The sequence below is a fragment of the Aulonocara stuartgranti genome, assembly GCF_965226115.1.
Source record: "Aulonocara stuartgranti genome assembly, chromosome: 12".
NCBI lineage: Eukaryota > Metazoa > Chordata > Actinopteri > Cichliformes > Cichlidae > Aulonocara > Aulonocara stuartgranti.
Window position 1 is genome coordinate 26,906,511 of NC_138948.1, and position 144,179 is coordinate 27,050,689.

Here is a 144,179-nt window from a genome sequence, read left to right on the forward strand (position 1 = left end):
CTGGAAAGTTAGAGATTGAGGGTAGATTGTAGTTATCAGCTGCATATGGTTGATGATACACACACCGTAGTGAGGATCACAAGGAGTTTTGCACAAGCTGCGCTGACGTCTTAAACCTCTGTCTAACTTCAAACTGACCTTTGCTGGGAAAACTAGAAAAAAATGAAATGCTATACCATTACTTACATATTCCTTTATAGTGCCTTCCTAATGGTGGTATTTAAGATGTGTGGGGGAGGGGGGATGATTGGTGATGTATATTTTTGTTTTTTGTTTTTTTCTTGCATGCATCTCTGCCTGAGAGCATAGTGAATGTGATGGTTTCAGATTTGATTAGGCAGCCCAGGGGCCTCAGCAGTCCAGCCCTGCAATGGGCCGGCAGGGGCCTAGTACAGGCGTCTCATTGCTCACCATGCCTCAGTGGTGATGTACACATCGAGTGTGACCGCCCGCTTGATTTAAACAGCAGTCCAGCCTCGATGTGGGAGTGCGCTCACTCAGTGCAATATTGTGGGCCATTCATCCAGTAACCACTGGACATTGCTCTCTGCCAAATACATCGAGCTTGCCACCACATTTGTGTTTGGAGTGAGTGAACTGATGCTGTATGAGTGCCATGAGACTTTGTGATTGTGTGCCATGTTTCCTTAACACTGCCCAGAACAAGGTTCTGCACAAATCTTGACAAGAACAGATTCTGCTCACTGCTGTCACAGTGTTAACTCTAATGAAGGAAACTTTATTTTAATATAAGCCTTCACTCTAACAGTATGCTGAATTGTCTAAAGTCTTTCTATCGGAACTATATAGCGCTAATAAAAAGCCCTGGTGTGTGACAAAGGAGTAACTCAATCTCTGTCTGTGTTACGAGTATAAAGTTAAAGTCATTAACAATGTAGCACTTTTACCTAAGTACCTGTCTTTTTCTGGCTATTTCTTTTTCTGACAGCTCAACAATATCAGTCCTTCTGCAACATATATCTAAATTGAGCTAAGGCCTCAGTCACAATGCCCTAGAGATTGCTCAGCAGCCCACTGGCAACTTCTGGTTGCCAGTGGGCTGCTGTGCATTCCTGCAGTGTTTGGAGTGTGGTCATTGGAGGTTGCTGTCTGTTGCTGACAATAAAATGAATGCAACAGCCAGGAGTTGCTGACTGGTCTTTAGAATCAGAATCAGAATCAGAATACTTTATTGATCCCTGGGGGAAATTATTTTTTGTTACAGTGCTCCATTTTAAACCATTTTAGACTTGTGTGATGGAGGCATTAGCTAGGTTTACATATATGTTGCAGAAGGACTGACATAATTGAGCTCTCAGGAAATCCTACTGAAATTGGTTTGGTCAGGAAAATATTCTGCCAAACTGGTCATTTCCAAACTGTTTTGTTATGTGTTAGTTTATAATGAATATTAGAAACATTAAGTACATAATGATTTACAAAATGAATGCACTGACCATTTAAACTAATAACTTTACGAAGTAATAGCTACTTGCCCGAGAATGTGTCGTCATTTCCCCTTTAGCTCTTCTAAAAGTGCAGTACTTTAGACGACAGAATGAGGGAAAAGCCAGTAGTAAAGTGTTTTGTTTGTCTCGTACCGGATGATGTAGACTATGAAACTTTCAGTTTCTAAAGATATGATTGATATCACCCATGTGGGGGTGATATCAATCATGCTTCCAGCACAGGTTCCAACACAGAAAATCTTTTACACATAACTCACGAGGAAATACACACTGAAGTTTTTTTTTACATTTGATTTCAAACTCTGTGCAATTCTACAGAACACAGTGGTTCCATTAGCAATTTAGGGGCCTTGTAAACTAGCCTATCATGCCATTTCTTTATGTTAAATCACAGCGGCTTATAAGCACTTAAATTATATTTAGAGATTAAATTCTTTACTCAGACCTTCAGCCTGCAGGCCTTCGCTTTGCACAATATGTGCAGCTATTTTCATTTCCTAATGGTCACCACAGCCAAGCAGTAATGAGCAGAGCTAAGGAGAATTGTTTTTTCTTAAGGAACAAATTACAAAAAAAGAAGGAAGAAAATTCCTGAGTAGCTCCATCATTACAAAAGGAAGCCTAGAGGAGAGTTTACAGTTCATTAGTCTACACGCTTGGTCCCTTTATTCCTACAGGGTGAGGGAATATAGGTGATAAATTGTGCATCCATTCACTTCCACGGTGCAAGTTGTCATTAAAGGCCCAACGTGGAATTGGAATATAGTGCCACCTTTGAGATCCACCTGCTGCTCTAGCTGTGTTTGTATTTATTTTGTAGGGCTAGAGACTTTTATAACTCCCAGAGAGAAAGACTGAGTTTCTGAAATAAAGACTACTGGGTATGTAATACCCTCTAAATGTATTTTGAAGCCAGACTGATTTAGCGTTATTAAGTTTTTAAACACAAGAACAAACTGACCTGGATTTTTGAGCAAAGCTGTTATTTATAGTAGGACCAGACAGACTCGTTCGCACATGGAGAAACGCCATGTTTTTATGTGCTGCAGAACATGTGGACCACGTGAATACACTATGCTGATGTTGATTCAGTGCATTATTACTCACTAAAACTGCGCACTAAGTGGAGCTAAAGCATCCAGGTACGTGATGTAGTTTTCACAGTTTTCGACTCTTCATTGTGCTGCTGTGATGAAGGTTGACATGTGAAGTATGACATCATGCCAATGGGCAGCTTTTTTTGAGCTCTGCACCAGTGAGGTCACTGGTCTCCTAATGACTTCCTCAGGGTTCATAGTCTGCCCCTTTCTCTGCAGCCCATAGAACCACCCCCACTCACAGACACAAACACACACACACACATTTACACACGCCCACCCCCTCCACCCAACACATGGCTCACCCAACATGGACAGCTCAACGCTTGGCTAGCCTCTCTCATTGTTCCTAATCAAGAAATGTGAGGCATAAAGATGCAGCAAGTCAGTTCATGCATGCCCAGTGGCGTCCTCTTTGTCAGACAGTCAGATGAAGCCGAGTGGAAAAAAGCGGTCTCTAATACTGTACGCACACACATTCATACGCAGAGAAATTCTGAAGGGAGCGGTGGCTACCTTTGGCTGGTTTGTGAGATATGAGATGATCACATATTCAGCTTCCATGAACATAAGCTCTTGGATGTGATCTAGCATTGGGCACAACTGTTGTACATTGTGACATTAACTGCACATCCTCAGATCATCAAAGCAATGCATTTTTAGCACACTATATATTTATTCTGCATGCAATTAATGGACCACAGGCCTAGAGTGATTTTTCTCACTACTTTTGCATCTAAAGGCAGGATGAGAGGCATGTAAATCAGACAGCCCATGTACTTCTTTAATATTTAACATAGGTTATTAGACAGGGCAAAGATTTGACCCCCGAGCGCTTCTGCACATCACATGAATAACTAATGTTGGCTGATTATGTTAATCAGTAGTACTAGGCAGTGATGACCAGGAACGCAGCACCACTGCTGCAGGAGAGAGAGCTATAATCTAAGATGCATCACAAAAACACAGCCCGAGCCCATCATTAGCTCTGAAACACAGCCACTGCACACTGTGTGCAGCACTGGGCAATTTACACTTCATATGCTCAGCTTGAATTTTCCTTTAATATGTATTCTGGAGATAAACATGCTGCATTTGCGAAGCTACTAGCTGTGATCTCCCTTAACAGATAATCAAATATTTGCATAATGATAAGAACACTGTGGCTACACCAGTCAGCGCTGCATGTTGGCAGCTTCAAATGGCAGCGAGGGAAACTGAAACAAACTTCAATAGCTAGAAATCATCCAGTGTTACTGCTTACATTACCCCCTACGCTTGATGCCAAATTATACTAAAGACACAACAAAAAAATTCAAGCTCTGTCATTTGTGGAAAAAAGTATATATTTCATTCAGTTGTGTATTTACAGGTTTCAGTTTACATTTGCCAGTTTATGTGGGCATATATGTGCATATAGCGGCACATATGTGCTATAATGTTCCCAGCAGTTTAATTGAGCCAATTCTTTGTTACATCCAGTCAGTGTTTATTTGTACTATTGATAGCTGTTTTTTTATGGAAAAGTTTGTGTGCTTTCAACAGTCGTGCCAGTTTTGACATTTTTATCATATGAGTGAGTGAACTTTAGGCACACTCAAAGAAGACGTCTTTTTTTTCCCCCAGAGTTGATAGCGCTGATTTTTAAAGCTTATTGCTGCATCATAAAGCAAGTGCCTGTCTTCTCTCCTGTTTGTTTTGAGCCAAAGATAAAAACATACTCTTGGAAAGCCATTTAGAAGTAGAAGCGGTTTGAGTGTGGCTATATTCCATCCCCATCACAGGAGTTCTTTGGCCTCCACCATAAAGAATTCCAACGAGACAATTTTGCGCAGTGTGGGGTGAGCTGACAGGGAGTGTTATTAAAGCGCAGGGTGCTGACCGCTCTCAAAGTTATTAAAGTGCTGTGAGATTGTGTCTGTGATAGCCCTGCCGGTCGGGATGTCCTTCACACACATACAGGTACATTACTGTGGGGATGCGGTCATTGCAGGGAGGGGGGTATGGCAGAGGTGTGTGTTTCAGGGATGGCAACTATAGATTGATCAGTGACTCCCTGTGAACTAACTAGCATCATAGATTGTAAAGATATGAAAATATTACCAAATCTAATTCTTGTGAGGAAAGAAATGAATGAAACCTGAAATATTTCCAAAGATATTTCTTTAGTTTGAGTTCTGGTTTGTTTTTTTCTGTGACCATTTCTTCAGTAGCCTACCTAGCATTGCTAGTAGTGCCGTTCAGCAGTCTTCATTGCATTATTGTAATTCGATTACTTTTTTGATTTTCAGTGATGGGAAGTGAAAACCGCTGCAGTTTTTGAAAACATGTGTGTTTCAGTTGCTGATTATAATTGCTGTGATCTGCGGGGTTACAGGAATACTTGCCCATTGTACTCAAGTCTCAAGCTAGAAGCTAGCTAGCTAATGGGATGCTAAGGCTAGAATTTTAGCTAATGTTAAACAAGATACAGCATCACAACCGTACACAAAAGCACAAAAATAGAATAACAGGCACGTACAGGATGACTTCAATGACTTCCACTTTGGCTAAACAACAGAAACTGAGTATCAGCAGAAAACACACCTTAGAGATGCTAAGTAGACAAAATGAGAGCAAGCCCATCACTGCCAGGTTAGATACACTTCAGTGTTTGTAGTTTGGCTGATTCTTGACTTTTCCTTATTGTTCCAGAAAATAGAATTAGTAGCTAGCTTAAGTAATCCTAAAGAAAGATAATGCAAAAGAAAAATAGAAAATAATGAATAACATATCTAATTTTGGCACAAGGTAATATAACCTTTGAGGGAGCTAAAAATGGGCCATTAAACTATGTTAGTAGAAATTCTGCAAATAATATTTTTTTCTCCTTTTTGATTTAAAAGCACAAAATAAATCTAACGATAGGCAGTGGATAACAGCTTTTCCTAATTGGACAGGTTGATCCACTGTCTGCTGTAGTCGAAGGCTGCTTGATAATACAGTACAACAGAAAATATATAAAAAAAGATTGTAAAATGCAATAAATAAAAAAATATACAAATGAAGAGTGATTTGTATTTCTTTGATTAAGTCCCTAGGTGAGTTTCACATTTAAATGTGGAGGTAGCTGCCTGTGTAAAATGATAGGCAAATGGGAGGAGGGCTAATGGGCTGATTCTGTGGATTTCAGAGGAGATGGAAGAAGCCTGGAACATCAATCTGCTGTCTGTTCCCTCTCAATCTGTTTCAGCTCCACTCTGACATGACAGCATGGGGGACTACAGCCCTCGATTCATCACCAGGTCTGGAAATAACAGGACACCTCCAGTTTGTCATACTAGATTAGTCTGTGGCCCGTAACCACTGTCCTTAATAGAGTCTCCAGCGTTTCATCTGAGGTGTCCACGAGACCACCACTGTAGACCTCAGGGGAAACACAGAGGGTGTGGAGACATCCCTGCTGACTTACATGTAGTATATTCCAGTTCTACTGTAAAACTGCAAAGAAGTCAAATGCAAATATAAATGCAAATTATATTATCGTGTCTAACATTTTTAACAAATGCTGTGGATTATCATGCAAAACCCACAAAGTAACTCTAGTGCTTCCTCTACAAGTCTCTACGGGCCATACATCTGATTTCTGCACATAAAACCAATTGAATGTAATCCATAATGTTTCTTATTTGGTGATTGGCAGAATCTTGGTGTATCACAGGTCCTGGCAGTAGAATTAGCCTCAGTCTTTAATAAGACAGCCAGGAAATGTAATGGACAGTGCAGGGTTAGGGCAGGACTCTGATAGCTCCTCTCTACTTCCCCTCCTGACCTTGACTGGCGGTATGGCTCTTTGAAAGTCTAAGTGCCCATCTTACCGTATGCCTGAAGCAATTTAGAAGTCCATACACATTCATATAAGTCCCACTTATTGATTCTTTTGCTGCTGTTCACACACAGTCTAGCAATGCAGAGTTTCAATCATCTCTATGTGACCTGCCATTGTCTGGGAAAAATGTGATCTATAGCCAAGGAACTTGTAAGTTTGCAGGAAAACATCTTCGATGGCATCCATATTTATGTAGAGATATTTTTGACCTCGCTGACATAATTTGAGGAAAAACGTGAAACTTCTATGAATACACATAAATAATGCCTAGGCTCCTTCGGAGTGTTAACCAAAGCAAAGCTACAAGTAAAAATAAACCTAAAACTGACAAAAGACCAATTCACAAATAAATGACAACATTGATTTTATTGACTACTGCCAGTTTTGTCTGTAAGCACATATAAGCAGCAGAGTCAGGGCTCCTGATGGAACTGCTGGGGTGGGGGCGGTTGCTTATTTAGTCTAGGATGATGTGCGCTGTCTCTGGCTCCAGAGGTTGCCCCTCTTCCTGTTTACCTGGGAGTCCTTTGGGGTGAGGTTGAGCTGAAAAGCCCAGTCCGAGCCAGTCAAAGGGAGTGTGGCACAGTCTTGACCCTGGCGCTCCACTCATTGTGTAGTGCAGCGGTGTAATGAGGCCCTGTGTGGATATTGATATGACAGAACAAAAGGCCAAGGTGCAGTAAGGACAGCAATCCACACGTTTCACACCATTTGTTTTTCACACCGTATCCATCACATTAATGGGTCACCTTTCTGTGACAGCTCATGATTACCTGCTTACCCATGGAGAGAAAAGGGGGTGAGAGAGAGAGAGAGAGAGAGAGAGAGAGAGAGAGAGAGAGAGAAAGCTAGGTAGACGCAGAGACAGCGAGATAGGCAGGAAGATAGGGAGCGAGGTTCTCCAGTAGTGAGGGTAAAGGGTGAGTTGGGGTTGGAAGGGGGCTCAGGGAGTGGGGGGAAGGGAACCTTGTGCCATTTTTTTATTCTTTCATGAAGATTGGCTCCGGCCCTGTCATCATCCCCACAGAGTGAATTTATGACAGGTCAGCTCTCCATGTAGTCACCTGATGGATGAAGAACATCCAAGTTTATTTGGGGCATAGTGGAAATGGCTGAACAATTCCCTAAAGCACTGATAGATTTTTTCCCCCCTTTTTTGTGTGTAATAATGGGGTGAATGTACCCCTTTATTGCAAAGGGGTACATTCGCCAGTAGTTACCATTAAAATTACTGTCGATTGAAAAAATAAACAGATTTTGTTTTCCACACGCCACCCCTTTTTCACTGATTTTACCTCCCTAAAGTACATTTTTAATTGTCTTGTTTATGAGGAATTCCAAAAGCATAATATATCTGTTACCCTCTGTAAGTGAATAATTATTGGCAATAAAAAAAAACAGCAGATGTTTTTTCTCCCACTGACCGCATATCTTGATATGAAGTTGTATATTTGCCATGTTCTTTCTCCATCTCTTTGTTGATTATTGCCCATGCATGGCTCATTTGCTGTAATGTCCAGCAATTTCAATTGCTGAAACTCTTGACCTGGATATATTTTACTGCTGCAGCAATGAGTCTGCTGCTGATACTTTGAAAAGATGAGTTACAGAGAACATTATTTTTTTTTCCTATGAAGGCTGTTCTGACATTCACACCGGCCTCACTTGGACCTTACAGATGAGTGCAGAGGTATACTTCTAAGTTTTATTTCCAGAAGTTCAAGCAGTTGGCTTGAGCAGCATTAACTTCTCACAAAACAGCTTTTGTTCTCAACCATGCACAGCATTTTAAATGTTGTTTTGCCTTGATCTGGCAAATATTTAACCTTCTGCTTAGCTCAACGGCTATTCATGCCCATTCCCTGAGCACTACTGCACGTGATATCATATGTGAAACCTTAAGTTAGTTCCCGTCATTGTAAGCTAATGACAAGATCCTATTCGAGGACAGAACCAGACAAAATCTTAGCTCAGCATATCGCGGGAGAGGCAAGGGAGGATGAAAGTGGAAAGAGACAGAGCTCGCCGTGTCCCAAATAAAGATCAGAGTGTCATCTTTCAGTCTAATTGCTTGGAGCCATTACTTGGTACTGCAAAAAATACTGTCTGCATATGCATTTATTTTGCAGTCTATTGATGTTCTTTACTCAGGGGACAGTCTACTGGGACCAAACGGCGGCAATGCAAACTCTTTTTGTGTGAATGGATGAAAGATTGCAGCCTGTATTACATACAGACAGTTTGCCATACAGTATGTCATAGCAGCCAGCACATATTAGGTGATGGTGTCAATATATCTTGCGTCTGCCCAGTGGAGGCTTACTCTGCATTACGCTAAAACATGAATTATATGAGTGGAACAATGCTGTGTTGGGCTGTGATGTAAATCAGAAGGGAGAGAAATTGCTGACAAGTTTTGCTATTAAAAGATAATTGTAATCAAGGTGCAAGACGAGCAATGAAGTGGCGATAGCAGATAGATAGACAGCTGCAAAAGATGGATTGTTTTAATTTGCACCAATTAAATTGAAGTTCACTGGATCATCTTCCTCAATCTTCATGAATACTTGATTTTCTGGCCGCTACAAAGCTATTAAAAAGAGTGATTGGACTGTAACACTTGGTATACCATATTTTAAACTTTCATTAACCCTTTACAATAATACTTAGTTTTAGAAGAGGAACTAAAATTCATAGTAAGCACAAGATTATTATGCACAGATTCTGTTTATTGTCTTTAAACGTGTCAACCCATGATAACAACTGATGCCTGATTGGTTGGAAAATGGTCACTGTTGGACCCTTGAGATGTTTTATATATACTTTTCTAAAAAATGCACATATATTCCCATCGTGTCTTTAAAGACGTTGTAAGAAGTTATCACCACGTGTCCATTATTATGGTGAGATTGCTCAGAATTGATCTTGCTGTCAAGAATTTTCTTAAATCAAGTTAAACCAACAGTGCATGAATACGTCTATCATGCATTACCCAGTTTGGAATACTCTAAAAAACCAGAATATGTACGACACACAATATAACTTTTATTTAAATTTTCATGACTGTTGCAGCTTGTAGGTAACATCACTCAGACAGGTTAACATGGCACATTTGGAACTATAGGGACTGTTTTTTTATTTGTTTTGGGGGGTTTTTATGCACATTTGACACTTTACTGACTTTGGTGACTCAGAGCACACTGCATTTCCCCAAGTGATGTATTGATTGATATTATTTTAACAACAAAATTATATGGCACATTGGAATAAAAAACAAGATAAGATGCTGTATTTAAATAGGATAATGTATAATTACCATTGGGCATTTTAGGTATTTAAGCAAATACGTGACAATTTTACAATTGTTGGAAACTGTATGTTGGTGAACTTACATGTTTACTTTTACTCTGGATGTTGGAAAATGTCTCCTTTTTGATAATATTTAAAGTTGTGCAAACACGTGCACGCCTATGACAAAAGTTTGAACGTATGTTTTTCAGTATAGTAATTTTCTTACTAATCAGCTACATTTTTATTAAACCATTCTAACAAACAGTAAGCTGGGTAAGGTGTTTTTTTTCCTTCACAAATGACAGTCCTCCTACTCTGGATGAGCACATTTCCAGGGATTTCATGGTCAATTTAAGAGGAGTCTAAACAAAGACACAGCTGTGTGCATATATCCCAATCTGAAATGTTTCTGTGTTAATTGGTGCTGATTCTCTCTTGATGGCAGCGTTGCGATTTCCAAAGGTCAGTGATCTTCATGTTTGTTTTAGTGTGATATATAAGCTTATAGTGTTCTGAATAACCTCAGAGGGCGAACACAAACCCTTTGAAGCACAAACTTTATGTATTTAAGTAAAAGTTACTTGGTATTGGCAGATGTAAATTGATGTTGTAAATCACAGTTTCATACATAGGAAAAGCAGGGAGTGTGGCTGTGAGTGTAGTGAGGCATTTCAGGGGGCTGGGAGCAATGTTCCACAGTGTTTGCTTCTGAGCCAGACTCGCTCCAAGGCAGGGTGATTAGTGCTTGTCGGTAATTTGGCAACCTTGACCATGTAACCTTGCTAAAGCTGGATTAACATTTTACCCTGGAAAAGCCAGAGATGCCTTAAAACATGTTCCATTTTTCTGTTGCTTATTATGAAACAACAGCCTGCAGAGGCTATTGAAATAAGTGCCCATGGTGTGCTGCATGAGCACTCAAGGAGAAACTCTTATTAGATTTAAGCATGCTAAGTGTCAAAGAAATGTTGACATATCCATCTGATTGCTCCTGAAAACATCCCATGTTGTGCAAAAGTATCGAGACACCTCTCATTTCTTTGTATTTAATTAGGAAAATGGGAGATAGTCACAGTGACTTATTGAAACATGTACAGCATATAAGGCAAAAACTGAAAAAGTCAATATTTGGTATGACCACATTTGTTCTTCAACACAGCCTGAACTCTCTTAGGCAAACTTTCTTAAATAGTCTTCAGGGAAGACCCATTTTTGGGTCTTCTTTGGATGTTGGCTGCCTTTTGTTTCATTCTCTGTCAACATGATGCCGCACTGTTTCAATAATGTTCAGGTCTGGGCTCTGGGGACCATGACTGAGTGTTTGGGGTCATTGTCATACTGAAAAATGAAGACACTGCCAGTCAGACACTGAATATAATATAATCTAATTGCTTTTATTGTAGTGCAAGGTTGATCAAAATCTGCAAAGTGTGTTCTTAAGGAATTTTAGGAAACTGGATAAGTAGAGGACAAAATAAAAAGCGGTGAGCCTAAAGAAAAAAACTATCTAGAGGATGTGAACCGTATCTGAAAGTCATGTCCCTGAGAAATGGGAAAATAAATCTAGCAAAGACCTGGCACAGGACCTAAAAGATGCATCTGGTCTTTCAGCTGAGCCATATACTGCTCATCAAAGCCTCATCAGAAATGGTCTCATTAGAAGTGTGGCTGTCAAAAAGCCATTCTTAAGGAAACGGCTCGGCTGCTTTTTCACTAATGTACCCAACCGTCATCAGAGGAAGTTTGTTTGTGTGTTATGCACTTATCAAACTTTCATTACTCATAGCATTTAAAGGTAGCTCAGTCAAGGGATGAGTCATTGTTGTGTCCGCACATAGCAGACAACTCAGCAAAGAACTAATTTTAAATTGAAATAATGTGTTCCCTTTAATCGAGTTAAATATACAAACAGAGCCAAAGATAACAGAGTTTGACAGACATGAAATAATATTTTTGCACCAACAAGCCAATTTGCCAAAAAACTTGACATATATATATTTGAAGCGTGTCAGTTCCCGAGGGTTAACAACCAGGGTTAATGCTCAGCTGTAATATTATTCAATAAATAGAGTTAATATTTTCTTTCATAAACTCGTACTGTAGACCTTTTCACTTTACCTTACCCCTTTTTTAATTTTGTTCTATAGGACCGCGCATGGTTTTATTTAGCTGTAATTTCTTCTTGTTTGCTGGATCTTCGAGGAGTAAACTAAAAGTTCCCACATTTAAATTATGATATGCTAATGATATGAAATGTTCTAACAAAACTATTCAAACAGTTCATCTTGTCAAACTGACATATTTTCCTTTGTTGACAAATGCCACTTTACATCGGCACTGCTAATTGTTAAGATGTAGGATGAAGTGAAGATGGATGCTGCTGGTTAGTGACAAATAATGCCTTCTCTGGATAACATTCACTCATTAACGAGCCTCTCCCTCTGCCCCAAAACGTAGCCTACCTTCCCTTAATAATTTTTATACAGTCCCCAAAGAGGCCAGTTTCACATTGGCCTTTAGTATTAATTGTTCTCTGTTTTGCTTAAAGCCCTCTTTTTCATTCGAATACAAGCTTGTTTGGTAATATTTAAGTGCAGCCCCCGTGTTTTTGTGAGATTGGTGCATCTGAGGTAGGTGGTACATTGCCCTCCCACAAAAAGCTCAGGCTTATTATTGAGCCTCTTTATCTTTACTGTAGCTAAGTTGTTAATTAGCTAGACCTTGAATTAGATTATTTGCATGTCTGAACAAGGGCTAAGGTATTAATGCTCCCTTAGGACAAACTGTAATAACCTCTTCGGTGGCTCCAAGATCCCTGTGGAGGGGGCTGCGTGGACGCTAGCCCCTGGAAGGAGGGAAAGAGCCAGCCATTTCATCCAATTAGCTGTGGATTATACTGCTCCTCTCCCTTTGAATCCTATTTGCTGTGATAAGGTGTTCTCCTACAGGGACAGAGCTGAGTTTTGCTATCAGGAAAAATGATTAATTCACAACCCAATATTAAAATGCAGTGCCTTCCATTTCACACTGTCTGACATAGGAGGAAGAAACAGCTCAGAAATCAATACAGGCACTAAACAACCACACAGGAGAAGGAGAGGTTGGCCAAGTAAGAAAATACCCCGAAGAATCTCAGAAGCAAGCTGCATTTCATTCTACACATCACACTTATACAGCTCTCCATGGTATGGTATGTCCTTGAATTATTCAGAAACTGTTAAACCGTGGGAATGGCTTTAAGACTAATGTGGCACAATATCATGGTCGCTATTGTTATTGCATTGTACTGTGGAATTTTCACAAATATTTATCTCTTTCTTCCTATCTTCCCAAGGGCATGTATTTTAATTTTACAATTCCATGGTCTTTGTACCTCTTTGAATAACCAGGGTAGTCACACGTACGACGGAGCCAAAGGAACATTCCTTACAGGTGTTCATGTCTTTCCTGGCCTGCGACTGGAATAGGCGTGGAGAATCCAGAGTCCAGATTTTTATTTTCCAAGCCCTCTGACGCTGCACAAATGATGTTTAAACACCCAGCACCTAGGGTTTAATTAAGTCCCTCTAATCGTGTTCCAATCAGAAGCTTGGACTGATGGGCTGGAATTCCTGATGTGCATTTCTGTCAGTCTTAATTGGATAATTGATTGCCAATTTGAACCTGGCCACACACTGCATACACAATAAAGCGCCTGGCCATGTTCCTTGAGGATTCATTTTCCATCCGAATAAAGATGCTGCTTCGATAGGCAGAACTCCAACTATTGGTCTTGCTGAAAAATAAGCCCTGGCTGCTGGTGTAGACTGAAAGTCCACTTATGAATGCCTTTTGAATTTTTAGTGCATGCAAACAGGCTTTGATGCATTTATATTGTCTTTTGCTCTCTGCAGGGCAAATGAATGCAGCATTTCCTTTTGTTTGCGAACAGTGAGTTTTGGATAAAACATTTTATTTGTTCATATGATTATTCTATAGCTATATCTAAAAATCAAACAACCCTCAAAATTAAAATTGTTAGCTTCCTGTGTTAAATTTCAATAGCAGCCAATGGAAAACAACAGTATAAATCAACAGAGCATGCACACACTCACACACACATATATTTCATGAAATAAAATTTTAAAGTTAAGGGAGTTAAGATCACTCTTGACCTGTGCTGACCTCAGAAGGCACAGGTGCACCACATCCTGTTGTTCAAAGGAAGAAGAGATGTTCTCAGAAACAGCCTTCATTGTAAAGTGTAGCCGGAGACTGCACAATAGACGTGGCTAGCAATTAAAATATTGAGAAATTCATTGCAGAACTAGTACATTGCATGGCGTTGCATCATACAGGTGTTTCTGATTTCCTGCTCGGTGCACTTTGTTAACGCAGCCATAGCTTGAAAACAATCAAAAGGTGATATGAGGAGGCTTAAAGGGGTATAAAAGACAAGTAGGATATAAATATTTATTAGATAAATTATTTGTGATGACAATGAGGTGGTTCAAATTCAAGGAGGCTATTCCTGAGGCTCTACTTGATCTAAATTTGCTTGGGTCTATTAAACTGGAGGATATCTATATTAAATCTGTCACATTCACATTCACCTTATTTATATAATGGCCAGTCATGATTATATGTTAAAAAAAAGATAAGCGTGAATATGACATATTATTGTTACTATTGTTATCTATGCTGTCTGCAGCAAATATTTGTCCCAGTAAAAGGCTGGAAAACCTGTTTTATATTTTCCAAATCCAAACATCTATATTGCACTGATAGTTGGGCTAAACATTTAGCACTGCAGACTTTCATTTTGGCAGAGACATAGATCTGTGAGGATAAACAATGTGAAATAACATATGAATAGCGTCAGAGGATGATAACCGGCTATGATAATGGTGAACAGATTTCTAAATATCTTCATGCAGTTATACAAATTTGCCTTGTCAGGCAAAATTCCTCTGGAGAATGTGAACCACAATGGTTTGATGGGAAACAGATTCGGAGAGTCAACACAGCGCCGACTGATCTCCTCTGATCTTACTCATCAGTGACCAGTTTGCTCTCTTCTGGGACAACTGTGCATTTGGTTCCATTTAACCTCCTCTGCCGAAATGAGGTCTGATGGTGTTCTTAGCTATCAAAATGTCACCAAGCTCACCCCAATGTGCTCATTTATAAGAATAACATTTTCTCAGCTTATTGCCAAGGAGGAAAATTACACAAGTTGAAGGTGTTTTTTTATGCTATGGCAAAAAAAAAAAAAAACCTGTAGATCATTGTGTAGACATCCATAACTGCTGTAAAGTCTGCACTAAATCCAACATCTTCTGCAGTTTTCTCACAAGAAGTTGCTTCTTCTTTTTTTACCCTCTAAATAAGAATTTTCTACTAGTGAAACGGTAAAGAGAGAATTCCCCTATTATAAATGGCCTTTCTCAGCACTGTAACCTCACTACAAGTTTTAGCTCTAAAGTGCAACCCTTGGTGGGATTAGATATTTTGGCCACCATTTGTACAGAGTGAAGTTTCTTTGGAGTCTCCTTGAGACAAGTGACCAGTGCAGGGCAAAGTGAAGGCCTTATCAGTCACCCCACAATGGTGCCACCCCATGAATTATATTAGGGACGGATGTGGCTCTCCAAGCCACTGCATTGTGGACCATCTGGGTGACAATAAACATGTCGCCACATGGTTTCTTCCATCATTCAAGTCTAGATAGCAGATCTGGACCTTAACTATAGCTCACTATCTCCTGGATCTCGGCGTGACCTGTTAGAGAGATGGAGGTGAGGCTCAAGGATATCTCTCAGAGAGTCTGCTCCAGCACCAGGAGGTTATTATAGCCATGCTGGGGGGAGGCAGTCAGTATATCTAGTGTGCTGCTCTCACCGTCTCTCTGTATGTGTCTCTGTGTTACACAGACAAGGAGGAGCGACTGAGAGAAAAATGTTCAAGTTAAGTAGACAAGGAACGTTTTTGATTAAATTCAAGGGTTTGCAGGGTCTTTGCTATGTTAGCCCTCTGTTAGATAAAATTTCATAAATATCAGTTATTAAATTGTTTCACACAATCAGATTTGGCACTATAACTAGGCATAACAACTAATTTTAAGGCGGGCATTAACATTTTTATTTGGTCAAAATATTATCACATAACTTCCAATATGGTGTGGTTAGCCCTTGGCTCCAGCAGCAATAGCATTAAATAGTGCCTGTGGCAATCAGGTGAATGTTAATGATGTCTTTGCTGTGATTTTGTCTTCTGCTTACTCAAAAGCAACATTTTAGCTGGAGAGGGTTTTTAAAATAGTTTTGCTGAAGCTGCTATAGGAAAAGTAGCATGCTATGAAAGACTATGAAAGAATAGTGCATATTAATGCACTGTTATTTATTAATTCAGCTGAATATTGTAAATACTGATGACTTTAAGGGTAAAAAAAAATGCCAGAAGCCTTCTGTACATTTGTACAATATAATATAGACTCGCAAGAATGGTTTCCAGTTTTTATTTAGCTAAGTTAATGTTTATTTAGTTTATTTAAGTTGTTAAAGCTTATCTAGAAATAGGCTATAATGACTACAATGTCCTGTAATGATCCTGGGTAGCTTTTTTTTCTAGCTGTTGAAATGCAGAATACAGGCGTATCACCCAGAGCTTATAGTTCATAGAGTACGGGAAATTTAAAGAAAGAAATGTTGTATCATGGTTTAAAAGAGACAAGAAATTGAATGAAGAGTTTGTGGTGAGGACCATAGACTGTATATGAAAGATGGACCTAGCTACAGTGGTGTTGCCCACTGGTTTTAAGATCTCTTGAGGCCTCAGTGTTAGCATTTTAACACCATGTTAGACCATATGTGGAAAAGCATGTTATCAGCCAAGGCTAGCAATCTTGGTTAGCAACATCTTTGAACTGTAGAGGTGCAAGTCACAAACACAGATACCACATGCCTGTAGTACGAAGCAAGATTTCATCATACCGCAAGGTTAACCCTGGGTTTTCTATACTGCAAAGTTGGTTCATGTCTTACCAGAGTTGACTGCCTTCGTAATTTATGGTGCAGCTAATCTGGTGCAGAGGAGGTTCTCTTGAAAATAGCATTACAATTCCTGTAAGATCCTGTGAACATTAGTGTGTTGATAGCAAGTATTTTTTTTTTTAAACCGTCTGATCTTAATGATGTATTTGCATTAACTGTTTGTCAACTCACACAGCTGGCATGTTTTCTTTGATTCCTGGCTTCAAATAGGCCAGGGGTAACAAGCATAAGGCCCAGGGGCCAAAATCGGCCTGACTAACAATACAATCCGGTCCTTTGGACAGCTTTGGAAAACAGTGAGGGCAGAAATCTTTAAAAGTTTCACAGCGCCTCCTGGTCATAAAGAGCCCCCCTACACAAACAGGAAAATTCTTGTTACTTTACATGCAGGAATTACTATTGAAATTTCAGTTACAATGTTACAATACAGTAAAAAACAATTGAAAAGAACTGTAAATTAACAGACATAAGAAATACTGTTGGAAAGACGTCTTTTTCTTATTTTATGACCTTTCGGTCAAACTTCTTCACACTGATGGGAAGGTGAGTTTCACAGGTTTGACCCACTCAGATTAAAGTGGGCTGTGTGTAACCCACCATGAAAATTTATTCGACTTCCCTGAAATAGCCTAACTTTATTAATATAGTAGCTATTTTCTGGTGTTACTGACCAAAAACTTTAACGCACACATATTCATATAGGCTTTTAACACTAAAGTGCTTTCCTCACACACACACACACACACACTGCTTTGTCTGCAGCAGCTGGGTTGCTTTCAGTCTGTATTGTGTTTAACCTCTTCATATTTTTCTCATAGTATAGTTTTACATTGCTTTGTAAAAATCGGCCACTCTGCTGCCAGTACACTCTATGTTTGTGATCGTCACTCACTTTGTAGTACAGTATATTTTGCCTATAGTACAAACACCTGATACTAACATACCATAAAACTGCACAATCCCATAGTTATTTTTTTTAAATACAGTAAGGAATTGTTGTAGACTACACTTAGTTACAGAAGATCGTTATTCCCTGTTGTTGTTACTGATAGAGAACCACACACACGGAAAACTACCCAAAGTCAAAAGGAAAACGATTCCATGGTTTAACAAAATGTGAGGTTCCACATATCTGACAAAAAAAGGTAATTTGACTTAGCATGCAACGCTTTAGTGATGAAACCTAAAGTGAGACTCAAATGAAGTGCGCTAAAGGCAGGCAACAAGAAAACAGAGGAAGACCAATGAGCAAGTGAAAAGTGAGGCATAAACAATGGCATTTAATACAATTTCATAAAACCACTTATACCACATGACAGGAGCTCACATGTAATCACTGTAAGTAGAGACGAGGATGGGGGCTGCAGTGTCGTCGCCTCGATGCCAGAACACTCCTCCATGACACATCCCCTGCTTCTTCTCATTAATCCCCTAAGCTACATTCATTAACGGTCACTCCCTCCATTCAGCAAGCCTGCACACCCGAGTGAAGTCACACTAGCCATCACAAAAATAACCTGCTGCTGAAATGCAATAAGATAATCTGTTATAGCTTTCCGGTCTTAATACTTGCAATGTTATTAATTATCGAACACGGCTATTTTATTCACCGTGTAAGATTTAAATGGAAAGGATATGTTGCATGGATCAGATTCAAGTCCAATCAGTAAAAAAAAAAAGTTTACGTTTAAAAGAGGCTGCCAAAGACAGCCGTGTTTCATCATCACGCAGTGAAATCCAGCTAATAGCAGACGCTGAAGGACAGTTGTGTAAGTATGGCAGTCAGCAATGAGAGGTACAAGAGGAGACGATAAATACGAGAGATTTACAGGTCCTGGTAGTGTCAGATGCACTGTGGAAATAGTGCTAGGTGTGCTGTTATCTAGATGGGCCAGTTAGTGGCTTTTGGAGGAACCCCTGTTCTGAATAGGGTTGTAGCTTCAGAGGGCAGCCTTTATGGCTCACCAGTGCACTGACCACAGCCCATTAACTCAAAGAGCCTCCACAGGAGCACTGGAGCAGGGAAAGGGGCCGTGACCTACCCACGACCATCTTATTACTTTAACACATTATGTCTCCCTCTGCGATCTTTTTATTTAAGTGACTTCAGCAGAACGCATCATCTCGGGCCAAGTCGGGGACAGACAGGGGTTTCTAGACAAGAGGCGAGAGGAGGGGTCCAATGATTTATTGGAAACGTCTGTGATCGGGTGTTACGGAAAGGGAGTACAAGGATGGACTTTGAGCAAAAGAGTCGGGGGGAAACAGTTAGTGATGAACCTCACTGCGACAGGAGCTGTTTATGATGTGGAGAGGCCGAGCTGACCCCAGAACAGCTCCTGGGAGGATTCTCAAGTTCTCACTGATGAGCTTTTGCTGCTCTCTGATGGCCACATGGCCCAGACAGTAAGGGAGGGGCGTAAGGAATAGCAGGGTCCGGGGGGCTGGGCGAATGATTTATTTTACTACTATGTCAGTCTTTATTGGCCACACTACGAGAGATGGCCTCAAATGTTACTGTCCTCAGGAGGAAGCTCAGCACACTTTGCCTAAGTGTTACAACAGCTTAAAGAGACTTATATGCCTTTTGCGCGCTTTCATGGCTTCTGTCTGCATGTTTACATTGGCCAGAGTCAAAGGTCAAACGTTACATTGCCACAGTGCATCTAAATCTATAGATCTTTAATTTTTGTCCTAATATTTATCCAAGATAAAATTTATTTAACCTGCATGTTTTCTACCTTGTCACTAAGCTCTAGTGGTCGTCTAATCTCCAGAACTAAAGCAGTTATGTGCTGCTTTATTTGTTTACTGTACGAGTGATCTCAATGTGGAAGCCAAAGCTCCCATTCTTCTCAAGAGATGATTTTGGTTGCAGTAACTATTAACTTTTCCTGACCACGTTTTGTAGTTGTTACCATAAGCTAAATCTGTAGACTCAATCCCCAGTACTTTGTCGTATATTTCAGTGACACAACTGGAAGTGCTGGCCATTGAAAACAAGGGTAACTATTGGAAATTACTGCCAAATAATATTCCAGGGATCAGCTAATTCACTAATCATCCAAGCTCTACCACACTATACAGATATAAACCCAAAATACATGCAGTACACAGCCCACAAGTGCAGGAAATATTTCCCTTTTCTTGTTCAGAATCTTACAAGGACCCTTTGCTTCATGGCATGGGTTATGGACATTCCAGGATGGCTGATTTATTTCAACCCATTAGGATTACAGAGACAAATCTGAAATCGTCCCCATTTTCCGAGGCCGTCCCCTCTTTTTCACCCAGCCACAGCTGACAACCCACACATCAAAACTATCATTACGTTCTTGTTAGTTCACACTGTCGATTAGAGAAGGGCAACATAGATTCATGCCAAGGGCTAAATGTGTTTGTACTAATTCCTCCCCCCTCTCTACTTTGTCAGAGACAGACATCCACAAACACAGAACATCTGAACGACTCCAGCAGCTCACATCAGAAGGACTCAATCCTTCAGGAAGTGGAAGTAACCGATTAGATTATGTCATTGCCACAATCTGTTACGAAAAATAAACACTGGGCCTTTTCATTAACCTAATGAAGACGAAGCACGCTGATGAGCTCTTAAGTCAATTAACGATATTTAAAAACAGGCGGTGCAGCCCCAAGGTAAATTAGCATGCAGAGAGTGAGGAGGACCCAGGTTCAAACAAATTGTGCGTGGAACCCTCTGGTTCAAGCCGCTTGACTCTCTCTCCCCTAATGTACACCCTCCTCTTCTGCTCAAACAAGCTTTCATTAGCCATAATTAACTGCATGCTTTCCGTCTTTGCAGTGCCAAGAGAGTTCAAGTTAAAGATGTGGCTGAGGATGTGGAGAAGAAATGTAAATATGTGCGCTTAGCTACTTTTATATTGACCTATTGAAGCCTTTAGCTTTTGTACGGTTTGATGCGAGGATGATGTAATTTATCCGATTACGAAGAGAGCACAATATGGCTGAAATAATGCACTCGGAGCATCTGGAAGTCTGCTTGGTTTGTTTTCACGGTGTTCTCCTCTCCCCTGTCTCGTTTTTCTGTGTCTGTAAACTTATTTGAAATCCTCCTGGGTTTTAAAGCTCTCTCTCTCTTTCTTTCTTGCTTTCTTCCTCGCACACTCACTTGGTCTCTTGGCTGCAACAAGGTCTGAAAAGATTGCAGTTCATTTCGACCCGCAGTGGATGGAGGCCTCATTTAGTGGCTGCTGGCAACTCAATCAGCCTGCCTCACACTGATGAGTGAGTGACTACTTTCAGAGCACCAGTCAATATGTGTCTGCTGTGATAGAAAGTCAGCACCCATGCCCTGTGTTCTCCTGACCCAATGTTATGGCTTTTTTATTTTGTCTAATCAATGATATATGAAACAACACAGACACATTTCAACAATAGATCTCTTTTTTTTTACCCCCCTCCACACATACCCCACAATGCTTGGTATGATCTCTGTTCATGCAGCTGCTGTGATGTTTAGGATTAAATAAGTAGGCGATTATTTATTTTTTTATTTTTTCCCCGGCTGTCTGGAAGCAGGGAGAATTCAATATAGATGGAAAACAAGCAATAAACAGTGTACCTGGAGTGATCCAAACACATGAAACCTTTCCCTACTTTCAGTGGACTTCCTTCAGGATTATTGGCTCTGAAACCAGTGCCTTCCCCTGCACGTTCTTAGCTAAGTTTGAAAAAATGAACACCGCAGTAATATAATGATAAGTATTTTCTCGATGCTTCAGTGTCAGTGCTGTGTTGTCAGTGTGTAGGTACCTTTTCCCCCTCGTGTTTGTTTATTCTGTTCCTTCTGCTGCGAGTAAAGAACAGCCTATATTTTGAAGCTGCTCAGATGAGCCGATCTCACTGTCCCTTGTGTCCTTTATTTCACACAGCCCACTGCACATGCTCTGCAGTCTGCCGACCTCTTGACCCGCCTGTCACTGTGATGGCCTCTGTTATCTGGAAGTAGTTATTTCATATAGATGGTCTCCTGCACTGCTGGTCTTTTATTGAAAATAATCATTAGAAAAATTACCTTAGAAGGAGTTGGAGCAATAAACCTCAGAGCAATATTTTACCCAAGACCTGGTGTTTTATATTTACCATGCACCCTTATTTTATAGTCTACGAAGCAGATTGAAATCCCTAACCATTGCCAATGACTCATTAAAAAATTAGCTTTTATTTGCGTATTTATACCAGACTGAGCACTTTCCAGCTATTTCAAATTCAACTAATGTAATGAGCTCATGTGCAAATTCGCTATAGAAGGTTCTTACTAACTTAGTGTGCAGGGTTTTTATATTACTAATACTAATACTTGAGATGTACCCTGTTTATTGACATGCATTTTTGCATCTACCAAAGTAATTAAAAAAGAACTTAAAATATTTGATTGTGCAACATTTTAGATTTCAGGCTTTTTGCCTGCCTCAATATCAGGATGCCAGTGCATTTGTTTAATCAAAGCTACTTTCAGCTACTCCCTTGCCAAAAGAGGTGCTCCAACAGGTTTGATATGGCAGAGGTTTATACTGAATGCCCTTCCTGGTGCAACTCCAAAGGGGATTTGTGTCTCTAGGGGCGGGGGCGGCTCATTTTGCCTTAAGAACCAACTTAATCCTTCACAGCAGGGATTCAACAAGTTGTTGGAAACATTTTGATCCATATTGACAAGACAGCCTCGCACAGTTGGTGCAGATTTATTGGCTGCACATCCATAATGCAAGTTTCACATTGGACTGAGATGCTCTGTTGGACTGAGATCTGGTGACTGTTTAAGTACAGCGAACTCATCTTGAAACTAAAATGTTTTAGAAACCAGTTTGACATGACTTCAGGTTTGTGACATTGTGTGTTGTGGCATGGTGCTGTCATAGTCTTAGTCAGAGGTCTTATGGTATGATCAGAGCCACAGCATCTTGTAATTGCACATCAAATCTTTTGTGAACTAAGATTTAAAGTTTGATTATCCTGTATAGCTTCAGTGTGGTGCAACATAAAATAGTCATAAAACCTGTATTGTAGTCATGTTTGCAACATTTTAGGAAATACAGACATTTCTTCTAGTCGTAGGTTTTAAATTGTAGCAAATATTACTGTGAAATGTAGTACAGACATGTAAGTTTACATTTAATCGTGGTTATCGCACATAAACTACCGCACATGTCACCATTTAATCGTCACCCTTCTTGGATTTTGATTTAATAGGTTATTAATATGAAGGTACATCGCAAACAGTAGTTTTGCATTTTGTAACCATATACTCACCCGACAGAATATTTATACTGTTACCTTCAAACAAAGACCAATGGTGTGTCCAGCATTATAATAAGGCAGAAGTTAATTATAATATGTTAAAACATCAACTAGCATTACTTTATTATTATGAGGTCACTACCATAAGTCAACGTATAGAAATTCAAATGCCCAGATGTTAGCATTTTTATTTTGGGGCGACCGTGGCTCAGGGGGTTGGGAAGCATATCTGTAACCGGAAGGTCGCCGGTTCAATCCCTGGGCTCTCTGTCCTGGTCGTTGTGTCCTTGGGCAAGACACTTTACCCTACCACCTACTGGTGTTGGCCAGAGGGGCCGATGGCGCGATATGGAAGCCTCGCTTCTGTCTGGCTACAACCGTGGCTTGCCTCCACCAGTGTGTGAATGAATAGTGGCATTGTAAAGCTCTTTGGGTGCCTTGAAAAGCGCTATATAAATCCAATCCATTATTATTGCTAGCATGTTATCACATTTTTACAAAAATATGACTTTGTTGGTACTAATGTGTTTTGGCTCATATTTCTGTTACTCACAATTTCTGACCCTTTACTACACAGTTACATAAACTCAAGTGTAGGGATGGGTACCGGTGTCCGGTGCCATGATGGCACCGGTTCTGACATAAACGGTAGTAACCAGACCGAAAAGCAGCGCACATTTCGGTGCTTTATTTCGGTGCTTTTTTTCCCTGAGCTGTGATACACTTCTAGCCAATCATTTTACGTTTCCGAGGATAGTAGGCGGGGCCAGGTACGTACGTTCTTTTAGAGCAGAGCTACAGATTAAAAATGTCCAAGGCAAAGCGGTCAAAAGCCTGGCTGTACTTCACAGCAAAATATGCAAACTCAGCAGCCTGCAACAAGTGCTTTAAGCTGATACTGTGATACTGTCAAAGGAGGTAACACCTCAAATCCGATGAAACACCTGGCGACGCATAGCGTTTGTTTTTTTTAAAGCCGAGAAATGCACGGTATTTGATAGCTTGCTGTGAGACCTCACACCCAGCGCATCTACTGCGGGTGGGTTGCCTGTTATCGGACCCGGAGTTAGCAACATCCCCCAAAAACACGAAGAGGAGAGTCCTGGCCCCTAGCCCTGCCAGTGTAGCAGAAATGATGACGGATGATGATGGCAGCAGCAGCCGTTCTTCTCTGCGTGAGTAGCTTAATGTTGTTCGTGTGTAATTTACGTTGAGTAGGCTAACCACGTTATTACATTAATGCATGTAATAGGTGAATGTAAGGTGAACTAGCAAACATCATCATAGCTACATGCGGCTGTCTTCTTGTTTGATGGCAGATACTCCCTTCACCCTGGCCAAAAAGGCTAAAATGACCAAAGAAAAAGTGGAAAACAGTTAAACATGAGAGGTTTTTGGACAAAGTTTATGTTTTTTTCCATTGTTTAAGCACTGCTTCCAGCCAAGAGTGATACCATATATGCCCCATAGCTGCAGAAAAGGCTAACATTGTTATCTTTTTACAAAAAACCAGCTGAACATGAGAGGTTTTTGGACAAAGTTTGTGTTCTCCATTCTTTAAGCACCGGTTTGAGCACCGGCACCGTTTCAAAAGTACCGATTTGGCACCGGTTTCGGATAAAACCTAAACGATACCCATCCCTACTCAAGTGTAATATTAGCTATAACAATGGGTGATGCAAAAATATTTGTTTGGATTTAACTTTGGTAATTAAGTGAAAATAACTTGGTATTGCCATGTTATTATCTTCTCTATGCTACAAGAAGACAAAATGTTTCAGGGAGCTCCTGGTATAGCTATATTTCATTTTTACTTAGTTGCAAAAGGCTGTCAGTCAAATTAGACAATTCATATATTATATTGCTATTGCCATTTTTATCAGTAAAAAATTGCTGTGATATTTTTTCCCCAGTTTTAATAATGTCAGAACAAATACACCAGTATAATACACATTTTCATGGTAGTGTGTATTTTTAATGTAAGCTTGTTTTTTATTTATTGGCCAGTGCACTTTGATATCTCAGCTGTTAACGAAATCCAGATTTTGCTGTGGGATACTGTGGCCACCTAAGGCTGGTTCCAAAAGTCAAACATAACTAAATGAAAATTAAATGAAAGGTTTGGTCTTTAGCTAATTTACCCCTTTTTAACAATCAACACATCTGCTAAATGCCAACTCATCTTTTGAAGCATTTTTAATGTGGTAATAAAATAACTCACAGCACGGGTACTTGTACTAAGTTTTGGTGAGTGAAATACTAATATTTTAGTACGTTTTCTTACCACAAATTAGTAGATATCTGTATTTGTTTTGTATGGTGGGCCTGACTGTGAAACTACTAATCAATATTTTCATCATCAAAAATATACCCATCCAACCATCCGTCCATTCATTTTCTTCCACTTAGAAAATTAGGCACAAATTAAACTGCTACAGTCCTAAAATGAGAAATAAAGGAAACATATTGAAATCCCCAGAGGATAAGGGAAAATCTGATCTCTGTCAAAATGATCAGGTTACGACTACATGCATGGAAAATGTACTGTTGATACTTGACGTCTTTCCCGAATTGAATTTTTACGTTACTGTAAAATGGTAAAATGTCATGTAAAGCAAATATACAGTAATTGTGTGCATGTGTGTTTGCATGCTGGTTATTAAAATCTTCTGTGGGGAGGGGCAGGGCGGGGTGGGGGCACTAATACTAAGTAAATCAATCAACTTCCAAAGTCTTCCAAGGCTTTTTAATGGCTGTCCCTCTTTGCCTGTCTCCTTCAGTGTGTCTATCGCAGATGCATTCAGCAGAGATTTTCAATTTATTTCTAATCAAGCTTTATCTAATATTCTCCCGACAGGCAATTAAAAATTCAAACTACCCTGAAAAGCCATTGCTCACTTTTCATTCTCTCCCTCTGTTCATTTAAGGATGTTATTTCATTAAAAGCTCTTGTTGATGAGTTTGAGGTAATTTGCAAGCACATTTGATTACCATGCTCTGCATTGCCATAGCCTTGTTCTATATGTAATGGTGATTTTTGTGTATGTCTGGACGTGCATGGATGTAAGAAAACGTTTTGTATCATCTTACTAAACACTTGCAGCACATAGGAGCTTAAATAATCTGTGCAGCACTTCGAAATATGTACAGTGTGAAAACATTAAAGACTTCCTACATAAGACCTTTTATTTGTCAGCAGTATTGCTCTGAGAAGGTATCACTACCCTGCCTTGTGCACTACCTGACTAGGTTTATGGCCAACCATGCAAAAACCGAATCCTCTTCCCACAAGATAGAGCTTTGAAATGGCAGCAAATAATTGCAAAGGGTGAATTTGTCATTACGAATCATAATGAAATTCTCCTGGTGAGAGGCTTTGTTTGGTCGGCTGAAAAGCCGCTCTGTTTTAAAGCCTCATAAACAAAATGCCACATTGTGCTTTTCTCCTCCTAAAGGATCAGCTGCACACTCTTTTATTCTATACATCATTCCCAGTTGTTTATTTAGAAAAATAATTGTGTCCTTGTTTAGTGTCTAAAATTATGTGACTGCAATTAAATTAGCAGTCATTCCGGTTTGGTTGGTTTGGATTTGTCTGAAGTAATAATTTGATGCTAGACTCAGTTAAACCTTAATCTCTGCTTTGTTTTGTTGTCCCTTGATTTAAGATAGATAGATAGATAGATAGATAGATAGATAGATAGATAGATAGATAGATAGATAGATAGATAGATATCGGTTTCAATACGACTGAGAATAACTGAGAGATGACTCTTGGCACAAGTAGTGTGATGTCTGTGATAAATTCTCCGTGGGTGACAGTGAGGGGAGGAGGACATTGAATATTTGGGTGATGTTCCCATCAATTCAGGGTGTATCAGTTCATATAAGAATAATGTATTAATATTTGTTTATAAAAGATAGATGACTTTGATTTTCATGCACTGCTCCATTCAGCTGTGATGTTGATGGGTACCAGGGACATGAAGTGCCTACAGCTAATGTGAGATAAATGCCTAGAAGGGCCTTGATCAGTATGTGCTGGAGGTGCTTGAAAGAAGAAGGGGGGGAAAAAAGAACACATGGAAAACAAACCACCCTTGAGTGTTGCACGCTCTTCGCCTATTTAGGGCAGCCATGTCCAGCAGTAGATTTGAATATGCATGACTATCCCAGCTACCCTTGCAGCACAAGTCCGTGTCTAGGCACCAGCCTCTTTTCAGAGACAGAATACGCATGCATCTCATTTAAATATGTTACAGGCCCTGTCATACACAATAAATACAATATTTATTGGGTAAACAATGGAGAAATAACCCAAAAGTACAACACATGACAAGATGCTACTCTAAGCACAGTTGAGGATGACTGCCATTAATAATAATTAGCTAAATAACGATTAAATAAGTACTCTGACATTTCAGTGGAAAGTTTATATGTAAGAATAATAGTGGTCTTATGTTGGAATAGTATTTATGAAGCTACAAAACTCAACAGGTTATCTCATGTGAAGCTATAGCTTGCCATTCTTTCAACATACAATAAAAAACATCACAATAACTTTAATATAAAATGACTTTGCTCAAATGTGTCATACCAATAAAGGTTTTGCCAGCCGTGCCAGTTTTGTGCTGCGATCATTTCTGGTTTATTAAGGTCATGCCTTGATGAGTATGTCAGCATAGCAATTGACCCAACTCCCACTTGAGCGCTAAGCGATGATGCCTCTGCATGCAAGCGATGAGCTGATTTGAACGAAGCCAAGCCTGCACCTCGGAGCTGCAGTGCTTCTGCAGAGAGTCTGACTCCATTCCAAGCAACAAGTACTCGTGTAATATACTTCTTGTAAGCTGGGGAGCAGGAGACCTCCAGTTTACATCTTGGAGACTTGGTGCCACCATAGTGGATGTGAAGCTATCTCGCTTGCTCCCTGTGCTAGACTGGCTAATTAAATACTAAGGAAGGAATAAAATCTTAATGAGAAACACAAGCTTGCTGTGGTGTTTGGCACTGACCAGCTCCCTCTTATTAGGTGTACTTGCCCATATGTGCTTGGGTGAAGTGCCCATTAGAGCCTTCCCTAATGGATCTTCATCCGTGGCACTGAGATGCTAGTGGAATGTACATTTCGGCAATTTCCAAACTTGGCATACGAGCAGGTCTCGTTATGAAATTTCTTAGCCACAATAAATATTTTATGCAAATTAAAATTAAATTCTTTGCTTAGTTTAGGCAATTTCTCTTGTAAGTAGTGTATCTGTGAAGGAGATTACAACATTTGCTGGTTTGTTTATAATTTAATTTTTTATGTTGTGGCTGGCGGTGGGGAAAGACAGAACACCTGTGAGTGTTTATAATGTCCCATCTCCCTCACAGCTGCTCCTTTTCAAAACACCTCACTGGTGCAATAATTTCATAAAATTTCATGATTTACCATCTGGTAGACTGAGCTATAAGCACATGCAATAAGCATTTGTATGGCGCCGGTCCCAGAAAGGTACAATAACTGTATATTTTAACTTAATGGCTTTTCGGGGCATGCAAATTTCCACGGAGCAGATTGCAGAGATGCTACAATGTAAGTCTGGTCCCGTCTGTCTGCTTCTGTCTCTCCCTCCCGCTCTCTTCCACAATCCCTCCTATACAGTAGGCTACACGATCCCCCTATCAAGTGCTATAAAACATCCACACGCAGCAGCCCTCTATTGCCTCTGCCTTTGACTGTGAAGCAGCCCATGTCAAAATCTAGATATCAAACTCGGGAGAATGAGAGACACAGTAGGAGGTACAAGCAGATTATTTTCCTTTTAGCATCTAATGTCTGTGCATTTGGGTAATTAAAATGATTACTACAACAATTACACCAAGTAATTAGAAACTAATTACACTGGCATTTTTTGTGATTACAGGAGCAGATGAAAATAGTGTTCAAAATTAAATTCATTGCATATTCATGGAAATGAAATTAAATAGTGTTGGGTGGATGAGATAATAGAAGCCCGGAGAATGGTTTTCTAAGGGCTTTGGAGAACTCTCTGTGCCTAATGCTCTGAACAGGCAGTTTAAATCAGTGATAATCTTTTAATGGCCTTAAAAGAAGTTCATATTTAGAGTACTGTCAAACGCACCGAGGGATGTGATGTTTTTACTTCTTTACTTTTTTCTCTCCCCTCTTCCTCTTTGGCTCTGGGAATGATTAAACCTTTCAGATGTACAGCACAATAGAAAACATTTAATCATGATCTTCTCAAATGAAGGAAGAAGCAAGACCCTTTATGGCTCCTTTATGTTGCTTCATGCACAATGATTAAATTAAATATCCACTCCTGAATTCATTTTTTCTCTCTCTTTGCACCATCTTCTTTCGCTGCGAGCCCTTCTTTTCTCTCTCTCTCACTCCCCCTCCTACCTCCCATCTATCGACAATAGTCAGGGCTTTAGCTGCTGCCATGATCATGTAATGAGATTCTTCAGATTAAATAGATTTCCTGTTAAACTTGGGGCTTGGTAGATAGGGTGTCAGGAATGAATGGTTATTAACATTTAAATATATCACAGAATAAGAGAGAGCAGGATAGGAGTGAGTGAGAGGAGGGTGGAGGGAGAGAAAGAGAGACAGAGAGGGATGTGGGGGGGATAAAAACAACAATATGAATTTTTCATTGTTATCGAGTATGGATTTTCCTCCGCACCAGATTTCTGTAGGACCTGATGAAACCAAAGTAATTAGAGAGACACAAGCAGGGCACCTAACAGCCATTACAGGAACGAGACCTCATTGTTTATGGAGTAAAGCCAATACAGCTTCACTGGTTAGAAAAGTGGAAAAAAAAGCCCATTCTTGTTTTTCCTGATCTCCTGTGTCAGTGCTGTAGAGTATTGCACAATATTACCAAGTGAAATGTCTCTGACTGGCCTTCCTGTGAAGGGACCTGTGATGAAATTGATGGTCTTGTGATTTATCTTGTCGTGCCACTTTTTTTTTTTGTTTCCTATTTCAATATTCCTCAAAGACGGGATGAACCTGTAAAAGTTAGCCATTGTGCTTGAGTTTCAAAGGGCGACAATGATGGACAATGACAGCATTTGTCTTTTTTAATACCTTAGCAGATCGCTAGTAGATGTTATTACAGCTATACGGAGCATGGGTAAAATTGAGCGGCGCCGCAGAGGTCGCAGGTCATTATGCGTTAATCACAAGTACTGTGGTGGCTGACTAAGTGAGAGAATGCTGAAGATTGAGTAGTGCTGGCAATATGTTTCTTGACAACAGTTAAAAAAAGGAAAAAAGAAAAGCATACTCCTTTATATTCACTTGACTTACCAAGAGATGAAAAATGATGAGAAGCGGATTGAGGATCAGAATGTATTTTTTTGTGTTTGGATGGTTGTTTATTATCCTTTTCCCAGTGTAGCTGTGTCTTTTTGATTAGTTGTAAGTATTTAGTGCTTAGATTAATTATCGCCACAGCGTTTTAAGACTCATGCCTCCCATTTCGGTGAAATTAAAGCACTTTTATTCAAAAATTAAATGGTAACACTTAATAGAAATCTTTAATTCTGCTCATTGATAAGGTTTAAAGGACCACACTGATGCTATCTACAGTGCTGTGTCTTTGTATTTTTGTTTTTCAAATGAAATATCGGCTTTAGCCCATTTCCCAATCTGTCATCTTCACACAGCCCCTTGTGAAATATTCTCACAGATGGTACAAAATGCTATGCTTATACAATATTTCTATCCTAAAGGACAGATTTTTCCATAAGCCGGGCACATCAACGACAGGACAGGTGTGCTATTTACATAACACTGTGACTTGTCACCAAGCAGCCTCTGTAAGTAAATGTCACATATCCACTTTCACTTGAAGTCGAGTCCCAACTGACATCCATCAAAATTTAGTTTGGTCCAGGGTGTGCCTGCTACCACTGACACTTCATGCTTAGTAATTAGCAGGTTCAGTCTTTGATCCAGGGTGGTCGAAATTAAATGTTTTCTCTCATCTGTCATCGCCTGGATCTCTTGAATCCATTTTAGCTATGCAGCGAGAGAGGGAGACAGAATACAGTGCAGAGCCAAAGCCCTGCTGAATGTGTGAAATTAACAATAACAGTTGGAAAATCAGGCCATTCGTCTGAACCAGTGTGTTGTAAAAATGCAGAACTGGTAACCCTTCCCTGGTAACATCCAGATAAGACAATACATAATTGTTCTTCCTAGCAAACAAAGACATATGGTGAGGCTTATATAAAATAAGAAATAGATATGTTATGTCAGTGACAGCATGTAAATATTACCTGCTTTGTTTTGGGACTTAACTTACTGGTAGGTGAATACTAACTGGGGATGTGTGAGTTTCATCAACATCATTTCTTTGTTGCAAAGCATATGTGACAGGTGAGACCTGGAGATTTGGGACCGCCCCTGGTGGGCGGAGCTGGTCTTCGCTCCTTTCATAAGCGCAGGTGTGGGCAATTGGGTATTCCTTTGCAAACCTGAAGCTGCGAGTGCTTGGTCCGAGTTGGGCAAGTTGGTGTTTCTTAACTATGAAAGTCTGATACGCGTCCTCCCCTAAACTTCTGTTAGAACGGTAGGTTACACAAAAATGTACCACTTGAGCTCTGGCTGTTGGCAGAGGTTTACAGTTATTTGCACCCTTGTAGGTGGGAAACATTGCTCCCGTGAGAACGGTATAGTGGACTTCATCGCCACTGACCCACATTTATTAGGGTGTGACACGAACTTGTGGACAGGTAACAAAACCAATTCAGTGGAGGAATATTCCTGTGTTTTATTGTCCAGCTAGTGATCTCCTGCCTTTTATTCACAGAGTACCGAGCTGCTGCTTTGCCAGGTGGATTTCTGGCTGCGGGCAAAGGACCCGACACATCCGTGTGTTTTAATTTGTTTTAAACTGGTGTAAGCCGACAGACTGACTGCTGCGGCTGTCGATGGTTTTTGGTTTTTTTGTTTTACTTTTTCTGTATCAGTAGGCACCACAGATATTGATTCGCAGGCGGTGAAGGCGCTGCAGGGAAAACAAATCCTTTTTTTGTCTCCCCGCTCTTGCATGCACAGCGGGGGGCCCGAGTGAAGACGGCACCGAAGATTTGCCTTTTTTTCTATAGTGTTTTACCCATTTGGGGTCATGTGTGAGTTGCCGTCCATTTTTAACCTGTGTGCTATGTTGATTTGTTTTTAAACTGTTCTCCGCAGCGCTTGTCCTGCCTCACGGGCAATCGTACAGTCTTATCGTTTTTTAATAAGGTAACGTTTTTAATTGTTTTTAGGTGCTGCTGTTACACTGTTTCTTTTATTTTGTATTAAAAATTAAACTCTTTTAAACTGACTGTGCGCCTACGGCTCTGTCCTATTTTAAATAGGTACCTACCACGGGTCACACATGGAAATCCTAGTTACAGTAGGATGTCTATTAAAGGTAATGCATTGTTTTCTGTAACAGATATTTGATTTTCTGGGTTGTATTTGCAGTTCCTGTGTATTTCCTCCTTTGTGTTCTTTAGTGTTAGGTTTTTGCCAGTGTCCACTTTGCTTCTTCACTGTTTCTCGATTGTTTTGCGTTTTATATCTGCGATTCCTCTTTTGGGTTACTTGCTGTTTTATTCTAAACTTACTAATCTTGTGTGTCTTTGTGTCCTCCCTTTTTGCTTGTCCCTCGCTGGTTTCCCACCAATGTCCTGTTTTCCAGCTAGTTTTCTGTGTATTTATAGTTTTGTCTCTCCTGCTTTAGTTATTAGTTTATCTTTGTTCCCAGCCTCTATTCACCCGACTGTAGTTTTTCCTCTTACCCTGCTTATCTCTTTTCATTTCTATGCAGTTCTCTAACTTTTGGTTATGCTCTTTTTTTTAAATTCACTTATTGTATTTTCCTTAATGGGATTATTTACTGGTGGGTTTCATTGAAACTCACTTTTACTTCTTACCAGCATGTGGGTTTAAATCTTTTAATAAATACACATAACAGAGATCACTTTAAAATTAATGTTTTGTTATTGTTATTATTATTTTTAGATATTTTTATAGTATAATATTGTTAATGGATGGAGGATTACTCCCCTTTGAAATATTTGTACTGAATCCTGAGGTAAAAAAATCTGATATTTAGACAAAACTAACATGAGCAATGGCACTAAATTTAAACTACATATTAATTATTTTGTAGGCATCAATATTTCTTGTTTAAGTTTTCTGATGGGAGTCATAACGACAAAGCTGCAGAATTAAGCCGTTTTTGCTGTTCTAAGCTATGGACTGTTGTCAGAAACTCTCGAATTATCAAACAAACAAGACAAGAGGGCTGGCTTGCTTTCCCTGGAGTTCACCGGACTACAAGTCATCCTTCATGCTGGACCAGCCTGACTCTGTGAATGTGGAAGCAGGTGTGGTGGCAGGACAGTGGAAATCCCCTCTCCGGCTTTGCCTTCACCGTTGCCCACTTGTTAATGACTGGGCTGTGGGAAGCTAGTCCTTTGTGTATGCTGTTATAAAGCACTCAAAGCCTCCAGGATGGCAGCAAGCTCACTCCTTGGCCCCGAGGCACTCTGTGGAGAATAAGACACACCTCATGCTTTGTTTTCCTGCTCAATGGGATCCCACACCAGAGGAAAGCCAGACTATAAAAGGAGCAGTGTCTCAGTTCCTTTCCACAAATGTGTACCTCTGTTTACATCTTAAAGGTAAAGAAACTTATTTCTCTATGCACTCACATGAAATAAATATAGGACAAAAAAGTTACTTAAAACTTTAAAATTAATTCTTTCTTCCTTCTTTCTGTATCTTTAGAATGGTCCTAACAAGAAACAATATTACAATAGATCTGCAGGTGTTAAGGTTTTTCACAGAAATCCAAGAAAGGCAGGGGCTATGGACTGCAGTCTCATCATGCACACAATATACATTTATTTTAAGATCTGTCCATCAATCTGTATATCTGTTTGTGCTGCTTATCCAGGTCCAGGTCACAGGCTATGCATACCAGACCTCCCTCTCCCAGCAACCTCCTAGCTATTCTGGTGCGACAGGCAGTCCCAACCAGCCAAAAATTATAATCTCTCCAGCGTATTCTGGGTCTCTCCCAGGGTCTCCACCCAGCAGCAGTAACCCAAAACATCTTACTTACAAATGCCACGATACCAACACGTTAACAGTCAGTATCAATACCAACAGGATTACATGATTCTGGATACCCAATTTGATACCAACTTGATAAGAAAAAAAAGATGAACCCATGTACTTTAAACATAAATTATTTATTAAATAAATTACTGTCTTGTGAACATTTATTTAAAAATATTAGCATTATATTCTGTTGACAGGATGTTAGAAGGTTGCTGATTATCTTACAGATTTACTATGAGGTATAACATTAGTTATAGCACATTAGCTTAAGCATTTATTTATTATTAGCCATTGCAAATATTTTAGCCTATGAAACATGCCAACAGCAATGCCAGCTAACGTGACGTGTTTCAGGATAGCAATCCAAAGTAATCTCTTACTGCCTTTTTGGAAGTAATAAAAAATAAAATTAAAAAATAAATACGTTTTCTGAATTTTGGTTTTAAAAAAACATCGTAAGTATTGGTTTGGTTGGAATTCATACCTACAGTAGAATCAGTGGGAGGCATTTTTAAGCTGGTGGAACTCCTCATCCTACTCCAAGGTAAGATTTTTTTTTCTAGCTAAATGGCGTCAAGTTGCTTATCCAGCATCATTTAACTCTACTGTTATTGGTACAGACTACTAAATTCCTGGTATGTTGAGATTCCCGCTCCTAGGTAAGATGGGTACTCTTGGCATCCGTACTTAGGAGAGGCGGAGGAGGCATCTTAAATGCTCAAGCCACCTCAACCATTGAACTCCCCACCCATATCTCAGGGAGAACCCAGACGGCCTCTGGAGAAAGCACATTTATGCTACTTGATGGCTCATGGCCATAGGATGACAGATCGATCACTAAATCAGCAGCTAAGTTCTATTTTTATCTTTGGGAAATATCTGCATCAAATAATGATGTAAAAACTTAATATGAAGCTACTACCACCAATCATCTATGCTAGCATAGCACAGAAACGAGAAACAGTTAGCTTGTCCCAAATCCAACTATCAGCACAGTTAAAGAAAATAAAGTTCTATTTTGTGCGATTACACACAAAAAAGTGGGCAAAACAATCTGTTTAAGGGGCACTATGCTGCTGTTTGCCTCTCTACATTAAACTGTAGTTTATACATTAAACTACATTATTGTAATTGTAGGTGACCACTGGACAGAAAGCAGATGCTGAAGACATAAAGCATCTTAGTTTTGCATACAAACTGAAAATAAGAAACGCCAGTTAAGTGTTACACTTTTTTCTGGTTTGTGCCTCATATACTCAAAAAGTTTTTGCCTGTCTAAAGGGAAGCTTATTACTTGCTTATTAGCACTGTTTGCTCACTGGGGGGGATGTGAGCAAGTTATTATATTTGGAAAACTTATCTTTAGATATCATCACTCGCCAATACAAAATAAGTCAAATTAGAGCTAGGCTTGGAACCCAATAACAAAAATGTACAATATAATGCTCACTGATGTTTACATTGTTTGGCACAGATTCATATAAAGTGTGATGTGATATAGGATTTTCAATCAGTGTGTCCCTTTCGAGCGTTCTCATTTTTTGCAGATCAATAGCAGCTTCTGTTCAACTTCAGCTCTGCCTTGCTTTGAAACCCTCCTGTTTTTCCATCATATGCAATCATTCCAGAGTTTATTCAATTTATATTTAGGTTCTCAGAATTACAGCCATACATTCATTTGACATTGTTATCAATATTTATCACATTTAGTGTGCAAACGTACAGGATTTCACTGGTCAGTTACAGAGACAATAAGACTGCAGACCTAGAACTCATAATATTTTGGTTCCAATTACTATTGATTTTACAATTGGTTTGCAGCAGGATGTTGTTTTATTACTAATATATTTAATGTGCAAATCAATATGAACACTTGCTCCGCTCATTCTTAGGAAGGATATACAATCAAAGATACGGACTTCAAACAGCTGCGGACACTTTCTGATCCTTCCAGTAAACGACTGCAGCAGACAGTTAGATGCTGTTGCATTGAGTAAAAATACAAGCGTTTAACCGTTGCCTTATATATTAAAGAAAAAAAAACACTTCAGCAAACCATTAACCTCACACTATACACAAAGAAGGTAAAAGGTCGGTAAGTTGTCACATTTTTAAAAGCATTGTGACTCTATTGGCTCGGAGCAGGGGCTAACAGAGAGCCAGCGGTGGGGTTTATCTCAACAAAAGACTGTCAAATGTAAGTGCAATTACTGCCAGAAGCAATAAAACAGGCTCTGCATTCCAGAACCACAGCGAGAGGGCACCTACGATCCTGAGAGCTCCCCCCAGCCTTCCCGTGTGGGCCTCAGATTGAGTGATGATAGCACAACATGATAGAGTAAGGCATAGAGAACCAGACCGTGTGGAGTACATTTATAATTTGTAATTGATAATGTAATAAAGGCTGCAAATAGGCTCAGAGTGTAGTTTCGCCGTTTGCAGCGACTGGCAACATGGGTTCATTCTGCCAAAATTACTAGCATTTCTCTCTCTATTTCACTGCTTTCTGTCAGTTCGCTCTTTATCACAGACCACGTCTACCTCTTTTTTCGCTCCGCGGACTGTGTGACATGGAATTGACATGTAGGTTCGCAGGCAACATGATGCTATTGAGCTGTGATGTAAAGGTAGCTACCAGGCTTCCTAAATACATCCATGCTAGAGTGGGCATGGAGCAGGGGGAGCAGGCAGGCAGGCCTCACCGCTGGGTTTAGCTCAGCTGTAGGCCTGTTAGATCAAATGAACCGCTCCATGCTTCTACACCAGCAAGGTCAGGCTGGGGATCTGTAGTGGATGAGGTCATGTGACCGTGTGGGATTTGAGGCTGCTGAGATGGAAGTCAACATTTATGAAAGCTGACAATGATTAACCACGTAGGGATGTTTTCACATAAAACTGAAAATATGGACTTTCAAAGGGTCCACGGGAGTGACACAACGCAGGGCGCTGTTATGTAATTGGAGGCGTTCGGATAAGATGCCTGGGACATATAAATGATCGTCAGAAAAAGAGCAGCTGGGTGAGTGAGTGGCATACATGCCTGTGGACTCTACAGAGGCTGCTTGCTACTTGACAGTGTGTCTCACTAAACTGTTGAGGGTGGGGGTGCTGTTTGCAGGGCTCTAAAGTGAGACGGAGGTGCACACTGGTCAAAATGAAGGTAAAGTGGTAGCTTTGGCTGCACTCCTTCCCTAATGCCCTACGGCACCTCCACCATTAGCATTCCCCTCTGCGACTTGAGTTCATAAGACTAATGGAGTTGCTACCTGGGGACATTAATTGTGCGTGACACCACTTGGGGGCTTTTGTGCACTCACACTAATATCACCGCGCCTGCCTGACAAAGCGCCCGAAAAGATTACAAACAAACCCCAAATAACTGCCAGTGTTTTGTTGCCGTTTGACAGGAGAGTATGTGTGATTTTGGTACGTGTGTGTACGTGCGGCGGGTCTGGGGGGTCGAGGAGGCTCGGGTTCACCTGCAGGATTGCCGTACGACCTGAAGAGTCAAGCGATACGTGTCTCACCCCGGTGTATGGATGACTTCATCACTGCAGGACGACTCCCAGCGACAGTGTTTCGCCTCACGTCAAATTTTTGACACATGCATGACATCATCCAATAAAAATGCAGTCCCGGTCCCCAAGAGTATCCTCAATCCACAGGGAACAACAGGCTGGGCTGTAATGGAGGAGATGTGAGAGGATGTACTTCTCTGCCTGTAAAAGTTAAAGCATATAAATGTACACTGAGCTATCACTTCATTAATGCGATCCATTATAGCAATGCTGTAATAAATCCTACTGCACCGCTCCAAAGCGACAAAGGTAAAGGTAATAGCCATGCTTAATTTTGGTTGACGCAGCATAAAGACATGTTTTGCTTTTGGCATTAGTTGGGTGTTTTTTCTGTAGTTTTAGACGGCATTGAAAGGTCACAACTTTGTCCATCTCTGTTTACACCGAGAACAAAGCATTTAAAAAACCCAGCTGCTGCAATGATCACATTAGATTACGGAGTTCTATTGTCATTGAGTGTCTACATGTAAAACTGAAATGTTGCAGATTTGCAGTATTCAGGACAGATTTTTTTTTATTTTCGTTAAAGCACAGGGCACAACAGGCTGTGTGTTAGCCCTGCGACAGACTGGAGACCTGTCCAGGGTGTACCTGGCCTCTTGCCCTAAGACAGCTGGGATCGGCTGCGTGACCCTGAAAAATGAGAGGGAGAGAATGGATGGATGGATGGCTTTAAAAACACTGGATATGAACAAGGTGTAAATTCTATATATGCAGAAAGACTGACAGGCATTGCAAACACTCAAATAGATAAAAGTTGGCTACATTAGCTCTTTTTCCTCCAAGAATGCAATTCTTTATTTAACATTGCAATTTATGTGTTTTTAACATCTAAAACTATTGAACTCTCAGTGTTGTATACAGTTGTTGAGTTTATGACACTTTGTCGTACTGTAAATCTAACTTCTGATAAACTCAAGTGTTGCCACGTCGCAGTTTTGTGTTTTTCTGTAGTTGGTTTGGGACTAAAAGGCAAACTAAAGGCAGCTGAAACTGAACAAACTCACGGCGCATAAAAACAGAGTAGCAGGATAATTCACAGTAGTATTTACATGTAAGGCATTATTGGAAATGACTGTAACGCTGTTTATTAATTCTTCTTTACATATAGAAAAGCGTGAATGCAGCTGTCTGTAATCATCTGTTATCAAAGCTAAAACATAGAAGAGTGAGTTTATTTTTTTATCTTTACCTGACTTACTTGCAGTTTTTTGAAACAAACATGAAGCAAGAGATCTGAAGACTCCAAGTTATTAAGATATTCTTTCTAAGAAGTGTGACACATTCGTCGAATTGATTGTGAAGAAAGGGGTAAAGGGTGGTGGCCTCTCTCCAGAGAGTCAAACCAATTTACACTTCTATAATTACATTTGTATTTACACTAAGACAGTGAAAGTTTGATTTGTCGTTTCAGATCTATTTTCCTTACTGTCCGTTGTCTTCATAGAAAGCTGGAAAATCATTATCCGCTTTTGTCATAGCATGTACTAGCCAGCTACGATAAAGGAAGAGTCGTGTAATGAATGTCAAAGCTATTTCCATCAGATATTGTGAAATATGGGTTCAGAAGAGCCATTCAAAGAGATAATATGATAATTTGATTTCTCAGATAGGCTGAACGGAAATGCCGTGTCTGGACATTTTGAAAAGCAGAATCCATTACTTGTTCTTAATTCACCCTGGCATAAATTAAAGGATTTCTGCAGGCCATTAACTCATCCATTAATACCCGGGGTCAAGATTATTGAAGCCCAGGTTAAGGCAATATGAAGGGCTATTTCTTGGAGATGTGTCACACAATGATTACAGTAGGGTTTTGAATTGTCTGCCATTAATTGTAAAATTATTCCCTCCTTTTGCTCCAGATAAACAGCAGGGAAAAAGATAATAGTCACACGGGTAGATAATCCTGTTGCAAAAAATTAATTTCCATTTCATTTGTTTTGTTATGTTTCAGGCAATTTCAGGGCAGCGGTTGATTGTTTCGGAGGATATGAAGTGTAAGAACAGGGGAAACTACTGAAAGGAGGTGTAAAATGAGGTTTGTGTCAGCACAAAATTGAAACCCGCTGAGCTATTTTTAATTTGGAGTGTTGGAGTGTATGATGAAGGTGGCCACAAACGCAGGGGAGTATGAACAGACAAAACCGGGGTGCGTGTGCGCAAATTGCCGTCCCGCATGTCACCACAGACATAATATATACCCGTCCTAATTTGTTTCACGTGTCCCTGCAGTGAAATGCAATAGTGACACAGTGTGCCTCTTACTCCAGTTTACCAAGAGTGTTTTTTTTTTCTTCTTCTGTTCATTCTAGTCCGTATAGCGAGCAGAGCTCTGTAGGAATAAGCTCTGTGCTCAGGTGTTCAGCAGCTCTCTACCAGTTTGGGACCTGTGTAAAAGAAGATGAAATTAAGGCAAATAAAAATCATATTAAAGAATATTACAGCCTAACAGCCATTAGTCTACAGCTTCCTGTCAGCTTTTGATGGATTCCTCACTTAGTTCAATGAGTGGTCTAATGACATTGATAAAATCACTTGCAAACAAAAAGAAAGCCAGAGCGTTCATCTAATGCACATATGACGCCGCAAACAAATTCACTAAGACGTTTGCAGTTGTTTATGCTTTTTGAGTTTTTTTAATGCATTATTTACATGTGGAGAGATTATATTGCAAACAACCCCCACAGAAGTAGAAATCTTGCGCATTAAAGCAGCTTATATTTCCCCACTAACTCCCAGGGTCCTGAGCCACACTCTGACATACTAAGGGGAATTAATTTTACAAGCAGGGAGTTCCTCCTTATTGCTTCCTGCTAGCGCTAAGGCGTCTGGCTTCAAAAGTGATCCTGACATACACATGCACAATAGATGAGCTGTACGGATGCTCACAGCCCAGGAATACAAAGGCGGACCGGCAGCCAGTAGAGTCGAGTGGACTGGAAATACTTCAGTATTCACTGACCTCTTTGCTATTTCATCCTCTCTAAACTATTTTTCTAGTTTGGGGAAAACACTTTCTATCACTGTCAGGTTGGGCGAGGATAAAAACTCTCTACTAGCGGATTAGCTGTCTGCTTGCTCTTGCCGCCGTACCGCAGCAATAAAACACAGGCTTGCACAGCTCCCTTACCTTTAGTTTGAAAGCTGAAATGGGAATTGGATTTATTTTGTTTCATAATTTTAGCAGACAGTGACTCCCACTGTGATAGAATATCAAATTGTGACCATATGGATTTACAGTGGTAGTTTAACAAAAAAATGATTGTCCAAAAGTAGGGAAAAGATCGTAACCTCGCCTCCCTTTTCCAGTAGACACATTCATGTGACGTGAACCTTGTTTGTCTTAAATAGTTGAAACGCGCAAACACGATGGCATATTTCACCGCACCCTGCACTGTGACAGTGTAAAAAGATATGAAACCATTCAATCTATTTAATTAAGACAGCTTAGTAGTGGCACCCAGTTGCAGGGTGTTTAAGCTAATTACAGTATTAATTACAACATTAATTAAATGACATAATTGCCTTTCAAAACAATGACTCCTGTATCCCCGGTAAGGTAAAGGGTTAATTTACTGTGGAAGCAGGCATGCATTATTTACATGCTTGGTTGAATAATACATTTAAGAAGTGGGCTTATAAATTTACTAGCACAAAGAAAAGCAAAGCTTAGCAGCTAAGCAAGGCTGATTTAAATATCTGTCTTAAATGAATATTTCTTTGAGTTATGGTCACACCACAGAGGGGTAAATCTCTTCAGCTGGTATCTGTGGAGACTCACGGGAATAAACTTCACTGTGTAAAGAAATCAAATGTGTAATTTCATTATTCGCAGCACTGTATGCAGATGTTGGATGATAAATTTAAATATTTGCAAATGTAAACACAGATATAACTTCTGTCAGTTTTCTCAGTGCATTCAGATCCATATCTGGATTCTCTGTCAAGAATTTCCACCCAGCAAATCGCAGCAATGGTGTTTAATAGACTTTAACATGAAAGCTATTTATGCATTTTATATTTGGGATTTTACGTATAATGGAGAGTGGGTGTTTTTTTTTTACATATATGTCATTGAAAAAAGAAAGCAGGAGCAAGCTTTACAAAGAAGAAATAAACACATAGACAAAAAAACAGACTAAGGAGTAAAAGGTAGAGCTGTGAAGGTACCATGCTGAGCCAGACATATGAAGAAAAAAAAATTACATCTCAGTCTGACGAGTGACTAATCAAGGCAAGCGAAATGGTGCTGCAATAAATTACTCCACTGTGAAATAAACCACACAAACAGACTGATGATAATAAATGTAAATTATTTCTGGGGAGAAATTTTCCTGGTACATGAGTAATATGAACCATCAGGAAGGAGTCTTCCTTAACATTAATTACAGAAAATGACAAGTGAGCTGACAAGTAGGAAGGCTCATTATCTGAAAACATATTCACAACTTCGCAATTTGCACAAGATGGACTCCAGCTAAATTAATCTCCTTTCTTTGCATGAGCCCCTTCTAATTTTCATGTTATTAACAGGTTTGCAGTATCACTCAGTGCTTGTCACCCTAATCAGGTTTTTCGGCGTGTTCGGGAAACCGTGGTGTCATTTGAAAAGGATCAGGCCTCATAATGTGCTCTCCATCACGCGTCTGAATCTACAAGGTTGCTTTTAATAAGGTTCCTTAATCATTTCTCCTTTTTTGCTCAACTTTTGGCCTGGTTGGCTTCTATTATCACTCTTTTCGTGGAGAGGCGCCATTAAAAGAAGAGCTGGCTTATCTGAGAACAAGAAGCACGGAAAAGAAATTCGTCGGGTCGTTACGTGATAGACATTTCACGTGACCTTTCAAAACCAACACGTAGGATTGCACAGTGGTTTCTTTTTTTTTTTATTGTAATGACGCTAAGCTAATTTAAATGTTTAGTAAAGGTGCAACTTTAAAAGATGCAACAGAGACTGGGATAATTATTTGAAATGAGAAGCAGCAAACCAAAGACATGTTTTTAGATTTGCAAATATGGTTCTCACAATACAAAAAAAAAAAAAAAAAAAAAAATTAGACCAAAATCATGAGCAGTTTGTTTCTACTGAATATTCCTTTGCAGTACTTAGCTGTTTAAAAAAAGATCTATTGAAAGCAACAATATTATCAAGGAAAACAACACGTCCAGCTGCCATTGGGAAATCCTGATTAGAAATGATGTTTGTACATTACTGATTTCCTAAAACAACTGCATGTGTTTGTTTTTCTATCTCCTTACTTAACGTGTGTGACTATATGATGTGTAGCTTGATTACATACTGGCTTACTCTCGAGTGCCAAAACCTAACCATAAAATCACTGAAGTTTGTTCAAACTATCACTGCCAGTAACTACATTTTCCAGGAATCAGTGTTTCCATCACGCATGAGAGCTAAAAATGTCACTCAGTTTCTAGTCTGCTAGTCTTGTATACATACTGATGAGTGGTAGATAAAAAGGGAAAAAGACTTTGAATATCAAAAACAGGGAACAGTTGCTTAAACCTGTCCATACATACATACATACATGGATGTACTGTCAGTGATTATTTTTTAAAGATGAAACATAGCTAGAAAAACTAATTAATAGGCTATATGTTGTTAAAATTAACACTAACAAGCATAGGAAGTCAGTCTATAGATATTCTGCTAATTGGCACGTGACCTCATGTGACCCAGCGTTTAGTGTGTGCAGCCCTTCTTCGTCGATTGGTATTTTCTCTCTTCCTATATTGAAGTTGTCTGGATGTTGAAAAACTGTGTAGAGAGAAGTGATTTATGTATTTATGCAAAGCTGTTACAATAAGTGAAATCCACTAGTAATACAGCTGCTGTTCAGCACAAAGTAGAAACATGCAAATGGCATTAATGATGATGCTGCAGGTGAGCTTTACTAAATATATTGCATACTGATCGTGCTGCCTCCTCGAACAAGATGCAGTGTCAGTGAATTCGCTCTTAGGATTTGTATTATGAAGTGAAATCTACGTTAAAATTGTTTCTGCTATTGATATGTTCCAATCATCCATTGTTCCAAAATCAATCCTATTAATAAATCAATCAATCCAATTCTAACACTGCTTATCCATCTAATTTCATTACACACGACACACCAGCAACTGTAACGGTAAGGCATTTAAGTAATGGTGCGACTCTTGTCTTGTTTGAATGAATAAATCAAAGCAAATGTAAGGTGTTTGCGTGATCTGAAAAGTCGCTGTGTTACACACCCGGTTTAATTCACAGGTAACCTCATGATAGCTGAAGCAGAAATGCAACATGTCATGCAAAATTAGTTCAGAGAGAATAAGTTTCAGAGGGAAGCAAAATGTTATGAGGGAGTCCATAATGGCAGAGGCAGCTTTATCTGTGCTGCTCTCTCTCACACACACACACTCTAATTACATTTCACAGATTGTACAACAATAGCTGCTGGTAACCTTTAGTGGATGGGCTTTTCAATAATGCAAAGTACACATTTTCATATCTATTTTTCCCACTGTGCTTCCCATTTATTAATTTGCTGAACACAATAAAACAAAGGCTCAACGTAATGTGCTCCTTTGCTCGAAAGGCACCCAACAAGATAAAAACACAAAGCCATCTCTCCATAATGAAGAATGGGCTTGCATGCAAACCAGCAGGGTAATGTCTTATGTTTCCAATTTAGAAGGCCATTTGGCTAGTAACCACAAAATAGGACCTTTTGTTTCTCAAACTTTTTTTGGTGTGTGCGCGTTTAACCATTCAAAATAATTTATAGCCATGTCACGATTTAAATTGTAACCCCAAAATAAAACACTGTATTATTCGCAGATAACACTGGAGCAGAAATCTGAAAACAAATACCGGCTCTTGCAAATGTACAGTAACATGCATTGCTAATTATTTGCTGACATGTTCCTGGAGAGTTGAAGAGATAACTGTGTTTAACCAAACATTTACCGAAGGCAGAGTTCCCCTGGATACAACGTTTTACCTTATGAATGAATAGAAAATAAATTATTTCCATGAAGGTACAAGTGAAAATGTTACATGCTGGTAGACACAACTTTTATTGTTGTTCTAGGAAGCTAAGAGTCAGGTTGGAATAGGCAAATATATAAGGCAAAGCCCCTACAATATTTGGAGGAAGTCCCAACAATCAGACGATCCTATATGAGGAAGTACTGGGCAAGAGTGGGAAGGGAAAATTCCCTTTTAAAAGGAAAAAAAAAAAACCTCTGGAAGAAAAAGGCTCATAGAAGGGTGGCCATGTTATAAAACAAACTACTCTAACTGAGCACTCAAAAGGCTTCATCCACCCCAAACACATTCACACAAGCCCTTTGTTGAACATGTACACACTCACACGTCACCAACGGCTGCATCAGGGGCCAAATCACTGAAGAAGCATCCTTCTCCCAGCCTTGGAAAACCAACCAGCTCTACCTCCAGAGCCACAGTCAGGTCATTTGCTACAAGCAACTATGGAAGGGGAAAAAAGAAAAAGGCAAGGATAAGGATAGAGGACAGAACACACACTATGGGAGAAAAGTGTGTGTGTTGACTCCCGTCAAAAAGCTAATACATTCAGATGAAAGGTGTGGTAATAAAAACACAAAATCCAAAAAAAAGTTTTCTATAATTGAAAGATCTTCTGCCTCCAGACCCACTCTTCTTCTCCTCCACCAAGATATTTTATTTCAGAAACTGTCATTTACTTGCGTCAGATATAAGACGATCAGTTATCATAGTTCACGTAGGAAAAAAATAATAAATAGCTGTACCTAAGGATTAATGCAAACAGTCATTCAGCTGGCGTGCGGTTACATTTATAAATCTCGGTGAAGAAAAACTGTTTTGTGGCCCTTGTTCTACCAGTTTGCCTCATAACACAAATAACATGTTCTTTTGATCCAAATCAACTATGGCAGCTGCTACAAGGGATTTTTAATTGAATGATTATTGTATTAAATAGTTGCTTTTAATGGAGCGTGCACCTCTGCAATTATTTCCGCTTTAAGAAGCTGAACCCTGGGCAGGTCTTTACTGCCACGGGCGCTTGGTTTGCTTCCAAATGAGTGGTCACTGTTGGTGTGGAGTCAGCCTTTCACCTGCAAAAGAAACATACAGAAGACCAGACTAATAAGCCTGAGAAATGTAACCCTCTACGACAAACCATATTTTGGTGATTACACTGTACCTTAATTAGATTTTTTCATTTATTTACTTATTTTGTAACCCAAAACACCTCAGTGTTCAGTTAAATAATGAGCAGCAGAGGGTTTGACCTTTGACCTGGGGGTGGTGCAATCCTATCTGGTGCCAAATCTGCATAAGACGCAGTGCTAGCTACAGCTAATACTAATATTATATTTGTGCCCATTTAAATTGAAAAAAGAATATTTAAAAAAAATATGTGCATGTTCAAGAAAATCTGAAGAATTATTTATTTAATTTGTTTGTTTAAAGAAAAATTCAGATTGAATTTGTTTACTAAAACAGCCCTTCTTGGTTTGTTGCCTCAGCGCAACATTGTGCAGTTAGATCGTGGTGCTACGTGTTAAGCAGTGGTTCTAAATTCTGGTCCTTGGGACTGCATGTTTTAAGATTTTAGATGCTTTCCCACTCCAAAACACCTGATTCAAATGATCGATCTGTTATCAGCCAGTTGCCGCACACAATACTGAGTTGGTCATTTGAGTCAGGTGTGCTGGAGCAGGGATTGGGATCACTTTTTGAGAGCACTGAGTGATGGAATTGTAAGCAATCAAATCATTCACTAAAATTAGCATTTTATGGGAGGAAAGGATTTGATTGGCCAGTTAGAGTCATAAGGTAGTAAAGGCAGTGAACTGGATGAGAGTGACAGGAAGTAAGAGAGGATCCCAGAATCTGCTCTGAGGAACAGTTAGAAGATCAGGGCTCAGTTAAGGGCTGTAGATATGTGATGTGTGTGGATAAGCAATAGTGTGCGCATTCAAATGATAATGATGATGATGATGATGATGATGATGTGTGTGCGTGTGTGTGTGCGTGTATGGGGGGTTGGGGGCAGGGAGCTTTATGGAGAGAAGACTTTATGAGGAGAGATGTAAGGTACCAGGATATAATTGTATTCAAAAAGTCATAAAGTTCCACACAGAGTAGTTAGACACATTCAGACACATACAAACATAACCCGTGCATCAGCACAGACACAGACACACAAAAAGCACTTAGTTATTTGTCACAAAGCAGGTAATTAATACATTTCATATAAATCATCTACTGATTGAAAGGTTGGTGGTTCGATCCCTAGCTGCTCCAGGCTGTATCCCAAAGTACCCTTGGGCAAGATACTGAACCCTAGTTGCTCCCAATGCATTCATCAGAGTGTGAATGCCTGTGTGAATGTCAGAAAGGAAGCACTTACATATAGAAAAGGTGCTTGTATGAATGTGTGTGTGTGGGTGAGGCATGGATGAGACATGTTGTGGAAAAACTTTGAGTGCTCAAGTAGAAAAGTGCTATAGAAAAGGCAGTGCATTTACCAGTTATGTAGCAGCATGAAACACGTACATGAAAATCACTTTGATGTTTGTTAAAATAAAAATGAAAATTTTGAATGAATTTGTTGTTTTTCTCATAAATTTACAAAATGAGTATATACAAAAAACTGTGACATTGTAGTACCCTTATTGTATATTGTTCCATTGAGGTAAGGAGGGGCACTAATTTATTGATTCATATATTAAGAAGAAGCCCCCACCCCCCATGAAGTAGGGTGAAACATTTCTTTCTCTGAAAAACTAAAATTCATGCCATAGAGGGTTAACTAAATATTTAAAAATACACGTACTGTGTAAACACAGCACAAATCCTTGGCTGTGACTTGAAACTGGCAGCAAGAGATTCACAGCACAGAAGGCCCTTTGAAGTTATGTGACTGCTTTGCAAGTATAAAAAAAGAAGTCTAATAACTACTAATAGAACAAATCTGAACAATTTCCTTAATCCTGTGATATTTTTCTCTGATAGGATCAATATTTGCCAGAACAATTCCCTTATCTACACAGTGTGATGAAATATTGAATGTATGAAAGAGGTGATAATGTTAGTCATAGTCTTCTTCTAAAGCCAAGCACGATCCCAGATTATGGGATCATTTATGAAAGATTCTGCTGTTGTCTGCGAAGATATTTTCCCTGACATCAGAAAGATGGAGAGCCCACATGATCAAACATAGGAAAAATACACTACTGCAAATGCATTAAAGGAGGATTCGGTGCTAAATTCTCTTCATTTTGACTGCTAGACTGAGAAATATAAAAACCCGTGCAAATGTTTCAATTCCTCAATATGAGAAAAACAACAATTGCGGCAACATCTCAATCAAAGAAAGGAGCCTTTGAATGAAATTATCAAGTAAGAAAGCTTTTGTATATTATATGCACAATAAATCAGACTGTATAAAAGCCATTCATGTTATGTTGTCACGTTTTTTGGGTTAAAGTTCTTTATCTTGTGCTCTAATCCAACAGCTGATACATTTCTCTGTCAAAATGTCCTGGCAATTTTCTTGGCATTTCGCTGCTGCCAAATCATGTGAGTGCTAAAGACATGTAAGCAGTGTTGGGAAGGTTACTTTTAAAATGTATTCCATTACAGATTGCAGAATACATGCCCCAAAATGTATTCTGTAACGTATTCCGTTACGTTACTCGATGAGAGTAACATATTCTCAATACTTGGATTACTTAATATATTATCATGCTGTTTACAACTACGTGAACTACATATATATATATATATATATATATATATATATATATATATATATATATATATATAATGTTTTTCCTCTACACCCCCCCCCCCAATTTTTTTGCACATGTCGAGGAGCGTGTCAGGCTACATTTCACTGTGTGTTGTACTTGTATAACTATGCATGTGACAAATAAAGAACCTTGACCTTGACCTTGAATGTACTATTGCTGTGATTTATTACTGTTACTGACGGTCCGCGGCTCCGAACTGTAGTAAAGGGACCTCTGGCTAATACGGTGGGTTCCGTGTCGGCTCGTAGCCGAAAACTAGCTTTACTTTGTTGTCTGGGTCAACTTTGTTTGCCAGAGACAGAGAGAGGCGTTGAAAGACTGTTCCAACGGACCTTATTGTTTCGGAGGAAAACACGAACAGAGCGTACAGTCGAGTCTTAATAGCTTACTTACAACTGGGCTCGTCAGGCACTCTTCTTGGCTACAGTGGTTATTATCATATTTACATGCTTCCAGCTCCCGTTTTTGCTCGATGACAACTTGTACTTTTCCTTTTTCTCCCTCCCTCGCTCACAGACACATAACGGGTATGGCAGTCCATTCTCCCTGCAGCATGGACTACACTGCCTATGAGGCTACATTCTTTAGAGCAGCGGTCCCCAACCCCCGGGCCTCGGACCGGTACCGCTCCGTGAGTCGTTTGGTACCGGGCCGCGAGAGTTGAGGCTCAGGTGTGAAATGTATGGTTTTCAGGGTTTTTATCGGTTTTCAGCGTTATTTTGTTATCATTTTGATCGTTAACTCGGTTTTCCTGGGTCTTTTCACGTGTGTTATGAATAAATCTTCTTTTTTTCAGTACCGGTACTAGTTTTATTTTGTTGTATTTATCCGCGACACCTTAAAGGCTGGTCCGTGAAAATATTGTCGGACATAAACCGGTCCGTGGCGCAAAAAAGGTTGGGGACCACTGCTTTAGAGCTATACCTGTAGCATTCTGCCTATTAGCTTAGCACAACAACAAAAAGGCGCTCTCTCACCCAGGAAACACGCAGAGAGAGAGAGAGCGTCACCGTGTAACCATTGCAACCGTAACGCTGCCGCCTGGAACAACAGAACATAGCTGTCAAACAAAACCTAAACAGTCCTGACCCGCCACAATATGAAACAGGAAAATACCGCTGTGTAATCTATTTATTTCAACAAAGTAACTGTATTCTAAATACCACCTTTTTAAACGGTAACTGTAACAGAATACAGTTACTCATATTTTGCATTTTAAATACGTAACGGCGATACATGTATTCCGTTACTCCCCAACACTGCATGTAAGTAACACATTGCAGAGAAGTAACAACTACCGTGGACAATGCATTCACGACTAGATGTGCGTCTAGAGCTTGAAAAGATAATGTCTTAAGAACATAACGCATACCCCACTCATGATAGGTGGTTTTTGTATTTGTTTGCAGTTTGCATTCAATAACTAATGTGTTTCCACTTAGTTTTCACAACTGCTTAAAAAGGAAAATATCTGAGCATACACCAAATATTCCAACTTATAGTTTGAAAATTTTAATATACAGTTTTATTAAATTAATGAATGCAAAAATGTTGTTCTTTTGGAAATTCTCCTTTTTGTTGTTTTTACTTCCACCACACTGAAGTCGTTAAAACCACAGCCGCAAGTTAAACAAAAGGGACTTGTGCAAATCAAGGAGTTTTGGGTTGACTCCATTACCCATTCTTTATACTGAGTTAAGCTAGAATTAACTGTATGACAAGGATTTTTCTAAAAACAACCTACCCTGCTGTATTGGTATGTTATGGAAGCCCGTTTCCGCCACTGAAAAAAAAAATCCATAACTAAAAATTTCGAGTTATTTTCTCAAAATTTAGACTTATTAACTAAAAATTTTGAGAAAAGTAACTGCAATCAGTAATCTAGGTGAATGACGTCATTTCCTTGTTACCCGGAAGCTGAAGCCCTCAGCTACAAATACTACAGCTAAGCTACGAGTATTCCAGCCCGTCATGAATGCACAAATTGCTGAGTATTTTCAGCGTGGCTTCACAGATGATGAAATCCTTGTGTTATTAGCTGAATCACATGACGTTACTATCAGCAAACATACTCTCGAAAGCCCCAATTTGTTGCGATCCTGTTTTGAGTCACAATCCTCTGCGCCATATCCTGTCATTCACATAGATTACTGATTGGCAGAGCTAACTCGAAATTTCAACTTATTAACTCAAAATTTCGAGTTAATAAGTTGAAATTTCGAGAAAGATAACTCGAATTTTCGAGTTATGGATACTTTTTTTTTAGTGGCGGAAATGGGCTTCCATAGTATGTAGCTCCATAACAGCCATCATACCCTCCAAATGCAGCTATGTAAACTCTTTCATAGTAGGAATTTTTTCAGTATGATTTGTTAGCTTAGCAGAGTCAGACTTGTATATGAACACATAAATGGAAATCTGACAGTGGTGGAGAAGAAATCATTTGGAAACTACATGGATTCATGTGAACACAAAAGTGTACAAACCACATAAATGCTAAAAAAAATACTCTAATGTTTACATTTTCACAATTATGGTCCTAGTATTTAAATCTCGTGTTCAAAGTGGCTGCTGGCTGTGTCTGTGGCCAGTGAAGTAGGAGCAACATTAAGTACAGACAATATTATTTCCTACCAAGTATCTTTAGGTCACACAGGACCCATTTCACATTTCACTGTCTTTGATTTAATAATGCACCCATACTCTGGAAAATGAGGAACACGAGTGATCGCTTTCTTACTTTTCTCTGAAGTTAGCTTGTCATCGCTCTCTCCTCTCTTTAACAGCCATACCCAAACTTAAGTCCACCCTATTCCCACAGTCACTCTAAAATCCATCACCACACATCTCTGTCAACTCCGGAGAGACACGGAGTCGGGTGCACTGAGTTGTCCGTGCTCACCCAAGCACCAGTGGACCTCCAATGGGGAAATGCTTGGCTGCAGAGGAACCTGCACGAAATTAAATTCTTCACTTGGCTGACTGGGGTGACTCGTCCTGGTCTGCCGGCCTGTTCCTTCATTATTCCTGGGCTGATAACTGACTGAACGGGATGTCTTGTCTGTTTAATGCCAGCTCAGCTGCTTCATGGGAGGAACGGGCTTGTCACTCTCCGCTATAACACACTGTATTACCATCTCCACTTCATTTATTTGGCTCAGATTTTGTACGGCCGTCAAGCCACCCAAGCACCCACCCCCGCCCCCCTCTACCCCAAAAGACACTTGCAATTCTCCACTGCTCAACCTTCTGCATCTTTTAGGAAACTATTCAAAATAACCTGTCTAAAATTTTCATTAAAGTGTCATTTAGATGTCAGCCCGATGACTTGGATTTGAAACAATAAAGGTGACTTTAATTGTAGTTCGTCATACCCCCATCTACTTCTCAATGAGCAGCGCTGGTCGGCAGATTCTTCTTACTACGTGCCTTTTATTAGTGGTTAAAAACACTATCTTTTAAGGATTAAAGCACAAAAACAAAGTAATAAGATTTACCCACTGACCGCAGCAAATACTCTATAAGCACACAGTTTGCTGACGCAGGGCCAGACAGGAAGCTTTGCTCTCCTGCATTTATGAGCATTGAGTTAAAGGTTTCTGTATGAGGGTACCGCATGATTGAATGTTGCGATATGGAAACACGGGCAGGCAGCCGCTGTCAAAGACACGGCTCGCACTTGACCCACCAACACTCAGCGCCTGGCCCCCACCACTTTAGAGTCTCTAGAAATGGCTTTTCTCGGCTAGCTTTGTGGCATTTGCAGAATTAAAATGAATATATCCTTTCCTAATGCACTGGTATGCAGTATACTAATCATAATTCATCGCCTTAATGTAGGCTTTTAAGTGCACATGCTAGTGTTGAGCCTTTAGTGCTCATAAAGGCAAATCAATGGCAAATACTATTGTCTTATTGGCACACAGTTGCTCAACATAGAGAATCAAACATAAGCTTGCTTCTGAGCAAAAGCATCTCAGAGAGGAGAGTAATGAGAGTTGGAAAAAAAGGAGAAACCACTATTTGGAAGTCATTAAACATCCACCGCCCACTCTTTTTGTGTAACCTCAAAGCCAATAGCATTGTGGGACAAAATGCTTTCAAATGTGACAATTGATTGCTTTTTGGGTTAGTTGTTGGTTGATTTCATAATTGGTATAATTTTTCACAAGTACATGAGTGTCATGTCATGATAGGCTTTACAATCCTGGTAATGCAATGGCCTGTAGTTCAACCTTAAGATCAATAATGTATTAAAAACCAAGAGCTTATTGAAATAATAGAAGGGTTTTCGCCAGGGAAGAAAGGCAAGGAAAGAAAAATGCACCAAAGAGAAGTGTTTGATTGTGAGCCAGGCCTTCATTGTGAAGTGCATTGTTTTTATGCCAATGATTTTACTCCAAGAAATAAAGGGACAGAGAAAGTCTTAGTGATGTGAAAACTCTGGGCTCGGTGGTATTGATGCAGAGGACAATGTGCATAAAGAAGCACTTGATATTTCAGAGCCCAGAAGAACTGTAAAAGCAAAACTGTGAACACAAACTGTTCATTTTTTCTTATTTGGATAGCAGTCGGTGTGTTGATGAAGTAAACGATCCCAGACCGTTTTGCCTACACAGGTCATTATTTGCAGTACCTCATCAGTGTATAACATTTGGCAATCTGTGGTTCCCTGCTGCTATCTCTCTCTGTTGGATCTCCCTGTTTTGACAGTGTTTGAGAGAAGAACACTCTGTGAGGTGTCAGGTGAAGACTATATGTGACAGATTTGGAGGGGAAATCAAGAGAAGACAAACAGGCAGCTAAATGCCTGGGAAATATCTCAGCGCTCAGACAGAAGGCGATAAGTGCTGCTGACGTGGACATGACAAGCTAGCAACAGTAAACCTCAGGACACGCAGTCCCACCGGAGGCCTGGGAGTGGACACAGATCTCCATGACTGAATGCTGAATGCGCTTAACGGAAGAAAATTAACAAGAAGTGGGAAGCCCCCATAACCACACACACATATACACACACATCCAACGTCAAGCGCCTCTACCTTTCTACTGTAAGCTCTTTGATATTTCCCTGTTTCTCACTGACAGTCAGCTTTGGTTTTGATCAAAGTTTGATTTCTTGGGACATATCTGATACATACTATGAAAGCAACACAAGCACACATAGAGGTACAATGTATCTAAACTTAACTGTTGCACAGCGGTATGCTGAACAGGGCAATGACAGGAATACATCGCTTTCCCACACTAGCAACAAATAAAAAGGTAAAACCATGCATTAGAAATCATACAGTGTGTAAAGTTTCTTCATACTGGTGTTGATTTCTTTTCAAACTGGTTGTGGCGGGTCGGTGTCAGTGTGTGAGACTGACAGAGGAAAGGGAATACTGCGCTTTCATTTCGACTGCATCAGAAAACCTTGCTTTTCTGTCCTAAACACTGAGCAGCTCAGTACAGAATCTGTATCATGTAAAGGAAATTAAAATAAATCTATTTAGCAGACCAAATAAATATAAAAGAGACAAAAAAAATTCTAATTTTGCAGTTTGTTGTTATTTGTTGTGGTGAAAAGCAACCAATTTACTTAAATTGTGTACAGGTGTTATTAGTATTTATACATATTTTGTCTTCTCATTGGATTTTATTTTGTACTTCTACTTATTATACAAATTTTTGCTACATGGAGCTGAAATACAAAATTCGAATGCTCTGCACATTTAAAAATGTAAGTGTGTTTCCTGTGAACATCGCTAAATTAGAATAGAATAGAATAGAATAGCTCTTTACTGTCATTGTTACAAAAACAATGAAGGGCAGTTTGGCATCTCTCCATGTGTGTGAAGTACACAATAGCATAAGTATTTACACAATAACACAGACAAATTTACATTTACATTACATGCAATTAATTGCATGTCTTTTTGTGTGTTTTGTTTTGTTTTTCAAATTACTTTAATCCTAAATTGAAGAAACCTCTGCATTGAGGTTTTACACCCCTGAAAGCAAAAATGGTTCAGCAGTACTCTGTGTCATCTTAAAGGACTGGTGTTGTTATAAAAGCTCTGAAAATAGTCTGAGAATTCAAAGTGAAGCAGCCATAATGCTTACATCATTTTATCCACAACCCAGAGCACTTATCTGGGCTTACTTATTATCAAAGTAAAAGAGCAGATTCCTTTCTGTGAGTTTAACCTATCACAAAGTATTGAAAAAATACTCCATGCATGTACTTATTGTATGGCAGGTGATATCTTCTGCAATTGTTGAACTTCAAGGATGGATATTCTAAATTATTTTAGGATATATATTTGTGTAGCATTGAATTGCTTCATATTTAATACTTGTTTATGGCAATAACTGTGTATTATTTTTACACCAAATCAATAGAAATCTGTGAAGCTGAAAGTATGTTCACAAAGTTCATCACTAAAGTACAGGAAACATATGCAACAGTTTCAAAGTAGATGAAATGAAAAGCAAAAACTGTCTTTTCTCGATGACACTTTATGAACAGTTGGAGCAGAGGCCTGGTATCCAAATGAATTAAAAAATACCCACAAAAACCAACACTGATGTGACTACTTTAATTAGTGCTGTTATTTAAGTTGCAGTCAATTATTATGGTTTATGGTTTAGCACAGCTTGATAGCAAGCGAGCTAGCTAGCCAGCGAGATAGATGGAATCAAAACACTTAGCTAAACATGCTAAGCCTCTGTGCTAAGAGAAGGCTGCTCCTTTAACAATAGTAAAAAGGAAACATTCCTTATAATGATTAAAGTCAGGGGTACCTGGGATACTTTTCTCCTTTTGCTCCATCTTCAGTCATCCCGCTGTCTAAGATAAAGGAACTGCTGTATGGGTAAGGTTAGACCTAGCCTGCTTATTTTGTCAGCATTCTAGTGCCTTTTCAATAACACCGACATCACACAGCATCCACCTGAGATGACACTAGTCCAACCAAATGTATAATGCCTAAAAACTGATGCATGTCCTGGTTTGAAACGTCTGGCCAGAATTGCATCGTGAATCAAAATTGGGGTAAAACACTTGAATTACAGAGCACAACTGTGATGTTTTCCCTCCTGGACTGCCAGATCATGAATATATATTGCATTATGAAGATGTGATGACATTTAGAGCAATCACATTTAACCCTCTTCTCTTGTGCCTCTGTTTCTCCTCTCTCCACTAATGCATTTTGCAGCAAGGAATGCATCTTAAAAGATTCAGGGAGAAATGTCAGCCAAAGCAGACACTGCTTGAGAGCTAGGGTCATTTCAGACTGGTTTTCTGAATTCTGGAGAGCACACACACACACGCGCACACACAGATACACACACAAGGGTGCTCTATCCTTCACTATCTCGCCATCCTCACCCACCCTTTCGGGTTTTTTTTCCTGTTTCACTCTGCCTCAGCCCCCTTCTCCTCTAAATATTTCTGTTGGTTTACCCTTGCCCGTGTGGCTGTGTTGGAGGTAGCAGAAACGCACTACCACGAGAGAGAGGCTTGACCAGTTGGGCGCTGTCTCCCACCTCATTACCAGATGCAAATGAAACGGGTACACATGTTTAATATTTAGTGGCAGCAGAAATGTCAGGCTGGCACAAGATGGAATTAAACAGCACTGTCAGCGCAAGTGAACTCAAGGCTTTCTCAGCTATTTCACTTCATATTGAGTTACTGTCACAATTTATTTCACAGCGGTGGGACGACTAGTGTGAAAATGTTCTGTGATGCCTTTAAGGATGGAAGGGGAATCAAGGAAGAAGTGTGAAGGGTATTGTTCTGATGAGGCTTTGTATTTATTTCTAAGCTCTGTGACAAAGCTTTTTTGTCTTAACAAAGCACTACTATTCTTCAAGATTTTATTTCTCCCCCTTCCTTTCTTTTAGATTATCATGGTTGCATTTCCGTTTCATTGGATAATATTTAGATTCAACGCAAAAGTAAGAGCCGGCAAACTCACGTGTGGTTAAGAAAAGTATGCACACTGGACTGCTGAGCTGCAGACCTCCCAAGAGGGGAGAGTGCGGTTTAACAAATCCTGATGATCTATAATCATATCAAATATGTCATCCGGGCTACGCCATTAATTTGTGGAGGATTTAAAGCAATCTGGCTTTGACTTTTAACACGGAAGTCGCATATAGAGAAAAATATCATATGTTCAAGAACAGTGGTTGAATGTGCTGTCTACGACATGACGTCCGACTGGATTTTGCGCTCCTGTCACCACACGCAGTTGCATATTATCAGACTCGGGGCTAAAGCAAGTTAATGTTCATTCTAATCAGCATGGCAGATAACACAGGGACCCATAGGGACCTAATTAAAGATACTGTACATGAGACGTTTATCTTTGCAGCACTGGCAAAAGTGCACGCATCAATTTATTCTGCAAAAAAGAGGCACAAGCCAGATTGCAGTATATGTTTAGTTGTTACTGAATGTATAGCAAGAAATTCGGAATCTGAATTTTGTCTCATTAACAGGCCTTTGCGGGAGATGAGCAGGATGATGGCAAGTTTAGATTAAAGAGAAAGAGGGACCTTGGAAAAAGAGCAAAAAGTTGTATTTTTAATTAATTAAAGCATTACCGAGCTATATTGTATGACTGAATGGGAAATGAGAAAGTTTTGCTGTGGACAGGCAGTCAATGAACTCCCACTGCCTTCTAAAAAAAAGAAAAAAAGAAAAAATAGAAGCGTTTCATTATTCCAAGGTGAAGGCTTTAAAACAGCATTTTAAATGTTACCCCGCTGTTCAAGATCATGAAAACCTTTAATTTCATGCAAATGAACAGCAAGGAGCATGGAGCTTAATGTAAACGAATGCTTCTTTTGTACTGTTGTAGAAGTGAGCTGGAGAGAGAGAGAGGCCAGGAAGAAAATTCCCAAGGATTCTTTAATTGCTATCTGAAATTATGTAAATCCCTCTGCTAGGCTGAGTGCAATTATCCAGCGCCTCTCGCTGCCAGCTTTACTAATGTCTAACAAAATATCGGTGGCTGACATTTAGACGTGGTAATGCAAATGAGATTTAATTTTTCTTCCAAGACAAAGGGCAGTGGAAAGATCACACCATTTTATACAATAAAGGCTGGGAAAAAAAGTAGGGTTTGCAAGATGACAAAAAATGTTGATCAAGAAATGAGCCAAGCATTGAAGACCATTTTATATTTCGTAGCGCCAAATAAGATTATTCTTTATATTCTGGACTATTAATCTATTTCTGTTGCCACGGCGAGGTATGCTGCGAGCAGCAGACATTTATTTAGGCGCGGAATTAATTGCAGCGTGTGCCTCATTTTTAGTAATGATATGGGAAACCCTCCCAACTCCCAATTGTTAGAACACGTTCCTGCCATGGCTGTGATGTTGGACTGTTTGGGTCACGTTTTTCCATTTATCTCCCCAGGTACAAAGATGGATGTAGGCCAGGCACTGCAGCCTGGTGAGACTCCCCTGTGTGCAGCTCAGAACACCTGTCCCGCTGTGTCTTGGCACCTCCAGTCTTTACCAGGCCAAGGAGAAGCACCATGTCTTCCCCCAAGCCACCGTCTCCCGGGACCCAAAAGGAGCAAGTCGAGGTGGAACTTAGGGACCAGTGTTTACTGGGAGATCTGCCACCCAAAACTGCATTTCTTAACCAGAAATCAAATTACAAGCTGCTGACATGGAAGAAAACTGGCTATTAATATTTTAGTATGGATACTGTGTGCAAGATACCCCCAGCTGTGAGCACTCTCAGATGAAGGGGGGGAAAATACAACATTGTGATACACCAACAAGTACCTGTCTAGTGTGCTTCTACTGCACCAGCATATGACAACAAAGCTACTACTGAATGTTGTGGCAAAAAAATAAGCAGATTAATGATGCACACTTGTAGTTTGTGCAGGTAGTGTCTTGTGATGCTGCTATGGGAGAAGCCTCAGTTGTAATAAAACATGATAATATGAAGGTTTGTTCCTTTATGGGTTAAAAAACACTCATTCCTCAAGCCAAATAAGGAAGATAGAGTAAAGATTAGCTGCTTTTCTTAGCTTGCGAAAAGTTTTAGAGATACATGGATCTCACAGGATAGCAATTTAAGCTCCTAACTAACATGGTAAGAGCATTTTTTTTCTCAAAATCATTTCAATTCAATACAAAATTTTTGTTTTTGCATCTTTTAATGCCAAGAATCCGCTTCATAGAGTACTGAAAAATGTGTCAAACTTTGACATACAGATATTCTGATTTGCTAAATTGCTTTTAAATCGGCTGTTATCATCGGTCTGCGCCATATAGGGAACAAATCATCGCAGGTCACAAGAAATAGGCTTTGAAAATTCACCACACGGGACCTTTATTTTGTTTTGGAGATGGCCTGTCCCACAGAAAGCTTCATCGCGCATGCTAATGTCCTCTCTGGATCTGCAACTACTGCTAATGTGCTGCATTTGTAGGTATTTACTATTGTATCTAACCCCCACTGCACCTCTATCACCCTCCTTCTCCTGCTCATCTCTAGGTTTCTAACCTCCATCTTCCCTGCCCCTCCACCACCCGTACATCCATCAGAGCGCTGTCATGGTAGAGGGGCTTCGATGCTCCTTCCTGATGCGGCCATCAAGGCCCTCCATCTAACACAAGCCGACACATCATAATAACAGTAAGAGGCCTTTCCTGTCCAGTGTCATGCTTGGAGAGATTAGTTCCCCTCCACAAAACCCAGGTAATTTGCTTTTGCTGAAACACATTTGTAGATCGTATTCTTTCAGGTTAACTAGTTCATGAGAAGAGATGAGACACTTGCTGCACAGTATTTGCTCCTTTATGCCATTACTCCTCTCTCACAGTCGCTTTAAGTACAAACCAAACAGCTTTTTGCTTTATAGTTTGAGTAGTTGAGTGCATGGATTCAGTCCTTCAGCAGTTAAAGGATTTTTTCTCTTTATTTTGGATACACACATATTATACTCGTGTGTTTAACTACATAGAAATGCAATCAATTTTATTAGACAAGATTTCAATTTTACTGTAGAGAAGGAGACCACACAGGCACAAATTTACAAAGTTTTTTTGTGTTCTTTTTTACAAATGTCTTTATTTTCTTCTGACACAGACAAGTTAGAATATGTCACCGGCTTCATATAAATCCTTCTGAGGCTCTGATGTAAAGGCTGTCAAATAACAATTTTAGTCTGAGCTTTTAAAGATATATATATATATATATATATATATATATATATATATATATATATATATATATATATATATATATATATATATATATATATATATATATATATACTTTTAACAGAAGTTTACTTTGAATATATTCTGTGACTAGGTCTTTTGAGCAAGACTTAATTTCCTCGGTTCTAATGTCTCTTTCATTCTTTATTAATCACTTGCACTAAATCCTCGCTGTGTATGAATGGGCTGTGCTCTGTGTCTTCTCACATTTGCTGCATGATCATATTTCATAAACACTGCATTTGAATTTTTATGTACAGAGTATGCAATATCCATGATAAACTGAATATGTAAATAGGTAACCTTTATTTATGAGTCCCTGCCAGAGTCTTACTCTTAAGTATTACTTTGGATGATAAGATGGATAGGCAAAAATGTTAGTTAGGGGAATTCTTGTGTGGCCGTGGAATGATTGATAATTAACAGGTTAATCTATACAGGCTGGAGGTTATATTTCAACCTGCTTTCATATATATATTTTTTTTTAATGTAGAATAAAATAGATGATGTGGGGTTTTAAAAAAAATTCAAATCACTGGCAAAAATACAACTTTTAATAATTCCTTTAAAAAGAGACAAAAAAGATGTGTTTTTATGCTGCTTACTTACTTCTATTAGGATGTATAACACTGCTGTACTGAGCCGAGAATATCTACTAATTTACTTGAATGAATTACCCGGGGAAGTACCTAAAACTAGTCTGGTCTGTATCTTTTAGTCACACATTTAATCCCAATGCTACATTCCATTACATTTCCAGGCTGTAAGTGCCTTGGAATTACCCATCACATCCTGAAGGATTCCTTTTTGTTATTGTTTAGAGAGTGGTTAGCATGCCGAGGATGCTCCAAATGCGATTTTACATCCACTTATGGAAATCCATTGTTCCTTGAACATTTCCACATACAAACCAATATATGCTTTTCTGAGAGGTCTAAGACCTCAATTACATCAAAGGCAGTTTGTCCTGCTGCTGGGCTGCCTGTTAAAGGGCTTAAACAACTGTGTCAATGCTACCCCCTTGTGACCGCACTGCAGCAGAAGAATTTCTTCGCAGCAGCCTTTCAGTGCAAGAAATATGGTTGAATTCAACAAAACAGGAATGCAATGAAAAAGCAATAGTTTTACTCTGTATCAAATATCTTGAAGGACTTTGGCTCTAAAATGCAAATAGTTTCTGCAACACTGCAACATTTTTGCCCATTGTCGTGCACAGATAATTCTATCTAACACACCTATGTTAAAATAGAGCCTGTGTGTATGCCTTGTTTTGAAGGGCAATTGTCTGACATCTTCATCGCTGTTTGAACTGTGAAGCAGTGAATAATAAAGATTAAAAGAAAGTGTGAGAGGTGTTATTTGCACAATAGGAATTGAAATGTGTCATCGCGTCACCCGTTGCATTTGTAGCTCCTAGATCTCTTTCATTAAAACCAAAGACGTCTAGAAAGTTGCTATGATGACGTGCAGACAGATGTGCATGTCAGAGCCATGAGAGGGAATATTTTGGAGGGCACTCCTCCCGCTATCCGAGCCCCGAGAAGAGAAAAGCACGCAGTCTTTTATTGTATGGACTTGAAAAGAAATAATTAGACACAGAGATATATAATTCTGCAAAGCTGCATGGCTCACTTGTCACATGTGGCAGAGAGAAAAAGGGGCTGAATTCTCTGAAGTGCAGTTTGCCATAGGCCGCCACTTTTATTTTCTCAAGTTTGCTCTACCTTCAAAGACACTGCGTGGGATGAGGAAGTTAGAGCGCCTGGGCTTTTTTATTCTTTGTTATCGTAAGAGAGTATTGAGAAATAGGAAAGAGGAAGGATTTTTACAAATATTAGTATTTCATCTAAAAAATTAAGCACATTACAAAGCAACATTTAATTAAAACATATTGTTCAACAAATATATTACAGAACTTTGTGCTATAACAGATGTATAGTGTTTAATAGTTTGAATAATTACTAAGCAATGCCACGCCAGCATGTTTTAAATTTATATTATTCTCTCTCTGTATAATTATGGCGGATGGTTTAAATTACAAAACAAGATTCTGATTGAAACACTGTAAAGGAAACAGAGATGACATTTTTCATCAACTTCACAGAAAAGTCAGAGGAAGTCGATCATCAGTCAGAGTGGATGTGCCAATACTAATAAGCATAGCGTACTGAGAGAGCGGTGATTTCAACACAGGCCAGGGAACAAGACAAATAAGACATACAATTGGATTTTTTTTTGTTATATTTTCACACTTTCACATTATTATGTAAAGAACAATTCACATTTTATTTTTTAATCTACTCAATTTAAATGAAAGCTTATAATGTTGCTACAAAACTACAAAGCAAAAGAGATGCTTTGCCTATAATTCACTGTGAAACATGAGGCCATATTAGAGGGGGCTGCACTATGCTGACATCTCACACAGCCCTGAGGTTAGGCCGTGTCAATCACAGGACATGTGATTGCAGGAGTCCCCGCCTGCCCTCTCATCGACACCTCCCATCGACTTTCCTTCATGCAGATCAGTGAGCCTAAACCATTTCATTCAGGGTGACCCACCGTCTCCCTCCACACTGGACAGGTTGATTTGTGCCTTGCTGGCAGGCTTCAGCAGAGCTATGACTTTTATCCACTTAAGTATGTATATTTTACCTGACTGTATGGTTCCATCTCTCATTAATAGTCAGTGCACACCAGGAAGCATGGCTCCCAGCAACGTGTACAGTATGCATGCAACCAAACAATGTTCACTTTCAAAGAAGAGAAATAGTGTTTGATTTTTTTTCTCTCCCCCTGACCTTAGGTCTGTGTGTGTAAACATGTGACCTAATATCATGCTACCGCGCTGTTATTTATGTCATATAATCATTTCAACTCCCTCAGGATGCAGTCGGCACACAAACATGACCAAAATACATATTTAGATTTATTTGTCTGCAACTGTCCAATAAAACATATCCTTTGCATTTCCATCTCTGGGCTTTAGTCCCAGTGGGAGTTGCTGGCTGAGAAATGTTGTGCTTTCAAGCTTCAGGGAACAGCAATGTGAGCAATGTTCAGGGCGGGGGAATAAAAAAAAAGTGGTACGCTGCCTAAGTGTTGTACGAGAGAAGAAGTAGGTTTTCACATTCCAAAAGCCTCCAAGGGTTTTAGCTCTGCAGTGGAATGTGGGTGCAATCATCATACTCATCTCAGGAGAGACCAGACTATAGCAGGCTCCCAACCACTCACTCAGTCTCTTTGTCTCATTTTCCTTTTATTTCCAAGTCTCCGTCCTTTTACTTTGACCGTCTCTTAATGCTCACTAAAACCGTCCATGTTTTCTGTCAAGGCGAAGTATTTTGAAATACCCAAACGAGCCTCGGTTATGTCGCTGTCGTTCACGGAAATAAAATGTACAACTGCGTAATGAAACAAGTCGATTATAAAAGCGGAATGAAATATTTTATGATGTGCTTATGAAGAAGAAAGGAATGTCTTGATGAAAGCTGTGCCCTTCGGTGCGCTGCGGATTTCATCCTCATGCCATCCACACATGTTTTAGGGTGTTTGTGGGAGGAGAGGCATCCCCTCTGTGACCAGAGTCATAAATGAATTACTATAAAAAGGGTTACTCAAGGGCTAGATGGCTTTTACGTAATTGCGCTGTGGTGAAACGGGGTAAGGGTCTTTCCATAAAATTTCAATAAATTGTACATTTTCTCAATGACTTGTTGCCCCAGCGAGCGGCACATTGAGAACACTAGACTTGAAGAAGTGGACTGCAAATGCCAGCATAGGCAGTGTTATATTGAAATGTGAACTGTTAAAAGGGTAGCAATATGCTTCCCCCCCCCTGTAACGAACGTATTTAGGCTTATTTAAATTGTCATTGGAGGTCATGTGTGACATCTGTGTAAAAATTGACTGCTAAGTGCACCTCATATTCACAGAACATTATAGGGCTAAATGAAATTCATGATCAAGGCTACCATTCTCCCTTGAGTAAATCTAAACCCCTTCTCATTGGATATGCCTTTAAATGCAACGCCAAGTTAACTATGTTACAATATAATACACTTGTAGCTTACATGTTCTCATTTACCTCAGGAAACTAAACCAAAGCAGTTGGCTTTAATCATTCTGGTGCTAACACGTGTAACACACTGTTCTTGTATATAACAGTACATGTTTTGGGACTAAAGCAACAACCAAAGATAAAATAGAAAAACAGTAAATTAACAGGCTGGACTTTGTGGGTGTGGCTTAATCAGATGTGCCTGACATCATCCTTATCAGTTCATGGGACCCCAGAAATATTAAGGATGCTGGGTAAGGAAATAGGTCTGCAGGCACTTTGAAGTTGTACGTGTGTCACGTTAAATCACAATTGCGGTCATTTTCAAACTAACTGTTATTAAAACGTTCAGTCCTACCTCTTGGCTGACAGCCGCTCTCTGAGTATCTGCAATATTGGTTTCTCACACTTTCCGTAATTAGCAATGATCAAGAGGAATTATAAACAGCAGTTAACATCATTGTACTCCTCAATGACCTTGATAGATGGTCAATTATAGTGATCAGGTCACGGCGTTTATTGGATTTAAAGTGGCAGTGATGGGCCCTTTTGGCCTAGCGTGGGTAATTATCACATTTACGCATGATTTAAGACGACAGTGTATAACAAGAAAGGCTTGACTTAAATTTAATCATTTTCGTATTTATGCATTTATGCAAAAGTTGACAATGGGCAGCCATGAGTGCGAAAATTAGTGGGAGACCCACGCAAAATATAGACACCATATATATATATATATATATATATATATATATATATATATATATATATATATATATATATACATACATACATACATACATATGAATGTGATGTAATTCACTTTAATACATCAAAACTTTATTTTCAAATTGCACCTAAACTTGCTTGCTTTGCATTTTATTGGTACTTCCACAGGCAGCTGTATTTCTGAAAAAACAAACCCAAAATAAAACAAACTGCTCAGAGTAAAACATCTCATGGTCAATAGTCTTTAGCTGTGCTGGCAGTGGGAATCTGCCAATAGAGGGAGGATGCTATATACCGATCACAGCTGTCAATAAATTTTTTCTTCTTCCCCATCATCCATTATTCTGTTCCTGTTGCACTCAAAAAAAGGCATCTCGCCACTCTTGCTTAGGCAGCGGCAGACAGCTTTTTGTATCTAGACACCTGAATATGATCAACGGAAAATCTGCTGCTCAGCTCCTCCGGTAACGCAGGGGAATACATCAGTGCCTTGTTTATTTACTTTTCCACATGCCAGAAAAGGTCAGAGTCAGAGTATTATACTGCACGGCCAAAGCAGAACTCAACAAAAGCCCAGCAATGAAAACAATATCATCCATATTTTAAACAGCTGGCACCAAACAGAGGGAGTCTTACACTAGGGTGCCAATTATTCTAGTTCTCAGGGTTTTGCAGCAAAGCACAGTAGCCCAGGTGTACTTCTCAAATAAAACCATCATTCTTTTATACTTTTTGAAAAATTGCCGATATGTAACTGAACGTGAGCGCTCGGTATCATTTACATTTTAATCATATGGTGCTAACTAATACTTTACACTAAGGAGAGAATTTTCTGGAGTTTAAATGCAGATGCTTTTCAGACAGCAAGCGCGGTTGTTTTTTGTAGTCTGGGTTTGTTTTCTCTCTGTGGACTTATTAAAGTCAGTGCAGCACAGTCTGTGTTCTATAATCCTGATGTATTATTAATCATTTCTTCCTGTGCAACTCCAAAAACTTCCCTTTTTGATTTTTCCACGTGAAAGTGCACTGAATTTGAAACGGAGCCAAGTCCAGGGTGATAGAATGCTTTATTTTCTTTCTGTTACAGAATGTATAAGTAAGTAAATACAATGGCAGCATTGTTCTGGAAATAGTGTTTTGGCACAGGATGGCTTGTCCATGTCCATGCGCATGGAGCACGATGCTTTGAGCAGCTGCTTTTCAAAGTTCACCACTATTGTCATGCAAAAGAGCAGTGTGTGACGGCGGAGAAAGAATTTCAGAGCTTATCCCACTCATATCGGGATTTTCCAGCACTATATTAGACTGCCATGTAAACAGCAATTTGCATCCTGTTTTTACTTATCGTTGATTTAGTGCATGAATGAAATTCCTACAGTTCAAGAAAAAAATTTGGAAAGTGAGTTTATTCAGTTTCCTCAAAACAAATTAAAAACTGAAATTTTACTTGATATTAATGATGTTCTTGATCTTCTTCTACCATATGTGGTGATCAGTAGTCCCAACATACGTAAGTCTGCAACAACAAGACACATATACCCCCTCGCCATCATCGCAGGTGCTTGTGGCATTTTTTTCTACCTTTTTTGCCTCGCTTGGGTAAGATGATAATCCAAGCCTAGTCCACTGACAGACTGCAACATGATTCACTTGGACAGTGACTGACTGCACATCCAATTTGTTTCAACTCCAGAGCAGCAGCTTATTATCTGAAATGCATGAGATGTCTGTGCATGAGAGGCGTGATCAGCTGGGGCATGCGCCGGGGCTGCTGGGAAAGTAATCAATAAGGGATTGTCTCTTGTAGTTTAGGCCGACACATTATGACAGAGCTGAAAATTAAACAGGCAGATATTAATAATAATGGAAATCAGAAGCTCATGGGTGAGAATGGGGGGAGGGGTGAAACTCAAAATACTGTATGGATCGTGTTTGGTAGAGGGTGCTTGGGCTTAGAGCTCCGAGTTGCTTTTTTTTTCTGAAAATATGTGAAATGTAAGAGAGAAGGCAACAGTGATGGCATGGTGCATGCATCTCAAAAGTCATCTTACATAAGCAGTGCTACTGACACTTTTAATCTTAACGCTTCTTTTAACCTATTAGAAACATTTCAATTACCACAGTTATCTTAACAGTTAATATCTGTGCTTATTTTATGGTGTTTTAAGTGAACCTGACGTAATTGTTTAAAGCTTATGTAAGTTTGGCATATACAGTGCTGTGCAAAAGTCTTGAGCCACTTTTTATTTTACTCAGAAAATTGGAAACCGGTGCAACATGGACAAACATACATTTAAATACAGAATACAAGGCAAAAAATTCTTTTGTTGTTTCTTTTTTTTCAGCAATTCTAATGTGTTTAAGATCATTGTCATGCTAAAAACAGAAGCCATTGCCAGTCAGATGACCTGGTATAAGCTAGTACTAGAGGCTGAGAGTACTAGCTACATTCATAATTCCATGAATTTTGATAAGATCCCCAACACCATTGCTTAAAGTGAGCCGCCCTACTGTTTAACAGGTGGCAGTGTTTAACACTCTTTCACATCTTTCCTGAACTCCATACTTATGATGATTTAGCAAAAGCTTACAATTTGATCTGTTGCCACTGATTTTGAGTCCAGTTCATGTGTAATTTGGGATACCACCCTCCCCTGTCACTCTTTCTTCAGAATGGCTTCTTGACAGCTACACATCAATCAACAGCATTTTTAATAAACAGTAGATGACTCAGCTAAAAGGCCTTTGCTGGATTTTTCTCAGGGACATGATCTTCTCATATTGTTCATCTGCAGTAGATATATTTTGTCCCGCCACTTCTTCTTTTGTCATCCACTTGTCCAGATTCCTCAAACTTTTTAAGGACGCACTGCACACCATTCTGAGACATGCCAAGTTTTCAACTAATGTATCTTTGGGAATCACCTTGTTGGTGCAAAAACACTATTTTACGCCTGTCAAACTGTGTTATCTTTGGCATTTTTCATAGATCCACTTAACGAAATGGGAGCAAATTATGTGTTTTGTGACAGGCTGCTACTAACAAAGTGCCTAAAGAGACAATTTAAACATTTCTTCTTTATTAAGTTGTATATTATCTGTAGACACAACACCGGCTCGTCTTGAGTTGAATTTTTTAAAGTGTTTTATGGCTGAACAAACAAAACAAAAACATTTCTCTGAAAATTGCACAGTACTATAATTGATCCATAGAACTAAGTTGAGATTGATGCTCACAGCAAGCAACAGCTAACATAACTCAAGAGAATACACTGAATGACAGAGTCTGAATCCCCTTCATGCACAAGGTCTTATTTCATATAAATCTTGCCTACTCCATGAACAGTTCTACTGAAGGAAAAATGGATATGACACAGATAATGACCATGCAGATGTGATTAAAAACTTTGATTATTGAAACGACAAAACAAAGAAGTACCTCACTGCATGATGTAAAAGGGGTCATGGGCAATAAACACAGAAATAAACTGAGGCGTATAAAGAGAGATTCCCCTGCCTTGTCAATTAGGCATAGCAATCTATTTCTATTGTTTAAGCAACAAACGTGCCATCCTGAATGGGGGGGGGGGGTTGGGGGGGGGGGGGGGGTAACAAACAGCATTACTGGCCATTACAGATGCAGTGTCATTGATTATTTATACCCTTATAAAATGCCTGGCTCCCTAGTGGACCAGACTTGCTTGGCTAGCTTTGATAAAATGTTCCCTCTAAATCACCACACCAGGGCAAACAACACATTCAAATACATAAGAGAGTTGAGCGACAAAGTCCTGCGTGTGTAATAGATATGAAGATCACTGTATAGAGAACAGGAAATATTGTGAGAGCTAAAGCCTACTACATCTTATTAAACTAATAACTCTTTGTGGGTTTTGTTCTCCAGCTCTTGTCTGTTATATGTGTGATTTGTTTAATTTTAGGTCGCATAACCTCTCTCTTGTTGGAAAAAAAAACCACACAAAGGACAGTAGATCACATTCCTTCTGGAGATTTGGTGACACTGGATGTTTTGCATTAGTTAGCAGTGGAACAGATGGCTGCTGCTAGCTGAGCTCACGAGGAAGTCAGCACTTTTTTGAACTTTCATATTGTAGGTGTCTGCATTGGAGCAGGACCTTCTTCAACCAGTCACCTCGCCATGGGAATAGTCCCTCTAAGATATTAATGGTCGCCCTTGCAGAGACGACCACCTCAGCACAAAGCCCACCGGGATGCAGCATCGCAAATGGCACACCTTGCAAAGCCACGCTCCTTAATGACACCAGTCTGACATTGTGGAGCCTTCAGAAACTAACTGGATAACATATATCAACCTCTTACTCGACTAAATCACCTGTGTAGCAATTTGACACAATGTCCTCTAAGTAGTTGCTGTTAGTGGCCGTATTCAGACACTCATGAATATCCTTTATTCGTAAAGGTTAAAGGTCAAAATGCCAGATGTCCTACAGCACGGCGCATAGGAAAACATGCAAGAAATACACAACAGTCTCATAGTGACAAACATGTGCCAAATGAATTGCAAACAGGTAAAGTAAGTCCATATTGGACACACTTCCCAGAGCATGGAAAGTATGAAAGAGAGGACAACATCTTGTATCATCTATCTTCCTTAAATGCTGAAGCCGTGACAAAGTGGATAGAGAAATTATGATAAATGATAAGACACATTTAGTCAATATCTGTAATTCTCTTTCTTCACTCTGCTTTGTTTTTATCCTCACATAGTGTCGTTAGAAAGACACCTCTTCATTCAAATTGCACTTTGAAGGCCAGATTGTGATCAAATTGAAATGGACACACGTGTTAATATCAATATCGCCATCTAGGAGATAGATTGTTGAGGGCTCTGTTTTGTAAATTTATATCTTATTTACACTGCGAGGGAGATGCAAACTGTAATGTAGGGGTCTGTCGTCAAGAGCAAAGCAGAAAATCTCTGCTGTTCAATTCAAGTACAGGAAACTACGCCGCACCCATTAGCCATTTCTAACACAATCACTGGAGCTCTAATCAACCATGGAAAATCTTGGTCAAATAAAATCATACCTACTCTTTAACCAGTCATTAACTAAATCTACCATATAATATGTGGTGCACTGTACATGAGTGCAGCATATTCATGCAAACCTAAATGGACATAGACATTTAGACATATGACAAAAGGTTTGATGCATATTGCATGATTTTATGTGGTTATGTGATAAGGAAATGGTAACGACACAGCTGACCTGCATCAACCTGTTTATATTTGTATGATTTCTAAAAGTAGAACTACTTTATATCACATATAACACAAGGACTGATATAATGGCCTGTGAACCTCTGAGCATCCAACCTGGTCTCAGTGTAGCTGCTACTAGTTATGCAGTATGTATGGATTCTCCTCTTGCGTTGAGAGATGAGCATCAGCAGTTTCTGTGGCGTGTGGTGGTTGTAAGGCACTGGCCTTTTGGCTTGCACATTTCTGCTGCACATCCTCAACCCTCCTCTTTTCAAATATCTAGTTTCTTTTGCGACAACAAAGGTTTTTGTCACCAACTAGGTCAGTTTTGAGTCGGTGTGTGTCAGGCGGTGGTTTCTATCTTGCATTATTTTATCAGGGGTGGGCATCCAGAACACTTTGTAACACAGCTGAGTTGGCCTAAGATCAACGTGTTTGGTATCTGGGTGTCATCCGTTCTAACCACATGTCCATCTCAGCAAAAGTGGGCTTTCATAGTCATCCCCTCAGCGCCAGTGATCCCACATCTTGCAAGCACGTCAATGTTTGGAATCTTATCCTGCCATTTGATCTTACACAATCATCTCAGGGAGCACAGATGAAAGGCTTCTGGCTGTTTTATGTGTCTTTGATAAAGGGTCCAAGTCTCACAGACATAAAGGAGAGATGGCAGAACTATTGCTTCATATATATTGCAATATGCCAATTCTGATGTACTGACAATCAAAGCCTCAAGTGTTGAATCCAAAAACGGTTGTAGCCCCCAGTGCATATAGGAAAAATCAGTCATTGTGCAGTTATTTACAGAGGCTTACATATTCTTAAACAGTCATGTTGCTAAGATCAACATTTTTTTATGGTTATAAACAAAAAGGTTAGATGTGCTGATAAGTCCCTAGAAGAGTTTTCAGCTCTCTCATGGAGGGGACTGGTAGCCAGAGAAGTTTATGAAGGATGGGAGTATTATCGTGATGGTGCCACACTGTCATTATCCAAATGACAGTGTGGCACTGCTCTGAATATAACGGAATTTCTAAACTCTTGGCAGGAGGCGCAAAACCAAGTATTGCAGCAGTAAAGCCATGGCCATTTACCTCAGAAAAAACGTCAACCTGTGGTGGACCACTAGAGGGCTCCACTCACACCCAGTGTAGAGGAAGTGTGTTCCTGTGTTTTGTGGCGCGATATGCGCAGTTGATGTTGGAGACGAATAAAGAAGGAGTGAGAACTGAGAGCTGTGTCGTTGATGCTTACCTCCACAAACCGTTATATTTGCATTTTTTAAACAGTATTTGGATCAGAAGACTAAATACAGTATGTGGTTTTAAAGTTTGTACTGGAGATACAGATACAGCGAAAGCTTTAACATGTCATACTAGAAAAAAAACACAGATCTATCAATAACAACACTAGTAATGTTTTAATGAAATGTTACATTGCACTTATTAGCTTGCCAGTAAAAATGGTTTTGAGTACCTGTAATTTCACAGCTTAGTGACCACTCTGCTGGTTGTCCTGTGTAGCCTATGGCCAAGAGAGCTTAATGCTGGCAATAAACTGAGTGAGATATGCATCAGTGTGAACAGCTAAGAGCATGACAGGAAGATGAGTGAAAAGTACAACACAACGTGACATTCCCTCTGAGGTGAAAGACGTGACAGTAGCTCATAATGTATGATGTCTTGTTAAGCTACACACAAGCTACACACACATACACCTAACGCAACTAGTCAAAAATTCATAAATAATTTCAATTTCTACACAAGATACCTGAGGAACATCTAATTATGTAACTGAGAAATGAATGAAGGGTGTCGTAATGGGGTGGACTGCGATGCACTGAAACACCTTGTTGCAAACTTGATGGTTTCCTGCATTATATCCATCAAACTGCTGCAGGGATGCACAAAAGCACCAGGTACCAGACTGTCTAAGGTGCCTAGCCTCGCTGCGTGCTTTCACAAAGTGAGAGAATCAGAAGGAAAAGGACAACGGCGGGGCTGAGAGCAAAGGACGACGGGATCGTACTGCCCAAAAAATATTTGCAGACTGGATACTGAACACCGTTGTTGAGGTTACTATTTATCTCATGCCAGCCAAGTTGGCACGCACATCTGGCGCTGGGTACTTAGTGCAATTATTTATGATTTCCTCCAAGATTTAAAAGCTCTTCGCCCGGCCTTGTAATGCAGTAACTGATTGCACTGCTAATGTAATTAAGGGGAGATTATGATGTCCACGTGGCACACCAGATGGTGGCATTCACAGCGATGGGGGAAGGCACAACTGGCACACCACTGCACAAGGGCAGTGAGGCGCAGTCAGTCGGAGCAGTCCAGACTCCCCACCAGACGGAGGAAAGTGTATGTGTGTGCGCGCGTGTGTGTGTGTGCGTTTGTGTGTACGTATGTGTGCATGCATTAGTGGTCTGCATGCACAGATGCATGTGCGTGTATGGGTGCATTTAATGATAAGTTGAGCAATAAAGTGTAAGCTGATAGAGATAAGCAAATGTAATATACTACAGAAGCAATTACTTACAGTAGGACGGTCACATAAGATCCATGCACAAGTATAAATACACAAATGAAACTTAGAGGCCATATATAAAAACCACCGGTTGATTTTGGAAGTTGTGTACAACGCCATCTCCAAAAAAGTTGGAAACTGTTTAAGATGTAAATTACAGAATCTAACGATGTGTGAATTATTTAAACTCTGAAGCACGTGTTATTGAAAAAAAAAAGTGTTTCCGTCTTGAAATATATATACTGCATGCTCATTTAAAACCTGATCCCAGTAGCACGATTTGAAAAAGGAAACGTGGTATGTTAAGCTATTCTACCTTTCTATGATCAGAGTTTGCCAAATGCTGCAGATTGGCCTGTTTGACTCTTTTATAGATGTATTTGGTTGTAACACCTGCAGAATGTAGGTGTTACAAGAAGACCTTATCTAAATCATAAAATATGTATATATTGTTCAGCATTAATGATGCCTACACATTTGTGTGCACTAATGCACAGCTATGCTGTCATAAATGCTGGATTTTAACGGTATAACAATCATTTCCTGAAATAATTTCTAGTTTTATTCAGCCAGACAAGACAGCGTGCTACTGTATTTTGCTTAATTCCAACTTAAATGAGCTCCTGATGCAGATTTAACTTGCATTTATAGCTTAAGCGACAAACTCTGCTCACTCTGGTCTGTCGAGCTGGTGCATTGATTTCCACAACAGAACTGTATCAGGTGGAGCTGGAGGTGGCAGAGTTGAAGATGTTGAAATTTTCATTGGATGTAACCAGGAAGGACAGGGTTAGAAATTATTACAGTGAGAGAGTTCAGCTTGGGCGGTTTGGAGACAAAGTTAGAGGGGCAAAGCTGGGATGGTTTGGACATTTAAGACAAGCAGTCCAACTCTTAGACAAAGGACATTAGAGATGGAGCTTTCAGGCAGGAGGAAAAGAGAAGGTCTATGGCTTTAGTGAGAGAAGACATGCAGAAGGTGTGTCTGACATGAGGAGGATACAAGGAGATAGGGTGAGATGAAGACAGCAGATCCCTAAAGAGGAAGATGAAGGAGACTGAATAAGAGCCTGAGGATCATTGCAATTTAACATTTGTTTTTAGCTTTGCCCCTGAAGTACAAGGATATCTCTGGATTCTCGGATTCTTATAATGATATTAGATTCTTAATATCATTAACATTACAATAATGTTAGCTGTAATCTTTTTCAATTTTCCTTGGACTAATGCTATTCCTAAATTGTTGGAATACTTGAAACAGTTGTTAAAAGAGTGGCGAACCCCTCCCTGTCTTTACTTGTGGAAGACTCAGCCTCTCTGTTTATACCCAGTCACGTTACAGACCTGCAGTTAACCTAATTTGCAGTGAAATGTTCACCAGATGTTTGTTTTAGGATTAGATCACTTTTATGTGCTGTTAAAAAACAAAACATGTGGCAGATATTGATTTCAAACTCAAAGTTTTGATATTAAACTTATTAAATATGCTTTCTTTGTATTTTTCGAGTTAAGATTTGAAAGGATTTCCAAATGAATGCGTTCTGTTTTTACTGAGATACAGCAAGCTTTGTCGGAAATAGCGCCGCGTTATCTAGAAGCATTTTAAGAAGTCTCCTCTTTTTATGGATGATTTGTTTTAAACTGCAAACATGAAGAATTAGTGAGTGAATCTGACAGTTCATACATCTTCAACTTGTGCAATTCAGTGCTTTGGCCAAGAAAACAGATGGCATAAATGGAAAATTAAATCACATTTGGAGAAGCCATCATGTTTCGGGAGTTTTTTTTCCAGCCAGGGCAGCAATGAGACTCGACCAAACTGACCTTTAATTAGAGAGAAGCATGATATCATGGAGCCATGCGAGGCTGTATTCTATGGGGACGCTCAGGGTAGGCTTCCTAAAGCTTGTTATTATAAGCTATTCAGGAGACACGTTTTTTTTTTTTTTTAATGTGTAGAAAAGCAAGGAGGAGGGGGTTGAGGGTTATATATAAAATGAGACCTGCAGATTTCTACATAGCCCATAATGGGCTCATGCGGGTGACGGGGACGTTGGGGCGCAGTAGATTTCCCAAGTTGAGATAGGATATTATTACTCTCGGGGTGGCAACACAGAAATCTCCATCTCTGTTCCCTAGTCTAGTGTCAGCAAATTACTGAACACAGTGAATGACCTTTACACGTGGAAAAGAAAACCTTTGCTGGTTTTTTTTTTCCTTTAATCATTCAGGTGCAAAGTTATTCACCAAGGTATAATTTTAGTCCAGGGGCTCTTCTTTCATCCACTGATTACCACTCACGACTACAAGATTGTTACTAGAATGTGTGTGTGTGTGCATGATATTTTGCTCATGATAAGATGATCCAGTATTTATGGGGTCAACTTTAAAGCGAGATGTGTCATAAAGTATACATGAAACAAAGCGTGAACAGAGAAATCACAGTTTTAATGAACCTTTTCAAAATGCCAGCTGTAATGCTATGCGTCCTACACTGGCTGCTCCCCCACAGAAATCTGCCACAGCCATCATTCATCTTACCCCACAACCCTCAGCATGCAATGTGCCACACATTAAAACACTGTAAAAGCTGATGGTTTTCACAGTTAGCATGTGTTGCTGCTATCTCCAGACTCTCAATGAGTGTTTCATCACCTATTCCATAATTAGAGCATTACTTTAGCAGGTGCACCTCTTCGCAGCTGGAGCATGTGTTGTTGTTTTGGGGTTTTTTCCCCCTCCGTCTACTCTTTTCTCCCTACCAACACCTGAGATTTTATTTTATCAACTTCAGCACCACTGCAAATCTCTGCCCAAAACGAGCGCGTTTCAGTAGGTTGTCAACACCTTGATGTGATAGCATGTGCTGGTGCGTGTGAGGTTGGTGGTGGTGATGATACGGGGTGTTACAGGGGCTTACTAAGTAGGAAAATCTTCTTCCACTGTGTAAACTTCCTCACCGGAATTAATTGCAGCTCCAACTGACATACAGTTAGCCACAGTTATCAGTGCTGTGTTGTATGACGTGAAGAACACTGTTTGCAACATGCCAGGATCTTTACACTTGTTTTATTCTGTCAGCCACAGGCTATGCAAGACAAACTATTCTCCCCATTACAAACTCAAATGATGACTTAAAGGAGTAAAATCTGATAATCAGATATATTTGGAGGATCATGAAAGATGTTATGCGAATTATTCGAATTGTCATCGCACTGCATCGACAGTAAGATTTGAAACAAAATGTAAAAGGCAAACATTTTATTTTCTCTAGGTCTTTTATGTTCATTAAATGTTAATATACTGGATAGTGAGACAATCAACATCAGAAAAGATTTTTTAAAGGAAGGGTTATAAAGGCAAGCGGTAATATTTTTGTCTGCATCCTTGGTAAAATCAACCACATGAATGGAAGTGTTAAAATGTTTTTTTGTTACATGGGGTGTCACTTTCCTCTGAAAGTCACCCCCTCTTCATACATTTCAGAAGGAAAACCGATCGCCAATAAATACATCTCACTGCGTGTGACATTCGGCCAGCATATGGCACCATGTCATAGAGCAGAGCAACAAGTCTTTGATTTGAATACAGTACATTAGGATAATAGTCGCAGAATGAAATAATTTATTTGATTGGTATGGTGGGGGCAGAAATAATAAACTCGATGATGGGAAAGCATCTGCCGCCTGCTGGTGTTTTGGACAGTCTACAAAGAGGCTTTCAAGTTTTGCACTCAGAGAGACATGAACATCCTAATGTTACAGCTAAGTCAATACACTGGGCTTGGTCTTACTTTCATCTGATTACAGAAACGACATGTGACTATTAGAGAGACAACCAACTGCCAGGAGGCGTGACCTGTAGATATAGCCATGTAATGATAGCCATTTAGTGAAGCACAACCTAATTTAGTTACAACAGCTAAATTGGATCACGTAGGTTATTGCTAAAAAATACACCCTGGCATTGCAGGCCTTGAAATTCTTTGCATGCTTTGTTCTTAATTTAAGTTTTTTTGTTTTGTTTTGTTTGTTTTAAGCAACTGATATCTAAGCCGTTTGCTGAATAAAATGTCCCATTTTGTTTTTTTTATCGTTTAATTTATTTATTTATTAATAAAACAATAAATCACAGGAAAAAAAATATTCTTGGAAGACCAAATATTGGACTGTAGTTAATAATTTCTTCCCTTGAACACCAGGAAGTATTTCCTTGCTACATGTTGGCATGTAAAGGCCAAAGTTCACAAAGTGGTAGTGATAACGGGGGGAGACGTTTTAGCAGGTAAAAACACAAAGGACTCTGGGTTTAGCTTCTGTGTCAGCTCACCGTTGAGTTTGTGGTGGGTTTCAAGTCTCCAGGTAATTTGTAAGACTGCTATATGACGGGCGTTAGCGTTTTATAACACAAGATGCATGTTGGACGTTAACTAGAGCTGTGTTTGCGTCACACCCCTCTCGGTAAAGCAGTTGTAACTGGGCACTTGTAAATAAGCACTTTCCAGATGGATACAGGATAAAGCTAAAACTATTTAAACCCTAAAACCAGTAAGTATGCTAGCTAAACAGAAAGTTGGTTTTTTTTAGCCAAAGAACTGCTCTTAGCTTGTAAATATGACTGTCAGATACAGCATAAACCGCATTAGCGTCTTAATTTTATGAGCATAGTTTCTAATAATGGTTCTTAACATAAGAATTATTGAAGTTTGTCACCTGTGACCTGACAGGTTAGCAATATGCAAAATGTTCGCAGGTACATGTTTAAATAATTTGTAAGATTATTATTATAATATTATAATATTATAATTCTCCATATAACTTACAACCACAAACTGGCTCTTCAGTACTATTTAAGACTGTATACTATCTTGGATTTCATGGTGATTTTTGTCTTTGGAAATGCAATATGCTTGCAATGGTTTCTCTTTTTTTAGTTAATCTGCCTGGATAAATTCTCCAGGCCTTGTTTTTGTGCTGGAAAAACAAAGCTCATTTTAAACAAATGAATGTTGCAAAGAGATTCTTCAATCTATTAGCTAATTTGCTATCCTGTTTCATTTGAATAAGTACAGCTATCTAGCATTTGTTAAAGAGACAGCTGTTTTCTGGAGTAAAACCCCTAATTTGATCAGCTTAATTGCAATAGATTTTCTAAATATCAAGATTGAATGCAGCAACTTTGTCAGTTAGTACAAGAATGTTTTAAACCTAATCTAATAAAATTGCGCAAGGGAACCTTTTGTAAAGCCACTTACCCTGTAAGAGGCTTGCATACCCATTAGAAAAAAATTCCCTTAGACAGGAAGAGATAGCAATTGATTGGGACTTCCTTGAAAATATGTGATCACTCCCCCTAATTTGTGATTTGGTGAAGTCATTGGGTAGTCTCCAAATGCTGTTTTGTCACTGGTCTCACTTGTCATTTGATCCTGGATTAGGCGGACACTTTTTCTTCTAGATCCTAATAAGCCTCATCAAGAAGTCAATATTGTGGCCATTTTAGCCAAGAAAGTCTGTGTGCATCCTCTGTGTAATGACTGCCAGAGGTGAAACACACACGCGCGCGTGCACACACACACACACACACACACACACACACACGCATATATATATGTGTGTGTGTGTGTGTGTGTGTGTGTGTGTGTGTGTGTGTGTGTGTATGTGTGTGTTTCACCTCTGCAGAAAGAACCGTTGATACCAATTGTACCAATTGTAATGGTACTCTTCTGCTTTTCTAACAGAGCTTCGACATGTCTGAAGTCAGCAGCAAGTTTCCCATAGACCCCATCACTGCAGTTGGAGTAGTGTCTTCACCCAGCAAGGCCCCTGATGGCTACTATGTTGTGAGTACAAACATCCCGAGTATAGGTTTTATATATAAAAGACTGACGTACACCATGAAATCACCAATTGCATTCTGAAGGTTCAGTAAATGGCCTGCATTTGTATAGCGCTTTTCTAGTCCATAGGACCCCAAAGCGCTTTACACTACATTCAGTCATTCACCCATTCACACACACATTCACACACTGGCGATGGCAAGCTACATTGTAGCCACAGCTGCCCTGGGGCGCACAGTGTTAGCATTTTGCCTGCCACCATGATGTAAACCATACATGGATGAAAGGGTGGATTGTTATCACCTTATGCTGGCAAGCCTGGTTATTAAGCTGTATCCATAGTTTTCAGATGTCCAGATATTCACTAATTAGTTCCAAGTAAAGAAGTCATTCACCAAAAATGGACTATTTTTATGGCTGTTCATATAATATAACCACTAGCACTTTATATAGCCTCTGTAGAAACTATCTACACCCTCACTTACCTTAACTGCACTACTGTATAGCTCTGTGTAAATAATCATTCTGTACATTCGATAATCTTTAATCCTACAACTGTTTACAACTTGCATAGTTCCCATTTCTGTATAGCTGTATATCCCAGATTCTGTAAAGTTATTTATTTCATATTCTGTATAGTTTTTCATATTTATATCCTGTTCATATCCTGTACATAGCTTGTACTCACTACAGCCTGTACATACTTATAGTTATAGAATATTCACAACATACTTCATACCGTGTACATTATAACATACCATAATAGACCCATTTCTGTAATATACTCACATATCTATATTATTGCTAATATATATTGTAATATATCTATATCACTAAAGCACTTCTGGATGGATGCAAACTGCATTTCGTTGCCCTGTACCTGTGCATGTGCAATGACAATAAAGTTGAATTCTATTCTATTCTATTCTATTCTATAATTAACATACACAAAACCAGTTAATTAAAATTATCCAAAAGGCGCCAACGATGAAAATACAGTAGATAGATCCAGTTCTGAGTCAAATTAGCAGAGGTGACACCTAGCCACTTTTGTCAGTGGTAACCCCATATAGTTATTATGATGGGTATAATTACTTACAGTAACTGTAACTGTTTTTTGTACCACACCTGTTAAGGTTCTGATGATTTTTACCCCATGAAAGGCTGATGGGGTATCGTCATTATCATGCTGGGTAGGTGGGTGGGTGGCCAGGTGAAGTGGACACCTAAATTTGTGAACATAATAACTCGAGAGCAAGGTGACTCATATTTCATATTTCATTACATCGACTCCAAGGTCAAAATATCCCATTTGTAATTTTTTTGAACTATAGGCACCTGCATGTGTGTTTGCTAAAACAGGCTGAGAGCAAGTCTGCACTTTATTTCATTTCTTTTAAAAATCACAGGTTCAGTAAAAAAGCACTTTTTTGTCCTGATGATGCATTTAACATTTTAAAGTGTTTTTGTGATAGGACCAGAATCCAAATTGTTAATCAGTGATTGTTGTCATAATTGGAGATCTAATAAGATTTATTTTGCTTTCTGTACTGAGTTGCACATGTAACAGTTGAAAATGATTGTGTAGCATAATGCACACCCAGGCTGTTGGCACCCTTTCAAGGTGTTTTTGTAAGATCTGCTAGATGACTTATTCATAAAGTTTACTTTGATGATTAGACGGATTGCCATCGTTGGTTGCCACCAGTGTTGTAGACACACCAGAGGCAAAGGTTTAATGATGTTAGGTTTATCCCCATATAATTTAACTTTGTCCTCATGTTTTCTTTATGTTCAAGTCTCACAGCATCTTCACCATTAACAGAAATGTGAAGTAGTGCAGGGTAGGCTGCTTAATTAGATTTTTTTTTGTAACTTAGTTTAAAGGGTAAAAAAAGAGAAGACAGTGCGCAAGTTTATCAAAGCACGAAACAAGCTCAAGGGCAGATCTCTCTTCCTCTTCCCTTCTTCCTATTCAAGCTTCTTTTGTTTTCATTAGGCCCCCAAAGCCTCCCTCTTCCCCCTGTTTTTATCTCTTCCTGCTCCACCCAACACACTCAGCTTGTTCCTATCGAGCAGATGACGGTGGGTTGGCATCAGAAAGGAGCCATCGGCACGGAAACTGCGTACACGCAACACAGTAACAAACACAGGGAAATCAGATTTCATTCTCTACCAGTCCACTGCACCTTACGCTGTGTGTGCAAACACTGTGTATGTTCCAGAGGGTGGTAGACGAGAAGTGCAAAATTAAAAACGAATTTTTAAAATACATATAAATCTGATTTCACTCTGTTTTTGCAGGAAATACTGTTACTGCATGAAAACATGCTAGTAGAACTAATTGACCAAACTTAGTAGGTTACTACTTTAGTTTCAAATGGTAATGTTAGCATCTGAGCTACTTTGGGCTGCTCCCTTGTCACAAAGGGTCACCATAGTGTGTAATTCTGCATGTTGGATTTGGCAGGCTTTTATACCAGATGCCTTTCGCTTACCAAGCAAATGTGTGAGTCGCTACACTTGGAGCCATAGCTTAATGCTATTGATCTGTTGCAAGGGTATCATAATAAATAAATCTTAATCACAATGTGTATGCTCCAATCAGCCTCAGCTGCACTTTGCGTTGAAATGGTCAGCTGCCAGAATGAACTAAGATGGTGTTTAGCAACATGGCAGTTGCTAAATATGAGAAATTTGATATTGTTAATCTTAAATGCACTGTTGTAAGCTTGTTAGCATGCTGTAATTAGGATGTAGTTTATGTAAAGTATTGTGCCTATGTACAGCCTTCCCAATGTGCTAGAGGTTGGCTGTCGACTCCTAGTTGTGTCAAGTTATCAGTGCTTAGCTGCAGGGATGTTGCTAGTAGATTACTGCGTTGGTCACTAAACTGGCTGTGGTTGGTTTTAAGCGTTAGTGTGTTGTTAGTGGATCACCCACAAACTTTGGCTGCCTAATAAATCTGATGACTTTCTCTATTTGAGATGGTAGAGTAAGATACTCGTTTGTAGAAAAGAAGGACTGCAGTACAACCTTTAAGAGGGTTTTATTGTCAAATTTTTAAGTCAATTTTAAAAAGTTATGATTCAAGATTAGAGCATAAAGAATAAAAAGTTAAGTGCAAGTCATCCTCCAAGATAAGATTCAAGGTCTTTCAGGCTCATAGGATCTATTTCAAATGCGTTTGTCCCATCTTCAAGAATATCTTTTCGAACATCACTATGTGGTCTTTCATCTGCAGACTTGAAATACAAACAAAAATATCTGCAGTTGGTATCAGTGTACTAATGCACCACTGAGGAGGGAAAGTCTCAGGATATTAGCTGTATTGATTTTTTTTCTCCTTTCATATAAGAAATCTTTTCAAATACCTCCTTAATACGGACTGTTCACCATGCTTTCCATATACTTTATAAAGCAGATCAAAGAGCTGATTTACTCTTTTGCTCTCTGATACCGTACGCTCACATCTCTGAACTTGAGCAGGTTGTTCCAACACGAGAGAGCGCAGGCCCAGATCAAACACTGTTCCACTGGGATCAGGAGCTTTGCTAAAGCACCAGCAGCCACCTAACATCAAACGCACTGAGTAGACTCTTGCTCACTCATGCTCTGTTCATGGGTTGCAAAGGAGCTATGGCAGCTAGCTTCTTCCGCTCTGCTTTCAGCTAAACTAATTGCTCGCACGCTTTAGCACCCACTTTAACACACACGCTGAATCTCAACAAGAAAGTCAAGTAGATTTCAAAGTGACTTTAGTTCTTTAAAGTACACATATTATGCTTTTTGGGTTTACCTCTTTTTCTGTCATAAACTATTTTTGTGCTTGTCAAACACCTGCAAAGTTCAAAGGTCATCCAGAAAAGTTATTCTCTGTCCAAAATGTCTTGTTAGGAAAACAGGGTTTCTTGCATGGCTTGTCTACATCCCTGCACATTTGCATAATGGCCACCTAGTGGCTAGTTGAACACAGCCTCAAGCAAACAATATGCAGCTGCCCCACATCATTATTATGTACTTGTTAATGCTCCTCCTCTCTCTGTAAATTATTTCAACCATGAACAAAACATTTAGGCATTGTAAGAAAGAGTGAATACGTCTTATCCATCCTCTTATCCTTATCAAGGTGATGGGGGGCTGGAGCCTATCCCAGCTGTCACAGGGCGACTCTATTGCAGGGCTAACACTTAGAGACAGACAACCATTCACACTCACATTCACACCTATGGGCAATTTTAGAATAATCAATTAACCTAACCCCACTAACTGCATGTCTTTGGATTGTGGGAGGAAGCTGGAGTACCCAGAGAGTACTCCACACTCCACACTGAAAGGCCCCAGCCAGATAGTGGAGTCACACTCAGGACCTTGTTGCTGTGAGGCGCCAGTGTTAACTGTTTTCCTATTATTCCTTGAATAATAGGAAAATCCTTTGCATTAGCAAATTATTGGGTGTATGACATAGATAGTAATGATGGACATTGCTTCCAACTAGGGCTGCCACGATTAGTCGACTAATCACGATTACGTCGACTATTAAAATCGTCGACGACTAATTTAATAGTCGACGCGTCGTTTGAAGCTTTGTAAGATCCCAAAAGATGCAGGAATAAGAAGTTGGATTTAAGAGTGTAATAACGGACTGAAACAGAAGATGGCAGCACTGCATGTACAAGGATGCCAGCTGCCGTTAAACCCCGAAGAGGAAGAAGAAGCAGTGTCCGGTATCGTAGCTGTGTCCAAATTCAGGAACCGCGCGGCCCTACTCAGTTTCCAGCAATGGCAGCAGCTAGTTAGTTTTAATATTACGCTTATTATTCTTTCTGGGTCACAAAATAAACATTTAACATATTTTCAGGCAAGAATGTAGCCGTGTAAACTTCAAATATCTGCTTGGTTTATCAAGACAACCACATATTTTCAAAAGCGCTCCGACGTTTTCGGAGACGTCTGTTACCCACCAGCTCGATCGTTAGCCGGGGTTCAAGGCTCATTAGAGCCGGTGAGAACACCGGACTCTCGGCAAATCGTTTTCAAACCCAACGCCGTCTTTCACTACTCAGGTTAAACATGATATATAAGTCACTTAGATAACTTAAAAATGTTATTGTTTGGCTTTTTTTTTGTATTTTATTTGTTCCTGAGTAAATCGGTTTGGCTGAGATTAAAGTTATAGTTTTTACACAGCTGAATAAACGTCAAGCAGACAACTGATTATCAGAAGTATGAGATACTCGAGAATATACTCCAGTGTCCTGTTATATTTTAGATAGCAAGGAGCAACGGCTGAATTTATTAAACTCCACCGAAACAATCTGCAAATTTCATTAAAAATTTTATAAACTATCATCTTGTCTTTCTTTTTAGTTAGCACATACCTTAAACACTTAAAGCTGTAAGCTAATGATAGTTATATAAGAGCAGATGCTGCTGGTGCAATAAGCTGTACGTTTTATGTCCAATGGATGCATGATCTGAAAATAATCGGTGACTTGTCGACTATCAAAATAATCGTTTGTGGCAGCCCTACTTCCAACTGAAATATTGGACTGTGTATTGGAGTATGTCTATACAAAATATGTCTGTTTTTTAAATCTTGGTCATACTGTTTCAGAGAGGATTATCTGGGGTTCACGCATTGAACCATCATTGGCTAACAACTTGTTACTGACAAGCCATTAGCCAATGGGTGGCTTCATAGTCGGACCCGCCCCCTTCACAACTTCCAGTTTGTTGCATTGCACCTGAAAGTTGTATCTCAAAGCTTCAAAATGGGACTTAAGAAACAAATGGATCATGTAACTGTAGTTTTACTTTGCTTTATGCTTTAGTGTCCCCAAAGACGAAATTTGTTGTTGTGTCCAAGCTCAAGCTGCCAGCAGGACAGCCACTATAACTACCATGTAGATACAACTAAATCTATCTGTCTGTGGCGTATGCTCACAGGGGCAATGTCAGAACTGGAATACTGAAGGACAATAAGGATAAGTGTTAAATTGTAAATGCAAACCAATAAACAAGGACTGGGTGTGGGTCATTATGTTTTCATGTCACTCAGCTGGATTTTCATTAGCCTACCCTGATATATATTATTATATTATACACACACACACACAAGGGGATTTAAGGGGCAAAAACTCTACCAAGGCAAATGCTGTATTCAGCCGTTTTGAAGAAAGTGATTTTTCTTTAAAATGGCCCAAATGTAAAGGGCACCCATGTGTACCCATGTGCTCCACTTCTCAGGTTTTCTTGGTAGTTTTTTCCATGGTCCTAATGACAGGCAGACAAACAGAACAGCAAACATAGCTTATAAAGGCTTTATCAGAGGAATAAATTGTAATGATGGAAGTCATTTCAGTGTTGTATGAGAGTACTGTGCATACTCACACACATATTTTAAGTACTTGATCTACTCCTCATTTAGTCTGTCCAGCTGTCACGGGTCTGTTAATAAGGTGGGCCTCAAAGCAACAGGAACTTAATGGTTATTTTTAATCATTAAAATGTGTGCGCTTTTACGCTATTTTACAGACCCCCCAAATAGAGTTAAAAACCTGTAAATAGCCACAGTGTGTGTGTTTTTTTAATATATTGTCAGAAGCTGATTTATTTTAAAATAAGATCTGAAATACTTCTCAGCTTCTGTGTTTTTCTTTGTTTCCCTGTGCCTCGTATATTTTCTCTTCACCTGGTTTTACTCTCCAGAGAGTTTTGATTTTATGCCTTTATATCTGTATTCACAGCTGTGTCTCTCAGTGCTTCATGGCATCTTGCTGCTTATGTCTGTCTCCAGAGATGCTTCATAGGAATATTCAATACCCCCTAAAGACTTGTTTCATCGGTGGGCTTTCAGATCACTGCGAGCATAAGCTTTTAAGAAGCAGTAGTTGAATCTGACATTGCATTTTAAATCAAATGAGACGACCATATTTCAATATCAGAGGTGTGATATCTCTTATCAGACAGGTGACATTCTTCTCATTGAAGTCTGTGTAATGACGGCGCCATACAGTGGCACTCGTGTATGTATTAGACAAGATCCACTACAAGTTTACACATGCTTTTGCTGCCGTGGCTCAGCGGTTGGCGTTTCAAATTCAAGCTGCGTCGCGTTCTTGCTGCCGGCGGCTGTGGCAGGATGATGCCTGAGGTGCCTCCTCAGAGGACCGTGCCCTCGTTACTCCTCAACTTGACTTTGGGTTTCACAAAGCGAGCCCTTTGTTTACGCTGACAGGATGCGCTGGCTACTGACCTGGAAAAAGGTGGCCAAGACGGGTTGTCTTGTAAGGAAGTAAGAGAGGCTGGTGATGTATTGGCTCCTTCTGGGACCTTTCATGGAACTGCTGTGGAGAGGCCCTGCAATCCCTCTCTCTGCTCATCTTCTCCTCTTTCTCTCTTCTCATCCTACTATCTGTCTCTGTTCCCCACTCTAGCCTCTGCTCTCATCCCATCTAGTCAGTGGTGGTTTTGCATGAAACCCATACCATGTCCCCCCCCCCCCCCCCCCTCAACCAGTCACCGGGGTCATTCATCATTATTGTCAAGGGGGTAATGTGTGTGGGTGGGTGCAGAGATCTATGACTTCTTCATTTGAATGAACCTCATTAGATTGACTCTTCTTTGTAAAGGATCCCTTTAGAAAGTAACTCTGGCAGTTATTTAGGTTATTCTCACATGATAGCCAATGGAACATGACGCTTCAGCCAAGCATGTTTGCTCGAACGATGGAAGAGTCTCTGCGATGCAGTCTGCAGGTTATATTTTGCTTTATCACTCTGCCCTGCATACCTAAATTTACATAGCAATGCAGTATAGGACCTTGAGGTTGACTTGTGGTACCCACATGCTGTCAATTTGATGCAATCTCTCTTTTTTTTTACTGACTCTACTGCTTGTTTACAACTATGAATGAGCCTGTTGTACAAGGGCAAGCGGCTCGGGTCTTTGAAATCAGACTTTAAATTCTTTGTAATTTATTCTTAGAAAAAGCTGTCTCCTTAAATAAAGTAAAACTACTCGTGCTGTGTGCGCAGTGTCTCAGTCTCAGTTTACCCACGTCTTCACTCTGGATACATTACAGAAGGTTTATTTTTTTTTAAAAGATACATTCCACATTTACCATAAATATATTCCCTGCTTTCCCACGTTGAAGTTTGCCTCCCTTATTAGAGCAGATCCTTGTCAGGGCATCTTTAATCAGCCAAGTCCCAAGAGATGATATTTTTAGCCACCTTTTTGGAGGCTAAGACTTCTTTACCCACGCAGAGCACTAATGAGATGGAGCAGTAGTGTAGGCAAGCGTTAATTAAGGCTAGTATGCAAAGGAAGAGGCAAAAGCAGCACGCTCATGGCATACATACATTAACTTTATCCCACCTCCTGCATGTTTTCTCTCTCCTTGTTTTTTTTTTCCCCTATTTTTTCCACGTAGGTTGCACAAACAACAGATGGCTCTGACGCCGACCTGAGGAAGGACAGCTTATTCAAATCCAAGGTCACACGCTACCTCTGTTTCACCAGGAAAACTGTAAGCGTGAATGTAAACTTCTCCCTTTTCCTATGTGCTCTGCACTAGCTCCTCATCTGCTGCACCTTCTTTTTTGATTGTTGTATGCCAATGGTCATTAGCTCACTTTTTGCTGCCAGAATATCTTAATAGGCCTTGTGTTTGTCCCGCTTTAAAAAAGCCAGGACTGGTAGTGCAGTTTTAAAGTTTTCGATAAAATGGATATGCATGCATATTCTGGATGGATAATACCTGGAAGAGGTATTTTTCATGTTGGTGGCCCTCGAAGATATTATTTATGTTTATTCATGAAATAGCAATGAGCTGCATTTTAACTATTCCAATTTATCTGATCAGCAGCAGCCATGGTTACCAAAGCTTATGTACATATAATATTTGAATCAGAAAATGCCTCCTATTTATGCAAGAGAAAATGCTGTAGGATATATATATATTTACAGAGAGAGAGCTCCTGATTTGAGTAGCCACGACTCCTCTGTGGCTGAAATGATCTTTGCATTGTATTTCTCATAATGCTGTTGGGGCATTTTTTTGACTCCTCTCCTGCCTGCAGCCTACAGCTGATGTGTTTCTGCTTGGCTGTCAGCTGCTCTGTGGCCATAAATACACCTGCTTACATTGCCAGGATAATCAACCTGTCTAACCTCAGCGCATACAGCTTACTATTGGTCGTCTATTAATTAAGTTTCCGTGGGTTGCAGGTGGACGGTGCAGGCAGTAAACAAAACCTGCATTTTTGTTATTACTTTGCATCAGCTCAATTTTAGGACTTAATCGAGTCCGATTCTTTTTCAGCATCCCCCTTAAAGTCAGGCAACCTGGCAGCGGCTGCCTCGTGCCGGAGCTCAATCTGGCCCTCGGTTTAGTATATAGCATACAAATGGCCTTCCCCTAGTTCCTGTATATTATCTTAAAATGCGTGTCCACATTGTTTTGAAGACTTTGACGCAAATAAAACATGACAGAGCCATCAACAAAGGCTATTTTGTCTGCCAGTCATTGGAGCTCCCACTGTAATTGTCTATGACAAAAACAGATTCTGTAGAATTAGCCCCTGTATTATGTGGGGAGAAGTAAATAGTTTGTGATTTATCATACTCTAGGTTGAAGGTAGATAGCCCCCTTTGTCAGTTTGCAAAGGAAAAATTCTCCCCGGAAAAAGAAAGGGGGGGAAACACTAAAAAAAAGGTTTCATGCATAGTAATAACATTCATCCATATTCCTCCTTACGTCAGTGTAAAAACTATGAATAAAAAATGTCTCTAATGGTAATGACTGTCGGGCAACAGTGGCAGTGGAATCCAGGCTTTTCGGACGCATCAAGTCACGCCTGGCTCGCCCCACTCTCTACTGCCGCTGTGTATTATTGCAATTTATTATGGCAAAAAATGAAAATGTAATGGGAGACAGGGAAGAGTCATGCTTGAAAATGTCAGCTACACAGTCCGTGATTATTTTTAACTAGTCCCATTCTGTTGATCAGACTGCCTGCTCTGTCTCCCATCACCCCATAGCTTCTCGCCAAAAGGTTGAGAATGATTACAAGTTCACACATGCATTCTCTCACTCCAGAAAAAGCTATTAGAGAGTAATTACGTGAGCTATTTTGTCAACCATTCTCTTTAGAGACTTCTTGAGCTTTTAGTAAATCATTGAGTCTATTATCTCTACATTTTCCTCCCTGAGTACCCAAAAAAATGACTAACCTTTTTCTCATTCTTGCTCTCTGTCCTTTCCAAAGTTGCATTTGCATATATTATTTTTAAAAGTTGCTGCCTCCGCGCTGTCGTTCGTGCAGGGGCCCGATGTTGTCGTGGACATGAAGCTGACTGATATTAAAGACGCCCTGCCAGAGTCGTTCACACCACTGCAAGAAACAATGGACACAAGTAGGTAAACAGTCAATACCGACCACAGGCTCGCTCCCTTCCTCTTGCTTGTTTTTTTCCCCCACCACTCTCCGACCAGCTTATGCCGAGGTCCTCAGGGGCAGCTTTGCTTGAGATAGTGAATGTTTTATGGGTGCAGGTTAGCTTAATTTATGGCAGGCTGTGGGAATAAAATAAACATTTTGCCCTGGAGGTACAAGAGAAGAGAATCATGAGTCATTGTTTATCTCAGCTGGAGCTGTGCTTTTCTTTATGAGGGCCTTATTTATGTATTTATTTGGGGAGAGGACGAGTGGATGGGGGTTATCTAATATTAATGAAATGCATTCCCCAATGCTTTAGTGCTTTTTGAGTGCTACGTATTTCCCCCTCACTATCCACGCCGTGGAAATGTAATAATATTTTGGTGTGGGGAGTGAGGACAGCTTGTTTATTATTTTTATTATCATTGCATTTACACTGCACTTTCTAGTGTTGCTGGGGAAATAAATGAGCAAGGCACAGATGCAATATAGGGAAAGCATGGCAATGTGTTTTTTTTTTTCTTTTTTCTTTTTGCCAGAATGAAGAAAAGAGATTATGTTTTGTTTGGCTATGTTGTAATTTAATGTTTTATTACTTTATGTGAATCCATGTTTAATGTATACATGTGACATTATGTATGAGTTTCTATCTAGAATATTGAGTTTAAATCCCCGTTGTGCTCTAAAGCTGATGGAGGATTCACTTAGTTCTGTCATTTTACCTACTAAAGCGATAAAAATGATAATAACACATGTGAATTTTGTGGCTTTCCAGTGTCCACTCATTTCCCCTTTGAGCACAGCAAGTCACCCACAAACTGATATTAGCTCATCTTTTATTCGGAGGATGGTAATGACTAAATAGCAAAGCATAAATGGGATTTGTGAATATATATTTTTTCCTAGAGGCTCAAACTGTCGACAGGTTTTTTTTTTCCTTTTCTTTAGCCCCAAACTGTGGAGAAAACAGAACTGAATAATCAACTAACAATTTCTCTCTGACATCCTCATATGTACTTGACTCATCAGAGGAAGCTGCCATGAGGAAGAGGAGGCTCTGTGTGAAAATGAGCCCTCGTGAGGATGCGAAGACAGCTGTATGTGACATCCAGATCACGGCAAAGTCCAAGACCCATCTTGTTAACTACACCTGTGTAGGGTGAGCTATTTGACAGCGGGAATGAATGAAATCGTGAAGTTTTGCAACTTTTCTTTTCGTCGCAATCATTTTGCCATTTGCAGGTAAAACTGCTAACCAAGCTGTTGTGTGGCTTTTTTTCGTACACAGCGAACTAAACAACATGGGAATATGGTATCGGTTGGGAGATGTTCACCAGCGTCAGCCGTCTAGAGTCACGTCCGGCAGGGTCGAAAGCGACGCCCGACCCAGCACAGCGAGGTAACGCCCCGCCACAATATTCAGCTGTGCGTCTCAGGTTTTAACTTTTCCTCCTTGCCTTACTTTTCATTTCCTGCGCTTGTGAGCTTTTGTTACGCTCCTGTGCCTCTTGTACGCCAACAAAGACACGAGCAATTGATCACTCCTGGGCAATCTGCTGTAAAGGTTGCTGCTGGACAACAAGGTAGCGAGGGTGAACTGGATAGACGGGGCTAACTAGACAGGAACCCCTGAACAAGAACAGAAGTTCAATGAGGGCTAAACTCCTGCTATTTGTGTAGTGTCCCAGGAGGCAGAGGGAGGTCGCTCCTCCGACTGCGGTGACAAGAGGGTTGTAGTTTGCAGACAAAAAAAAGAGGAGATGTAGCCCGGAGAGGGAGCGACAGCTGCAGAGGAAGGGAGAGCACCAAGATCTCCTCCACGCTGGTATTCGTGTGTCCCCGCCTCTGCTCATGCTGCTCCGGCTTCCTCTGCCTCGGGCCTCCGAGTGAACGGAGCAAACCTTTGTACTGTGTCCAGAGCAAACAGCTCAATTATTTATCGCAGTGAAGAGCTGGGGATTTCCACAGCAAATTGTAAATAAACAATCGAGACTCCTTTGGTGTGGCGGTGCTGTGGAGGGTGAAGCTTGGCACAGCGATCTGACGTCTTTGCCAGCTTGAAGTGCTACGTTCTGCCATCCTGTGCCGGGCTGAGTAAAAGCTGCAGCAGGCCAGAGCGGTGGAAGCCACCAGCAGGAGTATTCAAAACAGAGCTTCTGTTCGCCGTGGCTGTGCAGTGGGGTGAGAACCATTAAAACTGGAAGGCTGTGGATTCAAAACCCCAGGTTCAGACCACGTGGAGTTTTGTGAATGGTCCATATTTTGGAAGCCGATGGTCAATAATCTTTGATGTGATGAAGTTAGATCGAGTGCTCGGGCCCACGTGCGCCTTCACAGCTCTCTTGCCGGTAATCCTCAGTTCTTTTGAAGCCCACTTTCAAGTTGGTGAGGCACAGAGGTTGGAATAAATTGTACCTCGAAGCGACTCACACACCCACTGCCCCCCCTTACTCTTGATGCCTGCTGAGATCACAGGCCACTGTTTTTGTGTTAACATTAAAATTCATTCCACAGTCAGACTCTTCTTTTGAGAGTATTTCCCTCCGTAATGCACCGACGCATAAGGACCAAACTGTGGGCAATTTACACAGTAGCAGTTCTTACATGTACTTCAGACAGCCATACATAGAGCCATAAATAGTTCTGTAATTTTTTTTAAGTCACAGATAAGATAGTTTGACACAGTGATTTATAAACAGCTCCTCAACAAGCACCGATTCCCTGAAGAAGTACAGTAACACAGTGTAACTGTCTGTGCAGTGTTACCCCACTATACTTTATTCATATTCAGCAAGAGAAAATTCTCTCCTTCACGCCTCCTTCGGGCTATCTATTACAAGTTTATGGCCGTTGGAGAATAGCACCTCTTAAATTTAAGTGCTCTTTACAGTCAGTGGAAAAGATGTTTTAAATACAGTCAATAATGTATAAATTTTTAATGACCCTTATAATTTTGAAAGCTGCAGTGATCCCTCTCAAATGTTACATTGCCTCGGGCGGCGAGAGCTCGTTAGGGTTGTATACAAACGTAAACCGCAAATCAGGTTTTTTCGGCGGCAACAGAGCTGCAGTAACTGCAGAGCGTTGCATCATTACGGGACACGCGCAGTTACTGCATCGAGGCCAAGGTGTTATATTTAAATTGCTTTTGTATCGTTTTTGTCAGCTGTAAAACGCAGGGGCTGAGAAGTTTCGGTTTCGCTTTAAGAGTCCGAAATTGAATTTGCAAAAATCTTAAAGCACTTTAGCTTTTCTTTCGTGGGCACTAATACTCGTTATAAGTGGTTTCTGTGTGAAATAATGAGCCTGGTGAGGGCTTTTCTTTGGCGTGACTCAGAGGTTCAGTCAGTGCCATCAGACCTATTTTAACCACTCTTACTACTGCTAAGCACAGTATAGGGAAATTTATACTAGAATTATGGCTTCAAGTAATTATTTACCTTCATGATTATTGTAACGAGTCTCTTTTATAATTAGTTTATAAAATTATCAGTATAAAGGAAACAGCCATGGAAACTTGCCTCACCCTGTGTGACTGGGGTTGCAAAACCTAAAAAAAAGACTGAGACTGAAATTATTCATTGGACTTCTGGCTTGTTTGCTGTGTCCAGGTGGCATTAAATTCATACATGTAATAAAAATTGTTATTGACTACTGTGAAGTGCTACAGATAATAAACAAAGAAATGGTTTTTCATCATATTTCAGGTTTTATGTTAATCAGACAGGTGTTAAAATGTGATCTACTTTCTATTCAGCGTGAAGGAAAGTCCTAAACAAGTCCGATTTTTTAAATTCAACTTTCATTTAAGCATTAGGAACCTTGAGATTAAAATCTCTGTTTCTAGTGAGATCTGTCATAGAGAGGACACCATATAAATGACAACATAAGCAAACAAAGGAACTCAACAAGTAACGTAACACAAAACATAAAGTGAACAGCAGTTGCACAGTTTTTATATGGGCTCTGAATTCTCCCAGGGAGACAAAAAGTATTCTGATTTAGTGAGTTTGAACTTTATTTCGTGACCCAGGTGCAAAATCAGAGGACGCTGCTCTAACAAGTTCAGAAAAAGTCCTTGGTGCCTTAAACAAGCTCTGCTTCTAGAGGAATGCAAGACTCTAGCAGGTGCTTGTAAAACTGCAAAAAGGAACGTTGGGGATTTGTAATGCAATAATTTATTTTCCTCATGCAGTTTAGTAGTTAAAATTATGGATAAACAGTAAAGCTGAAATGCTTGTTTCTCACTGGCTCAGGCTGTTGTGCCATATTGAGCAACTAAAAGTTATAGGGAGGAGGCCCGCTGAGCCGTCTGCTGCGCAAATACGTTTAAACACTGTGTGCTTAACGTCTCTTTATCAGGTTTGTCTGAAGCGTCTCAACCCGAGACGGTGTTCTGATTCCATTCATGGCAGCAGGTTGATGTCAACCACTTCAGCTTGTTCTCTGTCAAGACTGACCGTATCAGCAAGTCCCTGACTTTATAATGTTAGGGGGGAAAAAACAGCACCATCCGGCCAGCCTTTTAATGTGGCCAGTAAAGTATCTCCCTGCTTCCTCCTCCTGACCAACGCTGCCATTTGTTCTCCTGATAAAACTGTCATTGTTGAAGCTGGTATCTGACCTCTGCAGTGACTGCTAGCATAAATTAGCCTTATTCTAACATTGCAATTTCTTTTGCCTCACTCAGAATCAAGGTTTTTGACATTTCTCTTAAAATAATGGGCCACTGTACACACGGACACTTTTTAAATCAATCTGTGCAGTGATAAAAATGTCAAGGCAAAGTCTCTTTTTCTTCCATTTCAGAGGTTTTTTTGCCTTTAACACCTGAAGGCTCGATAGTCATCAGTGTCAGAAATGGCACGCGTATCAATACATTTAGGATTGCACAGTCTTCTACCTGTGACACTCCACGCGTTGCTGCTGCTCCGCACGATTATTGTATCAGCTTTCATTGCACGCTGGTTAACCAAGACTTCCCACTGCACACAACTCTTGAGAGAAAGAGACACGGTGACTGTCAGCGTGTCGCATGACAGATCCCCTGTCTGAAGTGTTGAAGAACAATCCTTCCCGGCTCAATCTCACTCATTACTTTGCTACGTTTTGGAAAAAGTTGCAAAAACTAGCCGAGATCAAGCGAATGGATGCAGAGTGGTGCCAGAAATGATCGAATGATCAGCTAAGATCTGATGGGCAGAGACTACTCGGTGATTTGCCACCAAAGTCTAAGAGATTCTCTTTTCAACACCTGACACTGAACTTAAAGAAGGATAATGATGGGTGAGAAAGCAGCTCCCACAAAGCAGCACTGTTGGCACATAGAGGAAGGTGTGGAGATGTTGTCACGGCAAAGGCTGGATGTGTGTCAAAACAAGAGCTTCCAGCTCTCTGTATCGCAGCTCTGGCTCTTCAGTCAGTGATATTACTCTCATTCTCATCTTACCTACCTGCCTGTCTGTCGCCACTGTCTCTTCCACTTTCTCTTCTCCTCCTTTTTTTTTTTTTAAGTAGACAACTCTTTTCCGCATTTGCTATTTGTAACAACAAAAAACGAACACCACTGAATCGTAATTCATGTTGTCGAATAATCCTTTGTGCTTTGGTTTGCTTTCTTATTTTAACTGATTTTAACTCGGGCAGATTTCACGGGGAACTCTTGATCCACGTTGTAATTGTGTAAATCTATCAAGCCGCGTTCCCAGTTTTACTCTAATTTCATGAGGAACTACACCATAATTGAATATTCAAATTAGGAATATGTGTCAATATGGCTCTCCTTGCCTGAAATGAGGATTAATTGTTGTCAAAACTCCTGTGGCCAACATAACACTGCTGTTGATTAGCAAATGCACTTGCCATGTTTTTTTTTCCTGTTTTGTTTTAAGAATTAGTTGTCTAATTGATTTGCCATATGTTACCCTCTCCAATCCACCTAAAATTGTATTTAGAAATCACCAATTTGGACTGAGACAGTTTTGAGCTTTTCAAACAGATGGGAAAAGAAACCCTGGAGGTTGCCTGTGGAACAGTATTCCACGAGCCTAGTAGGGATTTCCACGAGTACCACATTCACTTTTTAGGTTCACAGATAAATAGCCAGACTTAATGCGGAGCTCCCTGCTCTCTGCGTCTCCTCCGAGCGCTAATATAACACCACAAACTGCGATCCCTTAAAAGACATTTAAACCGTTTGCCTCCACTTTATCACTCCGAGGGACGTCTCTGTGCTTTGAGAGACGCGCACCTTTCTTCCTCAGCTCCTCAGCTGTGGAATCAACCTTTGCAGGGTAAAAGAAGTCTGCCTTGAATATGGCAATCGTTCCCACAAGATTGATGCCAACCTTTTAAAAATTCACCATTGGCCTGGATTTAACATGGCCAAATGCTGATGTAAATGAGGAGGAGAAAAAGTCGACCCTTTCATTGCAAATAAATCTGAGTTGCAGGCTTCAGCTCATAAATACCACAGCCTGTCACGAGTCTTGTTTTATTGCTCTTGATGGAAATTATTGCATTTATTTATGTCGTCCGTAGATACGAGTCTTTGCAAGTCACAACTTGCACACGTACTAATAGAATGTGCAGATCCGACTTTAGTCTTAATTTTTTTAAAGTTTTACACTCTCCGTCAGTGAAAAATTGATTATGTTTTTTCCCATAAACACACCAAAAACAGTACATAATACGCAGAACGCACTTTGTTATTTGCAGCTTCACACCTGCTCACTCCCAGAATCTGTCCTGTCTGCGTTATAATTCAGATTCCTTTTATAACCGACTTGTCTTGTTCGTGGTCTCTAACAACAAACTCGCGTGTGCTCTAATGAAAGCAATTCCCCCTTTTTTTATTGATATCACCAACTGCTTTGCATTATCGTTATAAGAGCATTTGTTTTATAATGCCATCGTTGCTCCCTTTACCTACAAAGCATGTCATGTTATGCAGCTCTCTTGAAGCTGTGAATTCCCCCCACCAGCACCACCACTGCTTGCTGTGGATTTATCGATCCGTAGGGGTGAGTCACAGGGTGTAATTCATGATAGCTTGATTGATGAGGATTTCAATCTTATATGGTTTGTTAACTTCAACTCCCCGCAAAGTGCATTCTGTGCTGTTTTCTGTAATACAAGGCCTTGAAAGAGGGAGAGAAGAGGGAAAAAAACAGACTTGCCTTGAATAATGGAATCTCTCAGTTCCTCCAGAATTAACAAGATCCTGCTCCAAACCCCTGCTAAAGGTCTGCTCGAGCCCCTGGGCAGCTGAGGCACAGTTTAACTTCGATCATTTCTCCTCTTCAAGTTCACCCTGTTATTTCAGTGCTCTGTTTTGCCTTTGGACATTTTAGAAAGCCCTTTGTATTTTGGAGGAGTTCTAATGCTTTTAATCCGTAAATAAATTTCCTGCTTTATTATATTTGAATTCCCGAGGGATGTCTTTGGGAGCACAGGTGTTCCAAAACACAAAGTTAACAAGCATTTTTCTTGTGTGTAACGTGACTGAATATTGTTGCTTTTTTTCTCTCTCCAGCTCGAGGATTTACTCTGAGCGTCACGGCACTGGACTCTACACCATGACAGGTAAAAGGTGTCTCACTCACACACACACACACACACACACACACACACACACACACACACAAATATGCTTGTCAGTGCTATTTATGATGCTGTCACTATAGACAATTACATGAAGTGAATATTTGAATATTTCCCAGAATGCACTATGCTGTTAAACTGCTGTCAAAGTTGATATAATGCTTAATGCTTTCTGTGTCGTTTTTGCCGTTTGTAAAAACAACACAAATTTCTGTCTGTACTTGGAAAAGCAGCTCCGATGGCACTTGATCTACAAATGCTCTGTCTCAGATGTTCTCACTGCTGGATGCTGGACAGAGCTTTGCTCGTCTCAGAGAACGTGGCTTCCCGGAGGAGCTCGGCATTATGCTCAAGAGAACATTTAACAGCTGTCAAAGACGGTCCGTCACATGCCATACTTACATATGCACCTTTGCATGCACTGGAGGTATTCCTTTGGCTTTGTCAAGGAGAAACTCAACAACAATTGCAATGCTCCGTGACTAAAACACGCGCACACACACACATACACACGCACACACACAAAAAAGGCTAATTCATTAGGAAACAGAGCTTAGACTATGACAGCCTAAGCACCACCGAGTCAGAGCCGGCTGAGACGTTCAAGTCTAAAAGAGTGTGTGAGCCACACGAGGTGAATGAGGCAGGTTTTTATCCAGCTGGAGAGAGACACCATGTGGTGAGGAATCCTCCTGCTGCTCCAGCAGAGTCCCAGGCTATAGCCGTGCTACACCCATCATATTAAATATATAAAAACATGATGTGACATGTGGATATGTGCAGTTCAGGATGCTGATTTTATTTCAGTTTTTAAAAAAAAATGTATTTATCTTTTAAGGACCCTGAATTTAAATCCAGTGATGTTCAAACAAACAAAAAAAAAAGGAAAAGAAATACAGAAGAGACAAAGAGCGTATCATTGACAAAATTACTGATTAATACATCATTGTGCGTGTATGACAGTCATTTTCTTAGATGGTCAGGACAAGTAAGGCCCTGAAGGAGCAGACGTTACCACACAGCTGAACAGTTTGTGGCATTTGGTGTGGGATTCCTCCGCTGGGACGGGGTTTTGAGTGACAGCGAAGGAACCTGCACATACTGTACACGGCGCTGGCAGCAGTCACCATTTATCTCCAGAAAACTGTCCTTTGCAGGTGCACACTCCCCTTCCTTCTCCTCTTTATGAGCTGGCGAGATTTTTAAGAAAAATTGATAATGGAGTTAGCCTGACACGCTTCTCGCTTTATTACTTGAGACTGCGTACCCGTCAGCCTCGCAGCATCACACTGCGAGTGTGAGAGGACGCACCTTCCCTTCATTAACAGTATGATGGCCCGCGGACCAAGTGTGAGGTCGTAGCCGACAGCCTATTTGTGTTAATTGTTAGCATGTCGGTAGCCCCGGTGTGTGTTTGTGCGCTGGTGCATGCGCGCCTGCGTGTGTGTGGGCTGACAGCTGGCCAGGTTCGAGTTGGTCTAAAACCATGTGCGCTCTGTCAGGGTTGTACAGGCGCCTTCTTTAGGATTGATGAATTGCCTGCTTTCTTGATTAAACCCTCCGTCACTTCCCAACAAAACAAAAACCCCAACACACACACACGCGCGCGCACACACACAAAAAAAGGCGAGTTGAGGGGAGGAGAGGTAACATGTCTGGGAAATCTGTCATCTGCAGTCACATCATGTACAGATGTGATGTGCAGAAGCTTTGACATTTATTACCAGAATATTAAAAACGAATTCACATTTATTTTGCAGCCCTCTTTCGCTTGACAGTTGGAGCTCATTTGAAAAGTTATCAAGTTTTCATTGCAGCTCGAACCGTTTGCTTTTCTTCCACCGCCGTTGCTTTGATCCATGCCAAGTCCCTTTGCCAATTAGGTCTTTTATTCATACCTTGGCAGAAAATCAGGATATTTTTAAAAGTAATTATACATACATTTGAGCTATCTGTCTAAAAAGCATATGTCTGATAAAATAAATAAATAAATGTAAATGTTTTGAAAAAAACACAAAAAAGCAGCCCCAAACTCTAAAATAAAACCACGTTGCATCGCAGTCTGTCTTTATTACCTGCTGGACAATATATAGCATTCAGCAGGCATCCATCTGATAAAACGGTAAATGTAATAAAAAGTAATACATTTACATATCTATAGCATTAATCAAAAATAAATACTGACATTGGCCCTGATCTAACATAATATGGAGAGCAATTATTTCCCTATCCATTAGGGGAACTTCAATTAACATACACGAGAAGGTTCATCCTTCAGAGGAGGATGAGGGAGAGAAAAAAAATAGGGAGCTGAAAATTAACTTGGGTTTGCAAAATATCTTGGCAGGATGACAGTGATTTTTGATTTTCAGGAAACAATATTAGAATTCTTATTAAACTATGTGCATCTGCTTTTAATTTGCTGCAAATAATTGGAAAATGCAATGGAGCTTTCCAATTAAAGCTCCACTTTATGCTGTTTAATAATACCCTCATAATATTATAGCTTATGAAATGACAGGTGAGTTGGTGTATGAATAAAACATAAAGCCCTGTAATAAGAGACAGAAAAAAAGAGAAGAGGAAAAAAAAAACGAGACAGTTGTTGGGGGGCTTTTAAATGCTCGACATAATTTGCATATATTAATCTCCTCTTTTCAGCCTTATCAAGTATTCCACTGTATTTGAAGTTAAAATAGTCGTGACAGGCAGGGGTACGCTTCGTTTTTCCATGGATTTATTACTTGTATAATTCTGGATCTTTAATAAGCCAATATGACTGATCCTCTGAGTTCTGTGGAATTTGGTTAATTGTTCCAGATGGTGCTCACTGATTATGCAAAATTACTTTCTTTCTCCTTTTTCCCCCCTACCAACTACACTATTTCTTGATTGACTAACATGGAGAAAAAAGATTATTTTTGGCGCAGCACTTTCATTAAGAGGGTTCTCATCAGGTTTCAAACAAAAGTTCCATCTTATCTCCCTGTGTAGTTCTGGGCGAGGCTGTGCAGAGGGAGGAGATCAGCCGGCTCTTATCTCAAACCATGATGGATCTCAACTGCTTCTGCACCGCTGGGGTTATATTTTAGAATAACACAATTCTTTAGGCTGAGGGATTAAAAAACACGACCTCTGGATAGTGACACAAAAGTTATTATTAGTGTACAGCGTTCGCTTCTTTCTCCTTTCTCTCTCCAAAGATTGATGAAATTGCTAAGCAGCTGGGTTTGTCCTCCACTTGCAGCTCGGGCTCCATCCACAATTCACTAACATTCTGTTTTGCATCAGCTAAACTGAGCTGAATGAATCATTTATGGAAGTGTTATGGGGGAGGTATGGGCAGATTTACTGCCGAGCTTTTACTTTAGATGGAATGGGATTTCTATGAAACCGATCTTGATGTCTGAAGTAATGCCAAAGCTTGCATCAAGACATGAAAGGAACGCTCTTAAAACCCACGTTTTGCTTCTTAATTCCCCTGGTCAGCAAAAGGCGAAACATACAGAGAGAGAGAGGGAAAGTTCACAGGGAGAACTGTAGTATTTACATCTAATGCCTGTACAGACATTCTCAAACTACTGCTAGCAAGTCTTGATACAAAGAAGCACCTGATTACCTCATAATAAATGAATGGCATATAGTTTAGTGCTTCTGTGCTCATATTAACCTATATGTACGTTTTCCATATTGACATGGCAGCATGTCTTGGGTGGATACTGCACGAGTGAAGCGAAGCACTGGCACAAAATACTACGGTGCAAATCCTGTGCTAAAATATAAAAGCAAGAAATAATGTGTTTTGTGTTAAAAAAGAAAATTTAATCCAAGTCTCTTGAAATGCGAAAAAGGTTGCTTTCTCTTCACATCTCAAGCGTTGCTTCCTATTTAGAATAAAGTTTGGATGGTTTGTTATGTAGATCTTGTTGTTTTCACATTTTTTGCATTATTCCAGAAAGTGTCAGTTTCTATTTTTAAACAAATGACAGGCACAACAAGTATTTCCAGTTGTAGATATAGTCAGACGTTGTGGAGTACGACTCAGTGTCAAAAAGCACATCTGGATTAAAGGCTTTCACGCCATTCAGTCACTTTTATTCAATTAGACGATCCAGGTTTAGTAGCAAAACATGATTGATCCTGGTGCGACGGTGCCATTAAGTATTTGAGGATCAATCCTGTATAAATCCTAATGGAATTTTTGACTCCAGCCTTGAGGCCCTCGGGCATTTTTTGGACCTTTATTACAGTCAAATAAGAGACTTTAAATGGCTTTGCATTTGCAGGCCAGACTGGACTCTGGAGTCTCATCCCTCATTGCTTTCTATCCATCCCTGAGATAGAAGCAGTGCTCCATTAGTTTCAGTGTCCAGACGTAGACAGGCTCAATGGATGGGCCTGTCACGGCTCCCTCATTTGCCCCATGTACAGCAGGGTTTGTTATCACACATCTAATTAGAACTTGATAAAAAATATTTCACAAAAATCCAGTCATTAAATATAGTTTAAGGAGATTTATGGTCAAATATGCCTTAAAGATCTTTTAATGGCTCTGCTGACTTGTTAAGTTTGTAATTAATGATCTTCTAATACATACTGTGGTGTGATTTAGAAAGCACAATGAGATTCTGGGAATGAAGTCGTTTTGGAAAAGGGCATCTGGGGTTCCCAGAAGCTATATTAAATGACTCTGCTCACACTGGTTTGCTTAAAACCATGAAAGTCTGCTGTGAAAAGGTTCAAACACATCCGTGTGCTTGCATAGATGGGGCCATTTTTTTGTTGAGGCGCAGGGAATATTGCATTATTATGAAATGGCTGGCTTATCGTTTTGCAATAGTCCATTAGCGTGTACAGAGAAGTTCCAGGCTCAAACGTAACAGCACTTTTATTTAGGTGCTGCAAAATATCTCTTTTCAAAGTCCACTCATCCTCACACTGTAAAAGTAATAAGCAAGTGAATATGTATCAGACTGTAAATGCATTATACTAATAACAGTCTCCTGTTTCATCAGGAGAGTAATGGTGTCCTTATTAGCATAATTAATGACAAATGGCAGTGCAGCATTGGTGGATTGGTTCTAGGGGATGATAAATTGGTGGATGCCCAGGTTAGTGGCTGCCAAGGAGGCCTCTTTGGCTGTCATCCCTCCTGCTTCCGCTCTGGCACAGTTCATTACTCACTGTGTGAGATGCCACTTTACATTGCTTGGTACTGTGAGCATGGAGAACTTAATAATACCACCCACAACCACATAGGGCCTGCTGCTTTACCCACAGTCCAGAGGGCAAGTAGCTCAGCAAGGGCTAGGGGTTGTGGAGGAGCAGGGCTACATGGGAATCATCTCCTGCAGCTGCACTGATCAAAACAGATCACGCGTCAGTCGATACTTCAGGGGAGCTGGGGCCATATGACCAAGTCTCCAGTGCTGGTGAGTGTTTCTTGTTAGGATTTCTGGGGCTCACCACATCCCTCGCATCATTACGGGTTAGTTTGCCCACAGAACCGCTAATTAAGAGGGGATTTGTGTAATTGTGCCTTCTGCTGTGTCCCATCCGGCACATGCAATTTACTGTCAGCCCTCTGCCAGCTTTTACACTTGTCCAGAGAGGCGTACCCCATTTATACACACATTCTGCTGCACATTTACCAGCAGCCACAGCTAGGGATCAATGCCAATGCCATGGCAGTGTCTTAAAACACACTGTGCTGCTGATTAAAATCTGATTGTCCATTTAATTTCATGAGAGTTCAGCCCAGCCAGCAAGGAGGGTTCTCTCTGTACTTCTCTAGCATTAAGTGCTTTAGAAGAATGACTAAAACAGGTTTTAAACCAAGTGACCGAACAGCCTCGGTGCTTCACGCTAAATAGCCTGTGCTACATATACAGGCTCGGTCTTGAGAAGTTATCACACATGTACGCACCCCCTCAGAGCGCGCTGCGTTATGCAGCGGTGTTCGTGGCCAAGGCACCGTAAGTGTTGCTGGCTCTGCCCACTTTCTGGAAGACTGATGGACCAGCGCCCGACTGAGGCTGTCGGCTGGCTCCCTACCCACAACCAGATTTCAAGGACTGCTTGTCACAGATGGAAAAATAAGTGGGTCATTCTACATAAGCATGTTGTTTTGCACCCCTCTGGTAACAAAGAGCAAAATTTTAACACTGGTGAATTCAACAATAAAGCAGTTTATTCAGACTCCATTTGAGTCTGTTGCTAGTTTTGCCAGTCTGTCTCATTACTTTTTGGTACTTGTCACGAAAATCTCAGCTGCAGCTCTGCTTACAGTTTGACTATAAAGCCAATTTCATATCTCATTCTATTTATACACTGCATTTATACATTTATTCTTCTCATACACTTATTATTATTATTCTTTTTTTATACTAAGTTAATATACTGTGTTGTGTTGTTTGTTGCGTTGTGATGTGTCATATCGTGTCGTGTTGTGTTATATGTAGTGCCGACGTAGGACAGTTTTCCAATTTCATTGTACTACTGTACTATGTATGACTGTGCAATGACAATAAAGAGTTATCTTATCTTATCTTATATGTTAGGAAAGTAACTGTTTTACTTAATTTAATGGATTAAAGATCAAAATAAGCAGTCAAGTGGGCAAAGAGTGAGTTTTAAAAAATGGTGCAGTTTCTCTCCACTCACTCGACGCTTTCCTTCCACGATTCCTGAACTCTGTAGCAGCCCCAGCCTGTAGCATGCAACTATAAATGCCTTCATCCACTGGATCTTATGCGGCGAACTCTTAGTGCTTCAGAAACCTTTTAAGCTTGTTTACGTTTTTTAAGCGTTAGGACGAAATGAAATTAATATTTCAGTATAAACTAACTGACTGACTGTCGGGAGAATTGCGAGAGAAGCTCGCACACACTGCTGCCGTGAGACCGCTGCGGAAACAAACTGCACACAGCCGGCAGAAAGAAAATAAAAATAGATTATCAGAAACCCTCAACATCACTTCAGCGCGGGATCTATTTTAATATAAGCGTTTTACTCTCTTTTTTAGAATGTTAATCGACTCCCCGGTAAACATTTTAATAATTTAAAAAGTTACATTTCCGCTATTGCAAAGTTTTTTTTCACTCATCTGTCTAGAGGGGTTGAAAAAGTAGGAGGAGAAAAAAAGATAAAAGAAAAAGAATGGGTTTCATAGAGCCATAGTCATTAAAAGAATCTGAAAATAGCAACTCGCTATCATCTGTTCTCATAGCACGGGTCAGGAGCTCTGACACCTCCAAAATTCCTCCTGTCAGGGTAGGGGGCCATTTGTATTCTCTCTCATTAGGCAATTTGACTAATGACCTGCCGTGGCTGCAGAGCTACTGAGGGACCCAGAGCCTCGCGCCCTCTCTCTTGCAGCAGCCTGAACACACACCCTCTATTGGAATGGCACAGATGGCATGCCCGGGCGACAAAATAAACTACAATATGTCTCCGAGATGCTGTCAGGTCTGGGCACTATTTCTCATGTCAGACTCAGGCTAAGGGCTGTGAGTGGGCATAGGGGGTCCTCCTCCAGCTCTCTGTTCATCTACTCACCATTATCTGCAGAGGTGACAGAGAGCAGGGTCTGCAGCAGCTAGAATAGCATTTCCATGGTCTGCATAAAGAATCCAACTCAAATTGAGAGTCGCACCGACAGGGGAGGCAGTGCCATGTCTAGCTCTGGCTACACACAGAGAAAAAAGCAGCATCCAATTGTTTGGCATATGAAATGCAGCAGCCACCAGATAAAGCTTTAACTTTTTTTAAAAATTATTATTTCTATGTTCAGATTATTTTGTGACACAAAACAATAGATGGCAGCTCGATCACGAGTAAAAACTTGTAAAAGACGTTCATTTGCACTTTTCGCATAATCGCCCTGATTCCGCCTCCCCGCCCCCGCCCCCACCCCCTCTCCAATTCAGCTGCGAGACAGATTCACCCAAGTAATCATACTAGACAGAGATCAATGCAATTCTGCTGAATTAGTGAAGTGTAAAATAAAAGTTCATCAACATTCCTAAAGTGCGACTCTCCAGTTGTGGTTCAGGTAATATGGGGCATGCTCGATCACCCACGCATATTTTTCCATCAGTCAGTGTCGGAGCACAACTCGGTGTGGTTTATGTGTTCGTGTGTGTGTGTCTGTGGGTATGCCGCCACTTGCGTTACACGCGGCCATGTTTGTTAGAGCCCTGGAAATGCAATGTATGGCACTGCTGAAATCCTGGGTGACAGTGCATCCAACAATGGAAGAGTGAGGGATTAGTGCTCAGCCCAGCATACGAGGGAGCCCTTCCCGCCCTGAAACAGCCATTCATCTGTGCCCAGGGGCTGGAGATGACAATGCAGCCATTGCTCATCGCACCTGACGGAGCCATTAATAAGGCGATGATCCACACGGGGCCTGTGCTGACTTCGTTCTTTACACTACAATCACTCAATCCGCAGGGTCCTCCTTACTTAACACCACCTCTGTGTTCACTGCCACCATCATCATCATCATCATCACCATCATCATCTTAGACGCTATGCCAAAATTCCTTCCAGATGTTTTTGTGCTGAATATACTGACAGGCTCCAAATGCCAAATAACTGCCCAGTTCCCCGCACTGCAATGCACTCATGAGTTAATGGAGTGTAGCGGGGCCATTTAAGCAGCTAGAACATGCTTCATACTGGGATTCCTGCTCAGAAGATTGGATTTACATTATTTTTGCCCTTTGCACCTTCAGATTTCTCCTCAGTACAGCATCCATTCCTTACCACCAAGTCACCACCCGTGCTTTTCCATTTGTCTGGATGTAAGATAGCCTCTCTGGTATAGATGGGGGAGGAATACAAAGTGGGATCTGGTTTTAAATGTAATCCTTGAGCAATAAAGAAACTCTCTGGCCTTCAGCACTGTCCATTCATCTGTCTGTGCCACGCAGATCCATCAGCAGCTACAATCTCTGCTTCCCATTGCTGGCTATTGATTCAGATGTATTCTCCCTGCCTACTTGTGCCTGGCGTTGGTACTCCCAGCAACAGAGTGCATGTTTATTCACTTGTAGTCCCGAGCTTGAACAAGCCATCATGCCTACCTAGTTGCCCTCTGCTTCAAATAGCAACGCATTCAAAACCGCTGCAGGGAGATGAGATCGGGCTCAATGTGTTTTTACTCCTAGCACCTATAAAACCTACTTGTGACATCGCTTGCTTGATAGTAATGTCTCTTGATTTTGAACCAGTCTGAACTATTCTAAATATTGGATTTGTTACCAGAAAATTGAATGGTGGTGCACAGAGGAGTAATAACTTTGGTGATCCACCGACTTTCCTGAAATGCAATCATTTTGATAATGCATGAACTCTTCATCTAGTGTCAATCAGCTCAAATTTATATCATATATTGACTCACGTGACTTTTTTCAACAAAGGCTTGTGACGCCTTAAGACTTTGTTTGTGTCTCCTTCGGGAATCCTGTGTTAACTGTACCACAGAAGTGCTAGCTTTGTTAATTTGTTAATTAAGTGCTAATTAGTGTAACAATTCCAAATTAGTCTGTTATTTTTGCAATTATGTACACAGAACTTTTTTACCTTTATTTACCTGAGAGAGAGAGTTTGAATCAGCAGGAGCGCTCTGGGCTGGGATAGGCAGGGGAAACAGGGGCTCATGGAGAACAGCAGCACAGGGGAAAACGCCGCTGTGTTTAAGTACAAAACGGCTATCACGGTCGCAGAGTCTTGCTACTGCTGCACTTTTTACTACGGGAGATGATTGGAATCCGAGGAAGTGAGCGAGCTTTCCTGCGGTCACACAGGGCGCGGGTCACGCTTTGATTACAAAGATCACATTGTGCTGCACTTGTGCGGAAAGTGCCAAACCGTGGATCTGTGTAATAACCTAGAAAAAAAAAGAAAGGGAAAGCAACTCGCATAAGTGTCAAAGTGAGGGATATTTTAGAATTTCATAATTTTCAGATATTGCTGTGTGAACAGGAAAAGGCCAAAAGGAGTTTCAGCCCCCCCATCCTTTCCACCCCCAAAACGATGACTCATGAACAGCTCTGGCTTACGTTTATGAGTTCCGTTTCCTGTGCCAGCGCCTGATGGACTGCGGGTGAAAGAACACCAGTTGGAAGCTCGGCCTCTTGATATTTGGGGCTCGCGTTGAAGTCGACTGCAGCAAGTTTTGTGCCTCCAGATTTGGGAGTTTTCTAATGAAGCCGAGCAGCTGCAGTTTTCCCTTCAGTCTGGAAACGAGAGGCTTTGTGTCTCTTGTCACCCTGTGTTAATTTGGGCCCTAATGTATTTTATAAACAAAGGGCTGCTCTCTAGCCTGACAGTCGTGACACCTTGATTCCAGTGCAGGATGCATGCAGGACGGGGTTACACCATTAATAATCAACTGGCAGCCATCACACCATTTTAACCACGATCATTATGATAAAGGGCATACACTTAATTACAGGCCTGCTTAATTATAGCTCTGTTGAAGCTCGTTTGTTTGGTCAAATGCTAATTATACCACCACGCTCTTGGCAAGTCCTCATTTCAATCCACTTTTTTTGCCAGCTGAACAGTGCGGCTTATTTTCATGCAAATTTGATATCTGGTGAATGTTTTGTCTCTCTTCTTTCCGCTTTTCTGTGCCTAGTGTGAGTGTGTCTTTGTTTCGGAGGTGAACATCTCTCAGACAAGACGGAATCGGGAATAATCAAGAGTAATTAAACTGGAAGAGGGCTAGGAAAGGGCTGGGTTGGAGGAGAGAGAGTGGAGGTGCTCAAATACAGCGGAGAATTAAAAAAAAAAAGCCTTTCATCTTCTCTCCGTAGACGGAAGGAAGGGAGGTGTCAGGGTGGCTGGGGATGTTGATAGCTTTGCTGTTTTTATAATCCCACGTTTAGTCTCGTGGAGATTCTTGGGATCAAGAGTGGGGAGTATTATGTTTATGTATAAAAGTCAGACTTCAACTTTGTTTTTTGTTTTTTTGCAGCTTTGGATGATGTGCCCTTTGTGATCTCGGAGAAGTTTTCGCAAAAAATCCCCAAAGAGGTAAAAAAATAAATAAATAAATCAAAAGGTTTCGTGGCTCTAGTGACAAACTGCAAAATGATTTCTTATGAAGGTGCCGATGATTTTTCCTACAAACTCTCTTCAGGTGAACACTAGTTCTGTCCTTTTCTTCCTTTCTTCGCCTTTTTTTCTCCCTATTCTTTCCTTTTCCTTTCCTCCAGACTGAGTGATGAATGCGTGCAGTCAGGCAGAGCTGGCTCAATGCAGTCCATTTGGCTGGCTGGCGGTGGTTGTCACTATAGCCCCGTTTGTATTGACACAGAGAGGGAGAGGATTAAAGATTTTAAGCATGCTTACTTAGCCATGAGCCTAACCGCCATGTTTCTTGTGTGTGTTTTTTTTATCTTCCCCCTTCTCCTTCTCCCTCCTCCTCTCCCCTGCTTTTGATTTCAGATGCAGCAAGTCAATTTAATGGGCATTACGATCAAATCCCTGGCAGACATCGAGGAGGAAGTGAGTAGAGGCTGCAATGCTCGGCTGCCGCTGACGCCGCTGGCCCAGAATGCAAAGCAAACGGTCTTGGGGTTGTAATTAAGTGTCTGAGACAGCGAGGCCCTGTTGGCTCCACTAAGCCCCAATTGAATAAAAGCACGGCCAAGCTAGGCAGCCATTCTTTCTTAAAAGCTTCGTATCCTGTTCCAAAACACTTGACTTATATTCCCCCAATTCTACTCTCCCCCCCACCTCTCACACAGCTCAATCGAGAATCTTGCAAGCAGCGCCGTACATCTTAAGGAGCCTTTTTCCGGTCACATAAACTTTTTAAGTTTCCAATCAGCTTTGCAGTTAAAAATAAATAAATAAAAAGTTAAGAGATCACGCCGAGTGAGTAGAAAGCGCCACAAAGCCCTCCACATTTCTGATGAAACACTGTAGCCTACAGGCATTCGTATGAAGCAGATCAGCTGTGTGCAGCAGCTCCTTCTTTGGAGCTCATGTGTTTGTGATGGCAAAGAGAAAGAGAGCCGCTATGTCTTTGTGTGAGCGAGCGTGCGCGTGCGAATGTGTGTAGGTGTGTGTGCGTGTGCTTTAAAGAGAGTGACAACCCCCCTTCTCTCTCATTAGCACGGTATCTCGGTATCAGAACTGCCAGGAAGTGACAGACCACTGTAAAAGAACAGGTGCTGTTGGGTTTGAGATGTGTTACAGAGCAAACACTCCCTCATCAAACCGGGTGTCTGTTCTGCACTCTGCCTCTGTCTTCTGTCATATACTATCCAAATCACACAGAGTCGCCATCTTGTCATATGGTCATCTGAATGAAGCTCATTGTCAGCACAGGTATTAATGGCATGTACATATATGTGTATGTGAGTGAGTGTGTGTGTGTCCCGGTTGGAGACAGCCTGACTGCTCATCCTATATGTTCTTTCCCCCCCCCCCCTTCTTCCTCTCCCCTCTTCTCATCCTTCCTCCTCTCCTCCTCCTCCTTCCTTTCTTCTCCGAGAGTGTGATTAGCAGGAGGACACATGGTGAGCTGAGCTGGGGAAGAGAAGGGAAGGGCATGAGAAATCATTAATTACAGCCGCGCTGGAGCTGATGAAGTAAATGTGAGATAGTGTAACACACAAGATTTAGTGAAGTGGACGACAGCACAAGATTAATGGTGGGGCCAGGCTGATGAGGATGAAGTCACAGCTTAGCTTGATAATTAGTTTCCAAGTGGAAACATCCCTCACCATTGTGTTATTTTTACTTCTCTCCTCTTATTATTACCCCACAATGATATCTGCAGGACAAAGGAGGGGGTGGGGGGTGGAAACGTAGTCTGTGATATTCTCGCAAACACGCTGGAAAACATCCTGTCTGTAAATTTTCTCCTTTTTTTTTCCGGGTCTGTGCTACATTATTAATTTAATATCCACCGTGTTTTCTTTTCTTTTCTTGTCTTTCTTTTCTCCAGGCTGCTAAAGAAGCAGAACTTTATTCGTGGTTGTATAAAACAAAACAAGACAAAAAAAGGCAGCTGTTTTGGATCTAATTGTCCCTCAGCTGGAAGTAGATTTCTTCTTCTCTTGTCCAGAAGAGGTCACTGTCCGTGCCTCACTGTAGGGCTCCTTCTCTTTTTTTCCTCCCTTATTCAGAAACTGGAGGCGCTTTCTGCACAGAACCTAATTGCCTCCTTTTTAAATCCCTTTAAAATTATAGATTCATGGAAGAGATGCGCTTTCCAGAATTCTACATATGCACATGTAATTGAGGAAAACTGTTGTAATCACAGCCACAGTTGTAGATAAGACCATTTCCTAACAGGCATCACTTAAGCCATGTCTCAGATGATGTTGGTTCCAGCAATTAGGCATTCTTTTCATTTCCCAAATGACTCGCAAAACTTGCGGATATTATAATTGCTTTTAGCCACGCATATCTAATTTGTGTCTTTTTAAGTGTTAATTAGTAAGCGATTTAAAGTGACGTCTTTATGTAGTTTGCTCTGCTGAAAAATGTTGTTGGCGGCTGGCTAATGATTTTCAGAGGGAGTACGTTAGGGTGGAAAAGAAGTGTGTATCCACACATGACAAGATTTTCATTAGCACCTATGTATGATTAGTTTTCAGTGCTTGTGGGGAGTTGGGTGTGTGTGTGTGTGCGTGTGTGTGCTTCTCTTCCTGCTTATGTTTGCGTGACTGTGCGTTTCCATGTGAATGTATGGCAGGACAGTAGTGTACAGGGGGTATGTGAGAGGGAGAGCTCCAAATAGAGGTGGAATTAATGAAGACAACATGTCACATATTTTTGGCAGTGGAGCAGGGACAGGAAATGAAGCCCGGCTCGTCTGTGTGACTGCCGCCCATGTTCTAGTGTGTCACTGTCCTGTCAGCCTGTGTGTAAAACTGGCAGACATTGATACATGCTCTCCCTGATAACACCCCATTCCCCCATCCATCATCCACACTCACACACGTACACGCAGGAATATTTATTTACTGTGCCAGATGTTAGAGACTGAATTTTTGTGTGGTGTTGGTGGCGGTGAAGTGGGGGGAGGTAGAATTTCTTTTCGCAAATAACGGGCTTGTGATATGTGACAGCTTTTGGGTAAGTTGCAGATTCCCCCCTCAAGTAGATGAAAATGAGGAAAGGTGGTGCTTTGAATCCGGAGAAGCCGATTTCAGCCATTGTGGCTCTGTGGAGTCAGTTGGAGAAACTTATTTGAGTGATCATACAGCATCACCTAGTGCTGCGTTGCAGTAATAACAGCTGTCTAACTTGGTGGAGTGGGCACAGCTTTTGGTGCAAAAGTTTCCAGAAAGCGCTCACAAACAAAATCATGAAAACTTCAGTATTTCAGAGATGTCGTTTAATAATTTAGGGCCAACAGTGTTATTGTTTTTGGCTTTTTTTTTTTCAGATCACACACCACAGCCACCACAAATTTAACATATGCACATCACCCCCAGGAGCTCTGCAGTCATTTTTTTATGATGGTTAATCGAAGCCAGAGATTGAGGGGCTCCGAAAACTGACTGAATGAAAACGTTTAAATTTATAAACCACGCTTTCGCAGAGGTATTCATTAATGTCAGTCTGTAGTGTTTCCATATCAAGGCCAAAAACAGTCTTTGACGTTCAGTGTTGTTTTTTTAAACATGACATCACAGGTTTGTGGCACTAAAATTTTAATTCTACTCAGTTGGATTTTGATCTTTTTGGAAAAACGAATTTAAATAATAAACATGCATAAAATCTTTGAAACAAAACAAAAAAATGAAGCATTTCCTGTCGTTAACGCCACAGAAGTCAACAGTGTTTCAGGCTCTCACTTTATTTCTAGCCTTGTCCATGCCAAGCCACAAGGGGGCAGTGGTTCTGTTTAGTTTCTCAGTCTTTGGGGAAAGTAGCAAATTATTCTTTAATGTTTAATCAGTTTGTTTTTTAGTTTATAGTTATGAAAATGTTTGACTGTAACATTTGATTTTTGGTGGATTTGCTGCTTGATGTAATTGTTGGTGATGTTTTTATTCTGTTAACAGTGTGTGTACCTCTTTGTCTTCTTCTTCTCTTTGCAGTTTCAGTACAACTTCAGCACAGAGCGAAGCATTGTTCTGTAACTTGTCACCGAGCCTCGTCTCAGCTGACAGAGTCGCAGCGACTGAGAGAGTACAGACGGACAAAGGGGATTATTCAGAACAATCATGAACTATCAAATTACACCACAATTTTGAATTGTGTAATTTAAAAAAGGGGGAAAAAATAGTCCTTATGGAGATACTGGGATGATGGATTGTATTTAAATAATTCAATACTTTAAATATTTTAAATAGTTGCTACAAATGTGCACAATTAAATTTGACAAAATAATTTATTTTTCATGACGGTTACTTTTCTAAATTTGCATTTTGTCTTATTTCACCCATCACGTTCAAAGTTCATCTTTTCTAGTTAGTATTCCTGAATAGATTCATTCATGAAAGTATGTTAGCTGTGACTCACATATTGCTCATCAGGGTAACGGGTACATGCTGACAGTAAGTAGCAGTCGGAGTGGAACAGAGAGGCAGCTTCATCACACACGAAAAGGCCGGTCTAACGTTCATTTCCCAGCAGAAGCATCTTTCCGTCAAGAGGTTTATCATGAGCAGCACGCTGCAAGAATGAGCAGAGCCTTGGGACACGGGAGCGCTTACCCCAGGCGCCCACCCACGTCAGCAGTGACTCCTCCACTGAGTCACCGAGAACAGTTTCAGATGCCATATATATTCACCCAGCTGCAGTTTGCTACAGGAAACTGGTTAGGAAAATCAATTCGAGGGTTTTATAAAGCTGATTTTCAAATATTGTAATATTTATTTGCACATTTTTTTCTTAATATTCAAAACATTAAAAACAAACCTACATGAAATTATTTGTTTATCTTTTTTTAAAATAAACTAAACAACACCCTGCTGCCACATAGAGGTCAAATTTAGAAGCAGAATTTACACTTGAGTACTGAGACATAACTTGCCTCCTTTTTCTTCATGTGTAATTTGCAAATAATTAAATTGCAAAAGAATCCATTCTCACATTTGTGCAGGGGTAATTAGTATCAGAAAGTCGTGAATAGATAAATGTCGCTGTTGGTAATTAGAGTCTTATAGTGCTAATCATACTGCATTGTGAACTTTTGCATTCAGAATTACTGAAGACTTCTGATATTTGCAGGTGTCCAGCATAGCACACAACAGGTGATGTCTCCGTGTGAGCGTTTGCTTTGACTGCTCTTTTCAGAGGATTCCTCTGCACAGAGGACCGCTTTCTTCGTGAAGAGGTGACACTTATGTAAGCACGGTGACAGCCCCGTCCCCCGCTGCGTGTAAAGTGCACATATACAGTTCACCGTATGTTTTCAGATTCACACTTACACTGTACAAGCAAAGGTGATCATTAATGTATGTAAACAATGAAGTATTTGATTAATTTGATATTAATAATGCTTATAATAATTAATCCCCTGCCATGTTTTTTTTTTTTATATTTTTTTGTTTTAACTAAATTTGGTGATAATATTATTTTTTAATTAGTAATTTAAAAAATGACAGATAGCAAATATCTTATTTCTGTGCCATGGAGCATTATTATAGAAGACTTGTAAGCAAACTTATTGATTAGAATGACCGTGGGTACTGTAGTTTAAGAGTCAGTCTCATTCATACCCTTCTGCTATTCGACCAGGACATCTGTAGAGCTATTTTAACGGGTTTATAACAACCGGTCATTAAAACTGGAACCAGTTTCAAATATGTGCAAGTCTAAAAGCTTTAATCTAGAAAACATCATGCTGAGGAAAAAAATACTATGGCTAATTTAGAAATGCTGTCATCACATAGTTTGTCCAGCAGAGCGCCTCGGACTCCATTGTGGCCCAGAGCTGAATACATACATATATATATTCACCAAAGCGCCAAGTTTGACTGGAAAAAGTCCCCAGCAAATCTCCTTTTCATCATAGGATTTTCATTAGAAGTGCTGGGAATTACAGAACTTTTGAATACTGCCAGCTTTGAAACATGCAGCTCCTAATTTGCAGAAACTGCACTTTCTCTGTTTTTCTCAGTGTTACAAGGTTTTGTTTCTGGAGATGGACAGCAGGCAGAGTGAGATGTTACTCGTGGAGGCCAGATGTGCACGTTTAGATGAAGCCTATCACTAGTTCTGCTTTCATGGTAAAAGAAGTCTTGTAGCTGAAAGCTCCAGATGGGCAAAGGCAGTGCAAAGACCAGCCTCGAGAGTGCTGTCCATCAAAAAACAGCCTCACATGTTTTCACTCCTCCTTTTGCTCGGCTTCGTGATATGAGAAATGATGAAACAACCTGCCTTTGGACCGCACTGGTTTTTAGATGAAGGTGCAGTAGTTAGGAGCTGCTGTCTCTAAGCTTTTCACACGTGACAAATCTGTTTCAAGGCACCTGAACTCCTTAGTTATCTCTGACCTACCAGACCTACTTAAGGCTTCTCAGTCAATAGCTTTGCGCTGCCTGGAGGATTTGGCTCAGCTAAAGTTGAACTGAGCTGCAGAGCAGCACATCAAAGCCCCACCCTCTGTGAGTCGACCAGATGTCCCATGGTCATTTTTAAACTCACACCCCGGTGCATGACATGGAGCAGTGAGCAAGCATGTAGACAGAGCTGGATGGGCCGCTTGGAAATTGGAAAAGGAAGCCTGTATTTATGAGGTGGTTTGAGGTGCTGTGTTAAGACAGGCTTAGACTGCCACTCTGCCTCTGACAGCTCTGTTTCCCCCTGAGCTGTGGTGACCAGAGACTGAGTGAGGTGAAGCAGTAAAGGCAGGAGGCCTGTCAAAGCACACTCAGAACCAAGATGGACCCAAAGTGGACTATCTTAAGCAGGTGATGCATCGAATCACATTACCAGAAGATGCAGAGCTCCAGCATTATCTTTGCTGACCTCATACTTCCATGATTAAAAACAAACAGGGAGCGCAGAGTTTATTCAAAAGCCAAAACCTCTGCTTTTCCTTCATGGGCAGCAAAAGCATGTAGGAAAATTAATGAATAAGTGTAATCTAAGAAATAAAGATGCTCGGGTTGTACTTTTTTACTGCTTACCTCTGTCAGCCTCTTGTTTCTTTGTTCCATGGTGACATCATCAGGTTTTAGAGTGCCCCACTGAGACTGAAAGCAAGAGGTTAGACGTGTGGTCTTCTCTGTGCCGCCATCTTAACAAGCCCCCGAGCTGCACTCAGAGGGAAGCCGCACATCAAATCTGTCTTTCCGTACCTCAGCTAGAGGCAAGGTGAGTGATCTCCCAGAGCAGCTCTCCTCGCCGCTCCCTCTGCCGTGGTCGGCCAGCCCATGTGAGTCAAATTATTGTAATTGAGCAGGGGTGTAGTCGGGTGTGAGGTGATCTCTCTCTTCACCCCCTCCCAGCCTCTTTTCTCTCTCTTTTTTTTCTCTCAGTTATTTCGGCACATGTTGTGAAATGACCAGAAAGCATCTTTTTTTCTCTCCCCCCTCCCTTTCCTCTAACGCTGCCTGTAACACAGAAATCAATTAGCTCTTTTCAAGTCAGATCAAAGGCTCAATACACCGTCCAGAGCTTTCCAAAACCTCCCCGGGACAATTAAGTCTCCCTTTGGACAAGGACCAGACTGGACAGATGAAGGGAGGCTGCTGCCACTGTTCGTGTCAAGTAGACATAAACGGGCGGTTCTCTGGCCCTATTTCAATGAGCTTTCCTCTAATTGACCAGTTCGTTGTGCATTATTGTGGCAGTATGATGGTTTTAATTCTTCGTGGCAGAAGAAACACTTCATTTTAACATACTTGTGCTGTTTTTTGCCACGTGGCCAACACGGTACAGCGAGGCACCCTGAATGGCTTTGACTGGGTCTCATTTGTAGTCATTTTGAGACTGAAGACATTGCAAGGGATTATGATCATTATCTATCTTTTTGCATCTGTTTTGCACTTGGTTTTGTATCTGTTTGCTGCATTTTTTGGTCACTCTTTGCAGCACTTTTGAGTCGTCTTGCAGTTGCTTGCATCTCTTTGTGGTCGTCTGTTTGCCTTTCCGACAAGGAATGTTAAACCTCTGGGCCTGCGTCCCCCCCACCCCTCTACCCTGCGGGCCCAGTACTCTCACTCAGTAAACCACCGGTGCTGTGATGGCACAACATGCGACATCTAACTGATTGGACAAGGCAAAGTGGATGGAGTTTTCATCCACAGACAGGTGCACTGACCCTGTCCACCCTCAAAGGTGCCACTTGCATTTTATTGGACATTTATGGCCAGCCAGCATTTTTTAACAGCCACCTGGATGCAATAAAAGGCCAGCTCCTGAGCTCTGTGGCTGCCCAGAGGATTTCCCAGCAGCTCCCGCGGGACCTCTGGCTAGTTAAGATGTTTATTAAGCTGAAAGTGGTCCAGTGGGAAAACACAGCACTTCTGAGAGATTCGGGCCAGCAGTTTTCTTGTTAGTCGGAGCGCTCCCTGGAGGATTGGGTTTCTTTTCCTTTCAAACCTCGCAGGGAGGACAGGGTCAGTTCACAGGGCACGAGGTTGACCAACTGGTAACTAGGCACATGAACCCAGGAATGGAAATATCTAGAGAGCATCAAGGTCAGCTTGGAGTGATTCCCACAGTTCCAAACACCAAGTATGTCAGCTAAAAGCATCCGTGTTGTGTTTCTAGAAAGTTCAGCGAAAATACAAAGGGCTGCATCTATCTGTAACAGGTCTTAGCCTTATTGGCTGGATGAAGTTAAACTGCAAATGGCAAAGTGCACTGTACTTAAATATTAAAAAGAAAAAGCTTATATATGGCTTTTACAATGCACAACTGGGGTTATTGGACCAAATCCTCTTTCCAGAAGAGCACGGTGAAATTAGTTGTGCTTGCTGTTTGACAGATCTTGACCTCACTAAGCTCTGCTGGATCTCTAGTTCAAAGCCCCGGTCTTTAGCCTCAGGCACTCTGCCCTAATAACTTCATTTTGCCTCTGTTTTGCTTTTTGAAAATTTTTCAGCCAAATACACACACACACACACACACACACACACACACACACACACACACACACACACACAGGAGTTTATAATAACCCATACAGGAAAAGTAGTAGTTAAAATTTCTCCTTTACCACTCGCCTTGATAAATATATGTTTGGCTCTCATCTAATTTCAACTTTCTCTTCAGAGTCTCGGGTGAACACGTTGTGAACTGAGCCGCACAAGCAGGCAGTGATGGGTTTTTAGTGCTCTCTGCCTAATGTTCAAGACAGATTAGAAATGTTCGCCCGTGACAGATGCTGTCTAGATCTTCACTACCAGATCCACCCAGCTGCAAAACATCTGGCGGATTTCTACCTTTTTCTCTGAAGTGCAGCCTATTAATGACACACCCGCAATCATACATGTGCACGTGCACACACGCGCGCACAGCGAACACATCCACCATGTTTGATTGTGACAGGGAAATAATCACACATATACAGATGTGTGATTGTAGGGAGTTTTTTATGGCTGCTGGCCTCGCCTGGAAGATTTTCTGCATATTTTGTTGCCATTGCTGTTTTTCACATTTTAGGTATCATTTCTTTGTATCTATTGTTGCTCATGCAGCAAAACATGGATGGAGTTCTCAAACTGTTGCCATTTAAAAAGGAGCCATTCATATGTAGGTCTATATCATGAGACAGTATCTTAGCCTAGTTTAGCCACAAAGTCTGCAGTTTATTTAACAGACACAGACTTTTTTAATATTCCACATGAAGTGCTATGGTTGCTGTTAATGGCACACATTCTAAAGTCATGCCCAAACATTTTTACGAAGACAATTCCACTGAATAACACGATGAAAGGAGCTGCAGTTCTTGCTTGGGCTGAGACGCTTCTGCAATAAAGATGAAAACAACCACGTGACAACAAATACCATGCATCCTGCTCCACCACGACAATATAACATCTGTTGCTTATGTTTTAAAGCCAAACTTTTAAAGTGTTTTTTTAAAGTGTTCTCATTGTTTTGTTCTGGTACTGCACACACTCTGCACCTCTGCATGGGAAATTTAATGGCCCTCGTTGGACGAAGGCTTAAGATTCTTTAGGAACTCATCAACAGAGAAAGTCACAAATACATGTGTGTGTGTGTGTGTGCGTCAGATGGAGACATTTGGAGACCATGGTTTAATTTAGTTTGAAATTGCCATGCAGTAAGTTGTTCCTCATGTGTCTCAACAGCTTAGGCTCACATGAAGACTTTTTGGCCATTGCCTGTGTGTGAAGTTAAACAGAAAGGGAAGAGGGAGATCCCCACATCACAGAATAGAAAGATGTTGTTATTGCTGGGCTTCATAATGTTCATCTGTTGCCATCTGTGGTCCAACTTTGACCAGCCTTTTAAAATGTTTTGGAGGTAATCCGTTCGAAAATGAAAAGTAATCATTAGGCTTTCATGAAACATTTTGATATTTGTTTTTTATTATTTTGCATAACCCAGTGCAGAAGAGGCCTTATTCAATTTGCATTTTTGTAAAAGAAAAGAAGAAAAACTATGAATCTATGATGTGCAAGTGATAGTAATTATATTGATGTTGAAAGGAAACGTTTATTTTCTTCTTTACTTTGGCATCAATGCAGCCAAATTACAATAAGTTTAAAAAAATATATATTAATTATATTTAGAAAAGAAAAAGATGATCACAGAAATTTTAATGGAAATAATTCAATAACTTTATGTAAATTCATGAATTAATTACATATAGTTATATGCTCCTATTATACTCTTAATCTTTAGAGAAGATTGCCATTTTTGCTTTGGTAATTAAATGCTCGGTGCGACATTAACTCGCAAGTGAGAGGTCCTTGACTTCTGCAAAAGTACACAGAAGGTGTGCATGCTTTTTGTTGTGTCTCGTGAACTGTGATTGAATAATACAAACAAAAACTCTATCAAAACAATATGTAGGATGAGGCAAAATTTGAAAAGTAATGCATAAAACACAAATAATACAATAATATGGTAATAATACAATAAGAAACATGCTTTCAGTACTTATTTATAATATATAAGTAGTAAAATAGTTTAAAAAATTATATTTATTGTTAAAACAAACAAAAAAACAGCTGGCTTTCTTTGCTGTTATAGTTATATAGTTATAGTTATAAGTTACATGTTTTTTATTCAGACTGAACTGAATAATATATTTTAGATTTGTTTTAAAAATGATGATGTTATATAATATATATATATATATATATATATATATATATATATATATATACACACACACACACATATATATATATATATATATATATATATATATATATATATATATATATATATATATATATATATATATATATATATATATATATATATATATATATATATATATATATAAAATATATATATAAATTGATAGAAACAAAAGAAATGCAGAAATAATAATATAAGACATTGTAATTTTATTATTAGAAGTACGGACATTGAACTATACATTTAAATTTCTTTGTAAGAATTAAAGCAAGGACTTTTTAAACATTTTGGACGCCCATAATAAGTAAATAAATACATAAATAGAATAGAGTATACGGGTGAGAGTTCTTGTAGGACAAACATAAAGTTAAATAAATAAATAAATAAAAACTATATGTATATACTTCACTGAAAGCCAGACACAGTAATAACAAAATTAGTTAAAGCAAAATTAAAACGCTGTGCTCACTTGGTTTTACAGAAAACATTACATCACATTATCTTTTATTACTGTAGTGTATTTACAGTACATAAATAAATAATGTGTATTAACCTGTTCTTTTGCGTTCTCGTGTTAATGTACCTTTAAGAGACGATAAAACGTTGCCGTGGATGAGCAGCCACTGTTGTACTTGTTAGTTTTGTCCAGCAGGGGGTGCTGTTGTCATTGGGATAGTGTGTATTGTGGCTCTCTCTCTAGCGTCGCCTTATAGCTGTGAATTAATATGTGTCCGGACTGAGTCAGGAGACCAGGTGCATAAATCTGACTCGATCGTGGATCACTGTCATCAGATGAGCCGGTCCGTCACGAAAACCGACAGCGCTGCGTGTAAGTGCGCCTTAAAAATGACGGTGACTTATTAAAACGTTCTTAAACGATGCTTTTTGGCTAGCAGCGTACTTTTCACAAGATTTGCTTCCTATTTTAGGAAATGTAGACAAATACAGATAGTAATAATCTCAACTTTGAATTACTGTTCATAAAAATTACATCCAGTATATCATTAGAAGTGCTACAGGTATACGCGTGTGGCTAGAAAGTGGGACTATATTTTTTACATATTAGCTTAATTCGATTACAGCTTTAATTTGCTCACTGCGTCATAGCAAATGTAGCCTAAACGCAGGTAAACAGATTTCTACCGTAGTTTTTTGTTTTTTTGGGGGGTTTTTTTTAAGAAAGAAAGAAAAAAAAGTTGTATGTCAGCTTGCTGCCACGCGGGCCTGTCAGGCCATTTGTCAGGAACTCAATAAATTTGTCAGTGGAGGAGGAAGAGAAAAAAAGCAGAATTCAATAAATCATAACATAAACAAATCTAGCCATGAGTTGACAGTGCTGTATTATACTTTGGCTTAATCCTCGGGGAGCTGGGATTATCCTGCACTGGGCTATCATTTTTGGGGGGTGGTGGTGATGGCGGGGCTGCCTCAATAAAATAAGAAAGGCCGTGTGGTTCAATGTGGAGTAAAAAGCGGGAAAATGTGACAGAGTGGGTAGAAAGACAGTTCAAATGACTCCTTTGTTATCCTGCATGGTAACATTTATGTAACTACACCAACGATTTGAAGAATAGTATTTAAAATAATGGCATGTAAAATACAAATAAATAACTAAATAAATATTTAAAAGCGAGGTAAATTTAGTAGTCCTATATCCCGGCTCTCACAGGCCGATGGGGCCCTGGGCTGTCTCACTGTTGTTGCAGTGGTTCACTGACTGTTCACTGTCTGAAATCACATTATAGCTGCATGAATTTTTTTAGCCCGTGAAACCAACGAAGAAGTGCAGAAAACATTCAGTATCCCAAATTAATTTACCGCTGATTGATCGGAAATTGACGCTCAAACCTTTATAATAATCCTCCCTGTTGATCCACGAGGCTCAGCCTGTCCGTTGACTTGATGGGGAGAAAAAACAACAATTTTTTTTAAGTGATCTCCCTCTGAAACTCTGTCACAGCCACAGTAATGGCCAAAAAGACAAAAGAAGAATATGACACATTTCTTCCCCAAGTTCGCTGAATCTCTCTAGGCTCAGAAACTGCCCGCTGCTGCTCAATGTGAAGGTTTTGTAGGTGTTGAAGTGCAGATCGGCAGCAACAACAAAAAAAATAAAGGAAGTGTGTGTGTGAGCGTTTTTTTTTCATTCGAGTTTAAAAAAAAGGGGGCATCGTGGAGAGCTTAGACTCATTAAAAGATCAAAGTGAGTTAACTATCAAAGTCTTCAAGCCCTGCAATTTAGGGAGCCATTATGGCTTTGGTTTGCTACCTCTGAGGATGTGAAATGCTCGTCCCAATTTCGCTGAGGTGTTTTATTTATTTTTCTAAAGAAAAAAAAATCTTATCGGCGAGCTTTGTTTTAGGAATAATTAATAATATGAGCGTTTTAGTATAAATGAGCCTATAATGGTAAAGAAAAGGGGGGATTAGATGAGGTGCAGCGCAGTATTACCGGCCCACACATGCGGGGTGATATGGATTATAGTTTTACGTTTTAAAGGTGAGACTTTGCGTCGCTGCATTGATTGTAGCCTCCGGGTTTAAGCAGAGCAGGCCGGGCACTGCTGGAGTTATCCTCTGAGCTGGAAACTGAATGAATTGTGAGCGCCTCCCAAAAACACACCGCAGTGTAAATGTAATTAAAGCAGAACGATTGTCCGTATTTTTTGTGCCCATATTTCAGTTTTATTAAATTTAAAACGGTGTTTTAATTTAATGAAATTATCGTAATTATTTCGTTCCCTTTCCTGCAGTAGGCTTTCTCTTCTCTTTTTTTTAATCGGCCTACACTGATTAATTATGATACATTAATTTTACTCCTGCGAGTGGGCTGTATTTATTTCCTTTCTTCCTTATGCACTTTCCTTATATATTTTTTTTAAATTCTGCCTTAATGAAATTGAAAAGTTTGACTTTAAAGAAGGCAAAAGTTTGCGCAAAAACCGCAGTTTTATTTTGCTTCAAAGAAGAAAAAAAACTTTCCTTCCGCGATAATTCCAGTGTGGAATCACGTTTTTGCTACTTCCCCAATTGAAATGAAAATTATTATTAAAATTATTATTTATTTATTTTAATGTTTTTACTTTCAGAATTATTAAGTGAAGCCTGAAACCAGAATTACAGCGAACTCCTGCAGGAACGTTAGCCTCTCTGAGGGCGCATTATAATGATCTCTTACCTTTCCGATGGACGTAACAGTTCTGCTTAGCTTAAAGTAAATTGCCTAACTTTAGGGACCATTGCTTTCTGTTCTGCACACCTGCTGCAACGTTTTTTTCCGCCCTGGAAGGCGAGGGAGGGCTTGTCATGTAGTGCCTCATTAAAACACCGCAGGCTGAAAGTCGGCGGATTGATTTATTGAATGAATGTTTGATGTCCTCATTCACGCGAGTGACCTGGCCGATAACTGCTAAATGAATGGAGGGAGGAGAGGTATCACATGCTTTTCTTCCTTTCCTTTTCTTTAAATGTATTGATTATATTGTATTGGTAGTCCTCCGCTCCTAATGCTGCTTAGTGGTAAGATAATCCAATATAGTGGGCGGAGGTAATTGACCCCATGTTGATAGAAGCGCTGGAAGGAAACCAAGCAAACCGGGGGTGGATGACTTCATGAGTGGCAGGTATGTCCTCATTTTAGCAAGAACACGAGTCCTCCGATGAGAAATGCAACGAATTTAAATATTTATATTAGATTTCGGTGTGCTGTAAACATTTCTGCGATGGTTAAATCCATCTAAAACTGCCACTGTTGGTGAAATCTCCTCTCTGCGCCTGTGTTTTAGTGATCGGCAGCTGTTCTCTTGTTGAACAGCAGAGGGCAACGCCAACAATCTCTTCTCTGTTTCACCAAACTGGGCTACAGGTCATCGCCTTGATGCTTCACAAAGGCTGTAAGAAACAACACACAGCAGGCCTTTGGACTGAAGGTAAACACTGGCTGTGGAGATGTGATATACTGACATATGATTTTTTTTTTCCTGAGAGGAAATATTGCATTAAATTATGTAAAAACAAATACCTGTTTATTTGCACAGTTTACTTAAAAATATATTGTTATTATTATTATTACGTGGAACCGTTATGACACTTTAAATAAAGTCCACAAAAAGCTATAGCTCACCCCAGTATAATATAAATATAATATTTACTATAATATAATATTTACTGTTCCCCGGCCTTCTCCATGTGTCCACTCTTTTTTTTGCCTACCCGGGGTGTGTAGCTATAGAAGTATATTACATTGTGCCACGCAGCGTGTCACGGGACACAGTGGACGATCTCATTAGCAGCCCTGTAATTTCAGGCAGGCCTCAGTGCATTAGGGTACCCCTCCGCAGATTTTTAAACATCTTGATCGCACCTTGGATTTTTTTTCTGATAATGTCTGATTTTTTTTCTATTTGTGAAATCTGAATTCATGGGTTTTTATTAATGTACCTTAAAAAGCACGTGGATTTTTTTTTAACTGATAATTTCAAGTATTTGTAATATGGGGGTTTGTTTTGTTTTGCTGTGGGATCCTCACATTAAATAATAATATTAATAATAATAAAAGTAAAATAAAGATCAGTTCTTAAATAAGAAGGTTGTATTTATTGTCAGGAAGATCGTGTCAGTTATTATTTATTTATTTATTATTTTTCCTCTCTGACCTTCCTTAAGATGAATAGCTGTGGTTGGCAGAGGCGACCTCCGTGCCGGACAGCCCGCTGTTATCGCCACTGATCGCCAGGTGCATCAGCTGAAAGGCAACAGCAGCTTCCACTGGAGACAATACACAAAAGAGCGTGGAAACACAAGCACACACATACACACACTGCCTAAATTCATATGCATTTTTTTTCACAGTATATAACAAATGTCCACTGAGTCCACGGAGGGCATTTTATGGCATCAAAAAGGCGCATTATTTAATCCACCACACAATGTAATAATACTTCAATTGTGTTATTATCTGTATTATTATTGTTGTTGTTGTTGTTGTTATTGCTATGATGGCAGGTCAGGCCTCAGTAAAATATCACTTTGGGCTGTCTGCTTTAGGTTGCCTGTCTGTGTGTTGTTATTGGACTGTGTGGAGCTCACTGTACTCTGCTCCAATAGCATCCCAATAGCAGTGAATGGAGGACTGAAAAAAAAAAGTGTAGCCATGCATGCAGGAGTGGGAGGATCTACTCGCTTCAATCTCGATCTCAGACTTTTGCAGCGACAGGGGCACAACCAACCAACCGTCTCTGTTACTTCCAAAGAGTTACTGCCGGGACATCCTACACACACACACTCATACACACACGCACACACACACACACACACACACATACTATACTATCTTTGGATTTGTTCTCAACTTTTACTTCTGCGCTTTTTTCCTTGGCGAGACTGTAATCCCGTGAAGACATTTTTCCAGACTTCTCCCGTCGGCTTAGGGGCGAGAAGATAAAGCTTCCTCGGTCCTCTTATCATAACAGGTGACTGTTCAGAGTTTCCACAGTTTCTTATTAGCTTTGTCTTCCTGCACGCTTCTCTGACACATCAGGGATTTACATAGCCAGCTTTTAACTGCCTTTACCTTTTAGCCATTGCGAGCACAAAGTCGAGTTTTTCCTCCTCACAGTTTAGTTTATTTTCCCCTTTCCTCCTCCGAGCTGCAGGCTGTATCCCACACGGATCTCAGACGGCTTCCTACACAGCATTTTTCCCCCTCCGATCAGCACTGTGTGCCCGGGATTTTCGTGTCACGTCTGACCGTATTCTTATGGATATTGCAACAGGTCTGGTGTCACTGGAGCGCCTCTCCGCGGGTGAACAGTCCGAGACGTGCATCATGCTAGACGGCATTAAAATAGAAGATCACCCCCTGCGATCGGGACAAGCCACACTCGGAGTTATGCTCGGTGAGTCTTCTTTTTCTGTTGTGTAAATTACTGTGATCTGCGCGATCAAACGCTCGCTTGTGTTTGGATGTCATTATAATATTTCATTTTCTTTTCTCTGCATGCGCCCACACTGCTGTTTATTTCCTGATATCAGTTCAAAAGTATGCAAAATCGACGAAAGGTCGCACTCATGTGTGCAAATGGATATAATAACAGATCCAGATAAAGAGAAATAGCCCCTTTAAAAAATGTCTCTCTCTATATATTACTATTATTGTTGCAGTCTGGATGATGGCGTAATTCGGGCCTTATATGAAGAGTAAATAAAACCAATTACAACCCTGTTTCCTTTATAATAATATCTTAAACCTCAGCGGATTTCTTCAAACAGACTGGCAAAATCTGAAGTGATTTGGGGGCTTTTATCAGTTATCACTTATTGCAGTCCTTGATTCAGGCCTATTTCCTTTCTTTCTGACGGGAAACTCTTGTGCCTTTTCCCAGGGACTGAATGTCATCACAGATCCGTGTGTGAAGGATGCCAGCGTCCCATCTCCGACCGCTTCTTGATGAGAGTCAACGATTCCTCGTGGCATGAAGAGTGTTTGCAGTGCACCGTGTGTCAACAGCCCCTCACCAACAGCTGTTACTTCAGAGAAAGGAAACTTTACTGCAAACACGACTACCAACAGTAAGCACAGTTTCCGGGAAGGACTTTTCGCTTTCCCTCCCTCTCTGTCTCACTTTCTCTCTCTCCCTCTCTCTCTTTGTGTGCATTTATTCGCATTGTTTTGGTGATTCAGTGATTTTTTTAAAATCATTTTTTTCAAAAATGGGTACATTGGGTGGTTTCTGTTGACCTGACCCAGAGGCCTCCTGTGCGCAAAAGTGCACCTGAAACGTCATTCAGCTGTAGTATGAAATGCTATTTGAATTTTTAAAAAGATGTAACCGTGGAAATAAGGAGACTTAAACTAACCTGTTGCCATCGCTTCTTCCTCCGTTGGTTTATATTTACTTCATGTAAAATGCATATTTAAAAAAGAGAAAACGGAATTAAACCAAATGTCTTTTCGTTGTTAAGAAAAAAATATATATATATTTAATATTATAAGAGTGCTCAGACTCGCACTCGGGCTGCTCGCATTAGCGGTCATATATTATTGTCGTGTACTTGGCTTTATTATTGTCACACTGGCCCACGATATTTCCACGTTTGTCTCTTCGCAGCGGATGCATTTATAGCAAAAAGATGCGATCCCACTCAGGCCCGAGAATATGCAGGCGTGGTGCAGTCTTGATTTTTATTTTTTCCGCTTATTGTCATACATTTTCACTTTACCAGCAGCCGCATCAGAGTTTTTCAAATATGGAAAACGTAGTCTGAGACTACGGCGCTCTTACGATTTATTTTCCGATCAGCTCCTTCATTCTTTAAATCACTTTTTTTTCATTGATGTAATCAGATTTTACTAGTTAAAATAATAATATAATAATAATATCATTATTACCGTTTTAAGTTATTCCAACTCTTCTTATTCGTATTTGGTTTATTAGAAATGCGTGGCAGGCATTTAACAGTTTATTGAAAAGCAATATGCGCAAAATATTGCACAGAATTACACCAACCTGCAAAGCTGAGGTTATAATTAAAAGTTCGGCCATGTGCAAAAGCGCGATTCGAAGTGCATAGATAAAATTATATATAAATGCATGTATAAATCTGGTGTAGTCATTAAATTTTCAGCTTTTCCAAATATCTAAACAATAATGATAATAATAATAATAATGATTACAATAAAAAAAATGGCTGTAAGTTAAATTGCTATACTGCGGCATTACATCAGCAGACTGAGTGCAGATTGTTCATCTGGACATTTGCTTGAGAAAATAAAACACCATAATTATTATTACAGCTAATGCTCATATATATATATTTTAAAACAAAGGAGAATTGTATTTATTTTTTGTGCAGTTAGACTAGTACAGTCTTAAAACTACAAGGAATTGTCCCATTGTTTTTTTTAATTAAAAGCTACAATAGCTTTATGTTTTAATTCAGGCATAAGACAGAAATCATTTTAAAAAATGTAAGTTAAATTGCAGGTGTTAAATTTTTCCCATGCAAACACTTAAAGCAGGACGAGCATTCACTGTGAAGCAGAATAAATTAGTGAATGGAATCAGTAAATTATAACAAACCAGCAGAGATGGCAGATATAGGGAAGCAAATAGTGAGCTTAAATAACACAAGTATTACAATAGTGAGGGTTGCTGTTTGGCCTATGAGGACCCTGGGGTGGCCTGTGTTTCTCATTGCATGAGCGCTTTTCATGCTTGTCACTAAATTTTCAGCTTTTTGTGTCCGGCCTTTTTAACAATTCTACTTCGATTACCGGGACATTATGGCTCTCTGTTAGATACCGTGCAAGCAACAAAGAGTTACATCTATTGCCATGCGTGCCATTCATCCAGCTCTGTGACAGGAGTGTAGTCGGCTGATAACAATGGAAAATTCATAGCAGTAACTAGGGGATACCAGAGTCACGGCGTCACGGCTCAGAGGTGCCTGGAAGTTGAGACAGTCCGGCAGGGAGCGAGAGGGACAGAGAGAGAGGGAGAAGGGATCTCTTTCTCATGCCTGCTTCAGCGTTGTCCATTTGGAGAATTTCTGAAATGAATTCGGTGTGTGTAAAAAGAAGAGATAAAGACAGACGTGCCAAGACTGGCAGGCTCTGTCTGCCTGCCTGATAGTGTCTACTGCCTGGCGTTTAGTTTCTGATATGCTCTTGAGGAACCATATTTGGAATATAGCTGACCATTTCCCTCTTTTTCCCTCTCTGCCTGGTGAGCTTGTGTGGCAAAGCTGATCACTGCAGCCAAACGCAACAACCTGCTGGGTGCCGTCCTGCTCTCACACGCTATTATTCATCACGTCTTTTATTCTTCTCCCACCTCCTTTTTTGTTTGTTTGTTTGTTTGTTTTAACTCCTCCCAGGTTTGGTTTTGGTCTTTGACACCGACACCGACACAAGTATAGTCCCTGCCTTTTTTTTCTTTTTCTTTTTTTAACGTTGTTTATTCCATTTGCATTGATGGGATACTTAAAGATGTAATTGGCACCTTTTTGACTTTTATGACATCCATTTAAGATGCATTTCTCAGCCCACAAACTGCTTTGGGCTGCGAAGAGAGCTCCTAGCCATACAGAGGTCTACGTGCCTAATAACATTCCTACAGCAACTGATTCATGCCCCGTAATCAGCTCTCACTAGCTATAATAAATCAAGGAATTGGCAAGCAGTCTTTTTTCACACCTTTGGAACAGGTTTAAGTGCAGACAGGGGAAAACAATTGTGTACTGTATTATTAAAACTCCCACCAACCCAGTTCAACACAACCTGCTCCATATAGTGCAATTATATAGTAACAAGATTGGATTTTATTAGTCTTTTTCCCATATGTTGGCTTTGAGAGTGTATGCACGAGTGTGTGTAACTGACCTGTGCTCGCCATTATCTGTTTTGTTATTTCTTTTGAATGAGGAATATTTTTGATGGTATTAAGAGTCCTAAAGAGGCTGTCGCCATGTGAGGTAAAATGAAAAATCAAATGTAATGTATTTACGGTAAGAATATTTTGAGGGCAAAGAGCTGTCAGTTGGACGAGAGGTGTAGTCGTGGAGGAGCAACAAGCTCAAACGAGACACGCGGTATGTGAAAGGTAGTGTGGAATCGGGCCAATCCGACCGAGTTTGTTGTGCCCTGGTGTTCGGAGGTCAATTATACATCATTAGAAAGAGAGAGATCTTTTCCCCAAGGGGGGGGGGGGCTTTTCTTCTAGCCGAGCAGATGCTTTGAAAGCAGCCGTGTAATAAGGCTTATCATTTGAACCCAAGTGTTGGACAACACCCCTGTAATGGACTGTCTTGTTAGAAACTGCCATAGGCTCCATCTACAAAACATAACATTAACTAACTATATTATACACCACGCCGCCTACTTTTGGGTGCCGCTGATGCATAAAAAACCTCTCATTTCATAGTGGATTTTTTTTTCCTCATGCTCTATAAACTTTTATTGTCTAGCAACATGTTATTTTAAAATGTTCCATTTGTAAGCCATCCAAATACATCAGCCTGCATATTTCTTTTTTTTAAATCTTTTACCTCACGTGCTGGAGGCTAAATTTAATTCAGGTCACGGTAGTATGAGCAGTAGAAAAACACAGCGGTGATGAAGCCATAAAAGAAGAGCTCCCAAAACTGGTCTTACCTCCCATGTATTCCAGGACGATCCCCCGGTGTGCTGAGAGGTGCTTTTTAGAACAGTTTGGAGCGCCCTCCTGTGAAATTGTTGTTTTTTAATTAGCCGTGCTTGGGACGCAGCAGCGGCAGCAGTGTGTGTGTGTGTGTGTGTGTGTGCCGGATAGATGCTGACGGCTGGGTTTCTGTGTTAGCTCACCCATTTTGTGTGCGTGTGTGTGTTTTACACTCACAAGGACACTCCCGTGTGGCCTGGCACTTGTGAACACTCACTATATGGATAGCAAACATTTAAAAAATAAAGAAATAAAAATAATTTTTTGTGCTGCCAGCGCAGCTGGGTAGTTTTGCAGTTAAAGACTGTCCTTGTGTATTTTAAAGTGCTTCACAGGCAGCTCTGCAGGCAGATGCGAGTGTGTATTACTGTTTTTTGTGTGTGGAAGGCTTCCTTAACTTTCTATTCCTTAATTCTGCCTAAAAAGGATAAAAATGTGTCTTTAGCTGCTGCTCTTGGGTAAATAAGAGAGGACCTCTACGGAGAGACAATTCTAATGTTAGAAACACAAAACTGGATAATATTGCTTCAGCTTGCTGGGATTTTTTAGTGCTCGGCAAGGAGCTAGCTGAAGCTGGCCCGTTCCTCTGCAAGGAAGTATTGGGTTTTATGTCAACATGGCTCGGCCTGTCCCAGCAGCATACTAGGATGCATCATCTGTCATCTCATGGTTTACTAACTGTGCACCCCACCCCGCCCCCGAAACACATTTAGACCATTAAAAAGACCTGTTAAAGTGTGTTTATTTGCATCACTACCAGCATCTGTGGGTTTTTTCTTCTTCTTTTGTTGTCCTTTCTAGTTCCCATAAAGTGTGATATTTAATTTTTCCGTGAGCTCTACATGTTAAAAAACAAAGGTGTTGTACGTTTTTAAGTTACATCCATAAAGAGTTCACTGGCTTTGTCTGCCAGTGGCTTTCTGACATTATCAGTAAATATCAAGTTCAAGTATTTTGTTATCAAATCGAGTGATGTCATTGATCTTCCTGTTTCTAAAGGCATTTCCCCCCAGTGTTTTAGTCCTCCCTGGGTGCAGGGGATGAGTAGTGTGTGTGTATGTGTGTGTGTGTGTGTGTAGCAACAGTTGGAGCACAAAGCACTTTGCAGGACGCTATGGGAAGCCACAGAGGCTCAGCCACGGTAATGCCCATCACCACTTTAGAGGCCAGACTGGTGGCAAGGGATGTGGAAAGAGGTCTCTGTGGCTTTGTGTGGGGGGGCTGTTGTGCAGGGGAGGAGAAGGATCTGCAGAGGGATCTGCCTGGTGTGCTCACATTACACTGGATGATAGCAGAGGGGTGCAGAGGAACTCAGGCGTGCAATTTGTTGGTAGCCACAATTTAACCTCATCTCCTAAAGCCAGCAGTTAGGCAGCCAGTGGGACATGTCAGTCAGTCGGGAATGCTAATCAGCGACGGTCGAGAGAAAGCCCTCGACTCGGCGATGCAGGGATTTTCATTACCGGTTCCAAGTCCTCGGGCCTTCAGGTTTATTTTCACAGCGTGACAACTCTTCATAACAAAAAGTACGACAACCACAAACCATTAAATGCAATTTACAAATTAGATTTTGGCTAAATCAGTGAAATACTGTAATGGCCTCCTTAAAGTAGCCAGCCGAAAAAATACACACGCTCAGCAAATGTTTTCAATTTTGATTTCCCAGATTACATGTTTAAATCAGGACAGCAAGCATTTTCAGTAGCCGGATTTTTGCAGCTACTATAATGACTTATTTTTAAAGGACGCATCGTTTTCCACGTGCCACTGAGAGGGTGACAGTTCCTAATTATTAGCAACACTTCTGATTACATTTCAGATCTTTTCATCTTTTGTCTGGTTTTATAGCCTGGAAATAGGCCACACTTGTTCCTTCAGGCTGGCAGGTCGAACGGGCATGAGAAATTGAGACATGGCCTCTGCTGCTGGCTCGTGATATTGCCGCTGGCCCCAACTGTGTATATGTGATCCCACTCTGGAATGTTTTTCCAACACGTAGGCTTTTCACAGATACACTAGAGAGGACTGGCATCATAGTGGCAAGTGCTGCATTCAGACTGTTGTGTGCCCAAGGCTTACTCTCACACTCACGTCACACATTCTAGCTCTACATGGGAATGGGCAGAGCAGTGTGTTTGTCTACATACACCCCACGTTTTTTTGTTTTTTTTTGTGAGGGTGTGGGCGCATGTGCATGGGCACTTGCTTCCTCTCTCTCAGCCCCTTTCTGTCTTTTGTCTTTAATCTAAGCAAGATCCACTGCCTCTCATTCACACTGCGTTGTAAAAGACACATTTCAGCACCTCGTCATGTTATGTTGGTCCTTTGAATTACAGCAGTGTAGATTTATTTATTTATTTTTATTTATTTATTTGCACAGATGCATCATAACACATTTCATTGTCTTCTTTTTAACCCTTTTAATCTTCATCAAATGAGATTAGCCCCCAAATACCGGTATTCCTGCCCAAAGTGACTGACAGAGATTTGCACTTTTATCATTAAGTGTGACACTAAGCTGGTCGGAGCTTTGTTTTGAATGGAGGGCCTGACGGAAACGGGGGCTCCTAATCCTTTTATTTGTGTCAGGCCTAGAAAAAGGGAAGAATGGGGCCGGGGTGGGATTGGGCTACAGAATGCCGTGGCCCTTAGTCCCCTCAAGACCCGAGCTACACAGCCAAGTGAGCATGAGAGTCATCTTATGTGGTCTGTGCACTCGAGTAGACACACACTCACACACAGGGGCACGCATTTTTGCATCTGCAGGACAGCATGTTTCAAAGTTTGCACCAGCATCTGCGCACAGTACAAACCACACGCGGGATTTTCTCCTACCTATGCACACAATCAGAGATAGATACACACAGACACGTACCTGCGTGTGTACCTATCTCTGTGAATCTGAGCAGATACACACACGGAGCGTGTACCTGCTCAGATTCACAGCAAGCATGAGTCCTGCCTACAAGTGCATAAATTCCAGTAGCAGGAGGTTCAGTCTAGGATGAGATTAATAAAGTTTGCCAGTTCCCTGGTCGAGGTCCAGTGCAAGGCTTTTGTCTGCAGCTCACATCGGGTTGTGGGGCTTCGGCTCCTTTTGTGTGTGCACCCTTGTGGTAATCCATCTCCAGCAGGAGTCCCCTGGGGCACTTTATTTACTCATTCAACTGTTTGGAAGTCTGTTAGACTGCAGATCAGATGCAGTGAGACCAATGTGATTACTTTAACCAGCACTTGCAGATTCCTGCCCAGCATCTTCTCTCACCCTGAACTGGTTTTGCTCTGCAGGTGGGAGGGAAGGTCCACACTGGCTCATCCTCCCCTGTCTGTCCTGTTTACCGGCATGGTTTTAGGGCCTGTCCAATATCGTCTGTTATGAAAATCCTGCATTAGATATTGAACCTCCTGTGCCCACACACCGTACAGCTGATAAATCCTTTATTATCTTTGTGTATCTGACTTTGCTTTTCCTTTTTTTCTCTCCCTTGCATCTCAAAAATACAACCTTTAAAAACTGATGGCTTCCTGAATTTTTTTTGCTCTCTCAGTACGTCGTAATTCAGCACCCATAGCAAGTGTGGTGTCACAGTGTAAAAACTAACATCTATGTTTTATTGCAAACAGTGAAATGGATTTGGTTATCCATCCATCAACATAAACCCAGAGCTATGTATTTGGGGCTAACCCCCATGTTAAACCACTGCAGGCTGTCAGGGCTCTCTGAATTTACTCCTCGTGTCTTCCCCTTGGCGTGGCTGGGGAATATGGTTGCGATCAGCTGCCAGCACCGGCATCTAGAGCGAGAGCTCCCTAAACTTGCTGTTTAGAACCGGCCGCTGATTGGTGATGGCTGTCTTGGCAAGAAAAATAACTCCGTATGAAAACAGTGCAGATTGGATTTCTATGCGTCTGACTCACTCCCGTCCTCTCTGACTGGCCCCCCCACGGCAAGCCAGCATGATTTGTGCATGAGGTCCCGTGACCTATAGAAGCTTCAAAAAGCAGCGAGGGGAAATATTTGGATGATCCTGATGGGGGAGTGGAGACACGGGAGGGAGGCAGAGATGATGGGGGGGCTTGGTAAGAGCAGGGTTAAGCGATGTAAGGCAAGGCAGATGTGGAGAATCTGCAGTGCAGCCGTTATGAAAAGGGAGTGTGTGTGTGTGTGGGTGTGGGGGGGGGGGATGATTCTGGGCTCTTAGCACCCATTAAAATCTCCACTGTCCTTTAGGAGAGAGCCAGTGTGTTCTGCTTAAAAAACGTGTCAAACAGGGAGGTAAAAGTGCACAGTGGGTTGGAAAGGGCTGAATAGACGAGGCGTTTTATGATCAGGTACCGTGCCGTGATACTGATCGTTTGTAACCCCCCACCCCCCCGCTGTACACCCCCGATCCCTTCTTTTCTCCCTTTACCTTTCCTCTGCTGGTTGGATATTAATATTTCCCAGAAAGTTGCTACAATACATCTTCCTGGGAATTTCCATGTCTCCAAAGCGCTGAAAAATGATCCGGTGTCTATGAAAGAGATGGATAAGGGGATACAACATTTTTTAAAAAAAATAAGATAGTTGTCTTTGTCTTTTTTTTTGCACGTGTGATTTTCTAGTTGTGTCTGAATGGAAATTTCTATATTGCCACCTCGATAAGAAAAATGCGTTGCTGCAGGTGAAGGCCGAGTTGTTTGCTCGATTCATCTAAATTTTCCTCCTCTGGCGCGCGGTATTGTTTGATTCCACCTCTTGGCCTCATAGCACATTATTTATGCGCAGAATTTGCCTCTGGGGGCAGCTCGCTGGAAACCCCGTTGAACAGAAATAGCTGTAGTAGGCTGAGGCTCAAACCCAAACTCAGCAGTTAAAAAAGCAAATCTGTGCTCCAAGGCCGCCCCAATCAGTCTTTGGCCTCTGTGCTTGTCGCTGCCTCCTCCTGAGAGTAGGTGGGTTGACTGACCACCCCCCCCCCCAGGGTTTCTGTCTGCCTTAACGCTGGCCCTGCAGGCCCAGCATCACAGGGGGAGCGCTGTCCCAGCCCCCAGGCCAGATTTGTGATCTGAAACCAGAGCTCCATCGTTGTGTTGTGATCCCAGCTGGAGAGACAGCGCCGGGTCTGAGTTGGAGCCCTCTCGCAGTGTGCAGCCGGGGTCACTGGTGGCCTCTCGGCCTTCAGCACTCATCAATCCACCGTGCTTCTGCAAAGCACCAAGCGAGACTGAAATATTTATTGACCCCTCGTCTTTCAGTTATTCTAAGTTTCTGTCTCACAACAAATACTGCAGAAAAGAATTATTGATGAGGTCATGTAACTAATTGCATCTAGCTTAAGACAGACTGTGAATAGTAGATGAATGCTGCAAATGACTTGTAGCATCAGTAGCATCACACTGTTAAAATTCCTTCCTTTATGTCCATGTAACCGTAGCTGCTTTCACTCAAAGTCTTTATTATGGGAAGAAACCAGAAAAATTACGACTTAAGAAAAATGCCACTTTGAGTGTTTGTGGTGTGAAATGTTTATCTCATTGTATCTGATGGGTTCCAGCTCTATAGTGCATTTAGTGATGTTTCTTTGTATTCCTGTTTGAAAGTGCTTGCATGTGTGTAGCTGTACGTGCGCATCCCATGCCTGAGTCTGTCTGTCAGCCAATCACCAGACATGCTGTTGGCAGGCGATCCACTCTTTGGATTCTCCTTTTTGGTCGTGCAGCTCTGGAGGTGCAAAAAGTGGTGCATGCCACCCAAACCACCAGCTACTTACGCCCCCCCCCAATTCTCTATCATCAGCCGAGCAGCCCTCTCTCTGCTCTCCAAGCTCTCCTTTTCCTGGGCCCCAGAATCTGGGCTGTGGCCTGTGGATGAGTGCTACATCCTGGCTGTCAGCACAGGGGTTAGCTGGGGATTGGCCTGTGGTGGAAGTGCAGTATCAGGCCCTGTCTGTCAGCTCCTCGTTCGACTTCCTCCCGCCCCTCGGCACAGGCCGCCGTCAGTGGCACAAACATACGTTGAGCTGTGACTGACTCGGATCTCAGGCTTGAAAATGAAAGCATCACCCTCAGAATAGGCATATTCATAGCCCTGCCAATGAAAAAGGGGCTGTTTAAGTGCTCGGGTGTTGTGTTTTTAAACAGACCACGAAAAGCTTTGACAGATGGTTTACCATTTCACCCAGGATTTGATTTCAGGTACTTTCAACCGTTTCTCTCCGACTTCCGAAGAATGACCGCTCACCCACGGCATGCATGCGAATACAGATGCAACTTCAATGCAACCATTTTCTTCCCAGAAAGGTCCGTTCCCTTTTGTCAGACTGATTTAAGAAAAAAATAAGTTCGCGCTGGATTTTTGTGTAAGTCCTGCGAGTTTTGTGCGTGGACTCTTAACTTCACTCTGTCTTTGCATCCCATTATCTCATACGCACACAGGTACGTGCATGCTTCCACACACATGGACACACATCTGTAGCACACATGGTCGCAGATGGGCCTACACATGTCAGAGGATTTGCGACTATAATCAGATTAATTGGTCCATCTCTCCTTGGAAACATCACATATACACTTTGAGGCCTCTGGTAGCTTTCAGCTGGATGCTGCTTACACTAACCAGAAGCCAGGCAGCATGCACAAGGTTAGAGAGGTCACAGCACACTCTCTGGCATCAACATCGCTTTATGGCTTACATGTTAGAAAAATTATTATGGCACTTACAGCCTTGTTCTGTCTGACAGAGAAGGAATTTCTATCTAATACTCTTGAGGGTTCCAGACTTTCTTTACTCTCTTTTAGTTAAATTTGACTCGGAGAAACCTTTTTTTTTTTTAACAACATAAACATCAAGGTTTGTGTTGCTTGGCAGAACCTTCAACCTCCACAAAGACAGTGGCAAAACATGTTTGGCCATTGGAACGAATACTATAAGTGCATTAACCATAATCCTTATTAACATTCGCCAAGCTGCATGCAGTTTCACCTCCTCAGTACACTGTGTATGTTTTTCTTGTTTCCCACAAGTATGTCTATGTGAGGGTCTATCTACACACAGCCATTCATGATTTTATTATAGGTTTTAGCTTCACCACAATTTATACATTGGAATAAGTAGTTCTCACTGTGTCTCTTTCTCCATTTCAAATTTCGCCATCTCCTCGGAACTACATAGACTTGTGCTCACGTGTATTTTAGTCGTCATTATTGTGTCTGTGGGCAACTTGGGTCACCTTTCCTGGCAAAAAAATACTGTCATGTCATTGTGCTGTAGGGTGGTGATGTCCATCCAGTGATTAAAAAGATCCACATACTGAATCATCAATACTTAATAGAGGTTTGATGTTAACACAAACACAAAAAAACATATCTTAAGTACGGTGGCCTCAATGTGCAAAACTGACCACAGGATACCATTTTAGAATAAGAATTTGTTTTCCTAACAAAAGATATTTGCAAAACTACACAATGTTTGCATTGCAAGGCTGTTTCACTAAACAAAAACAAAAAAAACAATAAAATTTCGGCATGCCAAAAGGCTTCATCTTTTTTATTTTCTACTTCCTTGCGTTTTCCAAAATGCCAACATTTCTAGATTAACATGTGAGAAAGCTGATTTCATTTCTGTTGTTTTTTAGCTTAAAAATATCAAAATATGTCATTTGTTTGAATCATTGCAGTCTGATGATAATGCAAATGGATACAAATTCACTTGTAGCACTTTTGTAACTGATTAACTTTCACCTGTATCATTGGAAGAGGGCGGGGCAAATTTCCCTGCCTGGATTGGTCGAGTTGAACCACCTCCAGGCATGCATCCTTGTTAGACAGAGATGTGGGGCACAGTATATGCATCAGAAACAGTTTGTTAAACTACATATTATCAGGTATATAATTTTGTCAGATATTCCAGACAGCAAAGTTAAGACAACAAACACTGGGAATACTGGAAATTCCAGCTGTTCTAGATTGCGTCATTGGTGTTTTTGTGCTCAGCTGGGATTCTCAGTCTGTCTTTGGCAGATTTTTCCTGTGCCGAGTCACATATTTTTAAATAAAACAATGATTTTTAGTTTGATGATATTTATTTTTCTTTTTATTTATTTATTTTTATCTGTGTTTTTGTTGTGTTTTGCATCTAAGGGCTGCTGTAGGACAAATGACTAGAATCAGTGATGATGACTGGCACAAATTTCTCAAAGGTATGAATAAATCATTTTAAAGTTAGCTAAAGGTAACCATAAAATTGGTTGGAAAGCTAATGCTAATGGATGCAAAGTCGTAATAGGGAGCTAAAATGGAAAAACGGTTAAAATACTTGGTAAAAGCAGTAATTAAATTGCTGAAATGACCACATATCCAGTTTAAAGGTAATTCAAACGAACATATTTAGAATGGGGCAGGTTCATCTTGAAGTTCATCTAACAGGCTGTGTGAGTAGAACAGAAAACCAGTCATAACTGCTGCTTTTGTAGTAGAAACAGTGTTTATGCACATGCACGCTGACTTCCAGCCAAAAGTCAGAATCGTGCATGAATTTTCTTTCGTGTTATTTATATTATCCAGCCTTAAATATCAGCGGGATGAGGTTAACCAAATCACAAACACAAAGACGGTGTTAGGTAAGCCGTCAGTCACGAACAGAGTAAATTAACCTTCACATACTTCCCCACAATTGTCCAAATTCTGCCCGTCTGCTCTGCTTTATGTGGTAAACCTAGCTCTGCTGGCACTTAAAATGAGCGAAGCAACCCATAAAAAAAGTATTTTGCAAATTCTGTTTCGCCCGGCTCTGTTTTTTTCACACATTCTGGCATTAATAAGTTCTGACACACCCTAAACAATCACCCTCTCAAAGAGTACATCTAGCGGGGAGCGGTGGTTTGGTGTCCAGGGGAAGCCTGTGGTTCTGGAGCCAGAGAAGGAGTCGTGCCCTGCCGTCCCACAGAGATGACAGGAAGATAAGAAAGAGAGGTGGCCTCTCCACACAAAAACATCCCACCAGGAACTAACCTAACCTGGGGCAGAGATGGAGGGCTTCAGGACTCATGTCAAAATCTATCCATACTGCAAGAAAAGTTGCAGGAAAAAAAAACAAAACATTCACTTCTTTGGCAAAATCAGGATTCCTTGAAGAATGTTGACTCAGACTGTTAGTCATCCAGAAGAATCTGAATTTCCTCTAAGAGCTTCTTGCGGTATCAAAATATCTATTCTACAACAGCATGCCTCTGTATGTCACAACTTTGGCTTTGCGGTATGACTTCCCTTAACCAACAGCCACAGAACTAAAGAGGGGAGAAAAAACTAAGCACAAGCGACAGACTCTTGGCAGACACGGGCCCTGCAGTTATAACTTAGAAAACTGCTTATAGTTTGCAATATTTGAGAAGGTGAAGTGAAGAGGTAGCCGTTTCTCCTAGACGATGCGTAATGAGGGAACCGTAGGGAAGGAGAAGCAGTGAGCGGTTTCTGGAAGCGGCACTAACACAGGGATCAGGAGCATTAAAAGAGATTTACACTCTCAGCTCTTAAACAGTTTTCTTTTGCTCAATGGTTTCTCTTTCACAGATATTTCAAGGAAGTAATAAACTGCACTGACAAGCATTCGAGTGTCTTTGAAACATCCCTCATGGGCAACAGAGCTCTATCACTTCCATCACAGTGACTTGGCTCTGCGTTGTTGTTTCTGTAGCAGTCAGCTTGTTTCTGTCTGTTAACAGCATTTGGCCTCTCTCGGATATTATGATCAGCTTGTTGTTGTTTATATCGAAGAAATGTTGCGACAACCAAGTATGATACCTCAAGCGCCGTGCTTTCCCCCCCGAGGGTAACCCGGTTCAACATTTATCTCATTGTGAGTGGTGCTTTTTTGCCGTGTGGTTTCAGCCTACAGACTGTTTGTCTTGACAGTTAAATTCTTTTGAAGCTGACTGCATGGTCCAGAATGAGGCCCTGCACAGTGTAAGATGTCATACTCCCACTGTGCTGACCAACATGCTCTGTGGGCCTTGATGTGCCCATAACATTTAATGGTACTTTGGCAAATGCTAATGGAAACTCTTACGTTGCAGAGTAATCACATTTCCCTTCACTCTGGTTGTGCTTTTTTTTTTACCATAATTATTTGTTTGCATCTTCGATATAGTTTGAACTCATGGTGGAGAGAGAAAAGTGGGGAAAAATATGAATTATCTGCTAATTATTAAGAATAAAGGTGGGGATGAATAAACTTGCAGCAGGTACGTAGAGCCGCTGTCTTAATGTCGCTCTGGCTTTGATGCTGGGAGCCAGCGAGGCACTGTGAGGGAGGAAGAGCGGGGAAGGTCATGCCGTGGCACGTACATGTCTCAGTGTGGGATGAGGAAACATCTCGACCTCGCACAGGTTCAAGAAGAAAGAGCCTGCTTTTGATTAGTTACTCTGATCTACAGCGATAAACAATTCCTGTGGTCTCCTGCGCACAGAGACATCACTGGCAACAATTGCGTATTCACGGGTGGTTTGTGTTTTTGCATGTATGCTCAGACATGCAGGGTTCAAATGTGTGTGCTTTTGTGTTTAAAATGACCCCCCACGCCCACCCTTGCTTCAACAACGAAAAAATCTGTATCTTACCAAAAATGGCATATAATTTGGTTTTCCTAGTCAGATATGGAAATGGAGTAATGGGATGTTCTGATGGTCTAGAACAGGGATGTCAAAGTCATTGTACAACCCACTGTGATCTTAAGTGGGCAGGGCGAGTGAAATTCCCTTCACTATCAGTGTAAAGTTTGATTACACATTTAATCCCTGGGCTAACACAAAAAGAAGAAGTGCAATTTCAACAACTGTCTTTCATTTATTTTAATGCATGATAAGAAATGCTGCTTTGGGTTTAAAATGTAACAAAAAAGTAAGAAATGTGTAAAATTACAGAAAAGTTTTGTCTGTCCCGTAATTATAAAATGGAATTTTTTTGACAGTATTTTTTTTTTACTGTGAACCCACAGTAAAAGTCATAAAGTTCTATAGTATATAGTAAAAAAACCTAGAAGCCTTCTGTTATTTAATTATATATTACTCACTGATATTGCTGTAGTATGAATGGGAGCTTTTTAACAATAGGAAAAGCTGTAAAATGTATAAAAACACAGTTAAAATTGAAAAGTCTTCAGATATTTCAAAGCCGTCCAGTGGGCCAGATTGGAGTATTTGATGGGCAAATTTTGGCCCCCAGGCCGTATGTTTGACACCCCTGATCTAGAAGGGCATGGGAGCTGTGATTTGCAATCCAGAGGTTTTGTGGTTATTTTGCTAAGTGTATAGATAGTCACATGTTTACATAGTGGGGTAGATTTAAAAAAACAAAACAGAACAAAAACATGCAAGATGTCGTTTAACGCCAGATCTACAGTCCACAAGAATCCAAAGCTATCAGCAGAAACCAGAAGGTTTCAAACATTTCACTAAGAGAGTCTGTTGTCCTCTTTGCCCTTGCTGGTAACTGTCAAGTTTATCTGTTGCTGTACTTCCGCGCAGAGGCCTGGCATCGAGCCTCAGCGTGATAAAAACGTCTTCAGGAGGTAAGTGTTTATGGTGAGGATCCATAAGGTTAGCAGGATCAAAGCTTCGCTGTAAGAACATTAAGCGAAGAAACAAGAATAATAAACAAAACAGTCGGTTAGTCATCCAATCAGATTTATGATATGCAGAAACCATGTCAGTGAGAGGCAGATTTCTATTAGTCTCTTCTTTATTGCTGAGAAAAAAAAACACACAACAAAAACAGGCCGCTCGAGTAAATTGTAGAACAATTGCACCGTGGAGGAGAGGAAAGCATTTGAGATTTCACACCACAAATATACATAAGATCCTTTTTTGGCCATTTATATTGCTCTTGGGTTATTTTCTTTCTCTTTGCCAGGGATTGAAATGAGACACTGATTGGATGAAAACTGTGTTTGACTTTTTCAATCTCTATGAATTTCTGAGTATGCTGGGAGGGAAATGCTCACCAGCCCTCTGCCTGTCTTACGAGGAAGAGTATTTTAGCGTCAGACAAGAACCTTGTGTGTGACTCAGCGCAGGCTCCGGCTCTTTCTTTCATCGACGGGGAATGGCTGATTGGGTTGACTGTTGTAGCTGGATTTCTTCCCCTTGAATCCCCCACCTCGGTGCACGCTTTAGTGCCAGATTATACTTAGGGTAAAGTAAAAGTAAATAAATATCACTTTTTTTTAGACCTATAGGGAGTTAAATGACAGGGTGTTTTTCTTTTTATGCTTTTTTTTTTTTTTTTTTTACTTGCTCACATTCAAACTGGGTTTTGGAGTTTAGCTGTGTTGCGAGGACTTGCTGCAGTGGCCACGGACACGTCTTTATTTGTGTTCCCTTTGGTAGCTTCTGCCTCACTGAAACCTGTCAGACTCTCGAAGGAATGGGAGTGGTGTACCACTCGGGCCTGCCATTCTCGTCCTGCCGAGTCATTTGCTTGCGGCTAAAGCTTTAAGTGGGAATTATTACAGGGAAGATAAGTATGGAGATAAGCCGGTCCTTGCCTGCAAGATGTATGAGGTGTCTGGACATGGCGAGAGGTGCACCTGACCTGGAAATGAATGGTGCGAAGGTGCAAGTGCAGCACATGAACCTCTTTTTTCACTCAGTCCCTGTTTTGTATGTACATACCCCCAGATCATGACACAGGCACTAGGAGGTGCAGGCAGTTATATTTTGAGGGGATTATGAGACTTTATGTGGTGTTTAGGTTAAAATAATAAAGCTATAGGGAATGTATAATTATTATTAATGTGGAAAAGAAGGAGAAGGGGGTTTAAGCTTCAGAGTCATCATTTTTTTTATTGTTAATATTTTATTAGGATCCTCCCTTTGACTGAGAATAAAACTGCAGTCCTCTCCCTGCAATATCTCCTGTTAATATCAGTACAGCTTGATTCATAAGAGCAGGTTATGAATCAAGCTGAATCAAGAATCAAGAATATTAACTTCAGGAAACAAAGCATAGTAAGTTTGATATGATAGCATTTACCTGACTATAAATAGACTAATGTTTTGGTCAGTACTGAGTTTAATTTAGGGGACACTGGAATAAGATGTGCAGCAAGTAAAAAAAAAAACATTTACATTTCCAGTCCTGGGTGGAACTCACGTCTAAAAATGTATTTTCGCTAAACTCTGAACAAATCACACTCTCACAATTGTAGGTTTCACTCCTCTGCTCGCTCTCTTTTTTCAGAAAAAAAGTGATTAGGTTGCAGCTTCGCAGAGGTGTGTGTGTGTGGGAGAAACATTCCTCCTGCTTGGTATGGTAATTCACAGCTCCGGGGTCTCTACCAGCCTTTGTGTTTTCTTTTTTTTTTCTCCCCCCAAGTTTCTATCTAGCGTTGCCTTCCCTCCGTCAGGTGAACCCGCGGCCTCTCACGATTTTTATTTATTAGACGACCCCTCACATGTAAAAAATGACAACGCTGACATGTTACAGTCGGCCGGCGCTTTCACGCATCGAGGAGAGGGCTTTGTTAAACACCCCAGCAAATTTGAGCTTTAAATTTGATGACACTTTACATGCCAGAGGAGCTCGCTCATTGGACAGCTGCCAAGACACTAAAGAGAATCCAGGCCAGATGATTATGATCAAAGCAAAGTACTCAGAGGATGATTTTATATTTACCTATCTCTATCACTTTTTTTTCTTTACAAATCCCTTCAATCCGTGGTGAAACTTGTTGTGTGCAGCACTTCACTACTTGGATCATTTTCTCTTACTCATCTGCCAATATTGCCTTTTTTCTTCTTCTCCGTCTTCTTCTTCTCTAAATCTCTTTGCTAAGAATCATTGTCAGGTAGCCAGCTGATGTCCAGAAGTGATCACCTGCTGTTATGATTGAAGCGAGTAGTAATGGTTGGACTCGCCACACAAAGAGTTATAGGTGGTCGGTCAGCTTGTCAGTCAGGCTGGGTGGTTTTTTAATCATTTCATCTTTGCCGAGGGGCTCTCCCGAGACCCCTGCAACGTTTAGCACACTGCGGCTCAGGACCCGAGGGCTTGTCTAAGCCCTGCCTGTATCCGAGCTGCCATTATTAGCTCTGCTCTCCAGAGCACAGCGCTCATCTCTCCCCTGAGAGGGCGGCTGAGAAATGAAGCGCGCTGGCTAGGCGCGGCAGCGGAGGGCCAATAGCCCGACATGGAACAGTAATTACTCCATTGATATTCCGCACACAATAACACTGTCATCTCTCATTTGCATAACCCCGCTCAGCTCGCCACAGCAGATGAATGCATATGATCTTGTCAGGAGGCTGCAAGAGTTTAGACGCTGTGCGATTGGAGGGGTTTCTTCACATCCTTTTAGGTGCCCGTTTTGTTTCAAACACACAGGATAAACTGTTTGATTATGATTAAGTTTGCAGATTGAAAGAGGAAACCACCTTTCTATCGCTCTGTGTAAACAGAGCTTTGTGGCTCAGCTGTCTTTGTGTTACCAGAACATAAACAACAAAACGGGGAGAAGAGGCAGCGGCGTATCACGTTTGCAACAGTGTGTTCGCGGATGCCAGTCTGCCGGGGGAGAATGAGAGCGTGTCGAGGGGGTGGGGTGTCAGTGGATGTCATAGGGCCCTGTCTCAGTTCTTGGTTAATGGCCATTGGTCATAGGCTGTCTCCCCTTTATTTCTTTTGCTCTCCTGCTCTATCCTCCCAGGTCTCCCACTGGAGCAGCGCCCTCAGGCACCGCATCATTTATTGCTGTCAGGAGTCACAGTGGCGAGGAGGTGGGGGAGAGAAGCGGGGCGAGTGGAAGGGGGGTGGCGGTGGGTTGCAGGAGGAAAGGGAGACAGGGAGAAGATGTGCTGCAGAGAGAATCCAGTGGAGGCAACGGGTAGAGGCAGGCACGCTAGACTGTCAAATCTCAGCCTTTGAATATTTAATGGAGCCTGGAGTGTTTATTTAGTTAGCCTGTCGATTTTTACCGCTCTGTCAATAGCGGCTCCCGTGTAGCCTGCTGATGATCTTTAGTGTCTCTTCCCCCAGGAGAGGCCAGGCACTAAATGCAATTATGGATTTTCCTGCACCGCAATGTGTTTGATATTTTTACTGATCTAATTTGCAATCTGGTAGTTTATTGTTTGGCATTTTAGTGGCGCTCAAGTGGCGAGGCAAATTTGATTTCCCCTCATAATTCTTTATAACTTCATTAATGCTGTTAGCACATTGGCACAGATCTTAAATAAAGCTAGAGAATCATCCCATGGATGAATGCATTCCTCATTTTATTGTCTCCGTGCCCCATTCTTTTTACAGATTCGGGTCCTAATTAAAAATCATCCTAGTGGTGTACTGTCTGTGTGAAATATGAAATCATAATCGGATTTGAATGGCTCCCTTCACAGAGCCCTGCGCGTTCAACCGTGTGCCTAGATCTGTTGTGGGCAGAAGGAAACAGAATCAAAACAACT

At 40.5% G+C, this 144,179-nt stretch overlaps 2 protein-coding genes across 11 annotated transcripts in view; both read left to right on the forward strand.

The window, feature by feature from the left end:
• Positions 1 to 23,638: 23,638 nt before the first annotated feature.
• On the forward strand, positions 23,639 to 112,094 carry LOC309719636 (multivesicular body subunit 12B-like). Of its 8 annotated transcripts, XM_082555894.1 has the most exons (13): positions 23,639 to 24,210; positions 39,711 to 39,794; positions 57,999 to 58,170; positions 59,097 to 59,300; positions 78,128 to 78,229; positions 86,664 to 86,759; positions 88,558 to 88,648; positions 89,701 to 89,830; positions 89,960 to 90,070; positions 96,206 to 96,255; positions 107,261 to 107,319; positions 107,734 to 107,793; positions 111,351 to 112,094. In XM_082555894.1, exons 5-13 carry the CDS (start codon positions 78,137 to 78,139, stop codon positions 111,390 to 111,392), a joined length of 732 nt encoding a protein of 243 aa, XP_082412020.1. In that variant the 5' UTR covers positions 23,639 to 24,210; positions 39,711 to 39,794; positions 57,999 to 58,170; positions 59,097 to 59,300; positions 78,128 to 78,136; the 3' UTR covers positions 111,393 to 112,094. The 8 variants fall into 8 exon arrangements, with proteins under 8 accessions (XP_082412020.1, XP_082412014.1, XP_082412015.1 ...); XM_082555888.1 differs by lacking the exon at positions 111,351 to 112,094 and having other exon boundaries at positions 107,734 to 107,934; XM_082555889.1 differs by lacking the exon at positions 111,351 to 112,094 and having other exon boundaries at positions 59,097 to 59,237; positions 107,734 to 107,934.
• A 7,098-nt stretch (positions 112,095 to 119,192) lies between these two features.
• Positions 119,193 to 144,179, forward strand: part of lmx1bb (LIM homeobox transcription factor 1, beta b) — a 52,928-nt gene continuing 27,941 nt past the window's right edge. The window contains exons 1-5 of one of the 3 annotated variants that reach the window (XM_082553334.1): positions 119,194 to 119,374; positions 122,411 to 122,474; positions 123,211 to 124,016; positions 124,200 to 124,442; positions 124,929 to 125,115. In XM_082553334.1, the coding sequence (XP_082409460.1) occupies positions 124,304 to 124,442; positions 124,929 to 125,115 (326 nt within the window). In that variant the 5' untranslated portion in view covers positions 119,194 to 119,374; positions 122,411 to 122,474; positions 123,211 to 124,016; positions 124,200 to 124,303. Of the gene's footprint in view, positions 119,375 to 122,330; positions 122,475 to 123,210; positions 124,017 to 124,199; positions 124,443 to 124,928; positions 125,116 to 144,179 lie in introns of all 3 variants that reach the window. The other 2 variants (XM_082553335.1, XM_082553336.1) reach the window with 2 other exon arrangements.

Bases quoted from the DNA above. Each gene is read 5' to 3' on its own strand.
- LOC309719636 (XM_082555888.1), top strand. From the start codon at position 78,137: ATGTCTGAAGTCAGCAGCAAGTTTCCCATAGACCCCATCACTGCAGTT. The intron at 86,760-88,557 runs GTAAGCGTGAAT...TCGTTCGTGCAG, and splicing joins TCTGTTTCACCAGGAAAACT to GGGCCCGATGTTGTCGTGGA. The intron at 96,256-107,260 runs GTAAAAGGTGTC...GTTTTTTTGCAG, and splicing joins TGGACTCTACACCATGACAG to CTTTGGATGATGTGCCCTTT.